Source organism: Puccinia triticina, chromosome 16A (assembly GCF_026914185.1).
Source record: "Puccinia triticina chromosome 16A, complete sequence".
Lineage (NCBI taxonomy): Eukaryota > Fungi > Basidiomycota > Pucciniomycetes > Pucciniales > Pucciniaceae > Puccinia > Puccinia triticina.
Genome location: NC_070573.1, coordinates 2916621 through 3059477, shown reverse-complemented (window position 1 = coordinate 3059477; position 142857 = coordinate 2916621). Strand labels below are relative to the sequence as shown.

The following is a 142857-nucleotide window of genomic DNA, read 5'->3' as shown; positions in this document are numbered from 1 at the left end:
TTCATCCCAAGAATTCCAACTATTGTCCCCCCATTTATTGTGTCCTGCAGTCACTATAGAGACTCAGGCTCACAGAGGCCGTATAGTTTCAAGGGTTGCCTGTTAGCGGTAGTGGCAATCACTGCCCGCCAACGGAAAACCCCATCATTTGTAGTTTAGATCCACTACGTTACGCTGAACTACTGACTGAATTTAGCGCAGTGGCCCACCGTTGATAACAGCCAAAAAGAACAACAAAAAAAGTATAGTTATTTGCAGAAAATTGATTATAGCTTTAGTTAAGTGCAAAAGAATAAACATACCCTGCACTAACAATACTGTTTTATCAGCCCACCATTGATACTGAAGACATCTAGAGCATCCTTACTGGTGGCTAGTTTGGCTCACAGCTAAATATTTTAACTACCAAATTCAACCACACCGGGATGAGCTCAGCGCAAGCCAAATTAGCTGAAAGCTCAGAATCCAGCTAAGAGCATCGGCATTGGTTGTGTTAAACCCTGCACTAAGCCAAATTTAGCAACAGAAACACCACACCGGTGTTGGTGAGTCCTGGGCTATTGTTTAGGCTCCGTTTGGCTGTCCACAAAAATGTGGGAGCGTCATAAAAAACTTTGCAGATTATTTTTGGGGGCACAGGGCATATTACGCTATCCTCTGTCCTGTCCCTGTTTGGCAGCCCACCAAGTGTCATAAAGTTGAAGACAGGAGTTCACGCTCCATTATTCCCCCCGCCACTTGGGATATTTCACCCTGACCCCAAAATTTGTGGTCATAATCGCTCCCTTTGGCCTTGAATTGGTGCAACTCAATGGCACCCCGACGCAAAAGACCTCCATCCTCAAACCCTCCCCCCAATTGACTGAGGCTTCAATCCCGCCTCCGCTTCCTGACCCAAAAAACCTGATTAATCCACAGTACCAACAATTGGCCCCACTTTTTCACCCAAATCCAATGCCTTTTGATAATTGGCCTTATGCAACCACCCTCCAACAAAGGCCAAGCCATCTCAACTAAAGGACAACAAGCTGGGGGATCTATGACAACAGCAGGAACGCTGTGAGCTACGCGAACGGCGGGACAAGACTCAGGTGGAGGCACACCTATGACAACAGCAGGAACGTCGTGAGCTACGCAAACAGCGGGACAAGACTCAGGTGGAGGCACACCTGTGGATGACCAGAGGATGAACATGAGTGAATTGATGATGGTGAGAAACAAATGAAGATATGAGTGAAACACAATGACACTGATACCAACCTATGACAACAGCAGGAACGCTGTGAGCTACGCGAACGGCGGGACAAGACTCTGTAGGAATTTGAGATCAACAACTTTATTGCAGCTAATACCTAAAGCTAATAGTAGTAGATAACTGACAATAAAAGAGAAAAGAGAAAATAAGTAAGACACATTATGATGAAAAGGAATGAAATCACAATGTACCTTCAGATGTTCTAGTCCTCACTACGACTCAAAGAATAGACAAATAAGATTGTAAAGGGAGAGAGAAACAACAGCAAGCCTGGGAGATAAAGAAAATGATCAACAAGAGTAAATCAGAAGAGAGAGAGCGGAGAAGAGAGAGAAGAAGGGGTTCGGCAATACCTCCACTTGAGTTGAATCCAAGCTCCTCCTGAATCTTCAAAGTCTAAGCGAGTGGTGGAAGTGATTTTAGAATTGAGCAGTTGGGATGAGATTGGCAGTGGATTAAGGGATATGCGGGATAGTCGGCGATTTTTTGGAGTTCTTCTTGAGTCTGAGGTTCTCACTCGAGCTCCGCAGGCAAGGGATTCAGGGGGGAAATCATTTTGCATACATTCCGCAGTCCTCTCACTAAGCATACACCCGCACTGCTATAGACCAGGAGCACTCATTTGACAGACTCAGGTGGAGGTGCACCTGAGATGAGAAGACAACACGGTAAGACTAGGGATACAGTGAAGAATGAGAGTGGATACTAGAGGCATACCTGTGGATGACCAGAGGATGAACGTGAGTGAATTGATGATGGTGAGAAACAAATGAAGAGATGAGTAGAGTACAATCTAGCGGAAGAAGGTTGAACTATGTACATCTCAGGAGTGTTTGTAACTATCATCAAATTAGGTTAAGCCACAGCGCAGCGCGTGGTCATCCGGTCAGCCATGTGTCTCAATATCAACATGGGGGGAAATGGCCTTTTGCAACCACCTGACCCAAGGAGAAACTTCACATAATCGCGTCTGGACAGCCAAGAACTGTTGTAGGGGGTTTTGATTGTCTGTGACCACTCATATAGCAACTTAGCAAGGCTAGAATCACCATCAAGATGATCAGCTTGATGACTTTCTGCTGGCATTTGTCTTGGAAGCGAGACAAGAGGCAGACGTTGTCAAGGGTTGCGGAGCCCGGTGGGGGCATCGTGGCATTGGATTTGAGGAGGAGAGAAGCGCAGGCCGGACTTGTTTTTGAGTGGCGCACCAAACAGACAGGACTGCTGTTGCTATATGACGGTGGCCGTCCCAAACGGCCCTCTATAATTGTGTAAGCCCAGTAATAATACAAATAAGGTTGCATAAAGCTTATTTGGATTATTACGCTGTGGTTTATTACCATATGTGACGCTGGGCCCTGCCAAACGGGGCCTAAATATTGGAGGACTTCCCGTCAATCTGGGAACTCAGATTTTTCCAGATTTTGCGGTGAAATCTGGGCTTGATTGTCCCAAATCCTAGATCTGGCTAGATTTCCCTGCAAAATCTGGGAAAATCTGGGTTTCCAGATTGGCAGGAAGTCCTCCATTTTGGCTTTCTTCGATAAAGGTCGACAAATCTGGCAACACTTATGGACGAAGCTATAGCTGCGCATCCCTCCCCCAGCCAGCTCCGCATTGCTCCCACTTCGCCCCAAGAAGGACATACAGCCTCTCGATGACCGGTCAGACCGCCGGTCATCGAGAGGACTCGACGCTACATAGTCAAGCCTCTCGATGACCGGTACCAGCCAATCATCGAGTGGACTCAAGATGTCCAATGACCGGTCTAACCGGTCATCAAGAGGAAATACAACCTCTCGATGAACGGTCTAACCGGTCATTGAGAGGACATATAGCCTCTCGATGACCAGTCAGTCCGTTCATCGAGATGACATAAAACCTCTCAATGACCAGTCCCACCGGTCATTGAGAGGAATTGACGCTACTTGAGGCTCTTGATGACCGGTACAAATGGTCATCGAGAGGGATCCACCCATGTGATTAGTGTTTTGTACTGTTTTGCACCAGCCATCGAGTGTGATTCCCCTCGATGACCAGTTTGTACCGGTCATCAAGTAGACTCAAGCTGGCTGATCGATGACCGGTTTGTACCGGTCATCAAGGGTACATATGTACCGGTCATCGAGAGTACATACAAACCTCCATGACCGGTGGTGGGTGTTGATAGCGTAGTCAGGTGAGCTTACCATTTGATTTGGCTCGACCGGTGTGGGGTGCCCTCCGCGTCGCTAAACTCGGCTCTTAGCGAGCGGTAATTTAGGTTAGCTTTTAGCTGAACCGATGCGGATGCTAACCGTCACTGCATTTAGCAACAGCTAGCTTGTGAGCTAACTGCCATCAACCCGCACACAAAACCGAACTCAATGCTAAGCTAGACACTGGTACGCTTGATTTCACTCTTACTAATTTAGCTAGCAATAGCAAACTCGCGCGATCTTAGCTCGACCGGTAAGGATGCTCTTATAAATAAGAAGAAGCGGTCCCTACGCTGAGCAGTGAGATTTGAGTGATATGAAAAAATTTAGTATTTTTCAAGAAGAGGGCTCATGACCTGATGTGGTTTGGAATGATGTTTATTCATCATGACAAACTTGCGCAGACTCCAGTGTCTAGTGAGCTGGAGCGTAACCCAGTAACTGGGAAACAACAGAGCCAAGACATCTTGATTCTTGAGTCTTGACCATTGAACCCTTCATCTGAAATATCCACAGGAAAACTGGAGAATTTTGATGCACCAATTCATTACCCAGTTCAAAACTGGACGCTAAAGCTTTTTGGAGCAGACTTGATTATGAAAGAAATTGAAGAAACTATGATTCCTTGTATGGCTTAAACCATGAACTATTTTACAATAAAAACACAGATTGCAGGACCGTGAATCAAGCAATAAAACTTTCCAATCAAATGAACTATTAGAATTCGTTTATAGTCATGTAGCAGAACGTTCTCCAGATAGGCAAGAGGATATAGCCAACGGAGAAGCTTCCATGTGATCCACTTTTATTCTTCAAATAAAATGCATCAGTTTGTACTTCCGAGATCCACAATTATGTCCAGCATAATCATATATGTGATGGATGTATCAATAGAATCGCGACTTGGAAGCCGGCGTGGATGGGTGGACGAAGGTTTCGGACTATCAGAAGGGTTGTAAATAAAGGTTGAAATGAGCGAGGAACCGCAGAAGGAATATTTCAGGGGCATAAAGGTGGAGTAAAACATGCCTCGGATGCTCCTGGGGGTGATCTGTGGCCTGGGGGTGTTCTTTGTTGACTGCCACTGATTTGGACCTGGCCTTGGCCCCCCTGAGCTTCCTGAGGACGCTCTTTGACGTTCAAAGGGGCTTGGATGGCAAAGCCTTCAACCACTAAATCGTAGTGAGTGCACATGAATTAGAGACCTTGGGGTAACGAAATGCTGCTATGAAAGCGCAGTTAGACAAGAGAAAAAAGTGCTTGGAGCGTTGACATACTGGTATGCTTTCTTGTATGGTTCGTGCGGTTCGGTGTGCGAGGGGGCGTCCTCAAAGCGGATGACGCAGCTTCGCTAGTCCTTACTAGTGCCGGGTCGATTGGGGCTGGAGCAGCAGGTGCGCTCCCTGAAAATTGAGCGTACACAGGTTTTCAGAAGGCTGGATTTTCAACAGCAAACATAACCAGGTGGATCGTTTTCCTACCATTTCCTTGGACTTCATTAGCCGAAACGTTCCTGACGGTGTCGAAAGCGTTAGCCAACCTTGCCAGAGTTTGCATGAGGCCTGATGCAGAAATACTTCCTGGTCAGCAAAAATTTATCCCTTGTTAAAGGAAAACTCACTCTGGTGTTCCGCGTTATCGTTATCTGCAAACGTTTGGCCCCTCTCCCTCCGTCGCAATGGATTGCTCAAATCCATTTCGTCATCTTTTTTCATTTTTCAGACCAGGGCGAAAAGTGTAGAACATATAAGTCCTCTTGGTTCAAATACAAGATGTTATTCCGTCGATAGAATACCCAGGTTTTCCGTCTTACCAGATGTCAAGGGTTGGTTCTCTTGAGCTTTAACGTCGTTCCTGCTCCACTTGTTCATCACGGCCGAGCTAATATTCTGCACAGTTGGTCTGAGGAAATCGAGGCAGCGAGCAAAGAACAAAAAAGGACCAAGTAATCTTTTCGCTTGTCACGAATGAAAGTAAACTATGAACTTTTTGCAGCGAACCAAATTATTTTCAGGGTTGCTGAGAAACAGTGGATGTGACGATGTTTTGAGAGGAGTTGGTGAAAGAGGCAAGATGAGGAGCCGGTTTTATATCTGTGAAGTGCCCTTGCTACCGCATGATAGCTTGAAAGTTGAACAGGGATGACGCACTTGGCATAAGAATCGCCGGGCCACCGCTGGTATGACCGGTGATCAAAGAGTCAATCCTATGAGGAATCGTGGCTTTGGCCCACCGAGGGACAAATAGCTGCCTTGGTGGATAAGTTTGATTGTTTACATAACTGCAACTACACACGACATCGCGGTATGAGTCAGAACGAACGTGCCAGGATTACTATTGCTCTAATCTTACGAGTTGATTTTGCGGCACGATGGCGCGAAGAGTCAAGACTGGTGTTATTGAAATTAATCCTTATCACCACATACTCCTTCCAACAAGACACAATAACGCTGGTGGTGGGTGGCCGTGATAGGCCATGTGTGTAAAAAACACTTCAGTTACACCTTGCGTCACTGGAGCAGTCATGAGCCTATCCGAGTCGGAAAAGTTACCAAGGGCAAAGAGTCTTGCGAGTCAGGGCATTGATTTAGTTTAATGCGACATTTGTTGTTGAAGCTTGGGTTAAGCTGTGTTAATACATATTTGCACCACGACGGCCATTAACGCCGGATAGGAGACCGCTGGTCTCTCCGGGTAGCTCCGGGTACCATCCCTGGCACCCTGCCGATATGATCGAAGCTGGCAAAGAAAGAAGTGGGAAATATTCGAACTTTGTAACACAAGTCCCGATCCCCTACGGGGGCGCATAGCTTGGGGTTACAAGACACTCAGGGGAGTGAATGCAAATCTGACGAAAAGAAATACTTCGCAGGTAAGCTCGGGCCGGCACGGTATCGGGTCCAATCTTGGTATTTGATTACACTCACCTGACGAAAAGAAATGCTTCGCAGGTAAGCTCGGGCTGGCACGGTATCGGGTCCGATCTCGGTGAGGAAAGAGAGGAACCGATACCGGCGGGTCGAGTTAGACTAAGTACAAGTTTGCGTAGCTGCAGTAATGCATAAAGGTACATGATTTGTCTATGCATAACTGTGTGTTGAAACTCTAATGATCTAAGTTTACCACCTTGGCCCACTTACTCCCTAACATCCCCCCCCAAGTTGGTAAACTTTACCCTGTCAAGCCTAGATTTGCTGTTGCCGTGTCCATTTTGTTGGGGCCTAGTTTCTTGGCGAAGATGTCAGCTTGTTGGTTGATTGTACTTGTCCACACTATTGTCAGCGGTGGCGATACCAAGATGATGCTCTTCTAGCTACGCCGGCTGCAAGTATGACTTAAGGATGACTGAAAGACTGGGTGGTTGGGAAAACACCGTTGGATAAAGATGATTTTTTATATTTTAATACGGAGGGGCTTGACTTTGTGAGAGGTCAAGGGTATTTAAGGGGGTGGGTTATTTTTACATTCTATGTTTTACAAGCTGCGGCAAATGTAAAAAACACCAACGTAAAAATGTACCACAGCTCGTGCAAGACTAAATTTACATAGGGAGAGGGCCAACCCACAAAATGTAAACATTTGGGATGTAAGACACAGCTTGCAAATCAAGTCCTGTGGCCCTGCACGCACAGTTTCACACCCTAAGGCCCCGTTTGGCACCGATATAATTATAGGTGATATAATCGCTGATTAATTCAATAAAAAATACAAAATTCAACATAAAGCCTCCAATTTTTTTTGTAGGCAACCTACAGTGCTGGTCTCTTCAACTGTGAACCCAGAATCAACTTATCCAGCCATCTTCAGCACCATAATACCATTATATCACTTCATATTGGTCAAAAGTGATATAATGGTATTATGGTGCTGAAGATGGCTGAATCAGTTGAATCTGACTTCAAAGTTGAAGAGACCAGCACTGTAGGTTGCCTACAAAAAAAATTGGAGGCTTTATGTTGAATTTTGTATTTTTTATTGAATTAATCAGCAATTATATCACCTATAATTATATCGGTGCCAAACAGGGCCTAAGAGATAACATTGCCACTTGCAGTGCATGCAAATCTGCAAACCCCCGCGGTGAAAATTAAATTTACATACAAACACTTACACCCCCAAGCATCAACAGGGTTCTGAGAGTACTGCATCCCTATTCTTGGATCATCCAAGCCTCGGCCACTTCCACTTGCAACTGTTAGGCCTGGATAACACTCAACCTCACCCACGCACAAACAACCCAACCCTCCTTCCCCAACACCTTCAATGGCGATGCTCCCACTTTCGGTGAATGGTCTCAGCCAGACGCATGGAAAAAACTTCATGGTACGTTCCCTATGAAACCCCCTCCTCCACCGCGCATGAGTTCCCTCCGGTCCTGATCTAGACTCCATCACTAATAATTTCACCTTTGCCTCCTTCAACACCTACCAAATCATTCCTTTACACCTCCAACACACCACACCCACAATCGCTCAAATCCATACCATGGCCCGCAAACCCTGCGCAAAACCCAAACCCCAACCAGCCATCAACCAATCACCGCCAGAGCCAGAAGATCTAGTCCCACCGCCGCCGAAACCAGAAACCAAACCCACGAAATGGTTCTTGCCAGTTTCTATGGATCAGGGGTTCAGCACATTCATCAATCACGGCTGTTCTCTTGATAGGCAGGGTTACCCCCTTTACCCCAACAGAACAACCACCTTTGTAAATCCAGTTGACGTTAAAGTTTGAAAACTTCCCAAAGGTCGGCTACTCCGGCCAGACCATCAACGTGGATCATTGCAACAACAAATTATGGAAGGTTATCCACGTCAAGTGCCTCGGAGTTCTCCTTTGCGACCAGGAAGAATGTCAATATGCTGGCCCTCCCCCTACTGGTCCCGGAAAGATTCACGAGTTTCTCAGCAGGTAAGTCATCAAGCCAGACCCTTTGAAAGAAGAAGGCAATTGATTTATGTTTGCGTTCAAAGCAACCCTGTTTGCCCAGGATCAGCCGGTCAATGTGAGGGTAAGGTATACTGGGAGGAATGCACGGGAACTAAATGCCGATTGGACATTCATCAGAGTGGCTGGGGCCTCCTGCGACATCAAGGATTCCACGATCACCCTTGGCCAGACTCAAAGAAGCCCGACCCCCTGGCCATGGCAGATTTAGCCGCCGAGATCAAGAAGAACCCTAATTTAACCGCGCTTCAACTCAAGGTACACTATTTTTTTTTTATTTGTTTTACAGAACAATTGACAAACAAATGAAACTCACGCAAGCCTGACTTTCCCTGGATTCACAGATTGGAAAAACAGGGCCAGACAAACATTTGGAAAATATCACCGACATTCACGAGTCGTTTGGCAATGCTGATTGCGCGCGTTACTACAGACATCAAATTCTTAGTGAGATCAAAGAGACCGCAGACAAGAAGGGTAGTGGCGGAGATAAATTTCTAAACGACTTATTTCAGTGGGACCAGTTGAGTCATCCCACTCCCTAATTTCACTTGCTTTGATTCCTTAATTACTTACATACTACACTACTACAGGAAGGGCTTGGAGATCATATTGTGTGCCTTCAGGCAAGGCCAAGAGCATTTCACATTTCAAGCACCATGGATGTCAGAGAGGCTATTGGACCCCTGCGAGGAAGGCAATTCACTCTACTCAGGTGGCTTGATATCCGACGTTACCTACTGGTTTTTTGAATCCGGATACCTACTAACCACATTGATGTACTGCAACAATACCGCTCAATGGATTCCAGTCCAACTAAGCTGGATTCGCGGACTTTTGGTCAAATACTACACAATCCTTTTCACCGTACTGTTCCAGTAATTCCTTATCCACTCGATCCTTCCACATGAGCGCGAGAAGCTGGCCACAAGCATTGTCGACTTCTCAAAGGCTCAGCAGAAGGGGTTTTTTGCAGCGTACATGGCGGTTTTTGGTAAAACGGACGAGATTTCTGCAATGAAGAAGCTCAAAGGATGTCGTGAACACTTTTGACAATCCATTACACGTGTCAAGCGCAACCGCGCCATTATCAGTGCTGATGAAGAGGTTTGTGTTTTCTTCCATCCTTTGTGTCCTCACTTTCTTTCATAACCCGGCTGATATGATGCATTCCTTCCAAGTCCCGCTTTGAATCCATGTGCATTGACCTTCTGGAGCCCACCGACCCCGCCGGCCAATCCCACGAGGCAAGAATTGACGAGCTGAGGCGTCGGTTTCCAAAGACCACACGGTGGCTTGACTGGTGGACAATGGCTGACGTCGAGGCAATGCTGTTCCCCACGAGCTTAACTAAGCCACTCGTGGTGAGCGGGTCTGGGCGGCAGCCCAGTCTCACCAGAGAGGCTTATGCACAAGCACGTCAAGCTCGCGTGAGCCTGGCGTGATATAGAGGCTACTTTTCAGATGTTCCCTCTTGGCTTCAACAAAACTCAATGGTTCTTTTTTCTGAGTTGTTTTTCTGCCTGTTTGGCATCCTCAGGATTTTTCGGTATTTTTTTTGCCATTGTATTCCCATTCCTTCATTTTTGAAATTCGATAACAAGAAATTGGAAAGAAATCTCTGAATTAATTAAGCGACAGAATTATATCGGAACATCACATCATTATATTGATAATTAATGATAATTAATGAAACAGCAACAAGTTGAAGAAAATTAAGAGAACATTAACAAGAGCTACATAGATCAGTGAGTCCAACTCGGCACGGTAAATGTACAGATGGAGAGGAAGTCCAAGTCGGGGAAAAACACTAAGCAGCACAACAGCCCAACAACCTCACATCATTCACCATTACGATGGCGGACATACAGATGAACCCTCCTTCTGGGGCCGATGATTGGTTGGATGCGCTCCAATCGGGGCCGCTCAACATTACAACCGAAGATCCCTTGCCTTTCGAAGAGGGATTGGAAAATTACACAAAAGAGTCGTTGGCGGGAGGATCTGGGCGAGTGCTGAAGAACAAAGCAGGCCAGCTTACCTTGAATCAGAAGATCACCGAGATGGCCCATGACAAAACGATCAAGATGCTGAAGAATCGGTCTGCAACCGTTTACGGACCCCAGCCACCAAAACAAGTCCAACTGGACTTGGTTATCGATTTGATTCACAGTTGTGACACTTTTGTCCTTGCCGGAACCGGAGTCGGCAAAACTCAAATCGCTGAGATGTACTGGGATTTATTTCCCAAATACAAGAAGCCAATCGTGTTGGTCTTGAACCCTCTGGACTCGCTCAGTGATAATCAGGTATGCGCTTTTGTCAGAGTGTCACTGGCAGGAAGCTCAGAAAATAAACCCTGCTACATATGTAGGTAGAGGAAAAAAAGAATCTTGGAATATCAGCGATCAATCTCACAAAAATGAACTTAAACAAGAGGGTGGAAAAAGAGATACTAAAGGGGGATTATTCATTTATCTACCTTGTAAGTTAAAAGACTGATTAGCCGGACCGTTGAGATTTGAGCTGACAGCTAGAAGAGCCCCGAGGTGTTGTTGAACAATGCAATATTTAGCCGAATTTTCTACAATGAAGCATTCCAGGATCGCGTTTCATGGGTGGTGGTCGATGAAGCACACATGATCTATGTGTGGGGGTTGGTTGCCAGCGGAAAATCTAAGAAGCTTTTCTCACACGGGCGCCATCAGGATCGGGCGGTTTTTCGGCAATCGTATGGAGACATCGCGGCCTGGCTTCTAGGGATTAATGCACCGTTACTCCTTCTATCAGCCACCTGCCGGCCACAGGCAATCAAAGGGATACTCAAAAGCCTGAAGATTAATGAAGATTCTATATCTTACCGGCACGCAGAACTCAGTCGACCAGAAATCCGCATCATCCGGGTTCCAATGAAATCCTCACTCAAGTCGTGTGATGATCTCTTGCAACTTTACGGCCCGCGTTCCTGCGTCCCCGACAAAGATATAATACCGACATTGATCTACTCAACCACTCGAAATCTTACGATGCAGGCTTCCAAAGTCATCCACGAGGCTAGGCGGATTCCGGGCGGCCACGGAGATGCTAACAGTACTTTTGCCCGGAGGTTCCACGCATGTTCGGGTGAGGTGAGCAAGGAGGAGACAACGTCGCAGTTTGCAGCTGGGGAGTTTCCAGTAATCTCGTGTACAATGGCGCTGGGCCTTGGCCAGAACTGGAAGCGCGTCCGATCAGTTGTTCATGTCGGACGCGGAGATCCTGCATCCATCTGCCAGATGATTGGTCGCTGTGGGAGGGGAGGATCAAATGGATTAGCAATTCTGTTTGTTGAGCCGAATCGTAGATCGGGTAAGAACAGCGTTGAGGAATTCACAACACCAACTCAACAAACAGACGATGAAAGGATGGATGCTCTAGCCATCACACCAGTCTGCTTACAAGTCTGTTTTGCCATAGATAACAAGTAAGATGACTGACTTGGATGTATGGATTAGGCAAATTGAAACTTACAATGCTTGTGTTTTGTACAGGGTTGGGTATATCCCATTATCCATTGATGATCCCAACGTGATCCAAGAACGTGCCCGCCAACAGGAGATGGAGTTCCCCACGTGTGAATGTTCTAACTGCGAGCCGACAAAAGTAGCAAGTGTGCTGGATAACTACAGAAAATTCCGAACATCAACGTTTGATCAGTACATGAAAACCGGGGAAGATTTACCAGATGATCCGCAGAACACAACTCACGTGAGAGTATCGCAACGGCCAACTTACCGGCTCGGATCAACAAAAACCCCACTTGCTCCGGCGCTGGAAGAACTGGCTGATCAACTTCTTGAGGAATTTGGCCGGCTGTTTGAAGATACCTTTGACCCAGATACTGCCGAAGTCCATGTTGAACAGATGTTTGAAATTCAACAGGCCAGATCATTTTCCCTGGCGGTTAAAAGGGGCCTACCCCTGACGGAAATAACCCGCATTATCGGAGGAGAGATGATCGACGGCCAGATGGTACACTTGCAGAAGAAAGTAGTTGATGTTTATTGCGCGGGTAGTACTTACCAGGATTACATCAAGGGGAACAACACCAACATTCGGAAGAGGAAAAATACAGAAGACGCCTCAAAATCACAAAAAGCTCCAACAAAAGCCGAGGTGGAGAGGGAGAGGAAGAGATTGAAATGGGTCGACGACCAAGTAGTATTAGAACAGTTTAAAAGAGATAATGTGGAGAGAATACGGGAGAAGAATACCTTAATCATACCTCAACAAACTGAAGAGGCGGTGCTAGTAGATGGAGAAGCCTCGAAATCAAACAAGGCGGTGCTAGCAGATGGAGAAGCCTCTAAATCAAACAAACCTCCAACCAAAGCCGAGGTGGAGAGGGAGAGGAAGCGGGTGAAACGGCTCAAGGACCAATTCCTGCTAGATCAGTATAAAAAAGAAAATGAGAAGAGAATGCGGCAGAAAAATAATTCAGCAATATCGGAACTTGCCACAAACCCTGGGCCGAAGCCACCCAAAACTTTGGGAAACACACCTGAACATCTCCCTGACCAAACTCAAGCCACGACATCGACAACATCGTCCTCTTCTTCGTGAACTTGCCCTTCATCTTCGACTTCCTTGGTGTCGTCAATGGTCTCCTCATGAAGAGTGGTTGCGGGGCGGAGTCGATTCATCTTGGCGCTTCCTTTTTTTACATCCGTTTGCATGATTTTAAATCCATTGCTGTAGACGTCCAGCACCTCCGTTTTGTTTGTTTGATTCGATTTTGGCAAGACACAAGAAATATTGTATTGGTTCGCCATCTTCATGAAGCTGATCATAGACGGCATTGAAATCGTGTTTTTGTGCGACTGATAAATATGATTTCGTCCGCATTGGTCATTAAGCGAGTCAAGGAGCTCTCGAAGCTATGGCAGATGGATGTATCTCTTGTTAATACGCTATGCAAACTATCTCTCCAGAAGAGAGAAAGAATATCATGCAACTTACAACTGGAATGGCAAGGGAGTACTCATCCTTCAGCCGATCAATCTCTGTACCCATGCTGGTGTTGTTGTAAAAGTACTTCAAAAAGAAGTTCTGGTTTTCTAAGTGGAAATCCTTTGCCACGAAATGATTTGGCCTTCCCGTTGGAGAAATGAGAAGTGAATGCTTCAGCACTAATCGCAGCCCCGGTACTTGCGTGAGTGATAGATACATTCGCGGTAAGTCAATTGCATAGTGTTTGAGACCTTTGATTCCCATCGCCATAACCGACCATCTCTTCCAGATATTCATTACACGCCCAATATCGCCAGCTTTCATCGCACGGTTACATTCGACAATGGTGGAGAAATCGCGCAGGCGGAGTAGCAAATTTGCAAGGCATGGTGCTTTCGGATTCTTCGCTTTCAAAAGAGCCCGGGGAGAGAGAAAAGATTTGTAGACTTGATCAATGATGCTATTTATATCCTTTGCTTTCATCGGAAGCTTTTCTTTTGGGAAAGAGTCCGTCTGCTTCCCCATAATCAATCTAAAGGACGAAGCAAATTAAGAGTATTTTGTATTAACAAGCTGTTGGGAAATTCAAGCAAAGATTAAAAAAGTGAAAAGCATACAGAATAAGATAAGCAATTGTTGCTTCGTGAACCTTCTGTATTTGAATGAGCATCAATGAGAAATCTTTTTTGTTGAGCACTTGATTTGATTTGACTCCTAGCGCCTCGAGAAAGTGCCAGCAGCCGAGGTCCTTCGAATCCGAACTGTCCCCAAAATGCAGTGCAATAAGTGCCTGTGCAACGTTCCAGAGAGTGTGTGCCCCACCTAGCAAAGTGAAATCGTTTGCAAGACTCTCCTCGGGGCGGTTGTTTGGTTTTTGTTGGGCTCGTAGGCTGCTCAAGTTGAGACAGGTGCCCAGATCGCCTTCAAGGATCATGAGTCTAGACGCAAATTGTGCCGGCATGAGTCCACTTTGTCGTGCAAGTCCTTCAAGTACTTCACCCACGCCTTCGGAGGAGTTGTCAGATGCAATCATCAGCTTCAGCATTGTGATGTCTGGCTTCTGAGCGTCTAGTACTTCGATGGGGGGCGGTTTCAGTGGGATAGTCAGTGTTTTATCCTTTGTCTCGGCAATATAGGTCATAAACACGCTGGCTACTTGACTCTTCAGGACTGATTGGTAGTGTGAGCTTTCATTCCTGTTCAAGACAAATTTAGCAGGCGGAATGATTTCATCGGCAGAATTCGCAATGGCAGTCCTGTACGCTTTGAGGGTTAAGTCTTTGGGATCGACACTAGCTAGTAACTTAGGGTTGGGATGATGGAGGTACCCCCAGGTACCGTGGAACATAGTGCTTTGGTTGTCGACTGATTTGACGTGGACGGCTTCTTGGAAGTCAAGGTTGTCGATGCAGATCAGTGGGCAGAATTTTGGAGACAATGCTGGACCCAGTTTCATGCGGTTCTTGATGGTTTGCTTGGCTTTCTTTCCAAGTGTGCGCAATGCCGAGTGGGTGGTTGTACAAGACGAACTTAAACCAATAAAGTTGAGATATTTGTTGACCCGATCGGATACCCCACAAGCTAAGAAGGTGATCGCATTCTCAAGCTGCATTCCGTTTTTGCGCCGGTTGGATGTGAATGCAATCATTGAACAAATCGTTTTAGATATCTGTATAAAATCAAACACAGACATGCATTAACAAACAACAGAGTAAAGAAAGAAGGACAAGAAACGGACAAACCACATGGGCTCAATGAATCTTGCCTGCAGCCTTAGCATCCTCGTCCAGATTGGCCGGCTTGTCAAATGGACCCCGCAGAGAGTCGGTGTCGTCCTTTTCATCATCTTTGTCAGCTAGATCTTCATCCGGCAGAGCAGACTGGTGCAAGAGTTTCGACTTGAGGAGCTTGTAAAGAAATGGGTGTTCCTTGTTTGTCAGTTGCTCATCCCTTCTTGCACAGTTTTCCTTGCAGAAAAAATCCGCCTTGATCTTTTTTGAACTGTAGTACGTTCCGTGGGGATTTTCACGTTTCTTGTCGACTTTGAGGATATTCTGGGCCTGAACACAACAACAACATGAAATCAGTGATTAATTGATAACTCAGCATATCTGTGTTTTTTTATCAAAACACGTACCTGGCCAAGGATGAAACCACTCCAGTTAGTTTCGCCGGGTTCGTGGGAGGAGATCATCGTTCCAATTGCCTCGAGCAGCTCTCGCGTTGAGTCCCAGCATTCATTTGACCAAAATCGCCGCCTACTGACTATGCTAATCTCGTCTTGCTTCACAAAAGCAAGGAAAAATTGCTTCGGGGTCAGCCCAAGGGAGTTCATAACTTCGCAGATGTAGGATACCTTCGATGCCTCGCTCCTCAGGTCGGCAGGTCGGTCAGGGGGCGGGAGCATTACGATTTGTCGGCCGGCTGAGTGATCGAGTATTTTGATCGGATGATCGGTTGGAGGGGAAGGGGAGGGTGATTGTATGCGGATTTGCAGAGTTACCGAGTGATGTGGGCTTCTCGGTAGTTTCTTCTCTTGAAGCATATGTATCCTTGTAGAGTGACCGCGCTCGTTCCGCGTCATATGAGGCGCAAGAATCAAAATTCGAAATTATAAACTTCAATAATTTTTTTCCAGTAGAAAGAAACAAGATTTTGCACAAAGAAAAATACCAAAAAATCAACATTATGCAGATGTATCATGTACTATAACGTAGAAAGGATCTGCAAAATATTGAAGGTGTGGTGACGCAAATGAGGCCGCTCCCAGCCAAACCTTGGATCTGGCTCACGCCAGAAAAGCGTTTTTGTGTGTAAGTCCCTCCCTCCGGTTGGGGTCGCTTCGCGACCAGCCAAATGCTGCACGCCCAGCCAAACGCTGCACGGCCTGCACAGGAGGCTGGGACTTAGTTAAGTTTGTGTTCTTCAGCCGTCGACCAATGTTAGAAGACTCCCAGATGGGGAGGATGGCCTTCCCAGCTCGACGAATGCACAGGAAAGCTTGCATTGTGTCTACTATATGTTCAGGTGATTTTTTTTTCTCTTTCTACTTCAACCATGGGGTTTTATGTCTAATCATGTTTATTTTTGAAGCCCGGGAAAAAATGCATGCTGAAGGGAATGGTCCAGCTTTATGCCTTTGTCAAGGCCCTGGAGTGAGACCATGGGATGGTTATGCGGGGAATGACCATCAGGTATGGTTCTCAGCCCAAGAAACAGGTCAGCATATCCAAATCCATCGGCTGGACAAAGCCCACCAAGCAACAAAGAGCAGCAACCAAAGAACGTGTTGCTTCCAAGAACAATGGCCGCCCACCGGACACCACCGAGTTACTACTAGACGAGAAACCGGCCAAACGGGCCAAGACGGGTCGACCGCCAAACTCCGTCAATATCAACCAAAATTGACACACCACGTATGCTTCCTACGCGGCCGCAAAATAAACTGAACAGAAAGCTCTGTCTAATCGTTGTTGGTTGGCAGCTGCGCTTGAATCTCTCTATGCAACCTTCAGTCCCCTATGGCTGAAAGAATCAGGCGGCAAAGAAACCAACTTATTCAACCGCGTTGTTGCACATTTCTCATTGCGGGCCACCCACAAGCTGACGGAAAGCAAGGGATTGCTGAACTTCTTGACGATGGGATCCAGGTCTCTATTTGATGATATTCAGACACTCCGTCCCAACTCTTTTGTACCTGGCAAGTTTGCATCCTGCGACCTATTCATTGAGAGCATCCTTGATCCCAAGAGGAATTCATGCAAGTCATTGCGCAGTCTTTTTTTGGTTGATGAGTCGCGGATATTCACCTGTCCTTGTCACAAAGCACAAGTCCTTCATCCCCGCGAGCAACGATCAACTACTACTCTCAGAATCAAAGGTTCAATGTTTGAGCAAAATGGAATCAGTCGGACTGATCCTGCGCAGCTCATTACTCTTTGGTCAACGGTTGGTCTTGCTGGGTTCTCCGGGCTCCACTGTAAAACTTGTCAGACAAATTCGAAGAAGAAAAACAATCGCAAAGGGAAGAAGATTGAAGAACCAACGCTGTCTGATACTGGGAAGCTGCAAGAACAATTGGTGATCTCTTCTTCTGAAGCTAATCCGCCCGCACACCTTCGTTTCCAAATTGAAACGGCCACTATTCTTGACGAGGACGAACAGGATCAGTTCATGAGTGAAATGAACTGGCCTTTCAAACTCACAGTGTTTGGCGAAGAATACACCTTAATATCGCGTGGTTTCTTTGGGCATTCACACTATTGGAGGAAGGTATTACGTCAGGCAAACGGGTTATTGGGAGTTTGGCGGCATGACGACCAGCTGAATGGAGGGCGCGCTTATATGGTGGACGCAGTTCCCGGGAGCATAAGTGGACCTCAGGAGCAAACCAGCTGGCTCATTTACTCTCGAAGTTGGACGCCTGAGGAGTCCGCCTTTGTCGACAAGAGTATCGCGCAAATTTCAAAGGACAACCCCCGATTGCCCACTCAAATACCGTTTACTCAAATGAAAACAATTTTGAAGATGTCTTACGATGGTGACCTGTCTGTAACCCCCTCAGAAGTTCCGGAGTCCAACAATGGCATACCAATACCATCTATATCAATCACACCGGCCAATGAAGCAGGCGCCATTCAAGGTAAGCCAATCAGGCGCTCCAATACCCTTTAGTTTCCCACCAATTGACCCACATCCTCCTGTAATTTTAGATGAGGTGGCTATGGCCAAACCCGCTAGCGATGCTCAGGTTCCGGTACTGTCAAGACTCAGGTCCAGGCCCAGAGTCAAGGAAGCGCAAGGAACTGAACCCTAACCCCGCAAGGGGGACAGGTGAGTCCGCGCGACCCTCAGGCGCATGCATATGCATGTCGCTCCCAGGCGGTTGGATTATGCTAACGCTAATCCTCCGCTCCTTTCTAGCCACGTCATCACAAGACAAAGAGCCAAAGCGATACAAGCAAACTCTGCCTCTTTCAAGGTATGAAGATTGCTTCATCGTCTCAGCTAGGGCAAGAAGTGCTGACTGGATCTAATCTCCTTTACAGCACTCTTGTTACCGACGCCGATCCAGACCGAACCGGTTCCTCCAGCCTCAGCAATAGGATAACCAACCCCACCTCCGGTGGTGAGTACCTTGCTGCAGAGCCATCTAGCTTCACGCTGAAGACTGACCAAGAGCACAACGGTGTCACAGATAACACCCGCTCCGGAAGTCTCGCGAGTCGAATCGGGCAGCGTTAAGCGCAAAGCCGTTCGATCCTAACTGCCCTTAACAGACGTTTCTGTTCAAGTCACGCTCACGTGACCGTAGCTGCACCGCAGTCCTTTTCTTCTCCTACCAACTAAACCAGAGCAGGCCGAGATCCGCTCTTAGGTACATTGTGTTCACATTGTTCTATTTTTCTTTCTGTCTCTGGATATGCCAGATTGACCTTATCTGATTATGAAATAAAATCTCTTAGTTCTGTGAACTCTTTCAGGTACAATCCTTGAAGATTCGGATTTGACGTCCAGCAAACATGGCGACTGAAGTAGCCTGCACTCCCTCCCCGAATCCGGAGGTTGAGATTTCCCCATCGGCAAAGGTAAAGCGTAGCCGTCCCAGTCAGAAAAAAACAGAATTGCTGCCCGCCCCAGCTTCAACGCTAGATATCGCGCCAGCGAAGCGTTTCCGCCCAAACAAAGTTGTGCTAGTATCTGATCATTCCCAGTCTCCATCGGATAGTCGTTCTCTACCAAAGAGTGGCTGCTCCGGAGGCTCCAAAGAATCTGAGCTCTCATCTTCTCATTCCCAATCTCCAGCGGTTCGGGCAACTCGTGGTCGTCCCAAGAAGGTCCCAGAGCCCGATACCTCACTCAATTTCAAGAAAAAAACCCTGGCCGATGGCAATGGGGAGCGTATCCAGGCCCGAGCTGAGGCCTATTGGCAGGAAAATAGATGGAAATCATCCCAAGTTGGCGAGAAAGGTGAAGGTGGAACTCCTCTTCGCACTTGAAGAGCAGGACCTGACTATTGTTTGCTTATTTTTCTGTTCTTTTTGGCGCAACTCTAGGCCATGCTGAGCCGGCCACTTTCTTGGCAGTTCCTCTCCCCGCAGTGACTACTGCCACCGCAAACAAGCGAGGGCGAGCGGCTAAGAAGGCGACCTCAAACCGGGCCCGGCAAGAGAAACCGCCCGCAACCGCCGACATGGGGCGTCCTTCATCATCAGAAAGTAAGATTGTGGCGTTTTGGAATGAGAATGAGTCGAGAGGTGTTATTTCCGCGTCAGAGGCGATCAAACCATCGACAGGGAGCAGAAGAGACCGGAAGGCCCGGGGTGCTTCAGGGGTTTAGCCGGTTTTTTTCCTTCTTTGTTTTGTTACACAGTTAGTTTGGATTTATGGCGAGTTTGATCGAGAGTTGGAAGGAACTGAGAAGCCAATTTCTAATATTGGTTGTTTTGTTTCGTATGTTTTTCATCAATTTCTGCCTTTCTTCTGACATTTCGTCAAGCAAGTAGCCTGTAAAATTGCACCGCGAGGCATAATATGTTAATTTTACAATGTATAAATTTTACGTTGGGGGTGCCTTGTGAGGCCAAGGGTGTAATTTTAATTTATTTGCCTCAATTCTCAAATTTTACATTGTGGGACTTTACAATGTCCGGAAGTTGTAAAGCGGAGCTCGTAATTTCTGTCTTGACGTGCCCAAGCGTACACTTTTACACATCATGCTTTACATAGCACATTTAACATGGTACCTCATTTGGCCGGATAAATGTAAAATTAGTTGATTTGCTCAAAATGTGTAATTTTACATATTTGGGGTTTTACATTGCACATGCAATGTAAAAGACAGGATGTAAAAATCTACATCCCCGTATTTAAGTGCCCTCCGTTAAGATTTCAGGGCCTGCAGAGCAGGGGTTTAAATTGCCTGATACAGCGGGGGCCTGAGATTCAGGTGTGGTTTTGCTGGATTTACCCCGAGATAGATCTAGTTGGAGATCTGAGGAAACAGAGAAATCAAACCGACTTGCTAAAAGCTCCTTGACTTCAAGGTCACTTACTGAAAAGTTGGGACAAATTTACTCTCCCTGTTTCTCCAGGATCCTGGGACCCTGAGACCGCAAGTTGGGTCGCGGCGAAGCCGCGTTTGGCGGCGGAGCCGCTCACAAACCCGGAGCAGCAATTTTGCGGCGAAGCCGCTGGCGGCCCCGGAGTCCCGCAGCGGGTGATTGGCGCGGAGCTGATGCTCTAGCAAAGGAACTGTGCTGATGCAACAGTAAAAAAAAGGACCGTTGGGCTGATGCCCCAATGCCCTAATGCGGGTAATTTTTTGGTGTTTTTTTTTGGAATTTGTTTTCATTTCAAGTCAGCCTCCGCGCCGGTGCGCTTAGCTAGATATCTGAGGGCCATGGCTTACGCTGATGCGCTCCAGCCATGGAACCCTGGGGAGCAATCAACAGCGGGAACACGGCGACCATTTATGCAAATCCTTGGACCCAGGCAGCGGCAAGAAATTTAACACGAGGGAAGTCGGCTATGCGGCCCAAACCTGCGATCAATTTCATTTTTGAGATTAGCCTCGGAGATGCAAATCATGATCATCGAGATGAGCCCATAGATGCAAACATGACCCGGGTCCGCAAACCAAACAAATCAACCCAGATATCGACTTCTGGCGTATGACTTAGGCTAGCAACACGCTATTCCTCACCCCCTGTGAATCTGTCAACAACAATTCAACACATAATCCTTATTTGTCTCATCTTGTGAAGGCAAATCTTTGTAACCAATTTGGGATAAATTAAAGTTCACATACTATTCGCAAACCTGGACCTTCCTTCCCTCTTGCGCGGATTTACTTCATGAGCCTTGCCAGCTCTGGCCGCGCACATTTTGGGAAAACCTTTGCTTTCCAGATGCTGTGTTTGGCACAAGTCGTGTCTTCACAGGATGAGGCCTCAGGTTTATAATCTCCTACCAATCACCTTGTGGTCCTGGCAGATAACCCATCAAATTTCTCCTTCACCAGCACACAGGCAGGCCTGTCATTTTTCATATTTTCTTGCATACTGGACACTATGCCAACATGTTAAACCTACAACTTTATATCTCCCTGAATTTTTTGTTGCTCCACCCGACCTCATGAAGCTCTTTCTCAAATCAATGTTAATTTTTTCTTAAGTTTTGTGCTCTATTGATTCTTAATCCACCCAACCCCTGCAATCTTGTGGACCTCCCATTCCAGCGTCAAATTCTTCCTTACAAATACAAAACACCAATCATCATGCGACCAACCAGCTACCCTTTCATTGGAGATATATATGAAGTAGTGCCGCTCCCCTTCACTCAATCTATTCCCGCTCCATCTTTGGCTACCGCTGTACCCAGCTCCCTCCAAATGTTACGCCGTGCCCCTGGTTTTGGACCCATTTTTCCTACTCCTATTCACAGCTTCACTATTCCGGGCTGCACTCGGGCAGATGCTGAAGACTTTATCACTGCAATGCAAGCAACTGTCATGTGGGGCCGCCAGCGATCTCCCAAGAAAAAATGTGTTAATCCCATTCGTACCGGCAAGAGGGGTTGGCCCGTGTATCATTTCTTTCAGATTGATTTAATATGTCTTCGGAGCGGAATTCACAAGGCCGTCCCGAACTCCCAAAAGCAGCACACTCTGTCACGCAAATGTGGCTGCAAGAGCAAATTCAGCATCTTTCATCACATCAAGACTAATACACTGCGAGTTGAATGGTCCTGGATGCACAATCACAACCCTTTTTCGGAGGATGAAATGAAGATTAATCACCTTCCAAAGATGGTCAAGGATTGGCTTACTGAACGAGTTGTTGCGGGGCTCAGCTGGAATGCAATCTACAAGTTATCGCTTTGCCAAGACCTTTTTGCAGTGAGTTTCATTCTTTCTTCCATCTCATCAATTACAAATTGTTCCAAACTGATGAAGAATTTTCAGATGGTCGAACCAGGTGTTGTCCCCAAAGCATCATACATCAAGTACGACCACGTCCGATATCTGATTCAAACTCAAATGGCAGTTGTAGCTAAGCGAGATGCCAACCCCTTTGTATCAATCACCCTGTGGGCTAGTAATCTTCAACAACAGGGATGGAGCACCCTTCTCGCCAGCTCACGAGATTCCCCAGATTTCATATTTGCCTTCCAATCTCCATGGCAACAACAACAACTTCTTGACCATGGACAGGGTATGTACATGATTGATAGCACACACAACACCGTTGACAATGCATCACTTTCAGACGGACAAAAATTTAGTTTGTATACCATTGTCATCCGTGATCCAGTTGTAGGCAAAGGGTTGCCGGTCTGCTGGGCGTTCACTGCATCAGCGGCAGCGTAAGTTTACTATGCTGAAATCTACATGATCCGTGAGGTGTAGTTAATTCCATTCTATCTCCCATCCCTAGTGAGCCCGTTGAACAACTTCTGAGATGGCTCCGACAAACCACTGGCATTGTCCCATGTGCCATCATGAGCGACTGTGCTCTTGCTATTGAGAACGGAGCCACTGCCGCTTACGCGGACCTTGGTGCCCAAGCACCCAAGATATATTGGTGTGTGTTCCACGTCTTGAAGGCCTTCAAGGGCAAAGCAATCTCGTACCTTCAAGATACCTCCGAGGATGCGATTACCGAGTTTCGCAATGTGCTCTACGAGCAGCGAGTCTGCCCGGAAATCCTTCTTGGCCAACTATACGTAAAGTGGAGCCGCATCAACCCGGCTTTTGTCCGCTACGTGCAAATTCAATGGCACACTAATGTGACACATTGGGCTATGTACAGCAGTTCCAAGAAAGCTTGCGTTTCCGGACCTGCAATTCTGCCCCCCGAACTCGACTTCAACTTCAGCCACATCCCCCCTGTATTCTAGACAGCCCCGGTTATACAGGGCTGAGAGGCCTGACTGGGCAGCCTGGTGCCGGTCATGCCCCACGGGCGCAGGGGAGCGGAGGAGCGCTGGACTCGAAATTTGACAAGCAGTCCAACGGTGCCACTCTCCAAAGCTAAAAGCTAGCTATCACAAAGATAGCTTTTGCACCGAATGCATGCTCCTGTATGGCAACGGCCATACAGGAGGCAATACAGGTGGCTGAAGTCGAGTTCGGGGGGCAAAATCGCAGGTCCAGAAGCGCAAGCTTTCTTGGAACTGCTGTATTTCCGCTCGGTCAGTCGCACAATTTTTTTTTCTACTGAAGTACTCTTGCAGCTAATTTACATCCAACCTGATTCTTGTACATAGACCCCCCATCAGGGGACTCATACCAATAATTACGTCGAGGTGTGGCATTGAAAACTCAAAGGGCAATTCTCTGATTCTCGCAAGCGCCAACGGATTGACGAACTTGTACAGGTGTTGACGGACCAGGTGCACACATTGTTTGTGATGACACAGATTCAGGTCGCCCAAGGCATAAAGCGCCAGACGAATAACAAGTTTCAGTCTCTCGCGAAGGCTAGCATTGACGGGTACAGCCCAGCGGTCATGACACTACTGGGAATACATGTCATAAGGCACGCTAATTATGTGGGTATCTGTGCTCTTTCCTTGTTCGTGTTCTCCGAAAAAGTATCAAAACTAATCAACATGAAAAGCAGTTTCACATCTGTTCATTCACGGCTCCAACATCCAAGTCATACACTGGAGGACTTCCCGCCGATCTGGAAACCCAGATTTTCCCAGATTTTGCAGGGAAATCTGGGAAGATCTAGGATTTGGGAAGATCGAGCCCAGATTTCCCCGCAAAATCTGGAAAAATCTGGGTTCCCAGATTGACGGGAAGTCCTCCACTGTTCAATACGAGGAGGCTCAGGGGGGCACGCTTGGTTGGGTTGCAAGCTGTTCGTGTGAATACTTCAGACACTATGGCAGTGCATGTAAACACATGTACTACCTCGCAAGGGAGTACTCTCTGTTAGTTGTTGAAAACCCGGTTGAGTTTCTAGCCAGACCGGCTTCCCACCAAACCCATTTGGCAGCGGTGCCCATTGACTCGGGCTCTGACCTGGCGTACTTAGCCATCCGAAGAGAGCCTTTTCCCCCGCCTGCACCTGCGCAGATGCCCGCAAAGAACTTGGACAGGCCTCAGAACAAGAGGAAACGACCAGGCACCAGTTTGGACATCGATGAACGCTTGATGACAGAACAGGAATTGGCCGACTTCATCCGCACCTGCGCAGAAGATTTCAATCATCCTGAGCCGTCGTACAACCTTCAAGAACGCCTCAAGACCATGTCTGCACAGGAACAAGATCATCACCGGTTGAATCTCTTGAATTCTCTAGTACGGGCACTCAAGAAAACGACTGACATCTTGAAGACCGCCAAGAATCGCCGCCTCATCTCCAATAAATCTTCACCCAAGTCGATGTGGTGGTTTCTGAACACGAGCAAGGAGATAGAAAACGAAGTGTATGGAAGATGTCCAACGGCCTCCAAACCAATATCGGCAAAGTTTGTGGGTATCTCGGTCGTTCAATGCCTCCCTCGCGACGAAGTTGAGAAACTGGTTAATCACATGCAAGAAGCTGGCACCAAGGCGCTGAAAGGAGCTGAGAAACTGCTTAGTCACACGGGACACATGGCCGAATTTCTTGCGCGGGCCAATGTGATGGACGTTGAATTTTTAAGGGTGAAATGCTGGGAGCTGTTGGGAAGCGTAGAAAATAGTTGTCCGGGGCTAAAAGCCCGGAAGCAGGTCAGGTAATACAAGATCTGATTTTTGGGCCGGGTACGAGTTTTCTTAATCCGGGAGTTGCAAGATTTGTAATTTTTACTCTTGCTGTTTCTTCAAGAACCTGGCCCCTTGGGGCCGCAAGTTGGGTCGCGGCGGAGCCGCCCACTCAGTAGGAGCAGGAATTTTGCGGCGAAGCCGCCCGCTCCGTTGGAGCAGCAATTTTGCGGCGAAGCCACGGGGCGGGGTAGAGCTGATGCTTGGCCCCTCGAGGGCTGGTGCTCGAAGAAGTTTGGGGCTGAGCTGATGCTCTGGGTTCAGACGCCAATGCGCACAAACAAATTTTGATGGCTAGGAAGGCTTACGCTGATGCGCTGCAGCCTTAGCAGACCAGGGGCATTTTGTGGTGAAAAGAAGAGCCCTATTTAAGCTAATCAGAAAGTCCTCGCAGCTACTGTATCCCGGTCCTCCCACAGAATTGTAACATGGGGTCATCTCCGATGAAGTCATGCCACGATCAGCCCCAGGACTTCCAATCTGGGTAGTGACCGCGAGTCCGCTCATTTGCTCGCACTTAGTCACGGGCTGCCGATCCCAGCCCGGCGCTTTTCCCCAAAGGAAACACATGCACCACCTTATGCGGAATATCATTCACAAAGCGTCTGACACCACGTAGTTTCAACTGTCCCTGGCCAGAGAGCCGGGATGAGCCCATACATTATAGACACCCGAACTTAACACAAGGTCCCAGCCTCCTGCGGGCCGTGCAGCATTTGGCTGGTCGCGAAGCGACCCCTCCCGGAGGGAGGGACTTAAGACCTAAAACGCTTTTCATGCGTGAGCCAAATCCAACATTTGGCTGGGAGCGGCATAGTTTCCATCACCACACCTTCATTGTTGTTCAGATTCTTTCTACGTTTTAGTAGATCATACATCTACTTCTTGTTGATTTTTTGGTATTTTTTTTACCACATAAGCATGATTGATTCTATTGAAAAAAAAATTGAAGTTCAAGATTTCGATTCTTGATCCTATGACAGGGACCGAGCGCAGCCACACTACAAGGATAATTATGCTTATCAGAGATGAAGGTCATAAAACTGCCAAGAAGCTGGTATCACTCGGTAACTCTGCAAATCCGCATACATCCCTTCCCCGTCGCCTCCATCCGATCATTCGATCAAAACACTCCATTGATCGATCAGAATACTCAGCCCTCCAACAAATCAATATGCCCCCGCACCCAGACCCACCTGCCAACCTGACAATCGAGGCGTCGAAAGTATCCTACATATGTGAAGTGATGAATTCCCTTTCCCTGACCCCAAAGCAGTTTTTCCTTGCTTTTGTGGAGCAAGAAGACATTAGCATAGCAAGTAGGCGTTGATTGTGGTCAAATGAACGCTGGGACTCAATGCGAAGGCTTCTCGAGGCGATTGCAACAATGATTTGCTCCCATAAACCCGGCATAACAAATTGGAATGGTTTCATCCTTGGCCAGGTATGCACTCAAAATCAGATAGGTTGGGTTATCAATTCATCTCTAACTTCCTATCTTATTGGTGTATTCAGGCGCAGAATATTCTCAAAGTCAACAAGATACGTGAGAATCCTCAAGGGTTATATTACAGCTTGAAAAAGATTGATGCCAGTTTTTTCAGCGTGGAAAACCGTGCAAAGAGAGACAAGCAAATGACGGACGAGGAACACCCCTTTCTTTACAAGCTCCTCAAATCAAAGATATTGCACCAATCCAATCTGCAAGATCAAAGCTTAGCCACCAAAGACGATGAAAAGGACGACACCGACTCTCTGCGGGGTCCGCTTGACAAGCCAGTCGAACTGGATGAGGAGACTAAGGCTGCAGCCAGGATCCATCGAGCACATATGGTATGGCTGTTTCTTTTGCTCATCTTTTTTTGCTTTTTGTTGTTGACAGATTTCTGTGTTTGGGTTTTATAGATATCTAAAACAATTTGTTTGATGCTTACGTTCACATCCAACCGGCGCAAAAATTCAATGCAGCTCGAGAATGCGGTCACCTTCGTTGCCTGTGGGATCTCCGATCGCGTTAACAAATACCTCAATTTTATCGGGTTATGCTCCTCTCGTAAAATGGCCCACCTGGCGTTGCGCACTCTTGGAAAGAAAGATGAACAGACGATTAAGAACCGCATGAAACTAGGTCCAGCAAAGTCTCCGAAATTTTGCCCGCTGATCTGCATCAACAACCTTGATTTCCAAGAAGCGGTTCACGTTAGGTCAGTTGAGAATCAAAGCAGCATGTTCCACGGTACCTGGGGTTACCTCCATCAACCCAACCCTAAGATTCTAGCTAGTGTCAATCCCGAAGACTTAACCCTTGAAGCTTACAGAAGCGCCATTGCGAATTCTGCAAACGATGTTATTTCACCCTCCAAATTTATCTCAAACAAAGAGGAAGGCTTGCACTACCGATCGGTCTTGAAAAGTCAAATTGCCAGCGTGTTCATGACGTACATTGCCAAAACAAATGATAAAACTCCAATTATTTCTCTGACCCCACCTCTGATCGAAGTACTAGCCCCACAGAAGCCAGACATTACCATGCTCAAGTTGATGGTTGCATCCGACAATAGTGCCGAAGGCGTCGGCGAAGTTCTTGAAGGCCTTGCACGACAAAGCGGTCTGACACCTGATAAATTTGCATTTAGACTTTTGATCCTTGAAGGCAATCTGGGGACCTGTCTCAACTTGAGCAGTTTACGAGCACAACACAAGCCAAACAACCGCCCCAAGGAGAGTCTGGCGAACTGTTTCACTTTACTCGGTGGGGCGCATACCCTCTGGAATGTTGCGCAGGTGCTTATTTCCCTGCATTTTGGGGACAGTTTGGATTTGAAGGGCCTTGGCTGCTGGCACTTTCTTGAGGCGCTAGGAGTCAAATCAAATCAAATCCTCAACAAAAAGGATTTCTCTCTGATGCTTGTTCAAATACAAAAGGTCCACGAAGCAACAATTGCTTACCTTATCCTGTATGTATTTCTCATTTTTTTCTTTGCAGTGTTTTGCTTTGTTAACAAATGATTCTCTTGTTTTATTCATTCTTGAGGTTGATTATGGGGAAGCAAACAGATTCTTTCCCCAAAGAGAAACTTTCCATGAAAGCGCAGGACATCATACGTATCATCGACTCCGTCTACAACAAGTTTCTCTCTCCCCAGGCCCTTTTGAAATCCAAGGATCCGAAGGCACCCTGCCTTGCAAACATGCTCCTCCGCCTGCGCGACTTTTCAACCATCGTTGAATGCAACCGTGCAATGAAAGGTGGGGATATTGGTCGGGTAATGAACATATGGAAGCAATGGTGGGTGATGGCGCGGGGAATACAAGGGCTCACAAACTATGCTATTGACCTGCCCCGGATGTATCTCCTTCTCACGAAAGTACTTCCGCCAGGGCTTCGATTAGTGATCAAGCATTCACTTCTCATTTCCCCGACGGGTAGGCCTAATCATTTCGTCGCTAAGGACTTTTACTTAGAGAATCAAAACTTCTTTTTGAAGTACTTCTACAACAATACGGGCATGGGTACAAAGATTGACCGGCTGAAAGATGAGTACTCCCTTGCCATTCCAGTGGTGAGTTGATTTTCACCGGCCAATCTCTACTTAGAAGAAAATCGAACACAACTGAAAAAAAAAGAATTTTAACAGCTACGTGAACTATTCGACTTGCTTAACAAACAATGCGGACGAAACCATATCTATCAGTCACACAAAAATACGATTTCAATGCCGTCAATGATCAGCTTCATGAAAATGGCCAACCAGTACGATATTTGCTGCGTCTCGCCAAAATCAAACCAATCAAACAAAAAAGAAGTTGTCAACATCTATAGCAATGGTCTCAAGTTGATGCAAACAGATGTCAAAAAAGGAAGCGCAAAAATTAATCAATTGCGACCAGCAACCACACTCCACCAAGAAACAATTGACGAAACAGAGGAGGTCAATGATGAAGAACAGGTTCATGACGAAGAGGAAGAAGTTGAGGGTTGAACGGAGCCGGGAACATGTGTTGGTGAGTTCGAGGGAGTTTCCGCTGGTCTTGGTCTGGCATCTGTACCAATGTTCGTTAGTCTGACCCTCTTTCTCCCGGATGTATCCTGCCAGCCATTAGTTGGAGGGTGTTTTGCTGCTTGGTCAGGCGAAGGATCTCGATCCTGATGGGGCAAAGGATCTCGATTTGTTTTGCTCGCAGAAGGTATCCTAGCATCCTCAGTCGGACCCGGTTCTGGTACAGTATCTTTTTCCCAAAGCCGCTCCTCATGATCCTTTTTGTATTGCTCTAAAATAACTCGATCATGTTGCCATTTCACTCTCTTCCGTTCTCTTTCAATTTTGGCTTTGGTTGGAGGTTTCTTTGAGTTGGAAGCGTCCTGTTCTGTAGTTTTTCTTTTTCGAGTTGTTTTTCCTCCCATGTAATCCTGGTAAGTCATCCCGGCGCAATAAACATCAACTACATTTTTCTGCAAATGTTCCATCTGCCCGTTGATCATCTCTCCACCAATGATCCGAGTGATTTCCAAAAGTGGTAGGCCCCTTTTGACAGCTAGGGCAAATGCTCTTGCCTGCTGAACCTTGAACATCTGTTCTACGTGGACTTTGGCAGTTTCAGCATCAAATGTTTCATTGTTCAACCGTCCATATTCGGTCACCAGCTGATTAGCCAGCTCTTCGAGCACCGGAACAAGTGGGGTCTTTGTCAAGCCAAGCCGGTAAGAAGGCCGCTGTGATACCCTCACGTAGGTAGTGTTCAGAGGATCATTGGGTAAGTCTTCCTTTGTTTCCACAAGAGGCTAAAGCGGCTGCGCCGCTGCGGGGTCATGAAGGCGGCTGCGCCGCTGCAGCACTTAATGCAAAAGGGGCCAAGAAGATTGTTTTGTACAATAGGGCAAAATTTTATGTAGTGTTTTTGACAGTATGATTTTTCAAACCAAGGAAGGTGATGGCAAACTGGTATAGTCACCATCTATGTCAATCTTGTTTACTCAGTCTCATGGAGACAAGTCAAGATGTCAAATTCAATACAATTTCTCAGAGGGAGTAACAGTGAGTTCTGGAACAAATGAGAGCCCTAGGGTAATAAGTTCCATGAAAGGTTTTGATGATGTGATGATTTATATATGAATCAGAATCATTGAGTTATCAATTTGAACATTTCTTGCTGCAAATTGAGTTTCCTTTGTCTCTACTTGATGTGTTGCATAAGACTATCTCCATGGTTTATTTAAAAAAGCAAGCCTATTTATATCCAATTTTCAGTGCCTGATTAGAAACTCCTATGTGCAACATGCACTCATTTCTCAAAAGACAGATTCAATGGCACAGGCATATGGAACTAAAGTTCACTGATATAAATGTTCATTACATGGTAGTTTTCACCAATCAAAACAGTTGACCTTGAGTTTAGAAGTATCCACAGACTAACACAATCAACCTGAATCCACAAAATTGTTCAGCTGATCCCCCCCCCCCCCCCCCCCCCAAAAAAAAAAAAAAAAAAAAAATCAATGTCAGTGTCGATGAGGATTGGTGGTGCCTACCGATGTGAGCAAAATGGGAAAGCAAGTGGAGAGACGGGACTGACCAAGACAACCAAGCCTGCCAACGCCACCGAAAAAAAAGAAGAAATAGTGAGACCGCGCAAATCAATAGGTACATGCATCCGATTCGAGACCAAGAATATATTCTGAAAAGAAAGAGTTACCAGGTTCGATGAAACGTCTGCCTTTGACCCAGCTGTAAGTGAACGGGTCCAGATTAGCTTTGGTATATACAAGCAGAGAGGACGCTTTGGAATATGTGAGCGAGGTGAGAATGTCGTCTGCTATGCCTGTACATGTACAACACGCATCACCAAATCATCCTTTGTCAGCTCATTTATTCTTCTCTCGGAGTAAGGACGGGAAGCCTAACTCTTCGTCGGAGTAGCCTGACAGCCGAAACCCATCCGGAAGAACAGCGACATGCACGCGCAAGACCACGATTGTTTTTTTTCCATTTTACATCAGTATATGTCCATCAAACAAAAACAAGGGGAAAAAAACTGAACTTGTAGTTGATAAATTGTCCCCACGTGTGGTTTGTCGGTCTCAGTCTTGAGAGGGACCGAGTTGCGAGCATGCGCGAGATCTATAGCTTGGATAATCTCATCCGGCCGATCTTTCAAGGCGCGAAAGCCCAGCACCGAAGACGGAGCAGTATGAGCACATCTTCCCCAAAAATAGCTAATGCAACGAACAAAAAAAGTAGCTGACCGGTATCGTATAAAGTATGATCTGATTTCAAAAGAATGAAAAATAAATAAAAACTCAGGTGAATGCAGGGGGGAAGAGAAAGAGAGAACTCAGGACGAAGAGCGCGAACCATAAGAGTCATCGCGTTCCCAATCCCAGCCTTGTTCAGGAGGCTGGCCCATTCGATGGATGATGATGAACCGGACCTGCTCTTTAAGCAGGTCTCCGATCGGCCGATCAAGGTCCGCGGGCCCGCCGACCCGGATTACCTTCCTCACCCCCATGAGCACTATACTATGTCTTCTCATGCATATAAGAAAGACCTCAATGCAGGCTCACCTCACCCCACGACGGCTCAAACTTCGTCTAAATTATAAATGAGCCAAACAAACCTCAAACTACATTGCGACAGAAGACACCCAAAAAACGCGTCTTTGCAAGTTGAATGAGTGAGTAAACTCAGGAAACCGACTCAGATAGACGACAAGGCCTACGTCTTGTCGTTACGCAATCCTTTCGGGCCAAAGCTGAGAGGGAGGATTCGTTGGGGTGCAAGGGTTCCAGGGGAGGTAGGGAGAGGATCGAGTCTCGCAGGGTGTCTAGCTAGTTTAGCTGGAGTCGTCAGTATTGGTAGGGCTGAGTCGGGCGTGGCAGCCCGGGCTGGGCGACGGGGTAGGCGGGCGATGCGGGAGGAGTGAGTAGACTTACTGGCGGGCAAGAGTTGGATGACAGGGATGTTGGGTATGGCCTGAAAGGTTGCTAGGGCCGAGGGACCGCGGTGACATCACATGTGGGGCAGTTGGGTCGATAGGTTACTTCGCCAGGCTGGTCGAAGCGGAGTTACACGGCGGCCAGGTGAGGGTCTGGTTACTGCGAGGCGTTGGTGGGCAGGTTACGTATAGGCATTGTCCGTAGGCTTGACGTGGCGTGGGGGGGTAGTTCGCTGGTGTTGAGTATTGTGGCTTTCGGGGTCTAGGCGAGGATGGGGCGGTCGACGGGGCTGAGGTTTGGCGAGACATAAAAGGGTGGCGAGTTTGCGGAGGGTTGTGTTCCCCAGCCGAGTGCTTCACTCGGCTCACTCCCTTCCGCTGTCGCATTTGCACAGTTTGAGGGGTTTAAAAAATTGGTGGCCCCCCTTTGCATAATGCCTTAACTGCGCGCGCTGGGGGTCATCCGTGTTTTGTCTTTTGAACCTGCTAGGCAGGAAGGGACAAATCACACATTTTCTTTTTATTATATCAGTTGTATTTAGATATTGTACTATAAATTTTCTCTAATTATTTAAGGCTTGTAATTTTTTTGTAAAAGCCTTTTTGTAGGGGGAACCCTTGATCCTGAAATCTGTGTTTTGCTGTCTTTAATAAACTTGGATGTATTGGTCGTAATTTGAGGTTCTGAATTTTCGGAAGTTGTCCAACACGCTGGATACTTCCTCGGGCTCGCAATTAGAACACGCACACACAGGGAACTTCTCCACCTTTTCGCGGGCACGTTCGCGGATTACGTTGGGATCATCACAGAATAATGGCACATATCCAACCCTGGACAAAGAGACACTATTGTAAGTCTCCCTTTTTCGAGATTCAAATGCGGATTAGATTATCTTACAAAGTATCTATGGCAAAAGAAATTCGCAAGCAGACCGGGGTGATTGCAAGGGCGTCCATCCTATTGTCGTCGGTTTGTTCAGTTGGATTCGTGATGTCTTCAACCCTGTTCTTCCCAGATTTACGGTTTGGCTTGACAAACAGAACGGCTAATCCATTTGATCCTCCTCTCCCACAGCGACCAATCATTTGGCAGATGGATGCAGGATCTCCTCGGCCAACGTGGACAACTGCTCGAACTCGCTTCCAGTTCTGCCCAAGGCCCAGGGCCATTGTACACGATATTACTGGGAATTCCCCAGCAGCAAATTTTGATGTGGTTTCTTCCTTGCTCAAATCACCCGAACACGCATGGAACCTCCGTGCAAAAGTACTATTGGCGTCACCGTGGCCACCTGGAATCCGTCTGGCCTTGTGGATAACCTTGGAAACTTGCATGGTAAGGTTTCGAGTGGTAGAGTAGATCAACGTTGGTATTATTTCCCCATCTGGAATACAGGAACGTGGGCCGTATAGCGTCAGAAGATCATCACACGACTTGAGTGAACTTTTCATTGGGACTCGGACAATGCGAATCTCTGGTCGGCTGAGCTCTGCTTTCTGGTAATTGATTGCTGCTTCAGTTATTTTTAAGCTCTCGAGTATTCCTTTAATTGCTTGTGGTCGGCAGGTGGCTGATAGAAGCAATACTGGTGCATTAATTCCCAAAAGCCGGGCTGCGATGTCTCCGTACAATGGACGAAAAACCGCCCGATCCTGATGGCGTCCATGCGAAAATAACTTCTTTGACTTTCCGCTGGCAACCAAGCCCCACACATAGATCATGTGTGCTTCGTCCACCACCACCAAAGAGACACAATCCTGGAACGTCTTGTTGTAAAAGATTCTACTGAAGATCACATTGTTCAACAACACCTCGGGGCTCTTCAAAACTGTCAGCTCATAACTCAATGCCAAGGCTAGTGAATCTGATAGCTTACTAGGTAGATAAATGAATATTTCCCCTTCAATATCTCTCCTTCAACTGCCTCATTCAGGTTCATCTTTGTGAGATTGATCGCTGAGATTACGAGATTCTTTTTCTCCTGTACCTATGTATTCAGCACGGTGTAGCACAGCTTAGATTCTGAGCTGTTTGTGTTAGTTGGACAAAAACACCAACCTGGTTATCCCCCAGCGAGTCCAGAGGGTTCAAGACCAGTACAATGGGCTTTTTGTATTTGGGAAATAGATCCCAGTACATCTCAGCAATACGAGTTTTGCCAACTCCCGTTCTGGCCAGGACAAAAGTGTCACGACGGTGGATTAGATCGATAACCGAGTCCAGTTGAACTGGTTTTGGCGGCTGCCGTCCGTACATTTTTGCGGACCGGTTCTTCAGCATCTCGATCTTCTTTTCTTGTGTCATTTCGGTGATTGTCTTGTTCAAGGTAAGCTGGCCTGGTTTGTTTTTCAGCACTCGACCAGAGCCTCCCGACAATGGATCTTTTGTATGATATTGCAATACGTCTTCGAAAGGCAAGGGATCTTCAGTTGTAACATCGAGCGGTAAAGATTGGAGCGCATCAAATTGATCATCGTCTCCACAAGGTGGGGGCGTCTCGATGTCGGCCATCGTAGTTGTGAGGGATATGTTCTTGGGGTGCTCAGTGGTTTTGCCCGACTTGGACTTTCTTTTGATCAATGACAAATTTACCGAGTTGGACTTGCTAATCTATCTAGCTGTTATTAATGCTCGCTTATTGTTCTCTAACTCACTGTTCTTTCATTAGTGATACTTAGTGATCAATATGTCGTGATGTTCTGCATTATTATCTTGCCACTTAATTAAATCAAAGAAAATCTTCAAATTTCTGGTTATCTGTTTTCAAAAATGAAGGAATGCAAAGACAACAATAAAAAAAATACTGAAAAATCACGACCATGGTAGACAGTGAAAAAAATAAAATTGCAAAAATATCTGATGAGTAACATCGCAGACAGAAGAGGAAGTATCAAAAGTGGCCTCTATATCACGCTTGGCTCACGCAAGCTTTGCGTGCTTGGGCATAAGCCTCTCTGGTGAGACTGGGCTGCCGCCCAGACCCGCTCACCACGAGTGGCTTAGTTAAGCTCGATAGACACCAGCCCTCAGAGCCAAGTGACCGAGCATGATTCTTCACCGGCGTGCCGGTACATACAACGCAGCTTAGCAGATAAAATCCTGCTTGGCAAGCAGGTGCTGGGTAGCTGCTCTCTGGAAAGGTGTCCTCAACGGCGAGAACATTGCCAAGGAGGAGGCTGCTCCGGCAAGCAGGTCTTTTCACTGCTTGCTGGGGAGGAATCTTTGTTGGAATCATCCCTGGCAAGCGGATCCCCACTTGCCCAGGAGGATTCCTCCTGTCCGAGGACCTTGCACCTGCTTGCTGAGAAATCTTCCTCAACAAGCAGGTACAAGTCATTGGGGGAATGGAAGAAAATCCATCCCGCCAAGTACAAAGGTGTACCTGTTTGGAAAGCCCCCCCGGAAAGCAGTTACCATTTTTAACTGCTTGGAGGAATCTTCCTTGGAATTGTGCCCAGCAGAACAATCACCAAGTATATGTACATGTAACCGCTTCCCCAAGATGATTCCCAGACCTTGGCAAGCAGGTGTAATTTTTATGCCCAAGAGGAAGCCTTCCGGGCAAGCAGGCAAATCCATCACAAGGTCCTGCAACATTCCACGTCAAAGGTATCAACAGGTTTGAAGCAAGGAAAAGACACAAAAATGATGGGCCCGGTATATTTTCCCACTGTCAATAAAGGCCAGAAATATTACCTTTGTCTGCTACTGTTACACTGACAAGGTATCACTAGCTTCAAAGACATGGACACAATCAACAGAGGGACCTATGACACTTACTGGAAAACAGCAGAGGTCCTCAGACTTGCATTGCTGCCAATGCTGGCACAAAACCGCAGGCTGGCAGACAAGCAAAGCCCTACATCATTTTTTCTGCATCCTACTTATCCACAGCCCACTCTCAAACCCTCAAGAATTTTTCAACCACATTGCTGTTGAGCTCTTGGATGACCTGCCGCACCAACTCCAAACGGTCTACCGGGTTGAAAACCCCTCAGATCAACTTCACATCTTGCTCTGCTACTACCTACTGGCAAGGAAGCCTCAGAGGAGTGGAAAAGCTCTTGCCGGTGTTGGACTCCATACCCCCGCCGCTGGGGAGGGGGACTTATTGAAAGCACTATGCATGAAGAAGATCTCTGGTAAGCGGAGTGTGCGGACCTATTCCAAAAAATGTGCCAAATCCTGAACCATAAAAAATGGATCATTGTTGACTTAGCTGTGCATTTGGCAGAAGCAAATTCTGCCAGCATGCTATATGTGGATGAGCCCAGTGGGTGTGGCAAAACCTACACAATGAATACTATTATCCATTCCCTGAAAGCCATGTGCATCCCCGCAGTAGTGGTTTCATCCTCAGATGCTGCTTCACTCATGTCATTCAATGGCTCCACTGTCCACTCCCGGCTCAAATTTCCAATAGTAATCTACTCAACCAGCACCTTCATGTTTGCCCTTTGATCTCAATGCGCTGAGGTATTGAAAGAGGCAGGTGTGATCACATGAGACAAGGTTTCAATGCAACACTGACATGCTGTTGACGTGGTTGCGGAGACCGCTTTCTTCAAGATCTTACGCAAGACGGCCAACCTTTTGGTGGCAAGTTAGTCATATTGGGGAGGGGGGGATTTCCAACAGACACTCTTGGTTGTGCGCAAAGGGACTATCTTTGACCTGGAGGCAGCCTTCATGATCACCTCATCTCTATGGGCCCATGTTATCAAGTTCTCCTTGACCAAGAACTTGAGGCTGAGTGGTGGTTCAGACTCTGCACTGACAGAGCTGAATGCTTCATTCTACCGCTGGCTACTGACAATTGGAAACAGTACCGGGCAGCACAAATATCATACCCCCCAGACACTTGACTTTGGAGACGTATATGCAAGCCTGACTGAGACAGCTGTTCCCAATCATTTTATAACTACCGTGTACCTCAGTTCACCTCTGCAATCCTGAGATTGAGCCACCAACATCAAATACTATGGCTCACGTGTGATTTTGGTGTTGCTCAACCATCAATGATGTTTGTTCCTGGTGCCTGCCCGGGAGATTTGTTGAATTCCTCGCAATTGACGCCATGGCCACCAATATGAATGGGATCAATGAAGAGGAAGCAGTGACAGAAGAAGTCCCCCACATCACCAGGAAAAAACAATGATCACTTGCCTACAAGTGACATGAAATAGTAAAAAGGCCCCTTTGCACTTTGCTGTGTCACCTGCAGACAAGTGATCATTAATTTTTCCTGGTGTATGTTCTTGATCCCCGGCCTGCCAGAATCAACCCTCCAAATCAAGTTTGCCATACTCATAATCCTGCTCCACAACCTTGACCTGGGAGCGGGACCAGACTATTGATAGATGAGATTGCCCCCGGTGGGTTCAAGTGCAGCATACTTACCAGATTGCATGTCAGCTCTATGTGCACCATCCCCAAGATCAAACTTATCCACGAAGCTAATGCCTCTAATGGTGTATTGTTCAGTTGGTTCCAATTTCTGGTTGCAATAGCATTTGCGCTCACAATCAACAAGTCCCAGGGCAAATCACTTGCGCAAAGGTCATGGTGTACCTCCCATACTCTGTTTTCAGCCATGGCCAACTGTACGTTGCCCTCTCCCAGGTAACATCCATCACGGCTCTCTCAATAGGGATTGTCACACAGCCAACACAGCCCAATTCCAAAATCAATTTTTTTAACCTTGACATGATCAGGAGGTGCACAACTCACCAGCACAAGCTTGAGTGAACCAGAGATCAGGATTCTTTGCACATGTATATACAATATGGGCCTTCAATGCTATGTTATACAATTTATTTCTTCGGGGGACCAAGGATCATCCTGGAGCCAAATTGACCCCATTTGCTCTCATCCATACCCTTACCCCTTTTCCTATCACTGATTGCGCGGCGTTTGCGCCGCGTTTTCCCCTAGTAGCGTAATCAACTGTGGCAAGACCAAGTGCGATGAACATGAAGTCATGTAATTGAAAGGAGCTATTGTTGCATCTTATTGTAAAATGTGAGGTCGCTGAGTGAGAAGAATAAGGAAGAGAAATACACGTAGGGAGGTAAGCTGCTGGTGACTGACAAAGCGGGGTCTTATAGGATATTGAGGCTACAGGGCAAACATCCCCTTGAGCATGCCCGGGGCATAGGGCAGGCCGGCTGATCCGCGTGACGAACCCCCTGGTCATCTTGGTACCAGGCAACCACTGTGGGATGGGCTGATGCTGTTGCACCCAACAACCAAACTGCCGGTAATCTTATGTACAGAATTTCTTCATTGTGCGTAACGGTTACACACAGATCGGCGACTTCATTATGTATTTTTCCTGGAATTGTTGTTGACATATTCATGAATGCCCTCCCGTCGTCCGGAACAGCACCATATTTGACCAGGAAGGCGCCTGTATTATCAGCTCCTCTCTCTGGGCCGTTGTCTCAAAATTCTCTTTGATGGACAACCTGAGGTCGAGAAATGGTCCGGAGCCTGGGTCAACAGAACTGAATCTGGCCTTTTTCCGGTGGCTGCTAACTGTTGGCAATGGGAGCGCTCAGACCAAATACTCTGCTCCTGTGACCATCGACTTTGGCAGTGTATTTGCGAACCCTGAGAAGCAGTTGTCTCAAATCACAGCATAACAACTGTCTACCCTGGGCTTCATGTTCCACACTCCCGGGATCACGACGCAAACATTGAGTATTATGGCTTCCGCTTGATCTTGACGCCTCTTAACCGGGACGTTCAAGAGATTAATGACGTTTGTGCCCGACGTCTGCCTGGGACCTTTGTACATTTCCAGTCGATCGACACTATGGCTACAGAACTGGACGGGGTTGGGGAAGAGGACGCGGTTCCAGAAGAATTTCTGCACACGTTCTCAATCTCAGGCCTGCCAGAGTCAAGTTTGAGGCTCAAAGTCGGCATGCCGATCTTATTGCTCCGCAACCTCGAACTCAAGGCGGGTCTCTTAAACGGCACCAGGATGCTCATACGGGAGATTGCAGCCGGCGGCCTACGATGCACAATACCTACCGGCTCGCGCGTGGGCACGCAGTGCACCACCCCAAAGATTAAACTCATCCACGAGGCAAACACTGCACATGGGGTCTCCTTCAGTAGGTATCAGTTCCCGGTGGCAATGGTGTTTGCACTGACAACAGGGCCAATCACTTGTGCAGGTTTTGGTCTACCTTCCAAGGCCCGTATTCAGCCACGGCCGACTCTACGTGGCGTTATTGCGGGTCTATCTGTGGGGATTGTAACTGACCCATCGGCCACAACCACTACCAACGTTGTTCATTTGGACGTACTCAGAAAGTGCTCCAAATACATAGACGACTAGGTCTACTCCCACAGACACTGATTAATTTGTATGTAGAGTTTTTTATGTATGCGCGCATTCTGTTCCTGTAATTAATCCCAGATGTCTGAATACACAATGCATTCACAAGCCGGATACCAGCAAAAGCTTATCCAATTCCGGGCATGGTTGCTTGGGCGGACACACAAGAGATTGGGTTGCAGAGGAATCAAACAAACCACAAAATCATGAAAGAGGAGTTAGGAGTTAGGGTTTGGCTTAGGGTTTTTAACAAAAAAAAAAGAAAACGGCAAGGTGTTACATGTTGGAAGGAAACATCAGCTACGCCCACCCCAAATTGCGGGCAAAATCTGGCCCCTCACAGCTCATTCCATTAGCATGGGACACCGGCGCGCCGCTCCGTACTCCTTTGCAAATCATATTTCAATTTCCCGATTGTGCGGCGTAACACGCCGCGTTTTCTCTAGTTTCTTGGGGATGGTCGGAGGAAGGGAGGTAATGGCACTAAGAGAAGCGCTTGGTACCGGAGTGGATGTGAACGTCAGGAGAGTTGGACAAAAAGCTGGAGCACGAATCTGATGGCCGAAAAAGGTTGTTATGATACAGTAGCTGGGCTGGTAGTTTGTTCTCGTGATGATGAGGGACCTTTAACAAAGGAGCTGTCCCTTTATTTATAGTATATCTTCTCCTCTCTTGTTACTCGGGTATGGCTCATCATTGACAGGGGAGATCTTGTTTTAATGATGAGCGTTTTTTCTTATACTGGGCTAGCGCTTTCCATCCGTTTGTCATGACGAGCGGTTTTTCTTTGTTACTATACATAGTCTTCTTGCGTCACAAGCATTGCGAGTTTTCTTAATAATTTACTTTCTCACTCTACTGCGCATTATCGCGCTACCAAACGGATGTAGCTTTCTCTTTTCTTAGACTGCGTGCTTAACGAGCTGATTGTAGCTTTCTTTTTCCTTGATACTTAGATTTTTTATGCACATATTTTCTCTTTTCAGGCTTGGCTAGAGGAATGCGCTCTTTTTCTTTTTATACTTGGATTTCTATACGCGCTTTATAACAGCATTTTAATTTTAATGTATATTACTATTTGTTCAGCTAGCTCTGATACAGTAGCTAGCTGACAACTATCTTGATGTTTTTCTCCCGCACAAAATCATTAATGAAGTGAAATGCACGTATGAAATATCAAGTCTTTTTCTTTGATGCCTTGTTGCCAGCTATCAATATTGCTGCTTCGTTGTCACAGAATATGTTCGTGGGAAATTGATGTTGAATGTCGTCCAAAAGAAACGAGATTCCCGCCAGGTGTTGAGCTCCTTCCAAGAGTGCCAGGTATTCCGCCGCGCATGTCAAGAGTGCCACCATCGTCTGCCGTTTTGCTCCCCATGCAATGGCATTGCCCATGTGCTTGATAACAAAACCGGAAATCAATCACTTGTGTTCCCCACCCCAATTTGCACCCAACCACAGATCCAGAGTGTTTCCGCCTCCTCGTATCAAGAGCTTCTTTGACAACAAACACTTCAAGTATCCAATCAAGAAGTCTAGCGCTTTCCAATGGGTCATTGAAGGATTTTGACTGTACCTAGCTAGAAGGTTTAATCCATAAGATAAGTCCGGTCTTGTCCCCACCGCAAGATACATGAGTGAACCTAGGATTGATCTGTATGCCGTCTGATCTAAAGATTCTCCCGAGTGTACTTCTAGTTGAAGGTCTGGTAGGGTGCTCCGCTGGTTGAATATAGGTCTTGAATAGTCGTTCACAATCTGATCTGCTAGCTTTTCCTGATCTAGTTCAATCACATCTGCCTTCACTTTGATGTTGATGCCAACAAGTTTTGCAATTCAATCTGACCACTTTATTTTCATGTCTTTCTCCATTGCTGTTTTTGATTCCTGCATGAGAGTTTCATTTGATGCTACTGCAAAGCCGTCATCCACATGTAGCCAGATAATTATGAAATCCAGTCCTTGTTGATATATAAAGTGATTGTTCCAGTTCTGACGCAACAAAACCAATATCCTCCATTTTGCTCTTCAAGAATTTCCACCAGCATCTTGCCGCCTGTTTTGTACTGTACATAGCTTTTTTAATTTCATTATTTTTCCTTTCAATTCTGGTCGTATTTTGACTTGAGGTTGCACATAGACTTCCTCCTCTATGGGACTGTAGAGATACGCCGAACTAACGTCCAAAGTTGCGATTGGATAATGATATTTGATTGCTAGTGAAATAAGTAATCAAAGAGTAACAAGAAAAGCCATTGGAGCATATTCAATCCCTACCCATCACTTGATTAAAGCCTTTGGCGACATATCTTGCTCGAAAAATTTACGGGTCTCCTTTGGCCATTCCTTTTTTTATCGCAAATACCCACCAACAACCTAGAGCCTTGACTCCAGGAAACGGTTCCATTGCCTCCCACACGTTGAGTTTGAAGAACTTGCTGATTTCATAGTTTGCCGCTTTTAGCCATTCTTTTGAGTCTGATGACTTTAGAGCTGACCTTATGTGTGACGGTAGTCGGCAGTCTTCATTCATGGGCAATTTGGTCATTGCTTGTTCTTCCGCTTTTGCATTGATTTTGGTTTCCTCTTTGCCTAGTTTGAGCACAATTTGATTCAAGATGAGGTTGAGACAACACTGGGTCGCTACGCTACACTACGCTATTTCAGCGCTACGCGTTAGCGTAGCGGCAAAAAGCGCCCCTCTATTTTGCATAGCGTTAGCGCGCTGTTAGCGCCGCTACGCTGCGCTAATTTTCAGCGGCGCTAACAGCGCGCCAATTCTTTGTTAGCGTTAGCGCGCCGCTACAGTCGCTACGCTACGCTGCGCTGCGCTACAGCGCTTTCAGCGGAAAAAAGCCCTTTTTTCCCGCTAAAGGCGCTGTAGCGCAGCGTAGCGCGCGCGCCCTGCATGTGTAGCGTTAGCGCAATTGCGCGCATCTGCGCTAACGCTACGCTATCAGCTAAAATAGCTGCGCACCGCGTGCGCGTAGCGTTAGCGCATATGCGTGCAATTGCGCTAACGCTACGCTAAAAAATAGCGCATTTGCGCTGCGCTACGCTACACTAACCGCTATGGTTAGCGTAGCGACCCAGTGTTGGTTGAGATCTCCTTTTGATGGTATCTTCTTCTTGACTGGGAGATACTGAAATTCAGGAAATATTACTGAAGTTGAGTGTAGAATCCTGCCGTCATAGGAAGAGTGAACAAGCCAACCGCCTGCCGCTGCTGGATATCCAATCAGTTTTCCGATGTGCGCCCTCTGAGATAGTTTATTGCGTTTTTCTTTTGGTATGTGTACAATAGCCTCTGCTCCAAACGGGTACAGAACATTTGGATCTATCTCTATTCCGTACATTGCCGTGAGGGGACAAGACACTATCTTCTTATTTGGAATCCTGTTGTGTATGTGAGCAGCCATCTGGTAAGCATAGCTCCAATACGGCCTAGGCATCTTTGATTCATGTAACATAGTCCTTGCCATGTCGCCTAATGTGCGGTTGACTTGCTCAGCCTTTCCATTGTGTTCTGGGCTGTAAGGTGGGACCGGTGCTAGTGAAATTCCAAGCGGTAGTAGTAGCTTCTTCAGGGATGCCGTATACTCAGGTGCATTGTCACAACATAGGTTCTTTTGGTATCTGCCAAAAGTGTTTTTCAAATGATTCATCCACACCATTATCTTGCTCGGTACTTCACTTCTCTCTGTCATTGCATCACACTGGATGTAAGTCAAGGCGGGGTCTCTCATGGTGAGAATGTACCGCTTTCCCAACATGTTGTACAAGAACGGTCCGGCTACGTCCGACACTAGGAGGTCCATTGGGTGGTCTCGCGGGATTAGTGAATTAACTCCCGGTGATTTCTTGTCTATGCTCTTCAAGGTTGCACATTGTTGACAAAAGAAAGAAGCCCATGTCTTCCCTTCAATCTCTTCCGGGTAGTGTTGTTGAAGGTACTTCTTCACCACTTCTTCCAATACGTGGCCTAGGCGCCGGTGCCAGAGGAATGGATCAAATGACGGTCGTTGTGCGATTTTGTTCAGGCTCAAAGATTGTTTTAAATTGCTCAAGAACCAGCAATAATTTTTGTACAATGTTTTAAATACTACATTATTTGGGCTAGTTAATGTAGCATCTGAACATTGAAAAAATAACCGCCATCCTACACTCGTCAATCTTCCGACCAAAAGAATGATACCGTTGACGCCTGGACAATAGTATACGTCTTCAACCATGACTGTCCCTTGCTTCGTTGGGATTGAGATCGTCCCCTTGAAGCTAACATCAACTGAGCAATCAGCCACTGCCAGGAGTATTTTTTTCTTGGTTGTGCCAGTTGTTCTCTTGATGTGTACAGATTGAGTGAACCACTCACGTGAGTTGAGGCTCCTGAGTCTAGGAGGATCTTCCCATCGTCAATCTCCGGTACTTCTAGTTGTTGTAAGCGGTTGTGTCTGCCAAAAGGACGATCAGGAGGTAGGTAGTTGGAACCGGGGGCGTTGTGTCCTTCTGGTGGTGGTCCTATCACACCGGAGTCGACGTCTTCCCAGAAACCTTTGCAGTTGTTGTACCAGTGCCCATCTTGTTTGCAATAGTGGCATTTAACACCCCATTTGTGCTTGAGGTGTTTGGGGATCGGGTAACCGCGATAAGTAGTTGCTTTCTCAATTGATAGTTGGGGCTTTGGCTGTGGCGGGTGGTTGTATTGCTGGGGACTTGGGATTTTGCTGGTCTGTGGTAACTGTTGCGGATTGCGACGGTGTGGAGGAGCATAGCGACCGGGGTTTTTTTGCATAGCATTAATTGCATCTAAGTCCATCGGGGTGTAGTAGTCTTCAACAGTGGAACCCGTAGGGGTTGCTCCACAACCAGAGCTGCCCGCCCCCCCCCCCCCCGCAGAAGAGGGACTTCCACAAGTTTGACTTTTGCTGCTTCCAAAAAAGTCCTCATACTCATTGTTTGAATTTCACTGTCATTGCCCTCCATTTCCATTTCCACACCATTTGCCTCCTTCCTGATTTCATATGCATGTCTCACCTTCTGTCCCACAACCAGCCCCTTGTTGTAATACCTTATAAGCCTGTTGGTCAGATAGAAATACATCATATGTTATCCTGTGTGCAGTTCCCAGAGGTCTCTGCGAGATACAACCAGTTGTAGCACAACTGCCTTTCCGGCACGCAAGCCAGGAGGTCTTAGCCCTCTTTCAGTGCTACTTCTTCCCCTTTGTGCTTGCCCTCTGAGCATCCTCAAGGGTGTTTTTCTTTGGGCTACATCTCTTCCACCTTGGCCTTGTGTCCTTGCTTCAACACTCAGAAATCATCAAGATGACCTGTTGAAACAAACCCATCTTACTCCACTCTTAAATGATTTTTTTTTGGTGATTACCAAATATTTGTGCTTTTTGGCTGGAACTTGGAAGGAAACCATGTCAATCAATATCACACCCTGGTTGTTCCTTTGGTAGAACTTTCTATTGGAAAGGCCAAGCTAGGCTTTGTCAGCTCTCTCAGTCTCAACTTGTATAGGGTGGGAACAAATAAAATTAATTGCACAGTGCAACTATCACTTTTTCTCATTTCTTTCTCATCCTTTTATCTTTGGTTGTTGTATCTATCAATGTTTATAGTCTAGTATGTATCCACTTCCTTATCCTCCCCATTTTTGGCCAGATGTATCTCTAGACAAGATCACAAGCTGGCATAGAGCCTCATTGATTAAGTTGGCCTGCTTCGACAAACTGGACAGGTATGCTCGCGGAACCCCTTCACCCATGTCAGGATACATTTGGGGTGGAAGTAATGTCCGCACCTCTTCAACCTTGCAACTGGAGATAAGGACAAATTTCCGCCTTTGTATTTTCCTGGCGACTGAAATTCTTCGATGCAAATTGGACATTCATTCTGGGCTTGATCGAGTAAAACACCGTGCGTAATTGTTCGAACTGTGGGGTCCGAGTTTGAGCTACCGCTGTGGTCATTGGCGGTTTTGTCATTGGGGGAATCATGATTGAACCTGCGTAGTGAGAACGTATTCCCTCCAGGTTCATCGGGCTGAACATGAGGGTAGTCCTCCTTAGGAAGATATCCTAAAAATTCGAAAATCCTGTCGAGATCAAGAGTTTTCCTTGCTTCTAATGCTTGGGCTCGGCGGTATAGATCAAGCAAGTGCTCATTGTCAATCCAATGCTCAAGAATACCCTGTTGCTCGGCTCTGCCTTCGTACCATGCACTAGCCCGACGCAGTTCTTCCATGTAAACTTCGTTTGCAGCCTCTTCAGCAACGGGCCTTCGGGGATCGGGGCGGGAGAGACGGTGACGTGTCCGTTCATATAATCTTGCCCCTGGAAAGCGACGGACGGCCCCCTCTCCGTTTGGGATGCCAATTGCTTGCTGGAGATCGGAGGAGTCGTGGATGTCCTCTATTAGATTTCCGCCCCTTTCTAAATACCCTTCCGGGTACCTTCCTGGTGGAAGGGCCACGAGCAGGTGGACATGAAAAACCTGAGCAAATGGCGGCTGTGCAGTCAGTTGTCTGATCTGCTCTATATGATTCCTAAAACCACTTGAACTCAACTAGACTGAATACGAAAAGTTTCATAGCTAGCCGGATTGTTACGTTGAGAATCTTCGATTTTGTGACTATGGGGAACACTTAAACAATCGTGAAGAATCAGTCGGAGCATATACTAATATGTGTGGGATAGATGCCTGAGGCAGGGCCCGTCCCCTACAGCGGCCCAGCACACCTGACATTGGCTCGAATCAGCCCATGAGTCCTCAACATCGGTCGGTCTGACACGTCCAGGAGCGTGAACCCCAGACATGTACAGAGTTGTCCGCAGGGCACCGGCACGGGCGAGCCCGAGATCAAATCTGCGCATGTAACAGAGTTATGCAGCAGTGTAGTATCGAGCCTTTTCCCATGGTGAGAGTCTGACCAAGAGGCTTCATAGCGTCTTCAAAGCGCTTTTTTTACGCTTTTTTTCCGGCAGGAGGTAGCTGTTATTTTGTACTTGAAGGGGTATTTGGGAAAAAAAAACCCACCTACATTTAGTGATATTTTTTTCCCACCTGAAATTTGGTTTGATATGAGACCCATCAATCAAAGTCTGACATTCAGAAAACTCACTGGGTATGGTTCTGAATAAAGTATGCATATGGACATATGAGGCAAGCTGCCTCCAGCGCCTAGTAGCACCCTGTAGCTCATTGAGGCTGCTGGGCAGCTACGCTTTTGTAGCCCATTGAGGCTGCTGGGCAGCTACGCTTTTGTAGCGCAAAAGAGCATGTAGCACATTGAGGCTGCTGCACAGAGACAATTTTGTAGCGCATTGAGGCTGCTGCCCAGCTACTCTTTTGTAGTGCACAAATAGTGAGAATAAAGTGTTTTTGCGCTGCACTACACTATTTTATAGCAAAAGCACGGCTTTTTGCGCTTTTTCACCGGGGGGAAAAGTACCTGTGAGCTACATTTAGCCATGCCGCAGCTTTTTATGGCTGCGCTACACCTTTTTGGGAGGGGCATGTAGCGGGTACCCGCTGCGCTGCACTAGAACGGTTGCTTTTTGTAGCGCAGCGTAGCCTTTCACCATTGATCAACATCACACATCATCATAAGCGTACATCTACTGTATTCAACTGCAACATAGCAATGTGTACTTAGCTCACACTACAGGCAAACAGGAGATGTTCCTGCACACAGTGTCACCTGCACAGTTACTGCGGCCACCAAAATTAGGTGATGCTGCGCGCGGGAGCAACAGGTGTCTGCCTGTAGTATCAATGGTTAGAGCATCACTCATGAATGCTGAGTATGTGAGTTCAACTCTCACAGTACACAAGGTTGTGGGTTCAACACCCACTTCACTCGGACCTTTCTTTTCACTTGTTCAATACTCCTGGGGATTCTTATGCTCTGGGATGCCGGTGAATAGGAAGCAAAAAAGAGTATAAGATTTCTGATGATCACGGAGCTGGAAGAGAAACACAAGAATGGAAAGAGAAAGAGAAAAAAAAGAGAGAAGAAAACATCACAGAGCTTAAAGAGTTCACCGGCACCCAGAGGAGGAGTCTTTTAGAGAATCAGAAAAACAGGACATAAGCATAAACTAAGTACATATGCTAATAATGAAACATAATACCATAACAGCCACCCCCTCAAAAAGACTCCAACACCTGATCAAAAACTTGAGCAGAAAAAGAAAAGAAAAAACAAAGAAAAAAGTAAAAGAGGTGAAGGGTTAAACAATGGAGAATAGAAAAAAAAACAAAAGTTACAAGCGGAAGGAAGAAAGAAAAAGAAAAAAAGAGACCGGATGACCGCCGAGACCCAAACACTGCTGTTAAGTACAGAAGAGAAACAAAAGTGTTGTTATCTTAATCACACAACAATGGATAGGTTGGGACGGACAATTGCGGGGGGCGCATGTGTCTCGCAGCTAGTGCATGCTGTCCCCCCAGGTACTTGCCATAGTGGATGTATCTCATGCCGGAGCAGACATTTTGAGGCTGGACAGGATCCTCTCGAATGGCATTGGACCAAGTGCCTTCGTCATAATGTTGGCTAGTTGCTGGTCCGTGGGAACCCACTCAATTGCCAAGCGCTTGCGGTGAATCTGTTCATTGATGTAGAAACACTCGCGCTCCGAGTGACGCATCCTCTTGTTCGCGGAATTGTCCTTGGAAATTTTGACTGTGGCATTGTTGTTGCACATTAGACAAGGGGTGATAATCTGGTTTGTCATATCGAAAAAAAGTTCCTTGAGCCAGACGGAGTGTCTGGAGGCCCAACCCAGTGCCATGAATTTGGCATGGCAAGTCGAAGTTGAAACAGATGGTTGACGTTTGCTGGCCCAAAGGATCGGCGCGCCAAAAAGCGTTGTTATAGAACCGTGAGTAGACCTTGCAAACTCGCCACCCCAGTTGGCATCCACCCATGTTAGCATGTCAACATTGCCGGCTTCCGGCTTGATTACCAGTTCTTGACACCCTTTAGATTTGATGTAATCAAGGGCATGTTGAACTGCTGCCCAGTGCCGCTTTGTCGGGGATTTTGTGAAGCGCGCCAAAAAACCGACCACAAATGCCAGATCTGGCCGCGTCGCCACCGCCAGATAATTCACTGATCCAACTACAGACAGATAACCATTAGGGTTTATGACTTCTTCACCGGATTGAGTTGACGTTGTGGAACTCCTAAAAGATCAGGAAAGAGCTGTGAGGGGAAATAGTCAACTACACTACTAATAATGTAGAAGAGGCTACAGGTGCTGGTGAGGCTGCCCTCTTGACTAATGCTGATGCAGAGAGGGTTACACTAAGAAAAAGAAAAGGGTGTGGCTGATGATTCTCTTTGACTTAGATGACTTTAACACTTTATGAGTTTGAGGTGTATCAATCCTACTGAGTGAGAGAGGAGAAGTGAGATGGGGAGAAAAGCAGAAGCTCTTGGGGAGTCACTCTGAGATGGGTAATGAGATATATGCTGGGGGATATATTTCTATAGTGATGAAAGTGTATCTAAGTGTGATGAAAAGGTGCTACAGAGGGGATGTAGTAGAAAGTGCATATAAGGGTGATGTCAAAAGGTGCTACAGAGGGGATGTAGTAGAAAGTGCATGATGGGGATACAACATCTAGAGGGGTGTTTATATATGTGAGAAGTACTGCAGGGGGGTGATACATGATGAGCACATAGTAACAATATCTGAAGATGAGCAATAATGATGAAGGTTCAATGACCAAGGAGTGTACATGAAAGGTAACTATGTGGAAGATGAAATAATGATGAGCATTTGATAATAACTACAAGAGCTATGAAGGAATGTACTGCTGATATCATATGAAGAGAAAAATGAGTAATGAAGTTATGTATAATCTGAAGTCCTATGTAGCTATGATACTAATGAATGATGTATGTAATAATGCTAATGATATGTATGAAGAAAATACCTGCCAAAACTATACATGCTAATAACTGCTGATCCATTTGGAAATCCTAGGTGAAATGAGTGGGTGACTAGGGGTAAAATGGGGTTTAAAATCTGAATATGAAGTAATAATGAGGTATTTATGAAGGGTTTAGGTGATAGTATGAACAGGAACAGGGTTACCACAACGTAAGAGAGCTTGTTTCTTTGATGGGTACTGCCCAAGGGAGTGTCGCATCCGTGGTGAAAGTATCTAGATTTTTTTGGGTAAGGAAAGGTTGAGAGAGTATGATTTTCAATGGCGAAGGACGCTCAACCTTGATCCCAAAAATGTTGTGCAGCGATTCCTCCCATGTTGTGCAAAGCTTTGACTCCAGAGTAGCGCGAAACTCACGCATGATCAATTCAGACAATGCTGTAACAACACCATCATCAACATGAATCCAAACCAGAATGGTCTCGCCGCCTCGATCTAAATGGTAGAACGAGTCATTGTAAAAACTGACGAGGAAACCAATTCCCCCCATCACCTGCACAAAGTGCTTCCACCAGCACCGCCCGCCTTGCTTAGTTCCGTACAAGCCCTTGTCCAGCTTAAGTGACTTGCCTTTGTGCTCATCAGGCACCACCATCCCATCAGGTACCTTCACCCACACATCCTCATTGATTTCGCCGTGAAGATAGGCTGCCGTGATGTCAAAAGACTGGATTGACCAACCGTTGGAGGTAGCTACTGTGAAAAGCATTCGCAAGGACGCGAACGTCGCAGTGGGTGCCCATGTGTCATGGTAATCCTGACCAAAAATTTGACTGAAGCCGCAAACGATATACCGGGCTTTGTACTACTTGATTGAGCCATCTTGATTACATTTGATGTCGAAAAGCCAATGCGTGTCCTTTTCCTTCCAACCAGGCGGTACATGTTTGAAATGCCACACGGACATGTCCCATATGTTGTTCAGTTCCGTATCAACCGCAGCCACCCACTTTTCTGCGTCTTTTTGAGCTACGGCCCGAGCATAGGTTCTTGGTAGGAGTTGACTTCTCGTGATTGCTGACAAGCCCGTGTGATCTGGTGACTGAGTTGCCAACATTTTTTCAGCCACATCAGATCCCAGCACAAGTGCGGTGTTAAAGATCATTGGGGAAACATCTTCTGTGTTAAGCAACCGGTCAAGTGTTTGTCTAACGGGTACGATTTCAGAAGTCGTAGCCAATTCATTGTTGTGTTGAGGAATGTGGGCAGGTTCTGGCCCGTTGTTGAGAATTTTGTTCAAAGAGGAGGAGGGTGTTAGTTTGGGCTTCACGGGTTCTGGAGGATTAACCAAAGTTTGATTCGAATAAGGGAAGGTAGCAATTGAAGACTCAAAAAAAGTATTGTTTGTTGGTACCCAGAAAATCCATCCCTTTCCCCCTTGAACATAGCCCACAATATTGCAGCGCCACGCGTGCTGATCTGTTTTTCCAGACCAATACAGCAAATTAATCATCCGATTGTGAGTAAAATAACCCCACAAATATGCAAATCCCCAGAATTTGACCAGTAGTCCAGATGCCACAAGAGCTGTGCAAGCCATTTCTCCAACTGTTTGATGTAGCCGCTTGGCAGCGCCGTTTTGCTTGGGTTCGTATGGCATTGAATGTTGATGCTCAATGCCCTTATCCTGCAGCCAAGCTAAAAAAGCTTTTGACGTGAATTCACCGCCGCCGTCCATCCAAAAACGCTTGAGTTTCTTCCCTGTAAGTCTCTCCATCCGTTAGATGTATTGCTTAAAATTCAAGCACACCTTGCTCTTAGCTTTCAATAAGAAACCTTCAGAGTATGTGCTGGCCAGGTCCCTGAAGACAACAAGGTACTTTACCCCGTTGAAACCTTTGACAAATGGTCCCAGGACGTCAGAAACTATGATGTCCATTGGTTGTAGGAGATCATCATTCAATAGTCGCTGACCTCGGTTCCGTTTACTTTTGCTCACAAGAAAATCCTCACAGACAAAGTCCTTGTTGGTTAACTTTTCAGGCAAGCCAGGCAGACTACCCAGCGCACACATGCGGATAATTTGCTTAAGACTGATGTGGCCCAGACAACGATGCCACATGAGGGCATCAGAGGTTTTAATAGAGACATCACAGGCCGTCATTGCATTGGTCAAAAGGGAAGGGGAGCTATCGGGGGCCTTAGAGGCAGGAGGTACAAATATGACTGGAGAAGGAGACAATTGAAATATTACCGGAACCTGCCACCGGCGATGAATTGGTGGAGATTGGAAGCTGAAGCAGTTAGGAAAGCATACTGAAGTGACCCCACAATTCAAAAATGATATTGTTCCGCCGCCTAGCCGGAGAGTTTCAGTTGAAAGAAGAGTGCACGTGGCAGTTGGACTGTAGTAAACGTTGTTGAGGGTGACCGATCCGGAGGCATTCTTAAAAGTCATCCTCCCAACTGCCGTGATAAAGGATTGCGGCCCATGAGTGGCCACAGTTAAAGGGATGGGATTAGAGAGGGGAGAATGATGAGATAGCAACAATAAATCGTTGATAAAAGTATGAGAGGTGCACGAGTCTAAGCCGAAAAAACGGCCCCCGTGCTGAATAAAGCGTTCAAGCTCCTCCTGCGTCACCTCCAGGTTGAAATCATCCAAGGTTACCAACTGTGCGATTGGCTGTTCCAACAAAGCTGTTGTGGACATTGATTGGTTGGCTTCGGCACTATTGGCATAAAAGCCGGTGCGAGGCGGAGCAGTTGCGCTGCGGAAAGTGTCGGTGTTCAGGACCAGATCTGGACCAAAGGAAGCGCAAGGACTGTAACCCTAGCCCCGCAAGGGGGATCGGTGAGTCCGCGCAACCCCAGGCACATGCATATGCATGATGCTCTCAGGCAGTGGTTTCAAGCTTCAAGCTGAAACTCTGCTCCTCTTCTTTTCAGCCACGTCAGCAATTGACAGAGTGCCCAAGCGACCAAAGCAGACTAAGACACCTACAAGGTAAGTCAAGATGCTAGGATCGTCGCAGCTAGGAATGTTACGCTGACAGGACTCTAACTCCTGATACAGCTCGATAACTTCCGAAGCCACAGACCAATTAGGTCCAAGCCTCAGCGACAGGATCACCAACCCCGTTGACAGAGGTAAGTCCTGCGCTGCAGAGCCCAATCAGGTTGTCAGGAGCTAACGGAAGCACTGCATACATAGCAGGAACCAGCAGCACCTGCAACCTCATAGCTCGGATTGGCTAAAGCGTGGAGCGCAGAGCCTACTGAGTCATCGTAAGAGAATCCATCCTTCTCTACAGCTTCACCTACTGAAGTCTCAGCACTGACGCTCCGCGCAGTGTTATTAGATCACTTCAGACGTACTCGTCCCTCAATCGCTACTGTGCGTGTATAGCTGCCCGGCAGCCCAATCACTTTACCAGAGTCGGCCCTTATTCCGCTCTTAGGTAAAGCTTGTTTACTTTTCTTTCTCTATGTCTCTGATCCTGTCAGATAGACCAAATTTTCTTATGTGAAATGTATATCTTAGTTCTGTGAAACCTCACAGAAAGGATTGTTGGTGGTATTAGTGCCACCCCAAAAGGGATTGTTGTTACCTCCCGTCGCGTTGTTCATAGCAACTGAGCAATTGCAATTGTTGGTTTGATGAGAGTTTGACTTGCAACAATGGCACCATTTACCGGTACCGGGGCTGCTGGACTTGGATTGAGAAGCCGATTCAGATTGACCCGGTCAACTCCCGCGATCGTTACGTTTGTCGGTGGTGCCCCTTTGGTTCTGGCAAAACAAGGTGAGTTCTGTTTTGGCGAGACGGACCAGCTCGGTGTTCCTGATCATGCCGTCCTTGTGATCCATGCGCTGATCAATCTGCCTCGCGATGTTGACAAAAGGAAAGGATTTTAAGGTTGGGGAGAGAAAGATGGAAGAGGAGTCCTATGAAAGACTCCTTGATCAGGGTGAAGCCAGATCGAAGAAGTTGGTTCACTTTGTTTTCAATGACTCGAAAATGTGCATCGAGATTGGCAGATTGGTTGTAATGGTTGAATTTAGTGTCAAGTAGATCCTTGACCAGTGCGATGTGTGCTGTGCGACTTCGCAGTGTGAAAGTATCCGAGATGAGCTGTAGACCCGCCAATCCCGAAGGCTCCTCTGCCACGCTGACCTTGATATTGTCGTCCACGGTGGCGAGGATGGCAGTCTTGAGGAGAATTTCTTTGTTGTCAACAAGGATAAGATCGGGGTCGTCCAGAGTAATCTTCCTCCCCACCGTCCCCTGAATGGCCTGCTGAAGCATAACCAGCCAAGTCTGATAGTTCGTGCCGCTGACCTCAAGTTTGGGGACCATCAATAACCACTTGTGCAGGGTGATATTGAGCTCACGAAGCAATGGTTGAGGGGGAGGAGGGGCTGCTGTTGGGGCAGCAGGTGCTGCCGAGGCATTGATTGCACGTTGCAGTTTACTGAAGAAAACAAACTTCCAAAGAGTGTCATCATCCAGTCGCAGGTTGTTGTTGGCCAATCCAGACAAGCTATTCGATTCGCTCACTGCAGATCGGGTGACATTGACCGGGGTTTTGTTTGCCTTGGTCGATTGTTGAGGCGTACCCGGGTTGATGACAATTTCTGGCACAGCAGCTTTCCCTTCGTCTGCAGGGGCTGCACCGGTTGAAGAAGAAGAGGATTTGGAGTACTTCGCAAAGCAGTCGAAGAGAGCCTCCATTTCCCAAGCGCCGGAAGACTTTGCTAGCGCGTTCGCAGCTGAACTAGAGGAGGGGTTTTGCAAGGGTAGGATGGGTTGCAAAACATGACGACCTTGTGAGCTTGATCTTGCATTTAAGGCAGATCGATTTTGACTTGAGTCCTGATGTTGACTTTGTCGGCTACGGTCGGTATTGTCGGACATGATTGGAAAGGATGATACGACAAAAAAGTGTTGATTGTCTGATAGTGATATCGCTAGCAAGCGGACTCTTGAAAAGAATATTGCACCGTGATCTGATTAGCAAAAGAGAGGGCTCATAACCTCTTATGCTCTGGGATGCCGGTGAATAGGAAGCAAAAAAGAGTATAAGATTTCTGATGATCACGGAGCTGGAAGAGAAACACAAGAATGGAAAGAGAAAGAGAAAAAAAAGAGAGAAGAAAACATCACAGAGCTTACCTGGGATGCCGGTGAATAGGAAGCAAAAAAGAGTGAGGAAAACGAGTTCACCGGCACCCAGAGGAGGAGTCTTTTAGAGAATCAGAAAAACAGGATATAAGCATAAACTAAGTACATATGCTAATAATGAAACATAATACCATAACAGGGATATGCCAAAAAATTGTAACTTCTTCCGAGATCAACAGTTTTCCTTGCCTCTAAGTTAACGCTTGGGCTTGACGGTAGAGATCAAGCAAGTGCTCATTGTCGATCCAATACCCAAGAATCCCCTGTTTCTCGGCTCTGTCTTCGTGCCATGCCCTAGCCCGACGCAGTTCATCCATGTAAACTTCGTTTGCAGCTTCTTGAGCAACAGGCCTTCGCTCCAACGCTTGGGCTCGACGGTAGAGATCAAGCAAGTGCTGATTGTCGATCCAATGCGCAAGAACACCCTGTTGCTCGGCTCTGTCTTCGTGCCATGCCCTGGCCCGACGCAGTTCTTCCATGTAAACTTCGTTTGCAGCCTCGTCAGCAACGGGCCTTCGGGGATCGGGGCGGGAGAGACGGCGACGTATCCGTTCATACAATCTTGCCCCTGGAAAGCGACGGACGGCCCTCTCTCCGTTTGGGATGCCGATTGCTTGCTGGAGATTGGAGGAGTCGTGGATGTCTTCTATGAGATTTCCGCCCCTTTCTAAATACCCTTCCGGGTACCTTCCTGGTGGAAGGGCCACGAGCAGGTGGACATAAAAAACTTGAGCAAATGGCGGCTGTACAGTCAGTTGTCTGATCTGCTCTATATGATTCCTAAAACCACTTGAACTCAACTAGACTGAATACGAAAAGTTTCATAGCTAGCCGGATTGTTACGTTGAGAATCTTCGATTTTTTGACTATGGGGAACACTCAATCAATTGTGAAGAATCAGTCGGAGCATATACTAATATGTGTGGGATAGATGCCTGAGGCAGGGCCCGTCCCCTACAGCGGCCCAGCACACCTGAAATTGGTTCGAATCAGCCCATGAGTCCTCAACATCCGTCGGTCTGACACGTCCAGGAGCGTGAACCCCAGACATGTACAGAGTTGTCCGCAGGGCACCGGCACGGGCGAGCCCGAGATCAAATCTGCGCATGTAACAGAGTTATGCAGCAGTGTAGTATCGAGCCTTTTGCCATGGTGAGAGTCTGACCAAGAGGCGTTGAGCGCCCGGAAGGCCGGCCCGGAGGCACTCAGTCTCACCGGCGCACTGGGACCGGGACGAGGCGACTGCCAGGGACCCCGAACCAGCCAGTTTTAACCCACTCACCCCAACCATACTGCCGTATCGACTTGGCACGTGTGCTACGTCCGGCGGAGCATGTGCTGTGTACACCGTCCCCGACCAGGTTTGGCAGGGCAAAAAGCACGACCCTCGAGAACTACAGTACAAGTACAAGATTGGCATCCTAAAAATACAGCATGATTACATGAAACCAAATAATACACAGGGTACATGTTCTGTTTCGTGTGGGGATTACAAAAGAAGGCCGTGTATGACGGCGCGATGGGCAGGCGATGGTACACGCCGGAGCGTGGCGCCAGGAGAGTGACTATATGGGCACATACCGCGCGCACAGTGGCTGGGTGCCGAGGAGGAATCGAGCAGTAGAAGAGCGAGGGTTCTGAGGGACCCAAGGGCCAGTGATCCGCATGAGCGAACAAAGGTGATGAGTTGCAGAGTGGGCCGCGGGCGGGGTCACGGGCGAGGGGGAGAGTCCTGTTTGTATTTGTCGAGAAGAAGGGAGGCGGAGGCGTTCGGATCGAGCGAGTTGTGGAGGCCGAGGAGGGTCTTGCTGATGGCGCCGGAGGCGCCGACGATGGGGTGGAGGATGGCGATGGGGATGGCTTTGACGACGGCGTGTCCGGAGCCCTGGCCGGCGCTGCTCATCAGCACCGATTCGGAGACGAAAGGGCATGCATGCGGGAAAGACTTACTTCGTTGAACACTTCCAACGGCACGGCCAGGATCGTCTGGGCGGTCGAGCGGAAGTTGTCGCGCAGATCCAGGTAGGCGGAGTGGGCGCCGAGCGCGAAGCTTTGGGGCTGGAGGGCGTATCGACTGACCTGTTCCGGATGATGGTGGTGATGGAGAGAGGGATCGGTCGACGGAGCAGCGGGGGTTGGGGGGACGATAGTTTCGCCCCGCAGGGGATGATTGACCGCGGATGCGCCGAGGATAGCCTCGGCTTTCTCGAGGATCACTTGGGTCCCGACCGCCAATCGAGCGCCCAGCTTGAGCACCTCTAGGGTCGTGTTCTTGGCGAACGAGCTCGTGCCTTTCTGGATCCCGCGACTCAGCCGGCCATCTTTCTTCTTCATCTCCTCGATCGGCAGGAGCACCAGATCCGCAATCCCCGTCCCCAGATTCACCACCGATCGCACCGGCGCGATCCCTGAGATCACATCCGCCAATTGGTTCGCTTTCACATCCGGCGTCCAGATCTCTTGCAATAACTCTCCTATCTTACTAGCGCGTGAAATCTGGATCAATATGCCAGTAGGCAAATGTCAATTCGAAAAACTAAACTTGTGCTCTACGCCTCAAGCAGATTCACTCACCCCGGTCAAAGTGGCATGTCTTAGAACCATATCAGAGCCTTCGAAGTGGAAGAAGTTCATCAACTCGATCGTTTTGCCTTCCTTGAGCGCCATGTAATTCACCCGCTTCGGTTTATAATCCAGCTTGATGCGAATCGGGAGGATCTCCACACGCTCTGCAAAAAGAGGATGGGCCTGATTGAGAGCTGATCACGGATTACAACAACCAAGACGAAATGCGCACGAAAAAACAGGCCCTCGACTGGTGGTCCAGCCGACTCGGGTGATGACGAGATCGGAGAGGCGGAGGCGGGGGAGGGAGATGCATGATTCTGAAAGGCGAAGAAGGTCTTCAAGAAGTCGACGGCGTCCTGGTCGACGTATAATCTGAGGGGCGAGATCTTGAGCTTGACGATGGCCTCGTTGCGGGCCGAGAGTCTGGCGGAGGGCGTGACGAGGAAGCTGAGCCGAAGCATGGGCGCGCCGGTGGGGCGCATCATCCCGCCCTCGCCGGGCCTGAGCTCGGTGAGGAACTTCTTCCAGGTGGATGTGGGCACGTTATCGATGATCGTGAGGGCGTCGGTCTTGAGATGGAGACTAGTGATTCTGGCGTCGTTGGACTGGTCGTCTTTGGAGGGGTCGGCCGGCCGAGAAGGAGGAGGCTCCTGGTACTTGCGGAAGCGGCCCTGGACTCCGTTGAGCAGGATGTTCAGCATCGGCTGGGCAGATCTGGCCAGGTGTTGCTGCTTAGAGGACGGGACAGAGACCAGACGAGGTGGGGGATGGTCCTTGGATGGATGTGCGGCCAACGACTGCCAGCTGTCGGCCATGCTCTCGGGATCGTCGCTGGCGGGCTCGCCGGGCTCCTTCTCCAACTGGTCGTCGATCGCATCGAGCAGCTGGGCAGTACTCAGCCCTCGCGTCGACGCATCCAGGCCCAGATGGACCGACTCGAACAACGTCGTCGGCCCCAAATTTTCCTCCATCGACCGGGCATCCGCCGGGGTCCCGGTCGCCAACAGTTGTCGGATCTTTTGTAATTTCTTGCGCACCGTCTTCTGCGCCTGTTGGATCGTCTGACGGGTCGAATTCCAGTCATAACCGTCGTAAAATCTGACGACGACATCCAGGTCTTCCACCTGCACCTCAGCCTCAATCGTCCTGTCCGGAAACAAATCATCAGCTTCAGGAAGAAAACCCACTTCAAAGAATGTTTGACTTACTGGGACGAGGCCTTCGAAGGGGAGGGGACGTTCAAAAGATAATCGTCGATGATGTTGAGACCCTGGCCCGAGAGAGGGCGAAGAATGGCCGGCGTGTTTGGGGCAACCAAGTGGTGATGATGGTGAGAGAGGGTGGGCTGTTTCTGGTCAAGAAAGGCGACGTTGGACGGGTAATCCTCTTCGGCAAGATCCTCATCTTTCTGGATGAGGATAGACCTCGAACGAGAAGACGACGACTCTCTCATAGCCGACCCTATACCACTCCACAAATCCATCAACTTGTTGCCCCTCCACCCCAAAAAAGGGACGACTCACTCAGCATCGTCGACGCAACTATCGGATCTTCGACCCGTGGAGCAGGCGGCGAGGACTCCACATCCTCGCGAGGCCTTCAAACAAAACCGCAAAAACATCAATATGTGTTTTTGATGAGAGTGGGTGAGGATAGATGAGCCTCACAGATCCGCTTTAGCTTGGAAAGGGATCGCAGAGAGTCTGGAGATAACGTCCGCGAGACTATCCGTCGAGTCGGCACACAACGAGACCGCAAGATTGCCTCGATGCAACGTCGTCTGGAGTCCATGATGGGAAAGAAGCGAGTTGAGAGCGTGTGCAGGGGGTTTTTTAGAGACAAGTGTCACTCAACTCGACAGGTGGGCCGGCCGGACGTCCAGGCATAGACGGCCGAGACAGCGAGATCATCCAACGCGACGATCTCCGCGAAACTGAGCTGTGAAAAACAGGGAGCGAACGAGATGGATCAGCACGCATTTGAGAAGGAAGAGGCCAAGTGGAGCGGGGCTCAACAGGGTCGGAGGGGACGGGGGAAGAAGACGCGGGCGCCTCGGCCAAGGAGACGAGGAGGGAGGCGGCGAGGAGGGGCGAGACGACGGAGGATTGGGGGTCCAAGGCGAGGCTGAGGCGGGCATGGGTGGCCAGGATCTGGAGGACGAACGCGGGCGGCGGCGCGTGCTCGTTTGCAGAACAGTCGTCGGCCGCAGGTCCCGGCGCCGCCATTGTTGCTGCTGTTGATGAGGGGGGCGGGGGGGCGACGAGCTCGAGCGCACAGCCGGCCAGATCGACGCTGATCTGCGACCGGTATTCGGGGCCCACAGCCTCAAAGACCTAACAGCAAGACCCCATCAACCATACATCCACACCCGTGCCCAAAGATGACGGCAAGACTCACCCCGGCGGGCGCTTTCAAGAAGCGGGCCAGCTCGGCGGTCCATGTGCAGCACGGCCCGAGCCGGACGATCGTGTGGCTGACCTGGAGGCCGAGCTGGATCTTCTTGGGCTGGCTGGTTCTGGCCTCCGGCGGCGGAGATTGGGTGGCGAAGATCGCGAGGGAAACGGCCGACGAGTCCTGCAATCAACCAAGCCCCCACAGTCAGATCCTGCTAGTGAGCACTGTGATCCCAGAGGGGAAGCCTACCGCAGACGGGGGTTCGAGAAGATCGTGGTCGGGGGCGCGATACAGGATAGGCACCGGGGAACCGGTGGAGTTGTGGTGGAGGGCGGCGGAGCAGGCGCGGATGAGCAGGCGGGTCTGGGCGTCGAATTCGGCGTGCAAGGGCAGCCGGAGCTGGTGGATCGAGAGCAGGTCGAATTGGATGACGAGTTTGATGGGTGGGGGAGGGGAGCGCTGGGAGGGGAGGTCGGCCGGGGGGAGCCGGATGGTGAGGGCGATCTTGGAGACCGTCAGGGTGCCCACGAGGCTCTCTTTTCCGCTACGATTGTCGTCCTCCTCTTGGCGACGTCCCGTCGCGGCTTTGGATTGGCAGGGCCTATGCTGGTCTGCATGGGATGAGGGGCCGGACGATGCGGGAGGCGAGGCGATGGACAGAGCGGTGGCCCAGCGGCCGAGGTCGTCGACCCAATACTGGAGTCTGTCGAACTGGTCCTTGGAGAAGTCGATCGTGACGGTCTCGAGCTTGAAGCTCGTAGGTCTGTGGCCGGGCTCGTTCTCAGACGAGCTCCGTGCGGGGTCGAGGGGGGTGGTAGGAGGGGGGAGGATGTGGGTGAGCCGGAGGCCGGGGAAGCGGTGGTGCTGGTCCTTCGAGGCTGGGATGCAGGCGTGGGCGATGCCGAGGAAGGGCGAGAGGGGCGCACGGGCACGCGCTTCGGCCGTCGTGCCCACCCGGAAGCCCAGTGCGACCTCGAAGATCGAGCATCCGATCTGCCCTTCGGAGGTCGCAATCATCTGGAAGCTCTTCAGCACCGCGCCTAGCACCCGCTCTCCGGCACATCGATCGGGCCTGGCTGGCGCCATTTCACCGGGCGATTGGACGTCCATGTACAGACACGGAATCGAGACTGTCGTCGTGTACTTGTCTTCCTTCTTCGCGCCGGAAAGTGGCGCAGATGTTTTTGGATGGTCTTCGGCCCCGGAGACGCCGCTCGAGCTAGGCCGATTGGCGGGCATGGAGGACGCCCGGACGGCGTCGATTAGGGGGATCAAGACGGCCAGGACATCCAGATCCAAGTTCAGCCAGATCGAGCTGGAGATGATCTGCATGGAATCGATGGTGTGGGTAACGGATAGGGCTGGACTAGCATGGTCATCGCGCGCAGGCGCCAGGAGAAAGACGGACTTGAGTCTGGTTGACGATGAAGTGTGTATGATCTCCGATCCGCCTTTGATCTGGTCTACCCGGAGCGTGAGTTCAGAGCGGGGCTGATTGGCTTGCAGGGTCTCCGTGACTGGCTGGGCCAGCGGGGTATTGAAGACCAGGTCGATCAGATGGGCTTGCACGCTGATCGACGAGAGTGGGAGATCGTCACCAGGGGTGGCTGACTCGGGGTACGGCGTCGGGAAAGCTAGTGTACCGTTGAGGGCATGTAGTTTCAGCTCTGCAGAGATCGCCAATGAAGGGGTTTCGGGTGCGGAGGCTGGAGGACTGGTGGATGTCGAGGGTATTGTAGACATTAGGGTCGAGACAAGCTGGGTGAGGGCATTCAGATGGCGCGGCAATCGGATGGAGACAGCTAGGACCGGAAGATGGATCTGGATGTTCAGTTGGGGGCGGCGTTGTTGGATGGCCGGTTCGGGTGGCGGGTCTTGAGTGGGAGTGTCCGTTGAGCCCGGCTGAGTGGTACTAGGCGTGGCCTCTTCTTCAGCTGAACTAGATGACGGGCTGTTGGCGACCCAGAAGAGGAACCTGAGAGAGTTGTTCGGATCTAGATGATCTCTGGAGTCTTTGGGAGACAGTTCAGAGGATTCTGTTGATGGCTCTTGAGCAGGCCCGTTTGTGGATGTGCCGATGAATTGGAGCACGACATTCTCAGGCTTGATGATGGGTTCAGACGGCGATGGCTTTTCTAGAAGGTTCTGCTCGTCGATGGGATCCAAAGTTTCAGCAGCCGAGGCGAACAGAGGGGCAGGCCGACGGAGATCCACGGTGGCTTGGGACATGAGCATGTCATGTTCAGAGTCCAGGGATTGGTTTGATGAGGAGTTAGGAGATGAGGGGGGGCCGGGCCGATCAGCTTCTTGGTCTGAGAGAGGCTTGAGATAGATGACCGGGCAGGATGTGCGGATTTCGCGGGAGATCGAGCTCGGCGGGTGGGGCTCGTCGGAGGAGAGATCCAAGCTTGTGATGCTGTCGATCGACAGGAGTGCTTGGAGGTGCTGGTGGTTGAGGATGACGGTGAGCTGGGTGAGTTCGAAGTTGAATTTGGCGAGGATGTTCTGGACCAAGCCGGCGAAGAATCCGCGCTGGTCATGGTCGGCAGCGGAGGCGGGGTTGGTTCTGGTGGTGAATGCGCCGGGGAAGAGCTGGTCGGAGGGGTCGTCGTAGGCCGAGGATTCCGGCCATCCTTGGCCGACAAAATCGTGTGCGATCGTCGCCAGATTTTCGTCTAAGTGGATGGGGTTGAGCAGATGGGAGGGCGGTTCGTGCTGTGGCAAGTGGCTGGGTGGATGCTCGGAGACGGCGAGGGTGACTTGGACATCCCGTGCTGAGACCTTGACGTCGGGCACGTATCCTTGGAGGGAGAAGGACCATGAGGGCCAGTTGATCTGGAGTGCAAGCTCTGCGACGGAGACTGCGTGGATGGCGAAGGGCGCCAATGAGCCTGCAAGTTGGTCCTGAAGGGCCTGCGCGCGGAACTGGGTTAGTGTCATAGTCCTGGTGCGAAGATAGGGGGAAGGGGTGACCTGGGGATCGAGCTGGACGTGCTTGAGGACGAATGTTCCCGGGTGGGCTGGGGTGGCCAGCTGGTGGTCGAGCGGGTGCTTGAGGAGGGGCCCGAGGAAGCGGCGGACGAGGTAGGAGAGCAGGTTGTGCTGGAGCGTGGCGGGGGAGAAGGAGGGCAGGCTGAAGGGAGCCATGCTGGGTGGTCAACAGGAGGAAAGGAGAGATGGCCGCCACGAGGCCCAGCCAAGCCGATTGGCTGTCCCCGGGGGAAGACCGGCTGGGAGCGGGGGAGGGCCAGCACAGGAAGGCCAAGCTGGTCCTCGGCCTGCTTGAAGTTGTACTCACTGTGAAAAAAACTCTAGAAACTGGTGTCAGTTGACATGCCAGATCCAGGCCGATACAATGCCACATATCTGAGTTTGTCCAGCTTTATTCCTGGTTGAATCCATGTATTTTTATGGGTTAGCTCAGCCTAAGCAGTATGTTCAGACTCTGCTTAGCCACACCAGCCACCACACTAACTTTGTGCACAGTAGTGTGGAGCTGCTCAGCTGGCACAGCAGTAGCACCTAAATACATACAGGCACCCTTTCAAGCGGGAGGCATCCCTCCCTGCCGCATACACCCACCCGCGTGGACCAGGAGGAATCCCTCCCGGTCAACAACATAACACGACCCGGAGGAATCCCTCCTGCCCCTGGTAAACAAGGCAAGACAACAGGCGACCGGGCGGAATCCCTCCCGGTCGACAGTTATATACAACTGTCTGGACTGGGAGGACTCCCTCCCGGTCGACATCATCACACAACTGTTGACCAGGCGGACTCCCTCCCGGTCAACAGTTATATACAACTGTCGACCGGGCGGACTCCCTCCCGGTCAACAGTTATATACAACTGTCGACCGGGCGGACTCCCTCCCGGTCAACAGTTATATACAACTGTCGACCGGGCGGACTCCCTCCCGGTCAACATCACCACACAACTGTTGACCGGGCGGACTCCCTCCCTGTTGACATCACCACACAACTGTCGACCGGGCGGACTCCCTCCCGGTCGACATTTATGTACAACTGTCTGGACTGGGAGGACTCCCTCCCGGTCAACATCATCACACAACTGTCGACCGGGCGGACTCCCTCCCGGTCAACAGTTATATACAACTGTCGACCGGGCGGACTCCCTCCCGGTCGACATCACCACACAACTGTCGACCGGGCGGACTCCCTCCCGGTCGACATCACCACACAACTGTTGACCGGGCGGACTCCCTCCCGGTCGACAGTTATATACACTGTCTGGACTGGGGGACTCCCTCCCGGTCAACAACATCACACAACTGTCGCGACAGTTGTGTGGTGATGTCGACCGGGAGGGAGTCCGCCCGGTCGCCTGTTGTGTGATGATGTCGACCGGGAGGGATTCCTCCCAGTCCAGACAGTTGTACATAACTGTCGACCGGGAGGGAGTCCGCCCGGTCAACAGTTGTGTGGTGATGTTGACCGGGAGGGAGTCCGCCCGGTCGACAGTTGTATATAACTGTTGACCGGGAGGGAGTCCGCCCGGTCGACAGTTGTATATAACTGTTGACCGGGAGGGAGTCCGCCCGGTCGACAGTTGTATATAACTGTTGACCGGGAGGGAGTCCGCCTGGTCAACAGTTGTGTGATGATGTCGACCGGGAGGGAGTCCTCCCAGTCCAGACAGTTGTATATAACTGTCGACCGGGAGGGATTCCGCCCGGTCGCCTGTTGTCTTGCCTTGTTTACCAGGGGCAGGAGGGATTCCTCCGGGTCGTGTTATGTTGTTGACCGGGAGGGATTCCTCCTGGTCCACGCGGGTGGGTGTATGCGGCAGGGAGGGATGCCTCCCGCTTGAAAGGGTGCCTGTATGTATTTAGGTGCTACTGCTGTGCCAGCTGAGCAGCTCCACACTAACTGTGCACAAAGTTAGTGTGGTGGCTGGTGTGGCTGAGCAGAGGCTTAGCTCAAACTGCCAAGCAACTTTGGAAAAATTCCAGGAGGGATTCATTTTTTAAGAGGCTTGTTTAAATGGAGACTGAACTCGAGTATGCCGCATGTCAACTGACAGGGGTTTCTCCAGATTTTTTCATAGTGACTGCATGTCGCAGTCGCGCACACTTTTCTACATAGACAGATCCACTGAGATTTCTGGGAAGCCTCTGACATGGCAGGGTGGGGAGCAAGCTATCCCGCTCCATCTGAATCTTCCTAAGGATGGAGGCCAGCTGGGGGTGGATGAGGCCGGCTCATCATCATGGGCCCTTTCCTCCTCCCACCACTCGCCGGCAAATCATTGGCTGGCTCAGGCTGGCTGCTGGATCCTGCACCAGACCCAACCTGACCCAGGTTATCAAGTAGGGGCCGGCTTTATGCACTCCAAATATTTACTACATGCACTGCAAAAAAGGAGTGAACTTGTGTCTACTCCAATAAATGTTGGAGTGAACAAAGTTTCACTCCAAAAGTGGGTTAAATTGGAGTGTTCAGAAGTTCACTCCAATATTTATTGGAGTGGAAACTTGTGCACTCCAAAAATGGAGTATAAAATTAGGCACTCAAACTGTGGAGTGGAGTTCAACTTCAACCCACTCCATGTTTTCTTTTGGAGTCTGGACCACTGGACACTCCAAAAAATTGGGGCCAGTGATTCCCATTGAAAAAGAGCAGATAAATAGGCTCAGACTCACTGGAATCTTTGGAGCCTATTCTTAAGGAGAGGAATGTGAGTGTGGTGGAAGTTTTTCTGTAGGGGGGAGGCAGGGTCTCCAAGGGTCAAAGTATGACTTTGTTGATCTGGAGGAGTTGCTTGGAGTGCATGCATGTATTTAGGCCCCGTTTGGAGCCGATATAATTAGTGATATATTTCACAAATATTTCACAATTATATCAGTGAAATGCTTGTTGAGCAACAAGCTACCACCAGTCTTTGTGTGCTCTCAACTCAATCACCGGAAGAAGTGTCACAGAGCATATCACAAGATACGAGGATCACGCGAACGTGTGAGCTTGACATTGACGATCCCCGACTCCCCGAACTACAGGAATTGGAACATGCGGAGCATGTTTGGATGGCTTTCAGTCAACGCCAAAAGCAATACAAACAGCGGAAAGCGAACCAGCAAGATAAAAGCTCAAGGAAAGAGCTATCAGAGCATATAGACATGAATGCAAAGGATATCGCGAGAAAAGTAAAAGCGGCAATGAGATTAAATGCACGTAAGAGGAAAGCTCATTGGGCTGAGTCCGCGATACCCAAGAGGCGTCGAATAACGCTTGGAAAGTACAGGTTGCGACCAGTGAGTAGCACTGAGAAAGCATCTATACTTAAATGCTTTAATAGACAAGGAGGTCCTCGTGGGCTTGTGCATACCCACCAATGGTGGGCGTTGGTATAAATAGACACTGGCATGAAGCCAAGCAGAGTTGTTCCTTTCATTCATTCACTCTCATCATCATCACATCTTATCATTATCATCATCACATTGTATATACATTGCACAGTCTGGTAGCCTCAGCTCAACAGACTTAGTAAATAGAAATAGAAATATTCATCGCACAAATTTAAATATTCATATCATCAACTTAACACATTATCAGTACGGATCAGTACGGACCATCAAGGGTTATTCGCTTAGACCAGCTTATCAAAACAGCATATCTCAAACCAAGGTCCTCAAATGGAAGGCAACACCAAGACCAAGCAATACCGACTCAACAACAAGAACTACGCAACATGGGCTACCATGATGCGTGCGGAAATGTACAGTCTAGGGTGTTTACCTCTAATCAAGCGGCAACCGGTCGAAGGCGCTGCGGAAAAGAACATGAAGTTATACGTGCTCATAATGAAGCACCTCGACGAAGAGCATATCGCTATCGTCAACAGCGAGCTTGGGACCGATAAGGAAGGCGAAGGCCTCGAGCTTTGGGAGCTGTTTAAAAAGAAATACGCGGGCAGCGAGGCCCATCATCAAATGCTAGCACTAGGAGAATTCATAGACCTTGAATTCAAAGAAACTAAAGAATTCGTTAAAGAAATACGTAACGGTATCAGCAAGATCCGCACCTCAGGATTGGACGTCAAAGAACAGGTTTTGGCGCTACTAATACTAAAGAAATTACCAAAGGAGTTCGAATCATTGGTTCGCATTATCATCCAAGACAGCGGCACATTGAAAACTGAAGAAGTTATAAATAAAATCGAGAAAGACTACTTACAGTTCAAGTTAAAGAAAGCGGATAAAGTGGCGATGGTCGGCCAACAAACGGCAAAACGAGCGGGCAAGTGTTACAATTGTGACATCATCGGCCACTCAGCCAAGGAGTGTTGAAAGCCCTGGACTAACTATAAATATGCACCACCCAGAGCTAATGTTGGAGAAACAGAAGGTATCAGCATATCCTTCTTAGCAGTAAAGGACATCAGCGAAGAAGAAGATCAAGAGGAGATAAGCTTCTATGACCCAATTGCGATGGAAATCGAGATCTTTGGGGACCTAGGAGATGACAAATTCTACAGTCAAGAGGAAATCGATCAGGCCATGACCGAGCATCAAGCTATGACCGGGGTTATATCCGCCAACCACGTTATGGCACCAGGAGACGCGATCATTCTCAATTCTGGGGCTTCCGACCATATGTTCAATAAAAAGGAAGACTTCATTAATTATACAGATCACATTGGGAAGGTAGAAATTGGCGAGGTTGGAAGGAGCGTTGAGATTGTAGGAAGAGGAGACGTTGTACTTACTGCCAACAACAATACTATCACTCTTCGTAATGCATACCATGTTCCATCTTTGCCGTACTGCTTGATATCCCAAACTGCGCTCTGGAATAAAGGAGCCCAAATTGTGAAAACCGAAGGCGATAATTTTGAAGTCAGGATAAACAATAAGAACTTGTTTTTCGGAAAAATCAAGAATCGTTTACCTTTTCCGAGATTAGAAAGAAAATAAAACACCTGCCAGATATCCATGGAAGAACACCGAAGATTAGGACACCCGGGAGGTCAGCAGGATTGCCAGTCATGCCGACTAGGTAAACAAACACGACAGCCGTTTGCAAACCATAGAGAAAGGACTAACGTTGCCGGAGAAGAATTATCAGCAGATGTTGTGGGACCGATTGATCCCGTTTCGTTAGGTGGGGCCAGATATTTTCTCACGGTGGTTGACACAGCTAGTCAGTATGCTTGGTTAAGGATACTGAAGGTCAAGAGTCAAGCGGAACAAGAATTAAAATTCATTGTTAACCAGATAGAAAACAAAAACAAGAAAGGGGTCAAGCGCATCATCACTGACGGAGGTGGAGAATTTGTGAATCAAGACATGAAAGCGTGGATTGGGGAAAAGGGTATATCTCACCTTGTTACTACTAGGAACACCCCCCAACACAACGGTACGGCAGAACGGATGAACAGGACCATCATGGAGAAGGCCCGGACCATCCGTATCGATACTGGTTTGGGAAAGAACCTCTGGGCTGAATTGGTATCAACAGCCGTTTTTCTGTACAACCGTAATCAGAAGACAAATCCATACCGTCGCATGTGGGGAGTTGATCCCAAACTCGATGCCATTAAACCTGTTGGCACTGAAGTGTTTTATAGCATACATCATTATGCATCTGTCGGAAAGCTGGATCCACGTTGTCGTAAAGGAGTACTGATCGGGTTCGACGAGGAAATGAAGTCCTACCGCATCTGGAATCCCAAGACAAATAAGGTCGTTAGGTCCAGGGATGTGTCGTTTGAGCTAACTGGTGGCGATACCGGCGAGATATTCCTCGACGAGTTTGAAGCAAGCAAGGCCGGGGAGGAACAAAACACAGAGCAACCAGAAGAACCAACCAGAACAACAAGCAACGCAGAGGAGGAGCAGAGCACGGAACAGCCAGAGCAACCAACTATAAATCAAGGGGGGGAAGAAAGTAGTAAAAATGAAATGATTTATAGCCAACCCGTTAATCAAAACACCCGAATGAGTAAACGAGAAAAGAAACCAGTCGAAAGATATGGAAATTGGGTAACATACCTTGCTATCAAAGCAGAAATCGAGGAGGAAAACAAAGACGATCTGTTTTTTGAAGCGATGGCGTTACAAACATTTGTAAAAGAAAATGCAGTCATCCCAGACAGCTTCAAAACAGCAAAGAACTCGGCAGAATGGCAGTTATGGAGAAAAGCCATATTCACTGAGCTTGATTCTATCATCGAAAACGGAGTCTTTGATATAGTACCTAAAGAAGAACGGGATAAAACCAAAACATTGATCAATACTCGATGGGTATTAAACAAGAAATTCGACACTGAGGGGGTACTAAAAAGATACAAAGCAAGGTGTGTAGCTAGAGGATTCAAGCAAAAAGAAGGAATCGATTATGAAGAAACATTCTCACCTACTGGGCGACTCAGCACCATGCGCTACATACTGTACCAAGCGACTCAGAAAGGAATCAAGCCAAGGCAAGCTGATTTTGTCACGGCCTACCTTAATTCAAAGTTAGAAGACAACAAAGCGGTTTATATCAGCTTACCTGAGGGATTTTTTGAGTGGCTAAAAGAAACAAAACAGGAAGCTTACACAAAGGACTTGGCCAGATCGCTTATTGATGAACCCAACCGATTTGTCATAAAACTAAAAAAGACACTCTACGGACTGAAGCAAGCGGCAAGAGGATGGTATACCACCATGACTAATTGGTTTATCAAGAACGGGTACAGAATCAGTGATGCGGACCCTTTTCTATTGATTTCGAACCAAGGAGATTTAGCTTTTGCATGGGTTGACGATTTAATACTAGTCGGAAATAACACAGATGAACTCATCAGTAAGCTAGGCAAAGATTTCAAAATCAAAGACTTGGGAATAGCCCAACACATACTTGGTATGAAGATAGATTACCTTGACGGAAACAGAATGTTCATAAATCAAGCACATTACATTAAGACCCTGGTTGAAGAATACGGCTTAGAAGATGGTAAGACAACCGGAACGCCAATGCAATCTAATGTCAAACTCACTAAGTCGTCACCAGAGGAAGCCGCAAGATTCAAAGAGCGAGGACTCGACTATCGATCAGCTATTGGTTCGCTGAATTATCTATCACAGTGCACCCGACCGGATATAACCTACGCTGTGGGAAAACTGTCACAGTTTTTGGAAGGTCCGGATGATACACACTGGGCCGTGTTCAAAAGAGTTGTCAGATACCTTAAAGGATCGCAAGACTGGGGAATATTGTACCAACCAAACAGCGGGCATGAAATAATTGGATATGTCGACTCGAGCTGGGCCGAAGACGACCAGAGTTTGTCAACCAGCGGGTATAGTTTCCATTGTGGGAGCGGACTCGTGTCATGGAGGAGTAAGAAGCTAGGAGGACCAAGCTCGTCATCAACGGAAGCCGAGTATCGAGCATATTTAGCAGCGTCACAAGAGGCGCAGTGGCTACGGAAGTTGACATTTGATGTACACGGAAACGTCCCCGAGAAAACAAGAGTCTGGTCAGACAATCAAGGGGCAATACAGTTAGCAAAAAACCCGGTGTATCATTCCAGAACCAAACACATTGGAGTACATTATAACTTCACCAAAGATCTTGTGATTAATCGAGAAATTAGTATTGAATACGTACCAACAGAAGATATGATCGCGGACATATTCACCAAGGCGTTGGATCGGGAAAAACACACGAAGTTCTCGTCAATGATGGGACTTTTGCCATTGTCGATGATCGAGCCGAGAGCAAGGGGGTGTGTTGAGCAACAAGCTACCGCCAGTCTTTGTGTGCTCTCAACTCAATCACCGGAAGAAGTGTCACAGAGCATATCACAAGATACGAGGATCACGCGAACGTGTGAGCTTGACATTGACGATCCCCGACTCCCCGAACTACAGGAATTGGAACATGCGGAGCATGTTTGGATGGCTTTCAGTCAACGCCGAAAGCAATACAAACAGCGGAAAGCGAACCAGCAAGATAAAAGCTCAAGGAAAGAGCTATCAGAGCATATAGACATGAATGCAAAGGATATCGCGAGAAAAGTAAAAGCGGCAATGAGATTAAATGCACGTAAGAGGAAAGCTCATTGGGCTGAGTCCGCGATACCCAAGAGGCGTCGAATAACGCTTGGAAAGTACAGGTTGCGACCAGTGAGTAGCACTGAGAAAGCATCTATACTTAAATGCTTTAATAGACAAGGAGGTCCTCGTGGGCTTGTGCATACCCACCAATGGTGGGCGTTGGTATAAATAGACACTGGCATGAAGCCAAGCAGAGTTGTTCCTTTCATTCATTCACTCTCATCATCATCACATCTTATCATTATCATCATCACATTGTATATACATCGCACAGTCTGGTAGCCTCAGCTCAACAGACTTAGTAAATAGAAATAGAAATATTCATCGCACAAATTTAAATATTCATATCATCAACTTAACAATGCTGGTGGTGTTTGGCCAACTGGTATGTAGATTCCTCCGTACTCCTTGATATATTGGCAGCTTCCCAACACCTTCAGACCAACACCCCACACCTTCACATCATCAATGGACAACAACCTACATCCACCCAATCCAACTCAACTTGAAGAAGGAGACACCAAGCAATCACTGCGCACTCCTATCAATTGGGGCCGCGGAAGAGGTTGTCCCAGAGGATCCCGTGCCAGAGGAGTTATTTGGCACACCGGTAATCGTGCGGCTACCATTTGAGCACTCCAGCAATCAAATGATTCACCGCAAGGATCTCAAGCAAGCAGCATACTTGATTCCAGAACGCTTGATGAAGACGATTGGTTGCTTACAACTCAAACGGCCACCCAGCAAGGCCCCAAAAAATTACGCTGGACCGGACCAATGGAGTTCATGATGTTAGAGCTCTACGTCCAAGAGGTAGAGAAAGGAAAACGGTCAGATGATGGTTTTCAAAACACTTCTCACCGCAATGTGGCCCAACAGCTGAGGGCGGCATTCCCAGAGACCGAGCACCTACTTGACTACACCAAGTGCAAAGCTAAACTTAACCAGTCCTTCAAACACGAATACAATGCTTTTGTCGCATGTAAAGAAGCCAGCAGATTTGGCTGGGATGAGACTATGTGCGAAGTCACTGCTTCTGATGAGGTTTGGGAGAGATACGTTGCTGTAAGTGATTCTATTTTCTTATCTCATTTTTCTCTCTCCATTTTTTAAGTGCTGTTTTTTCTTTTTTGTATAGGCACATCCGATTGCGAGGAAATTCTGGGGATTCCATATCCCAAGTATTGGAACCTAGACAAAATCTTCAGCACTTTGTTGGCTACTGGTGAATCAGCTTGCTTGCTCTCACAACGCTTGCAACCTCAGTCCCAACCGGCCGATCCAGACACTTCCGGTGAAATCATTCGTCAAAACAGCCCATCAAACAGCCCAACCAACTACGTTTCACGCAGTCACACTAAGCGAGACTTGATTGCAACGGCTATTCATGGTCTGGTTGGCTACATGAATACTCAACGCAAACAGCACTCTCGAAGACTCAAACAAAGGCTGCAAGCGGTTGTTACAACTCATCTTCAGGATGCAATGGCGTTGTATCAGGAGGTCCATGCACCCAAAGCAAGTCAAACGGAGCAGTTGGATGCTTTTGCGGTATTCCAAGATGACACAAACGCTCAAATGTTTGTCAGCATCCTCAATAAAGACCTCAGAGCCCAATGGCTTGATCAGCAGATTGATCATTTGCGCGGCCTTATATTTTTCAAATCGATCTCTTTGCCTGTCTTTCTATCAAAACATGCCGATCTCTTTTACTCATCTATCAAAACATGCTGCTGAAACACAATAAATAACATATTCTCACTCGTACTGGAACCCGAGGTGTCTAACATTGCACACTTTTCTTGCTCCATGAACCAGATGCATAAAAACAGTTTCTCACTTGTACTGAACCCCGATCAAATCTAACTTATCTCACCTGTGTTACTGAACAAGAGACCTAAAAAAACTTAAGCCCAATTGAATATGACTCATCTCACTTCTCTTACTCACTGAAGAGGTTGTTTGTCTCAATTAAATGAATGTTGTTTTCTATGAAATGTGAGATAAAGGTGAGTATATGTTACAAACAAGCAAGAGAGATTCATTGAGTCCTTCTTTCTAAAGTTGAAGTTTATTGTTGCCATAGAGCCTCAGCAATTGCGTCTCTCCAGTTTTCACATTCTTCTCTTTCACAATCGCTAGTGTACACGCCCTCGGGTGGAGGATTAATAGAACTATAGATTTTGATTGCCAAAGAAAGAACCAGAACTAATAACATGGATTAGAACAATTAGAAAAACAATAAGAAATAAAGAATAGTCATACCAGTCAATAATAATTATATGTATATAATTTAAGAGAGCCAGACAAGGATTTAAAAAGGACTGTAAGATCGCTAAACATGAAAAGAATTAGTATAATAGAACGGTCGCGAGATAGAAGGATGTGTTCTTTTTCTCACCAAATGATCAGGATTCTGGGAGATGAGAATCAATGAGGATAGATTGAAGGCGAACCAAAGAAGTTGACAAGAGATGATTGATCTTGGCAAAGAGTCGGAAGCAAATGATTTCAACAATGGTGAAGAGTTGAGATTGTCTGATTTTAGATGAGGTTTGAGAATAAAAGAAATATGAACGGGTGAGAAGGTGACAACGGAAAGGGAATAAGGGTTGGAGAGCGTTTGAGTGATTGAAGGGTTGAGAGTGATAGAATGATTGATGGGTTAATAGCTCAGAGTTAATAGACTTGAGGATGGCATTCAATTCTATCAGGATCAACAAAGTATTCGGAGATTAGAGTAAAGTTTTTTCAATAGAGAGAAGGAAGGGAGAGGGTAAAGCCGAGGTAGACAAGAAACAAATCAAAGCATAAGCAAACCTAGTGCTTATGAAATAAGAGTCAATGGAAAACCACCTTTTTCCAGCGACTGCTTGCTCTTGCAAATGATAACATGTGCCCCAGTATGGTACCAGTATATTTTGTTCAAGGGCGTAGCCCGCATCCGCAAGATAAAAGTGGCCAGGATCAACCGCAAAATCATGAGACCGTGCATCTTGAAAAACTCGGGCATTGTGAGCACTACCCTCCCAACCAACTCGCAAGTAAGTGAACTTCATGCTGAAGTCACAAACGCCCATCACATTTTGCGAGAGGAATCCTTCTTGATTCCTATGGGCTGCTGCTCTTTCTACAGGTACACTGGCCGGGATATGCACACCATCAATTTCTCCAAGACATTGGTCGAAGAAAGGTGGATATTTTGGATTTGATTCAATGTGGTGATGCGTGTGGTTGGGCAACGGAGGAGTCAAGTATTCCTCAGCCAGCTGCACTATGAGTTCAAGTATGTGTCGGAACACCCTGAGGAAAACCACTGTCTTAGTTTCCATTCCAAATAAGCTGGGGTCCTACAGGATAAGAACTCACCTCGATATTGTTTCCCCAGAATGCTGAAAGCGGTCCTGAGCCTGTTGATTTGAGGTTATGCCCAACAATGTAGAGAAAAATTGCAAGTTGTTCTTTGATTGGAAGCAGTTTTGAGACTGGTTCAGTTTGGACTTTGAGGTTCTTGTCGCTTAAGAAAAGAAAAGTTGACGTTGATACTCAAAACACATTGACTGTCCGGCAAGGATTACCCTGAAGAATAGCCAAGGTATAGCCTGAACCCGAGAGCGGTAAGTCGTTGTAGGGCCTTTGAATCGTTGTGTCGCAAGTCACACTCGTCAGCAGAAGGGCCACCATGATGAGAACAAGAGATTCTTGTTCAAGCAAGAAATCTTCATCTTCAATATCGTGTTCGAGTTCATCCATCAAAACTGTTGGCTGAGTGAGTATTGAGAGCGTTGTCTGGGTTGCTTTTTGGTTTTTGGTTGGCTGGCCAGGCTGCACTGTACATATCATTAATAATGTGCCAAACACTGGGCGGTATATCTATTATTTTTTATTTCATGTGATATAATTGAATTTTCACAGATTATTTCACTAGTGATTATTTCACTGATTATTTCGGCTCCAAAAGGGGCCTTAAAATAAATTATTGGAGTGTACAGTAGCACACTCCAGTATTTATTGCAGTGTACAGTAGTACACTCCAGTATTTATTGGAGTGTACAGTGGTACACTCCAGTATTTATTGGAGTGTACAGTAGTACACTCCAATCTTGAAACATACCAAGTTTCAAGATTGGAGTGCACAAGTTTCCACTCCAATAAATATTGGAGTGAAAACTTCTGAACACTCCAATTTAGCCCACTTTTGGAGTGAACAAAGGTTTACTCCAAATATATATTGGAGTGAACTTCTGAACACTCCAATTAACCCACTTTTGGAGTGAAACTTTGCTCACTCCAACATTTATTGGAGTAGACACAAGTTCACTCCTTTTTTGGAGTGCATGTACTATGTAGTAAATATTTGGAGTGCATAAAGCCAGCCCCTATCAAGTACCGTTGTTGCCGATTGGCCCAGCTCAACCTATCCAGCTTCACCTTCTTTGTTGGAGTGAGGACCTGGACAGTCCCGAGAGCTGATCAGAGGCCACCACCCCGGGATCGTTGTGTCCCACATCCATGGTATTGCGCTCTGCAGCGCGCCACGGCCCCCGCGCACACCTGGGTGGGCCATGCGATCTCATGAACAGAGAAAGAAACGACAGTCAAAGCAGAAAGCGAAGTCGGTCAGCGTGGTGTGAGCGGGACCATTGTATGCAATCGGGATTGCGAAGAGATCGCGGGGCCGTATCTCTCCGTATTCTGATCCGATTACGTTTTGATCGGTTAACGACTCTTTCGCCAACGCGCCAATTCAGTGGTTGCCCTAGATTTGACCCGTATTCTCAGTTGCTGGAGCCGACGTCAGTGCAAGGCCGAGCCGAGCACAAGTCCCTCGCCCGCCTCGCACAAAGCGCGCCCTCCCGTCATGGAGGCAGCTGCCTCACTGGGAGGCTTTCTAAGCGCGCTGGCACACGGTTTCATAATTGCCGATAGGGTCGGGACAAGGAATCGGTTGGGCAATAATTTTCCCCGAGCTGAGAATCAGGAGAAGGTGGAGGAAGGAACTGGAAGGGGGGAAGCCTTGGTCAAAGGGGGAGGAAGAGGGTTGCAACACTCCTCCAGGTGTCCCGGGTTGCTCCTGAGCTGTCTTCCATGTCCAGGATCCATCTACCGGGCCTGGCTATCAGCTGAGGGTTAATTCCAAAGAGTTGTATCGGCGTGCGCCATTCAACCGGCTCCCGGCTTTGGTTTAGCCGGTTGCAAGGCATGGACGGCTCACACCCCTGACTCACGCCCCGGAAAAACCCGACGAAACGCTGCCATGCGCTGACTCCTACCCGGGTAAACTGAAGAATCGGCCCGGTCGCAGATTGGTGAAACCGGGAGGTGCCGGATTTTGGCCTTGAAAATGGCGCAACATGCGATCGAAGCTTTCCCCTGGAACATAGGGAAGGAACGGAGACACCGGCAAAAGAGTGAACCCGGTCACCCGCCACGCAGCAGTGGCTTCTTGCAGAGGATCGCTCCGGGAGAGGCTTCTGGCGGTGTTTCGCCCACCTCAGTCGGAAACGAGAGGCTGGTGTTAAGCTAGCAACTTCCGGTGTCGAGAGACTTGAGCTCACTGCACTCATGGCAAACCGTGTTCTATAAATACAGCCTACAAGGTCGGCATGTCGTTCCCGCTCCTCAGGCTTCCGCACCTTTCGCTATCGTACAATCAGCCCTTTGATTCTTGTTTACCAAACCAGGCCGGTAAGTTTTGCATGCCCCTGCTCCGAGTACCTCCATTCCAGTCAGGTGTAATCTTAGGTTTTAATGCGTCCATCGTATCTACAGTACAAGTGATTTGCAATCTGCAATGCGAGCTTGTTCGAAGAACCTGTCAGCTTTGTTGGTCGCTGCGTGCTGCTTACAGGCGGTTCGTGGAGCCAGTGTTCCGCTTCATGACTCTGACATCCAGTCAGAACCTTTGGTCAAACAAAGTATGTTTAGTTTTTTGGCACCAGAGCTGAGAAGCCTGATTCTTCTTCCAATTTGCCCTGGAACCTTCACTCTATTTTTATCACATTTATCATGGCAAAAATTTTCAAGCTGGTCAGATTCACAGCCACCAGTTCTGATGTTTCAACCATTATTGAAAAGTCCTTCATAAAATGTGATAAAAATAGTGTTAAGGTTGCCTACAGCAACTTGCTAACTTATTACCTAACTAATATCCCAAGGATCTTACTGACTAGACCATGTTTCATTCATACCCAATTATACCAACGCCATTACAGTCCTGGGTGTTAACAGTGATCCACTCCCACCTGCTACTGATGTACCAGATGCTATCCCACATTATTGTTATGTCGATGGCCATGGTGACAGCTATGTTTGCGCTGGCTGCAACAGCTGTGACATGTGTGGGAATTGTATCTGTCCGAGGTAATTCTGACTACATACCCCAACTATGTATGTACAGTGGTTGCGCTGTAATTTCTGTTGTCCAATTTTAATATTTTTCAGGGCCATATCAAACAACACTCAAATTTGGCAATTATGAAAGCTATTGTTTTTTAGGGTTTTTGTTAATGCCCCAGTAAGATAGCTTGCAGAGATTGGATGCTTTGCAGTCTTCTTGGGCCAAAATGCTCCCACAATAAATTGATCACAACTTATGGAGCCTCCTCCTAATCAATTTGGTTGTACACAGGCAGTATTGTTAACATTTTTGCCATTAGTGCCGCCATTCACTTGGATAAAATAGTACCACCTGATCTCAAGCAACGGTGGGCCAGCTACGCTAACCGTAGCGTTAGCGTGGCGTCGCGTAGCGGAATTCCGCTAAATTTTAGCGTAGCGTTAGCGGAATTGCACCTTTCTGCGCTAACGCTACGCGCAAAGGGTGCGCAGCTAATTTAGCTGTTAGCGTAGCGTTAGCGCAGATGCGCGCAATTGCGCTAGCGCTACACACGCAGGGCGCAAAATAGCGCGCGCTACGGTGCGCCACAGTGCTTTTAGCTGAAAAAAAGGCCTTTTTTCCGCTAAAAGCGCTGTAGCGCAGCGTAGCGTAGCGTAGTGACTGTAGCGGCGCGCTAACACTAACAAACAATTGGCGCGCTGTTAGCGCCGCTGAAACGTAGCGCAGCGTAGCGGCGCTAACAGCGCGCTAACGCTACTCAAAATGGGCGGGCGCTTTTTGCCGCTACGCTAACGCTAAGTGGCCCTGTGGCGTAGCGGCCCACCCTTGATTCTATCATTGCGAGTCAAATTGATTCAAATCAAATGGCAGATGAAAGCAATGCGACTCAGGAATCAACTCCTTCCAGTGAGCCAACCTCTAGACTAGAAGGTAGTAAAAACAGTTTCCTTGAGACAGATCTATTTATTGGAAGATTCATTTTTTTATTGACTTGTTGAAATTTGTGTTTGCTTTAGATCCTGTGGGCTCAAAAAGGAAGGAAATTACTAAAAAAATGACTCAAATTATCAGCCAAAAGTTGTGGATACTGGAAAATTAAGAAGTCTGTAAATCCAAAGCCTATCATGGGAACATCAGATTCTATTTTTCTGATGAAATAATTGTTCCTTATTTCAGAAATATTGCAGATTGAAGGGCATCAAAAAGAAATGATGAGGAAGATTGACCAACTGAAAGAAAATATTCAAATCCTAGACAACATATATCCAAGAGAATTTCAGGAGCACATCATGACATTGGAGCATATTGTGAAGAATCTTTATGATGGAAAGATCAAAAAATTCAAAAGGGGGAGTCATTACTACTGAGAGAAGGAAAAGATGTATTGCCCCATAAAATTTGGGATATAGTACGCCTCAACACAATAGATGATCCACTGCAAGAAAAACTCTAGAAACTGCTTGCAGTTGAGATGCAGCAAGCTTCAACCAAGCTTCAGCTCAAGCTGGAGTCAAGCACCCAAATTCCGTGCTGGTGCAACTTGAGTGTGTACCTTGTTCAGCATCTCAATGTTGAACATGCTGTAGTGCTCATGCAGTAGGCTGAGGCAAATGAGCACCCCCCTGAGCACCCTTTCATTTTCTTTTATCAAAAAATCCAGCCAGAATAACATAAAAAGGGTATGTACACATGAAAGGGATATGTACAGATGAAAGAACTATGTATGCATGAAAGGGGAATGTGAGGAGGTGTATTAACACATAAGAGGGATATTTACACATGATGAAAGGGGTATGTATGCATGAAAGGGGTATTTATGCATGAAAGGGGTATTTATGCATGAAAGGGGTATTTATGCATGAAAGGGGTTTGTGCAGAAGGGGTATTTGCACATGAAAGGGATATGTAAACATCAAAGGGGTATGTAAACCTGAATGATAAAAGGGGTATTAAAAGGGATCTAAAAAACTCAAAGGGGGCATGTAAGCATGAAAGGGTCATGAACACATGATGAAAGGGGTATGTACACATTGTGACAGGGATACATGCACATGAAAGGGATATACACACATGAAAGGGGTATGTGCACATAAAGGGCTATGTACAAATTATGAAAGAGGTGAATTCATACAAAAGTGATATATGCACATGAAAGGGGTATGTGTACATGAAAGGGGTATGTGCACATGAAAGGGGAATTTGCACAGGTATCAACTCCTGCACTTAGTTTTTTGTACCTTAGACTCACTCTTGCATAAATTAGACAATGTGCATGGAATCAACCAGTGCTTGATTCTTGCATGGGGCACAGCTTGCCTTGAGTTCTTGCATCTCAACTGCAAGCAGTTTCTAGAGTTTTTCTTGCAGTGATCCCTTCACATTTTTGTGAATGCTGTGAAAGTTATCCCTGCCACCAATTCAAATGTTTTGATGGAACATGAAGCAAGATTAGGAATTTCCCATTGGACTCACTTGATGATTGATTTATTGCATGAATTTAAAAAACTTGAACTTATCTCTCCAGAAACCATTTCAGATTTTGAGACCAAAGATCAGGGTCAATTGTTTGCAAACTTCATTACTGCCAAATACCCTCAACATGAATTTCCCAGCACATATATCAATTTTGATCTCAGAATGAGCATTACCAACAACCCTAATCATAAGAATAGCAATCTGAAAGAGCTTGCCCAAGGTTAGTCTCATTTCCTAACATTTGGATGATGCAAGGGAAAAAATAATCAAAACCCATTAATCTATCCATATTTGTTATCAACTTGGCAGATTTTGATGAGGAGGCTTGGGACCAGGTAGAGTTCCAATTACTTGAGGGCCGACTTGCACATGAAAAATCTGCACCTTCATATAGTGGTTTCAATCTTTTTGAGGAAATAAGGGAATAATTTCTTGCAAAAGCATTGCCAGAGAAAGCCAGTTCAGCATCTGAGATGAAAATCCTCTTAGAAAAGATAATCAACCACATTACTGCATTCAGGTTCACAAAGGATGATGATGTACATAAAGCACTCACCCACTACAAAATGATGTATGACATGGTAAAAAATAGAGTTTAAGGCGGCTACACCGCTGCACTTTCAAAGGTGTAGCCTGCACCTTTATTGCTGAAAATGACTTCTTCCACCACAAATTCTCCTCCCTGATTTGCTGTCTAAAGCATGAATGCTGCAGGACCAGGACCACCTGACTCTGGGCCCAGGCTTAACCGAGGTCTCCAAGCCAAGGATAGGGGAGAAGGGAGCACAAGAAGGCGGAGGTCTTGGAGTTGATGTTGCGTTTGTTGTTGTTGTTGTTGTTTTGCTTGTGTCTTGCTCTGAGCGGGGTGGCCAGGCCTTGGGTGACGTTAGAATTTTGTTGTTGCTGATGGTTGTTGTTAGCCGGGATGACAGCGAGGGATATTGAAAGGGGCTTGGTGAGCCCACGGCGGGCCTTGAGGCCGTTGGTTGAGCTGGCGATGCTGGTGGGTTGTGGCTCGACGGAGCAGGAGGCCGTTGTCGGACAAGAGGAAGGAGTAGGGCAGGTTGAGTGGGGGCCATTGGGAGGTGGGCAGGGAGACTCGCAAGGCGCAAGGAGGGTTGGTAATGTTGCTGTTGTTGTTGGATGGACTGGGTGTGCTAACGGTTGTGGAGAGTGACAATAAGAGGTGGCGCCGGCAGCGGTGGTATGGTGATTTCCTGACAACCAGTAGCGCGTCCTGGAAGGGTATGTAGTTTTTGAGGCTGCGTGGCTTGGCTGAGGATGAGTGAGCGTGGTGGTGGCTTGAGCTTGTGCGGAGGCAGTGAGCGGCTGTTGATGAGGGATGATGATTTAAGGAGGGCTGCTTCAAAGTGGATGGACTCCAATGATTTCAAGCAATCAATTGAATTCCAACAACTTCAGGACTTTGAGGGAATTATTCTGGTGATTTCAAGTGTCAGTGAATTTGAATATGATTTCTTCAAGATGTTCCAACTGCATATCAATGAAAATGGCCATTTAGTGCTGCCTTCCCTGGCAGAAATGTACTTCATGGATCAGGATGATAAACCAATTGATATTGAAATGCAACCAAAATTGGCAGTTTTGCTCAGAGACTTATTTGAATGCCCAGAATACCTGACAGATTCACAAAAAAACAGAAGCATGTCTACCTGAAATTGCAGACCTCAAGACCAAGATTTGAACACAGAACATGAAACAATAAAAAGCTTAAGGCATCACAAATTTTTCAAGAAATTTCAAACCAACACCATCTGGTAGTAACAAAATTTTGCCTCCGGAGGGGAAAGAAATTTCCCCATGATTTGCGCAAAACTATTGATAAGAAGTATTTAGGGTACCTCATTCAACTCAATAAACTCAAAAAAATTGAAGAGGGAACTGATAAATCCTTCTGGCACAGTGTTGAGAAGTTGGAATACAGCTGAAAAATGTTCTTCCATTTAGACATCAGCTTGAAATCAAATTGCAGAAGCTTTCTGATTTATTGAATTTGATGAATATACAGAATGGGCTAGTATACTAGACATATAGATCCATCCTTACCATCTTCTTCAGATTTTTTGAACTCTATCTGCGTATGGCATTTTCATTGCTTTATGTACTTGCAGTATTTATACATACCTGGGTCAGACAAAATGGCAGGAAGCCATTTGTTGTACATATTTACTTCCAAATGTTTTCCTGAAGTGCAAATTTTGAAGTCATGATGTGTTTTTACTGCCCGCTAAACTTTATAATGTACTAAAGATGGCCCTGTGGGACCCGGGTACTGGTTGACACCCGGGTACCAGGTTGAAATTTGGCTGAAATTAGGTACCAAGTACCGCACCTGGCACCTCTACGCGCGTACTGGCGGTACCTCTGACGGGTACCAGCAGTACTTACAGCCAAAAATGTAGCAAAAAAAAATTTAATCATTTTTATTACCCAACTAACACTGACTACCACACATGCAAACTATATATAGATTGGTGAGTGCTATCACTCATCAAGTACTATTGCGTTTATCTTGCCTTTCTTCTGCATCTTCTGATTTTCTTCAGCTCCTTGTTTCCACTGCGCCAAGACACCCTCTTGTATTTTATTGTTCTTCAAATAGAAAGCAAAAGCCATTCCCCTGCTCAGCAATTGGGGTGCAAGTCTGTGCCTCTTTGATGTCACATAATCGCGCTCAAAGCTGAAGGCCCGCTCAACATCAACCAATGTTGCTAGGAATTGAAGACAATCAATGATCTGCGATGATTTGTAAGATTGGGATAGTTAGTATATTATTGCTCACCTGGACAGCTTAAAATGTCTATTGCCATATGCACCAGTCCCCCATGCATGTTTCCTAAAGCCTTCTGCTTCACCCACCAATCCAAAGGATTCACCGGATTGCCATCCTCAAGAATAAGCGCTCCATTGAGCCACATATCAAATGGGTCACATGAGCTGACTGCAGCAGCATTTCCAAGGCGGGCAAGCATTGAGCTAGAAAATCAAAGTTCATTAATTTCATTGTTTACACCACATCACATTTGGTACAAATAACTTACCCTGGAGCTTGGAGTTGGTGCATTGGTGGTAGGGATCACTCATGGCTTGTAATGCAAGACCCACATGTTGCGTGCAAGTTGGATAGCTTTGGCTATCCATTCAGGTTTCAAGTGAGTAAACTTGAAGTACTATTCCCAAAAAGAAGGGTGCAGCACTGGGGAAGAAATAATTTTAGCAAAAGGGAAAAGAGTAACAGGAGGAAAATCAAAAAACCAAGGGGAAAGAAACTTACATATTGCAATTCTATAAAGAGGAGAGGACGTACATCTTGTTTGATGTTGTGCGGGGTTGCACATCATTTTTCCTGACAGATCTCAATGAACTCTGCTTCTGAATTGGGGGAGAACCTCAGTTTCTTGGCAATTGCCCAAAACTTGGGGAATCTCTGATTCAATCAAAAGGGTTGGCTTACTTTGGCCAAAGTTTCTCTGAAAGATCCGCTGGTGTATTGATTTTTTTTGTCTTCATTGCTAAAGTTGTCAATATCTGCCTCACTGGGGGTTTTGTAATCTTCAGAAGCTCAAAGAGAGGTTTCTTCTTTGTCACTGGATCCAATATCTTCATCATCTGATGTGGCATCACCTTTGTCCCCACCGGCAAGCCTATCATGCCAAAAAATAATTAGCTAAACATACCAAAAGTGAAAACAATGAACTTAAACATACAATCTTATTTGCCCCAGAGGGTCGTCCTCCTCAGAATCCCCATCATCATTGGATTCAATCACACTCAAATTCCTGGATTGTTGATTTTTCTGAGTTCTGGATGGGCGGAGTATGGACTGGACTATCAAGTTGATGACGTGGGCAAAACATTGGATCCAGTGTGTCTTGCCTTCAAAGCAAGTGAGCTCCCTGACCATCACCTTGTTGTTGGTTGCATTGTTGCTTACAATCCCACAGATCTAGGCAAGAGAAAGAGTGGTGAGATTGGTGAGGTTGGGAATTGTTCCAGAAAGCTGGTAAAATTGCACTTACTTTTTCCTGAATACCAAATTTCTCAACAGGGACAATCCTGGATAAGGTAGCCACTACTCAGGTCTGATTATGATTTACTGTTACACTGTGGAGCCCAGGGGATCATGTTGAAAGAAATATGGCCAAGGGCCTAAGACTGAAGAAGGGTGAGCTGAAGAAGATCAGGAGCGCAGAATGCTCAGGGACTCAGAACAGCAGATCAGAAGTCTCCAGAGGAGCAGGTCTGACTACCATGGGCTCAAAACTAAGTGAAGTATGTATTTCATGTGGGAACAGAAGAAATAAATGTGGGAAAAGGGGCCTAAAGAGGGGCCTAGCTGACTATGGAACCCTGATGGAAGGAAGAGGAACAAAATAGAAATAGGCCCTTCTCTGGGCATGGGGCAGAATTCTAACACATGTGTTTCCAGTGGTTGGGTGATTTGAAAAAATAATGCTAATTACATCACATATGAACAATGTTTGGCCTGGAAACAATTGTTGAAACATGCCAGGCAGTTAAGAGATGATTCTGGTGTCTTTCCTCCCACTTCAGATCTATCTGAAAGAGAAGTTGGATTGTACCACCCTGAAATGATAACCAGGAGATGCATACATCTTGAGGTCCCCTTGTGGCTTGATTATTAGAGCTTTCCTGGTCACAGTGAAGCTGAACAAGATTTACCTTTTCTGATGGAAACATGGCTTTCAGGATCCTCAGCTGGAACACCCATTGAAATTGGTGAAGTTTAGTCAAGCTGGAGTTGATCATTGGTTCAAATTCAGGTGAAGATATGAACTTTGCCATGAGGTTAGGATAAAGATGAGAGCAGACTGAGGTGAACATCACATACACATTGACACAAGCTTAATTTGCATATGTGTCACACATGTTTACATGCTTTATACCCGCCATGGTTGCTAAAGGAAGTTACAGTCTGGCACTCTCTGGAGAGTGCCACACTTTCTCCCCTGGTGGTATCCATGTTGGAATGGCATTGAGACTCATTTACAAGGATCAGATCTTGGACTGCCTCAAATTTCTCATCCATGTGTTTTTTTAGTTGTTCTAACACATTTTTACTCACAGTGGATCTCTCTTTGGCACACTCTCCTATTTTGTTCAGGATTTGGTCAAGTAAAAAAGGGAATAAATTCATTTTTAAAGAGATAAAGAATAGAATGATTTAGGAATTCTTTAAAATTGCTAACACAAGATTCAAGAAGAGTACCAGGAATGGTTTCAACTGTACCAGATAAGTCAGAGAGAAACTTAGAGAAAAGAACTTGTAATTTTTCTTCTAGGAATAAAGGGCCATTTCTAGACATGTCATTGTTAAGGTTATTCAGAAAGAATTCTCTATTTGAGGGATCAGAGAGATTATCTATATCTAAACTAAGTCCAAGAGGGGAATCACTACTTAAAGAACTCTTGGGTAATGATTCCTCTAATACTGGCCTCTCCCTCGAGCTCTTCCACGCCTGTAGCCCCTCCTTACTCCTTGAGTAGCTCTCAAGAGGTATTCTCCTATCTGGAAAACTCTTTGAGTTTTGTCTCATGGGCGTCTCCAATTCCTCTCTGATCCTCTCCAGTTTCCTTGAGGAGGAGGGGGGTATTGGTCTGTGTACGTGTGCGCCGTGGGAGGATAGGGGTGTTGATGTTGTTGGTTGTACCCGCCAGGTTGCTGATAGGGATGGTGGCGGAACAGCTGAACCACCTCTTGCGGTATAGTAGCTGGGTGTTGCCTCACTTGGAGCGGCGGCTGCGACGGAGGGGGTGCAGGTGGCGGCGGCATTTGAGGGCCGCGGTAAGGCATGTTCTCTTGGAGCGGAGGTTGTTGCGGCGGGGCGGCAGAGTTCCTTGACTGTACAGAAGGGTATGACCCTTCCCAGTCTCTCAAGTCTGGTGTTAAAAATTTGCGGGCTCTGGGGTTGGCGTAGCCATCATGAGTTGGTGGCTGGCGCGAGGAATTATAGCCAGGGACGGATTGTTATGCAAAGGAGGGGCAGCCGTGTTCTGGGGCTTGTTGCTGTTGCCCTGATGGTACATTGAGCGCTCTAGTATCTCGTTCAATTCCATCCGGGGAATCCATTCTTGGCAGAGACGGATAGTCTCTTCTCTCCCAACTATGTCTTTGATCATATCCTGGGTCGTGGCCGCCTGGGAGAGGATAATCTTCATAGATCTCAGGTTCTGCGCCTCTCAAGCTTGGACAAAAAGGTTGAACTGGTTGTTGAAAAGATTGACTAGACCTGAGATCTCTGGATCCTCTGGTATGAGCTCCATTGGGCCTGAGGAATTGGCTGGAAGGTGGTTCTGAATAGGCAGAAGCAGGGCTAGATTTGGCTGCGCTTCCTTTCGTAAAACCTCTGGGTTTGTAGAGTGCCTGCTAAAATCATTGAATCCCTCTCTACGGGGCACAGTACTGGGGTCAACCTGTTGGAGGCTAGGGCCAGGGACCTCTCCCTTGGATCGTACAGCGCCGGAGGTATTCCTGTATATGGAGCCTACGGGGGCAAAGGCTCATCTTGCAGGAAGGTGAGAAATTCCTCTCCCAGCAGCAGCAGCGCCAATTCTAGCTCTTCAAAGCCGCTCTTCTGCTGCAGGACTGAGCTGGTAGTGGAGCTGTTGTTCTGCGGAGAGGTTTTGGCCATTCCTGAGATGGGGAGGCATTATGATCAGGAAGTTTATTAAGTAAATGAGAATTGAAAAATGATTTGTCAAAGAAGAGTACCTGTAGCTTGAGATTTAGCAGAAAGTCTCCTACTTTTTTTTGTTGAAGAGGATTGTTTCTTGGATTCTTTTGCGCTAGACTTTGCTGACGGTTCAGAGGTCCAGTCAGATATCTTAATGGGTGCTTGGACCTTTCTACGACGAGGTTTAGGGTCCTTGGTCGTGGCAATAGGTGTCCACAAGGAGCTCTTAATTCAACTACCATTGTGCGGTTCTGCTACACGGGTACGTTCTGTTTCTTCAAGCTCTGCGCTAGAATATGGCACTCAACCCATTGGCAATTGTAGTTCAGAATCAGGGTACTCTTTGGAGAGCACATTTTTTTCTTCTATCTCTTCTTGTTTAGAAGTTATAGACAATGCAATAGGGGATAAGTCTGACTAGAGACCAAGGCGGCTTTGCTGCAGTACCTTTAGGGGTTCAGCTTAAGCTACATGCCAAGAATCTGCATCAAAACATCTACATGACAGCTTGGAACCCAACACAAAGATGTGAAACAATTGTTTTGAAATTTTAGTGAACTTTTGGGCTTGCCATCTATTCCTACCTCCATCCTGTCTGCTGGATGCTTGAACTTAGCCAGGCAGTTGAATCATATTTCAGAATAGAAGCTTTTTTATAAATAGTTTTAATTAATATCATTGTCCCTCTTATTGTCAACCAGCTACGTAGACAAAGAAAATAAAATAAAATAGACAGACATAAATATTGAAGAATAAAAGAAAGAACAGGAGCACAAGCATGCCAAGTAGTCTGTCAAACATGTTTACAAAAAGTCGAAGTATATTTAAAAGACTACAAAATTTTGAATAAGTAAAAGACTTTGCAACTGTCCGATGCAATACTTCAAAGAATCTTACAAGATTTGTGCTGACCTCCCTGCAGCTAGGCGCGATAAGTAGAGGAATCCCGCGGCTAACATGCGTGCACAAAGTAGCGCTGACTTCGCAGCAGCAAGGTTTAGCATCCCTTATGTTAAGTTTGGCTGAAGGGTGGGTGGTGTCGGTGGCTCAAAGTCGGAGTTTTGCCACCGGCGGAAAGGGGGAGCAACTTGAGGTTAGGCGCAGTCAAGAGGGGGTGGCTTTGATAAATGCACGCCCCGTTTTGGGGGCACGCCCACGCCCACTCCCTTGAAAAAAGGGTGTGCGCCAACACGCCCACTTTTGGACTTGTTGTGATGTGCACACACCCTTCTTACCAATCCTTGCTAAACGGGCGTGCAAGGTCGCACGCTCTTGTGTTGGGCGTGCAGCTTGGCTGAAAGAGGTGTGCAAGGCCATCCCTCCCCTTCCCCGGTAAAAGAAGGGGGCCCTTGCTCCTCTTCAACCGGCGAGAGGAGGGCCCTCCTCTTTGTCCGGCGAGATGAGAGAGGGAGGGAGGGCCTCGCCTCCTGCCCTTTTCAAGCGGGGGAAAGGAGGCAACAATGGGAAGTTACATACGTTACAATATCTAGAGGGATTTTTGTAACGTAACTTGCCACCGTTACCAGATAACACGTTACCTTTATCTGGCAACATTGCTCCTTGGGCCGGTGAGTAACGTAACAGAGGGTGTTTTCACCCTCAATACCCGTAAAAATAACGAAGATAAAGCGTTAACCGCGTTACCAGAGGTAAAAATGCCACAAAAGGGGGAAAAATCCCCTTTTTTGTGCAGTTTATCCTTCTATGATTGCAAGGGATAACGTAACGAGGCTAGGAAGAGAGGGAAAAAAAATTAAAGAAAACGTAACAGAAGCTTTGCCGCCGTCATTGTAACAATAACGGCAAGGATTCCGTTACGTTTTTGTTACGCTACTGTTACGGGTAGCGTAACCTCCCATTGTTGAAGGAGGGATACAGCTAATACTTGCGCCGGGAGGAATCCCCTTTTTTCCTCTCGGCAAGGAGGATACAATATGTATCCTTCTTGCCAAGAGTTTTCCCTGCTTAAAAAGGGCAGGAGGGAAGGCCGAGAGGAAACCTCTTGGCGAGGAGGATACATATATCCTCCTTGCCAGAAGGAAATCTCTTGGTAAGCCTGGATTATGTGTCCTACTCGTCGGGAAAACCTCTTGGCAAGCCTGGGTACAACCTAGGCTCCCCAGCAGCTCCTCTTTGACCGGCGAGATGGGAGAGGGAGGGTGGGCCTTCCCTCCCAGGGGGAGAGGGGATATGGCTACTGCTAGCACCGGGAGGAATCCCCTTGTTTCCTCTCGACGAGCAGCATAAGATGTGTATCCTCAAAACTTCCTGGCGAAGGGGTAAATATGTATTCCCCCTCTGGAGGGTAACCTCAGCCTGGATTATGTATCCTATGTACGGGCCGGGCGGAAAACCTGTATATATATACTATACATATACAGGCTGGATAACATGTACACATATGTACATGTTATCCAGGCTCGCCGACTAAAAAAGGCGTGTACACACCTTTTTGGGTGTGCACATGCCAAAACACACCTGAAAGTGGATGTGCTTGGCTGCACACCCTTCTTTCAAGGGCGTGGGCGTTGTGTGAGGATCAGGCTACTACCCAATTCACTATGTATAGGCTATCTAACTTAACTAAGTCCCTCTCTGTGTGGAGGGGGGACGCCGTCTCGCAGGGACCCTCCAAAGGAGGGACTTATGCGCTATGTTGACCTCGTGGCCTGAGAGAATTTCAAAAATGCTGTTTTTTGACGTTTTGTAGCAGCACCAATTCTCATTGGGTGATCAGGTGTTGGGGAAACAAAAGATGCAGAAGACCATGGAGAATCTTCCTGCATATTTTTCAAATTTTTTGAAGCCTTGAGTGGCACTCAAATTACTTTTTTATGACCACCATGATGTCTACTTCATCCTTCATTACACATCTTGCACTGTACAGGATCCAAAACTAATGATATTACAAAGGGTATTGCAGATCAAAGAAAAGGGATGGGGGTAGATGGAAATAGTACATAGATGGGGACAGCTTGGGTGGTCCCAGAAATGAAAACTAGAAGGAATTTGGTCCAGAGACCCATGTGCTATGTTGATTATAAAAAAGTGCCCACCAAAAGTTGAAATTCTCTCAGGCCGCGGGGTAGACATAGCGCGTAAGTCCCTCCTTCGGAGGTTGCTTTGCTCCCCTGAGGAGGGAAATTAGCTAAGTTAGATAGGCTATGAAGTTAAATCCAAGAGGATAACTCGCCTGTTGCTTGGATAGTAACTAGATTTAAGTTCTACATGATGCGTGATAGAAACTTAATAGGATAACTCAATTTGTAATAAAGTTATTGATAATGAGATTTTGATTTTTGAGGGAATGATATTGTCTTTTCTGAGAAGGTTGGACCTTTTCCATTTTTTTTTTGTGTATGGGTTTATTTTTGATTTTGAGATTAACTTTTGGCTGGAGTATCCCACAGCCCTCTTGTACTTTGCAGGTTGTGTAACGGTCTGGAGCTTGGTTGGCCCCTCCGTTTGGGCAGAGGGCAGCGGTCTGTCACCATGCACCATGGTCGGAGGGGTCAACAAGCAGCTCTGGTTTTGAATATGAGCTCAGTTTTTCCTGAGGTCTACTCCAAGACCATCTTCTCAAGGATGATGGCTCTGGGTTTTAATTTATCCTTGCGCTGTATCTGACACCTGTCAAATGAAAACTCCGAGTATATATGAAAGATATGTGATTTGCAAAGGACTTTTGAAAACATTTTTTTCAAAATCTGTCCAAGCTTCTTGGAAAAGACAATAGATTAAGAAATATTCCAATGAAGAAGAGAGAAAAGAGGAAACAAAGTTCTTTGGAGAGAGAGTAACATAAAGACAGGATTCACAAAACACTCCGATGACGTCAAGAGTTAATTTAAGAACACGTCATTAATCATGCGCCATCGAGATCAATTGAAGATAATAAAGAGATACTTTAGCCAATCATCATGTTAGTGAGCCTAATGATAAAACCATAATCAGGCAAGCATCCAATAAATAATCCCATAATCTGCAAGGTATTAGGGGGGTTCACGTTAGCCTGATTTTGGCTGCTCGTCACAGATGGTTTCAAATCTCATGCACGCTTCCTGCATAAACTTAAAAAAAAATACTGCATAAGCATTCCCTTCAGCAAGGCCTTCAAAGGGGAGGTCTTGCTGAGAACTCTATTTATTTTCTAGAATACCCTTGCATAGACCTGCATGAGCAGCCATCAATTTTTAACAAGGTTTTTTGACTGATTTTGAAATCAGCCTAACATGAACCCCCCTATTTGTTACACGTGGGTGTGCCCCCAAAATAGGGGGTGTGGGTTTATCAGCACCCAAGCGGCGGGAATGTTGTGAGGCTTGAATAGAATGAAATGACTGGATTTGAGGGGGTTACTCCGCACAGGGAAAACCCCAATCTGCTCAGGTTCCCTGTGCAATAGGAGCTTGGGTTGCCCGCAATTGTCCAGGGTGGAAAGCTTGTGCGTTGAAGACCCAGAGTGACAGTGTCACATAAATATCTCTGAGATGATGTTGGAAGTTAACAGTCTCTATTTGAGGAGTTGGGTGGGAATCCATAACAACAAATGATTGCTGTACATACATACTGTTTGGTACCAAAAGCGGTTTGGCAACAGATTTCTTTGGAGAATGTGTTTCAAGTAGGGGGCAGTTGACAGCGCATGTTCCACACAAATAGTGTTTCTTTGCCAGAGGAACAGTCTGCACAGATTGAGTTCCCCTCTTGCACCTGCGGAGGTTGAGCTTAATCTGTTGGTTATCCTCTCCGCCCGTGCATTTGTGGGGGCTTGAGGGGGTTCAACCTATTCTATTCCTCCCCTGTTGCACTTGCGCAGGCTGATGGAAAACCCTCCATCTTTTGCAGTTGCATTAGGCCCAAGGAGAAAGAACAATTTTATGCCCCCCTGCTGCGCTTGCAAAGGTTGGACCAAAGACTAAAATAATTTTACTGCCTGAGTGTTCCCCACTACAAAAATTTACTTTAGCTCCCCTGCTGCACTTGCACAGGCTGATCAAATCTTTCAAAACCCATTAGCCCCCCTGTCTCCCCTTGCATTTGCAACAGGCAGAGGGGGGAGAATCCGGTCCCTGTTCATTCATGATTCATGAACTGGGGGATCAGTCTAAGGCATTAATGTTTGGGGACTTTAAACTTAGTTTCTACAGCATCAAAGTCAAACATACTTCTTACTGGCAAGATGGGAAATGGGGGAAACTGTGCCAATTTGGCCATGGCCATGCTGGCAGGCCCCTTTTGGGGCCTTTTGAGAAAGGGGTAGGGGAAACCCATGATCTCAATTTCCACAGAAGTGTGGATTTAATATACTTAGATGAAGGGGGAGGTTCTTCTGTGGACGTGTTGTGGGTCTTCACTTTTCCAAGCACAGAGTGGGCAAAAAAAAATCAAGGGTTTTGTTAGACTAGAGGCCAAGGCGGCTCCGCCGCTGCAGGGATTTTAACACTAAGACCAAGCTATTCTTTTGGAGGAAAATTTGAGTTGGGGGACAGACAAAGGTGATAGGAAGGGCAATGTTTGATTAATTTTATGCAAGTGTTGATGATTAATGCATGTTTGTCATTGATATATGGCAAGGGACATAAGGTCATAATGTAAACTCTTTTGACACCCAATCAGTTTTTGGTGGACTTGATTGGTTGGTAGCAGGATTTCATGTACAGTGGGTCATCTAATCTTTTTGGCACTGCATTTTTCATTACAGAAGCTCAGGCAACAGACCTGAATTCATGGATTTGGCTACAGGGGTGGAAAGTAAGTTCCCAAGAATGATTATGACAGAAAAAAAATGAAAGTGAAAAATATGAAAAGTGTGAAAATTTTCCAATTTTGCGCAAATTTCTCAGAATCTTTACTATTTCTCAAACTAAGGAGAGAAAATTACAGAGAACAGTATTGCATGTGACAGGAATGATAAAGAATGAAAAAACTGAGACCCTCGACGACCAGCTCGGCCAGACATTTGGATGTATTCACCCGAGCTCAAACTCCTGAAGTCTTTCCCATCAAACTTACGGACGGTAGTGAAGACAACGGTCTTGGCGGGCATGTTTAAGCCGATCGAGAAGGTTTCCGTGGCAAATAAGACTTTAATCAGCCCTTCTTGGAACAAGATCTCGATGACCTCCTTGAGGATCGGCAGTAGACCACCGTGATGGATTCCAATCCCCCGTTTCAAAAGTGGCAAGATGTGCTTGATCTGTGGCAAGCCTTGATCGTCTTCAGACAAGTTGGAGATCGCGTTCTTGAAAACCGTGTCGACGGTTTCCTTCTCTTCTTCGGAGTTGAATTCTAACTTGGACATCTGGATTGCTAGTGCCTCACACTCTCTCTTCGAAAATGCGAAGACGATGACCGGATTATAGTTCTTGACCATGATCATCTTGATGATCTTGTAAATATCGGAGGGGCCTTTGGTCGAGTTACCGCCTTTCTTAGTCTTGCCCTGCTTGTTTCGACCGGACATCGAGCTCGCAGGATCTTCGCCTCTCGAATCATTCAAGGATCCCATCGCTTTTAAGAAGTTATCCTCTCGAAATACGCCCTTCTCGTCGACGACCAAATGGATTCCGTCGCCGCCAGATGGGAATAAATAGTGCTGTAGTGGGGTTGGTCGGAAATTGGTGTAAACCACATGACAAGGTTGATCGTGGGTATGGCAAATCCATTCGGCAAACTGCATCGCGTTAGGTATTGTTGCCGATAGAAATACATATCGAACCGAGTGGGGCAATAGAATGATGGTCTCCTCCCAAACGACTCCTCTTTCTGATATGACATAAAAAACCCCGAACATAGATTAACTTTCTTGAATGCCGGTGGAGAGAAGAGTGATCTTTGGGGCATGATTTGGCCCAAGTTGAACGAGAAGAGGGATGGCTGATTACCCTTATCGCGCATATAATGAATTTCGTCAAAGATGACCCAAGCCACTTCTCTCATTACTTCTGAGCCACGATACAACATCGACCGTAAAATCTGTTTTGGATGAGTAACAGAAGGACGCAATAATCAGGATAAACCGGTGCATTTTTTCTAGCTTATTTGGTTCGTCTGAGGGTGCGCTTTGTGCTGACCTCTGTTGTCATGACTAGACATGATGCACTTGGGTTGATTGTCACGTCCCCGGTCATCAAACCCACGTCCCCAAACTCGGCCATCAATTCTCGATACTTTTGATTACTAAGAGCCTACAAAACAAGATGAATTTCAAGCAATGGGAGAAAATGATTAAGAGGGAAGAAAGATGGCGGACCTTGATAGGAGAAGTGTAGATGACTCTCTGTTTGTTTTCGAGACATTGAGCGATAGCATACTCGGCAACAACGGTCTTCCCAGCGCTAGTATGGGCTGAGACGAGTACGCTCTCGTTACGTTGGATTGAAGTGGTCGAGACTTGTTGGAAAGGGTCGAGTGTGAAGGGATATGTCCTAGCTGGTTTACTTGGGGGGCGATGGGCTGAGATAGGGATGTAGTTGTAGTTGGGTGGGAGGGCTACTTGGTGACGAACTTGGTGGGAGAGGGTGAGTTGTTGGGGCTTCTCTTCTCCTGAGCCCGACTGCTCGGGCAGGAGTCCGCTACTGGCATCGATCTGTCGGGCAGCGTCTGTCTGGAATTCGTCCGCTACTAGCACTGGCTGTTGGCTTGGGATCTTGGTGCGGTCTTCGGACTGCATCTGATCTGATGGTGAGCTGACCCGCGTCCGTTTCGGAGATGAGCTGGTCGGCTGGGTCGGAATGGTTGTTGGTTGCAGCCGTTTCTTGCTGTTAGTCTTCTCCTGGGTTGGTTCCATTGCTGCTCGTGCTCGTGCACGTGCTCGTGCTGCTGAGGAAGTGCTGCTTGTTGACCATTAGGGCTGGTCTTACCTGATGTTGAGGTCGATGGGCAGAGAGTGTTGAAGATGACAACGAGGCAAAGGGCTAGCTGGGTTGTGATGTCTTTGCAACTATCGCGATTCGCGACCTATGAAAATAAAGTTTCCGGTCAGGGCGCAATAGGGTGCAATTCAGGGGAATATGTAGGAAGACGAGGCGAGGGGGAAGGGTCCAAATATGGCCGAGTTTGATCTGGATAGGTTGCGTGCAACAAGACCATTGTAGTTGACAACAAGGCTTGGGTGGGGGCGTTTGCAACACGTCTGACAAGAGTTGGGTGGCAACCCGGCGTCTATTTAAGAGGGGAGGGGGAGGTGTGTTTCTCCCCAGGGGATCCGGTTCCGTCCTACCCCCTCCCTGGAGCTGCCCTAATCAATTGATTAGGCCCTCCTTGAAATCCAATTTGACCGGCCCACTTTTGCTTGTTGCTGCAGCACAAGCTGGAGGGTCAATCCGAGGTGCCCCCCGGGGTATTTGGGGATTATTTTCAACCTGTAATATGTCTTTTGCTAATGAACATAGGCAAAACCCATGATCTTGCCTTCCATGATTCTGTGGATTTAATAAACTTGGATTTTTATTTGATTTAGGGTTATTTTTGAGTTGATTTGGATGAAAAGAAAACACGTCAGATAAGAGTAGAACTTTTTTTTTTCTTCTTCTTGATTTATGGACCTACTTTGCACACTGCGGTTCACTCTTGGCGCACTGTGGAGGAAATCTCTACAACCTACAGACCGCCGTGTGCACCGCTGAGAATTACTCCGCGAACTGCAATGAAATGCCTAGCTATTATTGGAGTTTTATTAGATGTTCATGATTAAGAAATCTTTCAGTTATGCTTTTAGTCATGTTTTTTTCATTTGGTGTTATTTTTTCTCCTACTTACACAAAAAAAATCCACCCATTTCTTGAATTTTAAAAGCTGCCATAAATGCTATGAACTACCATCAAAAAACTTATTTAGGGACTTTAAGCGCCCCAAATGAGACAAATAAATGAGATCCTGTTTGCACACAACTCATAAAATAAACTGAGAATGTTTTTAGACATTCAGCTTTATTCTCCAAAAAAAAGTGAAGCCCCTGGGGCTTGGGGACATGCTTTTCAGGTGAGCACAGCAGTTTTTTGGGCTTCATTTTTTTTCTTCTTTAGGGGTTGAAGGGGTAATTGTATTTGTTTGATACTTTAAAGGGGCCTCTGAGCACCTAAAATATTGATTGGCACGGTGACAAATCCCAAAAAACTATTCCTTCTTTTGGGGGTTTGTGCAGTGCACAAAGTATTTTGAGCTACCACACACTGTGGCCAGGACACCAATTCAACACCTCCTGCAGTACGCAGCTAGTTTTTCGCAGTGCGCAAGGTACATGCAAAGGAAAAATAGACTAGGCCAACAAAACCTATGCATAGTCACCAGGGGAGAAAGTGTGGCACTCTCTAGAGAGTGCCAGACCATATGTTTGTTGGGTAACCCAGACTGATGTCAAATATTGGAGCATGTGTAACTCATGCTTAAATCAACATTGATGTGATGTTCAACTAAAGCTGATCTTATCTATGTCTCAATATGGTGAAAAAACAGATTTTCACCTTGGCCAATTCACAACTCCAGTGCAAATCAACTTGAATTTTATTTGAAGGATTAGTAGGCGCTGGGCTTGTGTCATGGGCTCCTGTTACAAATTGCGGATGGGACAACCTTCATTCTTCTGCCGGATCCCATGAGGTAAGATCCCAAAATATAGCCAGATAAGTGCAGCAGTAGATTGTAATTTGGACCAGTGCATACATCAGAATTTCAGGGAGGTTGAATTGAACCTCAAAGATCCCAATATGTATTCAATAATTTCTCTTTAATGGCATCTCAAGACCGCCCAGGTCATTGAGGCTGGCTCAATGTTGAATTCTGCCTGGAGCCAGGTTGATTGGTGAAGTATGATGGTGGAAGCTTGTGGCTGTGGGCCCTGGGCCTGGGGCAAGGACAAGTAATATTCTCTCTTGAGTTGTTGCTCTCTCACCAGGCCCTCTGCGCCATGCTCACACAGGTGCTACATCTGCTACCAACTGTTTATTTATAGTCCAGGTTAGCCTGGGGCTTGGAGGGCACTGTGCTCAGTCTGATTGTTACTGGGTACAAGTGCTGGGGTAACGCAGCCTGGTGAGTTTGCTTTCAAGGGCTGTTAAGTGAAATCACTTCCCTGTCACTTGTGTGACATGTCCACCGTGATGTTTGGCCAAACGGCAAACGTCAGGGTGGACACAAACATGGTCCGCTGCAAACTGGTGTACACCCTGATGCTTGGCCAAAAATCAGAGTAGACATGGTACATTAGCACTGTTCACATAAGCTAAACATCAGCAAGATTGAAATAAAGTTTATCCCATTGTGCCAGCCAATTTGGCTGGGAAAGTATGCTGATGTATATCTCTCACATGGTCATAGATTTCTTATGTGAACAGTGCTATTGTATCAATTACGGCCGGTCATTGAGGGGAATGAAAAATCTCAATGACCAGCTGTAACGGTAATCAAATGGCCGGTACAGGTGCTAGTCATCAGGAGAATAGCACCCCTCAACGCCCGTTTGGTTCCAGACATCGAGGGGAGTGACAGCTCCTCTCAATCACTGGTTGGTACCATTCATCGAGGCAAGTTAGAACTCATACCAATGAGCGGTACAGTTGGTCATCAAGAGGAGGTGTGGCTCCCCTTGAAGACCGGTGCAGAACGGTCATTGAGAGCAGCTATCCCTCCCCTCAATGTCCGGCACCAAAAGGTCGTCGAAAAGATGTGTAATTCCCCGATGACCAGCACAGGAGTTCATCAAAGGGAGTTACAACTCCTCTTGATGACCGCTCATCGGGAAGAGTTGTAACTCCCCTCAATGAACTCCTGTACTGGTCACCAAGCGGAGTAACAACTCCTATCAATGACCAACTGTACCGGTTGTCGGGATGAGTTGTAACTCCCCTCAATGACCGGCACAGGAGGTCATTGAGAGGATTCACAACTATTCCTGATGACTGGTCTGTACCAGCCCTTTGGAGGAGTGGTTACTCCCTCCGATGACCAGCACAGGTTGGTCGTTGAGAAGGGTTACATCTCGCCTTGATGACTGGTCTGTACCAGTCATTGAGAGGAACTGGAAGGGTTGACAATGACCGGCCGAGATCGGTCATCAAGAGGAGGTGTAACCACCTCAATGACCGGTACAGGTGGCCATCGAAGGGAGTCACAACTCCTTGATGACCAGCTGGATCAGTCATTGGAGGTGTAACCTCCCTCAATGGCTGGTCAGTACTGGTCATCAAGGGGAGTTACATTACCCCTGATGACCGGTACAAACCAGTCATGAGGAGGAGTCATCACTCCAAGTCTCCCTTCAATGACCACCTGTACCAACGGTGGGCCAGCTACGCTAACCGTAGCGTTAGCGTGACGTAGCGTAGCGGAATTCCGCTAACTTTTAGCGTAGCGTTAGCGGAACTGCGCCTTCTCTGCGCTAACGCTACGCGCAAAGGGTGCGCAGCTAATTTAGCTGTTAGCGTAGCGTTAGCGCAGATGCGCGCAATTGCGCTAACGCTACACACGCAGGGCGCAAAAGCGCGCGCGCTACGGTGCGCCACAGTGCTTTTAGCTGAAAAAAAGGCCTTTTTTTCCGCTAAAAGCGCTGTAGCGTAGCGTAGTGACTGTAGCGGCGCGCTAACACCAACAAACAATTGGCGCGCTGTTAGCGCCGCTGAAACGTAGCGCAGCGTAGCGGCGCTAACAGCGCGCTAACGCTACTCAAAATGGGTGGGCGCTTTTTGCCGCTACGCTAACGCTAAGTGGCCCTGTAGCGTAGTGTAGCGTAGCGGCCCACCGTTGCCTGTACAGGTCATAGAGGGGATTTACAACTCATCCCAAAGATTGGGGTACAGACCAGTCATCAGGAGGAGTCGTCACTTCCCTTGATCACCACCTGTACCAGTCATCAAGGGTAGTCACAACTCCAGCCGGTACAGACAGATTTTACAAAGGAGTTGTTACTCTCCTCAAAAAGCCAGTACAGGAGAATTGTTGGCAGGAGCTGTACTTCCCAATAGGCTGGTTCCTATGCCTCACACTCCGCATAATGTGATTCCAGGAATGCTTGGACAGATTTTTGAGCTGTGAACTCAAAATCATGGAATCCTGACATTTGAGTTCAGGTTTTAACCCTTCCTGCTGGGCAACAATAAGGGGCTGACATGCCAATTTTGCAGCTGTGTTGGTCAGAAAACCAAACTTTTACCGGTGCTGTGGCTCAAAGGCCATAACAATAGCTCACTGAAAATCTTGAATTGTTCAAGCTTAAGCAGAATCACAATAGAGCTTGCCGCAAAATTTTTGGACAAAGCCAACCACACCAGAAAAAAAAGACAAGAGACTACCATGACTTTAATCCTTCATACAAGTTGAACTTTATATACACTTCATTGCAAAATGGCTTTTATGAGTGATCACCAGTTGGCCTAAACACACAACATACCCATCTGAACATAATGATCACAGACACTCTTAGTTGACAGAAAAAAATCAATGTTTATGGAGAGTGAATTGAACATCAGTCATTTTCATGTTCTGCCAAATCACAATATGAAAGATAATGAATTATTAAATCTAGAATTATGAGTAAGATAGGCTACATTTGAACAACAATTTGTGAGGAGTGAATTGTGATTTCACATTATTCAAAACATCAATTCATCATACTTACATGCAATAGTTTCCAATGAGTTATAAAAACAATCAAACAAAAGTTTCACACTGAAATTGACCTGAATTCCAACCATTTGAATGATAAAGTTACAGCCTAGCACTCTCTAGAGAGTGCCACACTTTCTCCCCTGGTGAGTGTTGAATTATTTATGTATTTATTTCATGGCTGGGCATGCTGAATTTAGCTCAGTTTTTAACCTTTTACCACTGGGACATTTTCAAAATATTGATAATTTTGTTTTACCAGGCACAAAGGACTAAATGACCCCTGGGCAAAACTTTTGATTTTTGCAGTGACATTTAGGAGATGTTTTCCCCAGCCTGTTTTTAAACAAGCTCTACAAAGAAAGCTTGCCACAAGCCTCTCGCAGTGAGAACCCAAAGGTCCTCTTTCTCACAGAGAGGTTGGTGAAATGCAACCCCAGCCTGACACCTCAAACTAGACATCTCCCAGCCACATGTCCCTGTATGGAATTGGGACTTGTCTCAACAAAGCCCTATATGAATAGGCCAAGCCAGGATTACACACAATTTCAGTTAATTGTTTTCACTCTAACACTGTGATCACACATTGTGTTATCCTCATAAACAGTTTTTGAAAACAGTAGGGCTTGTTAGAAGTTCTGTTTTGTTTTGTGCCTTGTTTGGAATTTTTTCCTGGGCCTCACTAAGACACATTGAATTTTTTTTCACTTTAGTCTTGCTGTTGCACACTCTAAAAGAAACAATACACATTTGGGCTTTTGAATGGAGTGGTCAGAGCTTTGACAGGTACTGTTTTACAAGATTTTGGACATGCTCCAGCGGGGAGATCAGATGATGTGTAAACGGTTAGGCTGGATATTTCCCTAACATGGTTTGGCTGCTATTGTCCTCATCCTTGATATAAATAGCCAGTCTTTTTCACAGGTTTTTTGGTTTTTTTACCACCATTCATTTGGATTGATCATAATCCAAACTCCCAAAAAATTTGCCCACCTACTTCCCATCTCCAAATGCATAGATTTACTCAAAAAATCCCTTGCTAATTGTTTCTCTTGCTGTACCCAGCTCTATGATTGCGCTCCCTCACATCATATTCCTTGGATAGTTTACAAGTGCTCAAGCTTCTTTTGCATAACCAGACCAACCTATTCACCAGGTGTTATAAATACCTATCACGGCCCACTTCATTGTCATTACCAACAAACAATATTCAAGTCAATGACTACCCTTATTTAACGTTTCAATATTCTTGACCCTCACATAAATATTTCCATATATCCAATCATGCCAGTTATTCACCAGAAAACTTGTGGGTCAATGCAAAGGTGGTGTATCATGGCATTCCTCTTGGTAGGCTTTAATCCAAGGAGCTCTGGTATGGAATTGAAACCCATGGGTGGAAGGCCTTCTCAAGCACGTGTTACCTTCACTTTTGCTAATGATGCTAAGAAAGGTTTGTGTTTTTTGAGCTTCAAATTGGAGAAAAGCAGAAATGCAACTAATCTGTGATTACCCCACTGCATTTGGCTTCCCATCATCTCATGATATATTTGTCTCCCAGAACTAACACCTGCTACAAACCAAGGCTTGGAAGAAGCTGCAGGTATGTTGTCTTTAATTTTCCAGATTTCTGATACTTTCTTCAACCCCAAAAGATATCTTCTTCTTACCCAAGTGCTATGTGTATTGTTCATACTCCGTTCAGTAGTGCCAAGTAAAAGTGATTCAAAGAAAATTTATTTTGTGGATGTGAAGGATGGTAAGAAGGAAGGCCCTCCTTCTTCCACCAGTGAACCAATCACCAGGCCAGAAGGTAGAACATAAATCATTTCATTGATAAAGTACCTATTGGTTGGAATGTTGATCTGATTATTATTGAAATGGTGATGTTTCTGTTAGACTCAATCCATTTGGGCTCCAATTACAAGGCTCACTTGAATGTTCAGCCAAAAGATGTGGATAACATAAAACTAAGCAGTCCGTATATTAAAAAAACCTTATTGCAGGAGTACCAAATGATCAACTCATTTTTTTCTTGTTCTTCTTCTTATTATAAAAGAAATAGGGCAGGTTGAGTGGCATCAAGAAGTAATGATAAGCAAAATTGCCAGCCTGAAAGCCAGATTTTCAAGGCAAGACACCATATTTCCAAAAGACTTCCCTGAGCACATGACCATTTTGGAGAATATTATGAAAAGTCTTTATAGTCAAAAAATCATTCAAATCCAAGAAGGCAACAAATTTCTACCAATGGAAAGAGGATTACCCTCTCATCACAGTTTGTTCTATGATTCAATTTATGATCACCTCTCATTTTTTGGGGATTATGTGAAAGGCATCACTGGGACTCCTATTGAATATTTGGAGGTGGAAGAAAGATTAAAGATGTCTGAGTGGACTGAGCTGATGATTGATTTATTTCACGACTTGAAAAATCTTGAACTTGTCTCGCCAAAATACCTTTCAGCTTTTGTACTGGAAAAAGATCTGGGCCAATTGTTTGCAAGCTTCATATTGGCCAAGTACCCTCAACATTAATTCCCAAGCATATATCTCAACTTTGACCTCAGATTAAGCATTGCTGAGGACAAGAAACTGGAGAATAGCAAGCTTAAGGAGATTGCCCAGGGTGAGTCTTCCATATAAGTCCATTGTGATTTAAATGGGAAGGAAAAAAAATCATTGATTCACGTTTTCCTCTTTTTCTGTGATCAGATTTTGATGAGGACACTTGGAACCTGGTGGAGCTCCAAATACTTCGTACTCGAGTTGCATATGAAAAGAATTCACCTTTTGATGATTTCAAGACAATCTGGCACCGATTTCTTGACAAATTAATGCCGGGGACTGCCTGCTCAGTAGCAGAAATGACCGACCTCTTAAAACAGATAATCTCCCATGTGGCTGTTTTCAAGCTCAGGCGTGAGAGTGATGGAGATGGAGCACTTGCACATTACAAGGTGGTATACGACATGGCCAGACTTATCCAGAGGAAATACCCCCAGGTGATCTCGGATGAATTCAAGCAATCGGAAGAATTCCAGCAACTGTGGGCTTTAGAAGAGACGATTGGGATGTTTTCGAGTGTCAGCCACTTCTGGTATTATGACCTGGGGCAGTTGTTCCCCATACATATCACCAGCAATGCCCAATTGCTCGAAACACTTGCAAAAAGATACAAGATGGATCCGGACAAAAGACCAATTGATTTTACCTGGGAGTCGGACAAGTTTGAAGACTGCAAAGCCTTGCTAGACCCGGACGGCTTGACCTACATGAGCGATTTGATGCGCAAGGATCGGCGGATTTCGCGCTTCAATCTCGATGCAAACGGGCGGAGAGTTGATAGGGAGCACGAGACAGTTGCCAAGCTCAGGAGGTCACAGAGATTCCAGGGATTTTTGCAACACTTTGAACGCGCAGCGAGTGTTTGTGGCCGGGAGGGAAAGCAATTTCCGCAGGCTTCCAAGGAGATCGTGGAGGAGCAGTACCTCAGATACCTTGTCCAACTCAAGAAGCTCAAAGATATCCACAATCCAGCCAGTGACTCCTTCTCAAAAACCATTGAGATGCTAGAATTGATTGTACTTGCCAAGTTTGATAAATATCAGAAGCAACTCAACCTTTACTTGGAAGAATTTCCACATTTCTTTCGCCCTCTATGAATTAACATATATTCTTATCAGTTCAGGAATCTCTACCTGGTACAGTTTTGTTTATGCCACTTGGTCAGGAGGATCAAAATGATTGTTTTACCTCTGTTAATCTTTTTTCTATTCTCTCAATTACTTCTTTGTGTAAGAAGTGCATATCTATTATCATTTTTTCTTATCAAACTGTTCTGATCCCAGGGTGCTACTTTGCTGGTGCCAGCAATTCTTGGAATCTTTGTGCCTAGACCCAATTAGCAGCTCATGCCTATCTAGACATTTGATTCATTTGTGGAATCAATACAACAGCATCAGATAATAGGGGGATTAAAAGTTGGCTAGGTCTGCCTTGCATGCACTTTTGCAAGTCACATTGTACTACACCCCCCAAACATTCATGAATGTTTTTTTGAAAGTTGGTGTTCAAGAAAAGCCTTGAACACCAACTTTTAAAATTGCAAGCAAATCATGCATGGTCAACTTTGAATCCCCATATTGTTGAGTCCTGTTCAAGCCTGCCCAAATTACTGGTAGCTCCTTCCCGCTCTGTCCAAGAATTTGGAATCATTCTACCATACAGCCTACCTGCAAAAATAAATTTGACAAGCGGGACAAATCTAAATCTCCTGTTATAATTAATTCTGCTTGTTAAAAATTACGACTGGTTACCGCTGCACAGAGAAGATTGAGGATAGGAGATGAGCTCTAAGGCTTGAGAAAGGGGAGCAATGAGGATGATGATCTCACCGGACGCGGCTCAGGTTGGGGCGTGGAGAATGAGGGAGAGAAAGGATGATTTGTAAATTGCTTGATGTATGCTAGGTTTAAATAGACTAACAACAAGTGGCCAAAATGTGGTTAGAAGAAAAAACAAAAGGAAGGTGACTATGAGACAAGTTTCAAGTATTCTATCTCAGAGACTATGTTTGATACACGTATGACAAAATGTTATCTACTCCTCACGGTTCTTAGACTACATGATGTGATAACTTCTGTGCTAACAGTGATTCTGACAATGCTTGAGAATGATATAAAACAAGTTTCAGAGGTGAAAGTAAAAGGAATCTCACAGAATTCCAACACTGCTCTTATGCAGCCTTTCACCCAAAGACAACTGAGCTTGACCCTGGTAACATGACAAGCAATAGGGGGTTTCAAAGTTGAAAATCAGGTAGCACATGTCCAAGGAATCAGCAAAAAAATGGACCTGGAACGTCTCCTGTGGACCTGATTTCATTAGGGGGTTTCAAAGTTAAAAATCAGGTCGCGCAGGTCCCAGGAATCAGGAAAAAAAATGTACCTGTAACCTCTCCTGCGGACCTGATTTCCTTCTTCAAAAAAGGCTCTAGGAGATCAGGTCCAGGAGCAGGAAAAAGGCCAGAAACACCCCCTCAAGGGTGTTTTCACCTATCCCCGATCACACCCGCATACCGGCCATCAAGTGTGAGCCAGCACACACTACCACGCACCCAACTCAATGACCGGTTGGGTCTCAACCAGCCATCGAGTGACACAAAACTTGATGGCCAGTCGGGTCTGCACCGGCCATCGAGTGACACAACACTTGATGGCCGGGTGGGTCTCACTCAATGGCGGGCTGGTCAGGTTTGTACTGGCCATCAACTGAGTACTGAAAACACTTGATTACCAGTACAAACCTGTCATCAAATGATTATTGAGTTGTGTACCCACTCAATGACTGGTACATACCGGTCATTTGGTTGTGTGCGCGCACTGAAGGACTGGTCCGGACTCTGGGAGGTAATCCGTTACAGACAAACCATTTCTGCCAAAGATTCCCCAGGTTGGAAATTCCTGATGCAATATCAGGAGTTTTTTGCACTTTGGGAGTCAATGGTGAAAGCGCTGCGCTACAGATAGCGCAGCGCAGCGCAAAGCGTAGCGCTTTTTGGCCCGAATGCGCTGCGCTAATTCATAGCGTTTTTGGGCTACGCTTGCACTTTTTGGTGCAAGCTTGTAGATTTTCTCTTTTTTTAGCCGCTATTTATAGCCAGAAAATAGCGCAAAAGCACTACGCTTCCGCTATAAATCGCGCGCTACGCTATTTTATAGCGCTTTTGTAGCGCTTTTGAGGCGCTTTTTTTGGAGTGGGGGGGAAGTAGTGATTTTTGTTTCAATTTTAGATTTTCCATTAGAGAGAAAAATAATTTTGAGGGGAAAAACCTAATATGGAAGATAAATTCTAGTGGATAATCATATAAAGGAACTATTTTGATGTTCCAGGATTCTTCTTACTTACGGCTGATTCAAATGTGGGGTTCTTAAGCGCCCCATCAATCAGTTTATGACAGTCCTTGAAGTTGCCTCCCATCCTGAAATTTTTGCGGAGACACATCTGGCTGCTGATGCAGCACTCAATTGTTTGGACTGAAAGACTAGACAGAACTGATGAGTACCCTGTTGCTGCGCCCAATAGGGTTATCATCTTTGGCGGCTGTAGCAAAATGATCAGAGGAGAAACAGAGCATGCTGAAGTGAAGAACAGATTAAGGGTGACAGACTGAGGAAAGGGTGAGGGATGGTGAGTGATCACACCACTGTGGGATGTATGCATTGGATGGGAGGAGCCAAGGGGTATATGTATACCCGCTTGGTAGCCTGTAGCGCCTTGAAGTGCATCACAGCTTTGGCACGCTTGTGCTATTGTAGCAAAATAGTGCATGTAGCGCACTCATAGTGGCAAAAAGCTTTTTCAAGCTGCGCTGCGCTATTTTAGCGCAAAAGCGCAGCGTTTTTGGATGCGCTTGCGCTATTCCCCCTTGGAGAGAAGCGCATGTGCGCTATATTTAGATTTAGCGCAGCGGTTTACCCGCTGCGCTAAAGCTTTTTGGGTCAGTCACGTAGCGGGTGCCCGCTGCGCTGCGCTATAATGGGCGCTTTTTGTAGCGTAGCGTAGCCTTTCACCGTTGTGGGAGTGTTCAAAGTAGAGCCCCCAAGTTGCTGTTTTTCACAGTGAAAATTTTTCCTGGAAATTGGACGTGCACAAGGTCCTGAGCGACCTGATTTCATATTTGAAACCCCGTAATGTAAAAACATGTAAGACTTGATCCCAGGATATATGTCAAAAGAGCAAAATTCGGTACCCGTACAGTGAATTGAGCACCCGAAGAAACAGTGCACTTAGCTTACTTACACTGCCAGCAAACAGGTGACGTAATCTGGATTTTTTCGCATTGACCTAATCCAGATTCCAATTAAAACTTGCGCCCCGGGTGTGTTGTCACCTGTCATTCTCAGTGGCAGGTGCAAGAGGAAGGCACAACCCCCTTGATGGTTGGTGCTAACTAGTCATTGAAGGAACATACACACCTCCCTAGAGAATGACATTTGGTACCCGTACCGCCCGCACCCGCCAGGCGGTGCCGGGTCTGAGTCCGGGTGCCTGCTTTCTTGGTCAAAAGCGGTGCGGTACCTGGGTACTGCCGCATGTACTGCCTCCTACCTATTATGGTCCGGCAGCCGGGTAGCTGTGACATGCAACATACACAAACCTGTCATCAAAAATTGATACATATGTATTCCCCCGCTTTGCACAGCCCCTTTTGCTCCGAAGTTCTAACCGCACCGGTGACCAACCAGCAATAGTGATGGCTCCCAACCGCAAAAGACGCAAATCCCAATCTAGAGATGGCCGTTTCACATCCGGATACCCACTCGTGTTTGGGTATCCAAGGGTGTATTTCCCGCATTCTTGGCATCCAAATCCGCTGGCGGATGCCCCCGTGTCAGCCTTAGAGTCAACACAGTTGACCTAAAACTGCCTTTTATCTCCATTTTATACCTAAATGTGCTCATATCTTTTTAACCTTACGAACTAAGGTTGTTTTGACTTCAGATTCTGATTTCTCATGCAATTTTGACCCTAGTCTTCACTGATCACTTTACAATATCTCTACTCCTTCATAGAGTTTGTGGTTTGTGACACACATGCGCAGCAGCGCCGTGTAGTCGCGCCTGAGCACTCCCAACCACATGTACATGTGTGATTATGTCATCCAACTTTGAAAATTTTCGAAGTCAGGATCCCCCATGCAGCTGGAGGATCCACAGACTTCAGCACACCAGAACCACCACCCAGATAACCCAAGGATCACCACCAAAGAGTTTACTACACTCCCAGTATACCTACCGTCACAGGCGCCTAGGATATTGACAGTAAGTAACCTCTTTCTCTGAACCTTGTTTATCTCAGAGGTACAACTCTGTGTCTTGCTTGATCTGCTCTTTTCTGTTGGTTTTTATCTTCTTCTTGATCACAGGGCTGTCCCTCCATATCTACTGGCCTTTGCCTCAACCTTGATCACAGGGCTGTCCCTTCTCATCAGTTGGCCTTTGCCTCAAATCTAGGTTACAGGGCTGTCCCTCAGGTTTCCCTTTAAGAACCTAGACTATCCAGAAGGAAGCTAAAAAATTGTGGCTGGATTAAACTTATCTAATCCAGTTACCCTCCTGAGAGGAAGCTGTAGCTTTTTTCTAGCACAGATTAGCAGCACTCTTCTGAAGAGTAGCATTGCCAGTGGATGTGCATTCCCACTAGATTAACCTAGTACTTCTCTTTATCCTGATCCTGATCTGTTTCTCTCTCTTTCTCTCTTTCTCTTATAGTTGTATTTTCTTTATCCAAAGAAATCCAACTATTGCCCCCCATTTCTTGTGTCCTGCGGTCACTATAGAGACTCAGGCTCACACCCCGTGTGTGAGCAGATACCCGCCCCTCAAAAAGGAATTCAGACAAAAACCAATCATGTATGTATTACTTAATTGACATGTGGTGACAGCTGATCACTTGACTTTCACCACATCCTGTACAACAGCCTTGTTTTTTTAATATTGCTCTTGGATTTATTCTTGCACTTTTTGAGGTATTCGTGAGGATCAAGAGGTTTAATCTTGTCGTTCTTTGAATAGAACGACAAGGCCATACCTCTACTTACTGATTTTGGATGGAGGTTGTGTCTCCTGACGGAGACATAGTCTTGTCCAAAGCTGAATGTACGCTCCACATTGACCGTGGTTGTTACATATAAGCAATGATCAATCAGCAACCAAGTTTCCTTAATGATCAATTGAAATCTCACCTGGGCAGCACATGACATCCAGGGCCATCTGTAAGAGGCCATTGTGAGTATTTCCCTTTCTCTTCTGCTTGCTCCACCAAGTGAGACCGTTTACTGGCGCCCTGTCATCCAAAAAAAGGCCACCTGAGAGCCAAATATCCAACGGGTCCTTTGATGATTCAGCCAATCTGGCGACAGCCGCTGCGCCTAACCCTGCCAAAACACCAGTTGGCTGCAGGGAGAATAAATCAGTCATCTTTTTTGGTGAACATAACATGAGGCTCAAACTTACCTTTGCCAACGCTTTTTTTGGTGGTTTTGGGGTGGAAGCTGAACCTCTAGGCTTGTAACATGTATTGTACATCTCGCGAGTTAGATTGATTGCCTCGGTGATCCACTCCTGAGGCTATTTGGCCAGCTTAAAATATTTGTCTTTAAAAGACGGATGGAGGACTGGGTAAAAGTCTGTGATTAGTTCCAGATTTGTTTTGGTAAAAAAAAAAGATGTGATAGGCGAAAAAACAGACCCATTGCTATTTGTTAAATAGGACAACAATCAGTTAGTGAATAATACTTGTTTGTCAACCCAAGCCCTGCACAACATGCATTGCGTAAAGCAGGAGGGTAATTTCCATCCTCATTTGCAATAACTGTGGAAAGACCTGCAGTGACTTGATCAATCATCCCCATGACGTCCAAAACACAAGCCAAGGAGCCTATGGAAACTTGAAGGGTGAGCTTGTAAAAAGGCTTGAGAACCTGTACTAGGTCAGCGGCCAAGTCAAAGTTCTCCTGGTTTAAATGAATGTTGTGGTGGGTTCCGAACTCCTTATTGTGTTGCCATGCAAACCCGTCACATAAATTAAATATGAAACAAATACTTGCATTGCCTCCTCGCATCTGATGATGCTCTGAAGTTGAATATATGTTGAGTTCCATTGAGTTGCGACGTTGCGTTCAATGTTGTGTGGTTTCTTGCATTGTTTTTCTTGGCAAATGTTGATGAACTTGGCCTTAGAATTAGGTGATTTCTTCAGTATGGTTGCAATTGCACGGAACTAGAGATAAATAGAAAAATATGTTGTTAGGCAACCTTGAAACAAGATTGAGGGATGAATATTGTGCAAGTGAAATAATCAAACTGACCTTTGCAAGGTATTGACAACACATTTGAGAATTATGTACATCTCCCTTGTCTTCATCCTCAATGTCTTTGAGATCATCCAAATTCAGTTCTTCCTCTTCTGCTAAATCACCATCATTCGCCGCGATGTTGGTTTCCTCCTCCTCTTCATTTGAATCACTCTCATTGTCGCCAAAGCTGCAGAAACACAAAGCAAAGAATTGATTTATGGCCTGAAAGGCACTCAGTGAAACACTTAACATTCAATAAGATCATGTGCCTTGTGCTTGTCATCTGAATCATCCAACTCGGAAGGACCGGGAAAGTATTTTTTTAAACGCGAAAATGGTTGCAGGATTGCCTTGACAATAAGGTTAAGGATATGTGCAAAGCATTTTATCCACTGCTCCTTGCCTGGGAAGCGCTTCCAGTTGAGCTTTGCCAACTCACCAATCATCGTACCATTGTTTCCTGCGTTGTTGGAAACAATACCACAGATCTAATAAGAGCAAAAGAATGGAGTTAGAAGACAAAATGCATGAGATACATTGGACAAAAGGGAAAAAAAGAGGCTTGTACCCGGTTTTTCAAGCCAAACTTGTCAACAATAAACTCCACCATGCAAGCCAAATACTTGCCTGTATGTTGTTCTTTAAGCTGAACAAAGTCGAGGGGCATTGCGTCTAATCCCACATTACCTCCGCCATCGTCCAAAAGACGGTATATCACGGCTCTGATGATGTCAAATCCATTTGGAGTCTGCCACGCATCCACCCCCAATTACAGTGCTCCTTTGTGAATCTGAATATTAAAATATGGGAATTGCAGTCAGTATTGTTTTATACTATCCAACTGAATAGCTATGAAAAAGAAACAGGTATACCTCTAATTCACGGCATAACTCCTCCTGAACGGAAGAGTACAACATGTGAATGGCCTGCGAAACCATATTTTGATTTGGGAGATGCTTGAGGATTGTTGGATGAAGAATTTTCATGAAGCTGGGTTCTTGCAAAGCTGAAAATGCTTTTGCCCCCTGGCACACCAGATAGCACATTGTTGTAACACCTGTGGAGAGATAAATGCTCAGATCAGTGAGAAAAATTGATCAAACAATAGACCTGCCTCCCATGGGTCCATTTCCCCAGTGCTGGAAACCCCAACCTCTGCAAGGGTCTTGTTGTTTGAGGGTAATTGCTGCTTCCTCAAACATTGGCCGGCATGAGCAAGAAGATTACTGCACGATGATTTGTATGCGGGTCAAATGATGGTTTTACCACACCTTGTTGAAACTGCAACTTCCCAGGTTTCCATTTCTCTCCATGTCACACATCTTTCACTCATTTCTCCTCCCTCAAGATGAATGTGCATGTTCACCTTCTGCCCACAACTTTTCCCCCAGTTGTAATAGTTTATAAACTCTGTTTTACCAAAGAAATAAACTCATCTGCTTCTGCGTGCATTTCCCTGAGGTCTCTACAGGATACAACCTCTTGTAGCGTGTGCGCTTTTCCGCCACGCAAGCTAGCAGATTTTTGCCCTACTAGAGGGCTCCCTTGCCCCCTTTTTGTTGTCTCACTCAGAGCTTCTCTGATCTTGTTGTTCCTCAGGCCCTTCCTCCCTTTGTCTCAGCCTCGACCTCCAGTCATAGCTTCAACACACCTGAGATTGATTGCTTTAGCTGTTGTACTTTGCAGAAATTAAATCATCAAACGCTTATGTCTTACATTTCCAAGCAATCATACAGCAACGGAATTTATCAACCTGATCGGAAAGCTCTGGCGGATGATAAGCAGAATACGCCAAACTGACTTGATTACGTGCAATTCTCTTTGCATGTTCTAAATTCAGAGGTGTTTTTTTTTGTAAGAAAACAAGTGTGTCCTAAAAAAAATAAAAAAGAGAAGACGTTATTTATTCAAACTGACCAAGTTGCTGCTCATTGGTCATATCAGATCCCGCAGGTGTTGAGTTGTCATCTTCCTGTTCATTGTTTGATTCCACGGCCGGCCTATTGGTTTTGTCTTCAGAGCGTTGTTGGCAGAGCCTCTTACGTCAGTTCATGATGTGGCTGTGGGGGGATATGTGGTGACTGTTGGAGGATATGTGTTGGCAGATGTCCGGTTGGGAATTGAGAGACGCAGAAAGCTTAAGGCCTGTACCATGGGCCTCAATTTTGGAAAATTTACACTTTTTTTGCCCTGTACACAAAAATTGAAAACCAGTGGAAGGTTCAAATGTTGAAATTCTTCACATTCGGGCTCCAGCCTACATTTTGTCCAGGCTCAGTTTTTTTCCCAAGAAATTTGGAAAATTTCAATTTTCATGCCCTATGGTACAGGCCCTTAGATAGGGCTAAGCCCCGGGGGTGGCGGGCCAAGGGCGGGAAAGCCAGTTTGGAGCTGCGCAGCTGCAGCTTGCATAGACTTTAGGAAGAGCAAATACCCGCTTAGCTACCCGGGTATCCGCTAGATTTTCACAGGATCTTAGACATCCGCATCCGCAGGCAGATACCCGCAGGGCTGAGCGGATAGCGGGTACAAAGTGACCATCTCTAATGATGTAGTTCCAGGCATGCCGTTTTTGCTGTGGTTCCAGCTGGCGGTGCGCCTCATGCCGGAGCCCTGCTGACTTTGCAGGGGGTGAGGGCTAGAGAGTTGGCCCCCCTTTATGCATTCTGCCTTGTGCGCTGCAGAGGGCCATTGACTACACATTGTTTGACCCATCCGGTGAGTTGGGCAGCGGTGTGGGCCTGGGTGCAGCGGCTTTGGATGGTGTTGGGCTAGGCGCTTCTGTGGATTTTTGATATTTTTTAGTCATACTTTTGGGCTGATTCCTTGTTTTTGAGTAGTAGAACATTGTAATTTTTGTTTCCTTTTTGATTATTTTGTAAGGGAAACTCTGGCATTTTTTTTCCACAAAGCTGTGATTTTAATAAACTTGGATTACTATGAATCAAATCGGCCTTGTTGACGGCTTATCATCCGCAGATGGATGGCCAGACAGAGCGGATGAATCAGGTTGTTGAAGATTACCTCCAACATTTTTTTTCCTTTTACCAGGATAACTGGGACAGGTGTTTGGACATGGCAGAGTTTTTGATAAACAACTCGGATTCAGCAAGTTTGAAAATCTCTCCATTCTTCTTCACATATGGTTTTCATCCTTGTTTTAATGTGATTACTGAGAACACAGGCCGCAAAGGAGTGGATGACTTTATTGTTGACTAGACTTTTAAGGCGGCTATGCCGCCGCTCATTCCAGATTGTGGCTCAAGATTGGTCAAGACCAAGGATGTATGTTCTGATGAAATCTTGTGAAAACATTTGGCATCCAATGCTTTTACCTCTTCCTTGATGTGCAGCTAAAAATGAACACTTGATGTCTCCTAGCAAACAAGCATTGATTCCTGCACCTAAATTTGTGCAGTGGAATCATGCTTGACTGCTTGATGAACTCTGTCAGTAACTTCAAACACATATATAGCCAAATTTTTTGTTTGAATTCTACACAACTGAAGTGTTAAAAGCTATCTAATTCCTTGGGTTTTAACTTGAGGATCTGTCAAAAAAAATTGTTGCAAGTTTAACATTTCAGAGATCATTCTCAAAAGTCAATGTTTTAGTCTTCCTCAGCTAGACCTCTCTTCTGGTGTTGCCCAACCAATGAATAGAACCAGAGACTGCTTATGGCGACACGTGGTGTTGAATGAACAAGCGCTTCCTAGACCCGTGCACCAAACCGTGATTGTTGCCCAGAATGAAATTTGGAATCGGTTGGTCCTTGCCGAGGAACTATTACTTGGCGGGTGTTGACTTCCTGGTGTGGTCAACCAGATCACATCATCTACAGGAGAATTTCAACTATTGTGATTGCGAAGACTGCAAAAATCAATCCCCCAGGAAATCAGAGTAATGCAAGAAAGTAATTTGAAGTGAAATCCAATGCAATCAAGGATTCTACAAACTTCTCCTTGGGCAAACATCTAACTGATTCCATTCATCCTACCAAAAAGGCACGACAGGATGTGATTAATGTAGAAAAAATTCACCAATCTCAATCATTGGTTTTTGAGACATTTTTCAGCATCTTAGAGTATGTCTTGACGGGCCTCCACTAGTTTTTTTGGACTTAATCAGACTTTAAGTTTGCCTAATCATGTGGTGTGGGCTTCAAACGTCTCACAGTTAGCGAGCAGCCGTACAAATCATGATGGGGAGCAGGTATGGGGCAAGCAAGGCTGGGAAATCCTCAGTGGAGGAGGAGGAATAGAAATACAAGGGGAACTGAGGAGGAAATTACTGGATGTGCACAAGCCAATGATGGACAAGGTTTGCAATCAACTTGTGTCCGCATCGTCCTTGTCCTCACTGACCTCAAGGCCCCTTTTGCGCATCAAAGGCTTATCTCTGCGTTGTTTACTGCTTGCATCCTTGAGCAACACGAGCAGGTCCTCCTGCTCCTTCTTGTTCTCCTTCTGCACAGCACTCAGGCGGGCCGGTTCTTCCCGCAAGCCGCGTACCTCTTTGGCCAACTTCTTGCTCTCTTTCCGTAGAATTTTGATCTCCTCTACCTCCCGTGGCTTTGCTTGCCGTCAAGACACCTAATCAGCATCAATATTTCGCGCATCAAAGCCTTATCTTGGCGCTGTTTAGTGCTTGCATCCTTGAGCAACACAAGCAGGCCCTCCTGCATCTTCTTGTTCTCCTTCTGCTCGGCACACAGGCGGGCTGTCTTTTCCCTCAAGCCACACACCTCTTTGGCCAACTACTTGCTCTCTTCCTGTAGACTTTTGATCTCCTGTACCTCCCGTGGCTTTGCTTCCCGTCATGACACCTAACCAGCATTGATCACGCACCTCATTAAAAGAACAGTACAAACCAACTTCTGAATTTCACTCACTTGTTCTTTTAGTTTCAGTGTCAGCTTGGATCACTGCTTCTTGAAGAGCTTCCATATTGTTTGTTTGCCATAGATGGGGGCGGCGGATTGGAGGAGGAAGTCTTGGTGGTGCACATTTAGAAGAGGGGAAAGTTGAGTCTGACGGCCAGGAATTTCATGTCGGCTGTACAAGCAGAAACAAAAAAAGCGAGATGAGTATTGTGGAAACAGTGTGACTGAGGAAAGTAGGGGGGAGGTTTACAGCCTTTTTGGGTGGAGAGCGGGGAGATGAGGTAAAGGAAAAACTCGGCAAACCGGCGCAAATGGTTAGCAAGCGTGATCCAGATTGATTTTAGCTGCATTGATCTGCTTGCATCAGCTGTTGTGTCATCTGAGCCGGCGCCCTCATTGTCCTCTTCCAATTCCTCCATCCTCCCATACTTCACGCACACACATATGGGGAGGGAAACAAGCAGGGTCAGTCAGATCCCCTGTGGGGCCGGAAGAGGTCGGAGGCAGACTCACTTTGGTCCTCCCGGGCTTCGCGCCTGACTGCTGCTTGCTTGATCGTTGGAGACGGGCAGATTTTGTGAGTCTGTACGCAAAAAAATTGTCCTTTGAGATTCAGTCTACCATGGATAACTCACAGCTGAGCCTTATTGTGACGTAGATCAGCAGGGGAAGATGGTGGCGAGGCGGTTTCAAGAATAATCAGATGGTCACAGATCACAGTGAAGCTGTGGCCTACGCGGTGAGAGTATCAATTGCCGGGCCTTGGTGATGATAGACAAAGTCAAACAAGATGCGGAGGGGATGGTTACGGAAAGGGTCGTGCCTGTTGCCTGGAGTTGTAGGAAGAAGCTAAGGGTCAGACTTGTACCAAGAAGTTGACCAAAAAAAAATCATACCGCCACGTGAAGTCAAATCAAGGTGAGGTAAGAGATGCATAAAATCTCAAAGGGGACATTTGAAACAGGGAAAAATCCAATTGGGTTGACCCGCCAATAAGGCTGGATGTGTATGTATGACAATGCTACAAATGAGACAAGAAGGGGATTGTGTTTTTTTGGCCGGCAGATATGAGGGGCAAGGCTATAAATAGAGCTGGTTTTGGGTGTGCTTGCCCCTCATGTTCCCCCACCTGGGCATTTTAAAGCCAAAGGGGAGTGTCAATGGCAACGGGGGTTTAGGGTACTGGTTAGCGGGATTTGCGCCAGCCCTAAGAGAACTGAAAACTTGGACTTTTGTTCAAATTTCAGGGGAAACCCTTGAACCAAAAGTCCATGAGTTATTGGTTTTATTAAACTTAGATTTACAGTTGACGCAGGAGACAGCCATGGAGTGCCTGTGCCAAGCTTGTATTAAGCAGGCTGTTTATGATAATAAAGGTCGGTGTGACTCTCCGGTTTATCAACCGGGAGAAGAGGAAGTTAGATTTTAGGTACATTGGACCCTTCAAGGTGGTCAAAATGGTTGGTGCCAATGCTGTAGAATTGGATTTGTCTGCGGATTATCCAAAGCTTGATCCTGTATTTAATGTATCCTTGCTAACTTGCTATGTTAGTCCGTTTTCAGTGACGGGTCAATTATCTAGGTTGGGGATTAAGGACAAGTATTAAACTGACGGACAAATAGTGGGTGGTCTAAGATCAAGGCAATCTTGGATATGCGCAGTACAGCAAAAGGTAAGACTGACTATTTGATTTCATGGCAGAACTCTACACTGGGTGAAGATACATGGGTTTCCCAAAATCATATCCCAGTGGCGGTTAATGATTTGCTCAATAGTTTCTGCAAAACATGAGATTTGAAATTAAAGAAAGGTAAAAAGAAGGGTAAGAAAACTACGCTTGAAGGGTAGTAGGGAGGTCTTATTTTGTAACAACTAGCGTTTATAATTATAGGTCTTGCGCTGTCTTGCGCTGATAAATATAAGCCGTGATAGGTCTTGATCATGATCAAATCTCCTTGGCAGAATTACTTACTATTTTGATTTGCATGATCAATGACTTATCTTTATTCTGTCATGATGTGATTGGTTTGGACAGGATTTGTTTACCTGTACTACTCTTTGCAATTTGTCTTTCCCTTCCTTCTTTCCTCTCTTTCTCTATTGTGATATTCTTTGTCATAGTTTTCATCACATTATATCTGTTATTTATCCAAGAAATTCCATTCTCTGGATTATAACTCAAAACCAATAAACTCTTATACATATAAACTTCATCAATGTGACATGGAAACTTCATAATATTAAATATCCTAAGTTTACTAAGCAAGCATTTGGCAAACTATCCTCTTGGATAGTTTCACAGCCACTTGTAGCAAACTGTTTAGTAGGCCAGGCCTCACAGTCAGGACAGTTGTTGCAGGGAGATGGTTGGGTGTTGCAGGTGAAGTATGGATTTCAGGGGTAATTTGATGGGAGGCATGGGTGGATGGTCCATTGCTTAAAAGGCACCAGTTGTTGTTCAATTTCCCCCAGGGCAATTGGAGATGCTGCACTTCCAGCTATCCATCTCCCTCGACCCTTCCGCTGCTGCGCGTGCACATTTTGAAGGGCAAAGAGTGGGCCCCCCACTGGTCACCAGCGTTTGCTGAGGGCCGGGGGCCTTCATGTCCAGTCCTTTTGACCCGTGCACTTGATGCAGACGGGGGCTGAGCCTGTGGCACAGCACTTTTGCTGATGTTGGAAGACTATTTATGTTATTGGATAGTTGTAGTTGTTTCTTTCTCTGTTTGCAATTTGGGGGAACCCATGATTTTTTTTTCTCACTTTTTTAAAGTTGTAGGGGGAACCCATGATTTTTTTTTTTTGAAATTCAGGCAAATCTGTGTCTTCAATAAAATTGGATGCACACTGACATCTCCCAGCCCAAATTGGTGTTATGATTTTATGTAAACGTGACATATGCAATTTTGAACACCATAATTGATGGGTAGGGAGAGAAAGAGATTGGGCTGGATTGATGGGAAGGAAAGCAGCGCAATATCAGGTTGAGGCTTGAGATTTACGATTTAAATCCATACACACTGACCCTACCCAATACACTTGATTGCATTGGGTATTGTCTCTGTATAGGATTGGGCAAGCCAATATATGGATCCCAAAAAACCTGTATTGCATTGGGGGGCAGATACAAAATTCTACAAAAAAAGCGCTGCACATTGCTCAAGTGCTCCGATCCAGATCCACAGATCTCCCAATGTGTTCCGGTGCGCTACCAGCCAATACAAATACATGGATTGTTTCAAATACAGCGTTGCTAACAAGAACCCCCCTAATCTGGAGTTCCTGGGTGCATGAGATGGCTATCCTGACCTAAGGCTGTGCCCCAAAATCAGGGTTTGGGGCATGACTGCGGGATCATGCCCCGGGGTCCCGGGTTTGGGATGGGCCTTGGGAATGCCCCAAAACCCCGGTGCATAGGATGTTTTGTTTCCAAAGGGGGGATTCCCTTGGGGCTGATGTATTTTTTTGAGATTTCCTGTTTTTTGGACATTCCAGTGGCCTGCATCAAGTACGTACAGGCTTATTTTAGTCAGAGCTTGAGGGAAAAGAAGATGAAATGAGAGGCCAAGCAAGAGCCCGTCCTGAGACTGACACAAGTTGAGACGAGCAAGCATGAACCCCAAGGAAACGAGGGTAGACACTAAAGCAACAACAAAAGAAAGGGGATCAGAAGGGCCCATTGAAGGTTTGGTACCATCCCTTGAGACACAACTTGAGTCTCAAATGCTTGATGCTTCTTGGTTGGAGCGTGGATTGTTGCTAGGAGACAATTTGTTGGCCTTTTCAGAGAATACACGCTTGGAAGCAGCGCTAGTTGCCGGGTCAAGTAGCGGCCCAGAGGCTTGGTCATCCCAATCTGATTCCTTGAATCCTAGGGTAGTAGTGTGGAAGGTTGAAAGGATGACCTTGACCAAGGGCAAATATGTAGTGATTGCCCATCATTTCAGCGGCAGAAAAAAAAAAACGGGCATGCCCCGGGGTTTCAGGGTAAACTGGGGTGTGGGGTTTGGGATGACCCTCATGCCTCGTCCCAAACCCCGGGGCACAGCCTTATCCTGACCCCTTTTGCTACAGATCTTGGAAAGGATCACTGTTTTTCCAAACTGGCTCCCCCAGGATTTGGAGTGAACAGCCAGAAACACATGTTCCCACACACATCCTGCAGCTTTTTGAGATTCTCAGATCTGGCAGAGCAGTGAGACTGTCAATAGGACTGTTCACGTAGGGCCAAAATCAGCAAGACCAAAATAAAGTTTATCCCGCGGTCCCAGCCAATTTGGCTGGGAAGGCTTGCTGATTTATAACATCAGCAGGGTTAAAAAAAAAACCCCTACGTGAACTGTCCTAATTTCTTTCCTTGAGGCACGTGTATGGAGCTGCACTAAAACTGCTGTTTTAACAATCTCTGGGTTGGCTTTTGCCATCCATCATCTTTGATGGGTCATTGTGAGCGAGGCAGGAGGACCTCTGATGATATTATGTAATGCAGCCAACATTAGACAAGATGTTGATATGTTTCATCTGATGCAAAAAAAAATATTGATGGAATCCTTGGAGGTGAATATGGGAACAATTGTGAAAATTGGTATTTTTGGCCTTAGTCCTAAATCACTGAAGTGACACCGAAGTCTCTCCGCCACCTCTGGGACTTGGATAAACTAGAGTTGTTTCTTCCTTCCCCGGGCTTTTTGCCGGCCTCTATAAGTCCATAGTTGATCTGTCCAATCCACCCCCTCCAGCTGTCGAGTCAAGACATTGCTTTCCCAGGGAATGTGCTGGCTGTCTGTGACATGATGTTTGCGTGACAGCTGGGGATGAGTGACAGTCGATGGCCCAGTCCGATCAAACCAGAAAACCAGAAAACCAAAAACCAACAACAACATCAACAACAACATCATCAACAACGGTCAACAAGAACGGTCAACAGCAACGAACATGGACAACGATCACGACAAAAACAACAGCAACGAACACCCCCTCAAACCAGCCACCGCACCCATCCACCCATCCCCACTCGCACAGAGCACATCAACCGAACTGCAACAAGAGCCCATCCACCGCCCAACCCCATCGATCGCCAGGAAGAGCAGCCTCAACAAACCCACACCCCCGCTGATCAGCCGCAAAGACCTCGTGCGCATCGGCAGCCCCCTCAGGCATGTCACCCAGCTCGGTCAGCAGCCGGCCTGCCCCCAATCGGTCTGTCTAGCAGCAAGCACTAACCACTCTCCTCCACAGGGCCCGGCCTCTCCCCAACCGAGCCCCCGGACTCCAGACCACCAAAACCATCCGAGGCCGACGACAACCACCTAGCCCGCCCCGCCGAATCATCCAGCCCACTCGTCAGCCCCACCAACCAGTCCCTGCTCTTCGGCTCACCCACCCCGCGCCGGAAATCGACACTCAACCCGATGGCCTCCCTCAACCAATACCAGTTCTTCCCCCCCGAATCCTCCAATACCTCCGAGCCCACCACCCACTCGCTCCCTCCCGAACACAGCAATCCAGCGCCCATCTCGATCATCAGCCCCTACAGCCCCGACCTCTTCACGCCCCCCCGCTCCGCCAGCGACCCCACCCGCACCACCCACTCACGCCCCACCCACCACCACTCCTCCCCCTCCTTACTCGACCGAGCCGCCGCCGCCGCCGCCGCCGCTGCCGCCACCAGCACGACCCCCCCATCAAGCTCGCGCAACACCAGCCCAGCATCCACCAAGTCCATCCCCGCCCCCATCCTCTCCCCGCCCTCGGCACACTCCCCGCCCTCCTCAACCTACGCCTCCTCCCACCAGCAGAGATACGCCCACCACGCCCGCAAGATGTCCCTCGTCTCGCCCCCCACAGGCCACCCCCACCAACACCCCCCCGCCAACCCCGCCGCCCACCGCAGAAACTCGCTCATCTTCACCCCCGGCGCTTCCTCCTCCTCCTCCTCCTCCGTGCCCAACCACCACTACAACAAATCTGCACTCTCAGCCGCCCTCGCCAACAACTCCTCCTCTGCGCCCCCCTTCCCGCCCATCGAAGCCATCAAGCTCAAGAGGATCCCCACCTCCGTCCGCATCGCCCAGGAACTCCGCCCGCCCAACCCCAACTCGCCTGCCAGCGGCTCACCCTCCGCCCCGCCCCTCAAGACCTCCGCCTCCCCCAGGTCCTCCTTATCCCACCAACAGGACCCGCTCGCACTCACCCCGGACTCGCTCTCCTCGCCCTCCTCTCAGCTCAACATGCTCCACCACCACCACCACACAACCCCAGGGCTCACGCCACCCGACCCACATCACCAACACTTCTCCACCAGCCCCGCCGAGTCCCTCTCGCGTGCCTCGAGCTCCCTGCATCCCGGAGAGGCATCATCGTCCACCTGGTCCGCACCCAGTCCCGCCCTCGGCCCCGGAAGTGTGGGGCCGCCCCGGCCCTCCTCCTTCGACCCCTCGCCGGCTAACCTGGCCTCGCCGATCGCCATCGCCTCGCTCTCCGGATCGACAGGCGAAGGCAGCGGGAGCGTGGGCAGCAGCAGCCACGACAGCCGGGGCCAGTCGCACTACTCGCTCTTCTCGCGTCTCTCCGCCAGCCCGGCCAGCCCATACACCGCCGTCCAACGCGGAATCGCTCAGAACCGGATCACCGCCAAAGAGGCCTCGTCGAGGGACCGCTCGACGAGTCTGTTCAGTCTGGTCAGCAGCAGCGAGTACAACAGTCCTGCGTTGCCTCCACAGGGCGTGCTCCCAGCTGTCGGCGGCCCAAACGAGGGCAGCAGACACAGCGACCAGCTCAGCATGTCCCCCTTCTCGCTCCTCGACGGCTCGACTACCGCTTCTGGCCAGCACCTCTTGCGGCCCCTCGCTAGTGCCGCCAGTGGGGGCTACCGGACCAACCCCTCCTCCTTGTCCGTCGGCACCCCGCACCACTCCAGCGTCTCCTCCACCTCTTCCCACCGCAACCCTCCGCAGATCCCGCCCACAGCAGGACTTCCGGCCTCAGCCCAGACCGGCAAAGCTTCGGCTTCCGAGTACCGCTCCACAAGCCTCTCCGCCGCCCCCCGCTCCTCGTCCCTCACCAACAACAACAACAGCACCACCAGTCTGTCCCGCCACCTCTCCAACTCCGCCTCCCCCTCGCCCTCCTCCGCACGACGAGCCGCGCTCAGGAACCATCGCACTTCCATCGCCCCCGGAAGCGGGCCGTCGACGGAGGACTTCGCAAAGATCATCATCCAGAGTCGGTCGGCGAAGATCCAGAAATGGAAGCAGCAGCAACAGACGCACCACAAGCGGCTCTTCGGCGCCTCGCCTCCGGCCCAGTCTTCGGAGCATCTGCCGACGGCAGAGGCTGGCAGGGAGGATCCGCGCCAGCCGAGATTGGAGATGCCGTTCTCGACCATCGGCTCCTCGCTGGGCATCGTCGAGGGCAATCGGTTCATGAGCCACCTCAATCTTCCCGCCGCAGCCGGGGCTAGCAACACGGTCACCGGGCGGACGCTGTCGACTAACAACTTGAGCTGCCACGAGCTGGCCGGCGACCGCTTCCTCCCGCTGCTCTCCGCGCCCGGCGAATCCTCCGGGGTGCCCGAACGCCCCCGGATCCCCTCGTTCTCGGCGAATCCGACGCTCTCGAGTAAGGTCGAGGGTAAGCGGAAGGTGAGCAGCAACAGCAGGATCGACGAGGAGGAGGAGCGTGGGGGCTCCGGCGGCGAGCCGAACGAGGTGCCCTGCGAGCGGAGGCCGTCGTCGATCCGGACGATCGGCGCGGGCAAGGAGGGGGAGGGCTCAGATGCGCCCCAGCCAGCAGGAGGAGGCCTCTTCCCGCCCCCGACAACCGACCCGATGCGCAAGTCCGCCTCCGCCCTCACCGTGCTCTCCCTCCACCCCTCCTCGACGACCAACAGCAGTGGGCCGACCGCGCTCAGGGAGATCGAGTGGGTCGATTGGCTCGACGACTATCGCCGGATGAAGGAGGCCAAGCTCCGCGCCGAAGGAAGCCTTGCGAATTCCGAGAGCTTGGCCGACGAGGACGTCGGCGCGAAGCCTGATGAGACCCGCCCCGTCGAGCCCGCTGCCGGGCCGGCCGAGCCGCAGCTGCTCGAGCTGCCGTCTCAGCCAAAGAAAGACAGCCACCGTGCGCACGCTCTCTTCTGTCCCGATACACGTTTTGGGTCTGATCGTTCTCTCTTTCTTAGTCTTGTCGCCCGTCTCGGACGCCGGGTCGGACATGCAGATGGCGGACAGCGAGGCGGCCGACTCGCCGCGCGACGCCGGCTTCTCGATCCCGCCGTCGCCGTCGCTTCCGGAAGGCAACCCGCACCACCACCCCTCGCGGCGGAGCAACCTGTCTCTGCTGATCAGCAAGGGGCTCGGCGGCGGCGGCGGCGGCTCGCGACGGAGCCTGTCCCGGCCACGGCTGTCCAAGCATCTCACCGGCTCCCAGGCCGACCTCAGCCACCCCTCCTCCGTCCCGCCCTCCTCCTCCTTCCCCGCCTCCCACTCCAGCTCGAGCATCCCCCTCGTCGGCCACCCTCCCGCAGCCGGCCCGGGCAAAACCAAGAAGAACTTCACCCTCGGAAAGAAGATCGACGATTGGTGGAACGCCGTCCGCTCCAGCTTCACCCTCAACCCCGACGACCGGAGCAACCTCGCCAACGCCAACGCCGCCGCCGCCAGCAGCAGCAGCAGCGATGCCAGCCGCTCCAGCTACCGGCCCAACCCCGTCTCCCGCCTCCCCTCGGCCTCGGCGGCCGAGAGCCCGGCACAGTCGACTAGCCCGGCCATCAATCCCGAGATCCGCGCCGTCGCCTCGCTCTCTGACCTGGCAGCCCGGCCCCCTGTTCCTCTCTCGACGCCCCCGGTGTGCGTCCGGCCGGCCGACAGCCTCCGCTCGGTGCCCTCCGGCGCCCTGGCCCCGGTGCCCGTCGGCTCCCGCGCCGGAACCCCCGACCCGCTGCTCCGGCTGCCCCCGCACGACCAGCGCCGGCGCAACCCCCAGCTCACACTCAAGCTCAACCGGCTCTCGGCCGCCGAGCTCTCCAGCGTCTTCGGCACCGCCAACGAGCACGAGTCCTCCCATTCTTCCGCCCGCTCGTCCGATCACCACCTCGCCCACCTCCCCCTCCCCGACGCCGCCCCAACCCAACAGCCACAGCCACAGCCACAGCCACCGCCCCAGAGCAATACCTTCCTCGTCGACATCACCCGCCCCGAGCCGACGCCGGTCCTCAGTCCCACCGGCAAACGACTGTGGGACTCCACCCCCGGGCTGGTCCTCGGCGACCCCTTCATGGCCACCAGCAGCAGCTCGGCGACAAGCCAGAGCGTCCACCCCTCGACCGCTAAGGCTCCCCCCCACCACGAGCTCGGCCTGCTCCCCTCGGAAGTCGGCTCCACGAGTGCCGGCTCGTCCACCCGCCCGATCCCTGCCCGCTCCGAGAGCATTGCCAGCACCCAACCCCACGACGCCAGCAGCAAGCCCCACCCCGGCAGTGCTGCTGCCGACCAGCACAAGTACCAGCCCTCGTTCTCCATGCACACCATCCGCCAGCACATCAAGCACCGGCTCTCGACCGCCAAGACCGTCTGCGACAACTCGCTCAAAGCCATCGTCCTCGAGATCACCACCTACGTCGAGAAGGAGGCCCAGAACCTGCGCGAGATCGACCGCGTCCAGCTCGAGCTCGCCCTCGTCTCCGAGGCCGTCCAGCAGCACCCCCCCGCAGCAGCCTCCTGGCTCTCCTCCGCCCCCGACGCCGCCCCCGGGCTCCACCATGAGGCCCTCGCCTTGGAGCCCAACCCGGAGCTCGTCAGCCTGCCCATCGACCGGCCCTTCCGGACCGTCGCAGCCACCACCACGCCCGCGGGCTCGCCGCGCCAGCCGCTCAACCGCGCCCTCTCCATCCCCACCGACTTCGACCTCGGCCCCTCCGCCGCCCTCGCTTCCTCTAGCCCGCTCCACCACCACCACCGCTCGATCTCCGTCAACCCGCTCGACCTCTCCGAGTCCCCCTCGTCCTCGTCTTTGCCCATCGCCGGCTCGCTCAGCAGACGCGGCTCGCGCACCGGCCGCGGCCCCCACTCGTCGGGCTCCGTCTCCTCGTCCGTCGCCGTCGTCGCCCCCGGAGGAATCAAGCCGCCCCGGAACATCCGCAGACCCTCGTTCGTCCACCGGCGCGGCGGCGGGATCGTCGCTGCTACTGCCGGGGGGCCTGCTGGCCCGTCGCACATCGCCAGGGCGCTCGACTCGCCCGTCCGCACCGGCTCGAGGAGCGTCAGCATCTCCACCCAGCCCTCGGAGTCGTCCGCCGTCGAGGCCAGCTCCAGGTCCACGTCCCGTTCCCGCTCGCCACTGCCGCGGATGCGCGGACACCGGCCCTCGTCGAGCTCCCACCATCGCTCCTCTCCCCGGCCCACCCCCGACCTCTCCCTGCCCGCGACACTCTCCGGGACCGGCTATCCCATGGCCAGCGACGAGAAGTTCTACGCCTCCCCCTTCGTCGCCGCCCTCCAGGAGATCTCCTCGATCGCCACCGAGATCCTCGACTCCCCCGCCGGCCAACTCGCCGCTAAGTCCCACGCCTGTGTCGACATCATCCATCGCGTACAAGTCGTTGGGAAGGCGTGGGACGAGCATGATGAGTGGCCCCATCGTGCGTGGTACGGTACGTCTTCTCCTTCTCCCTCTTTCCACCCTCGTTGTTGTTGTTGTTGTTGTTGATGTGTGGCGGCGAGGACAGTTCGGGTGTTGTTGGCCGTCGCCGGGCTCAGTCGGGTCCTCGAATGGTGGGACGCCGAGAAAGGCTTCTGGAACTTCGCGCCCGACGACGAGGACGACGACGACGGCGAGGAAATCTGTTTCTTTGCCACCCGCGTCGAGTCTGCGGCGCCCTCTGGAGGAACCCCGCAGGGCTTGGGCCAAGCCAGTGGAGGCCAAGGGGGTGGAGGCCAAGCGAGTGGATGCATCGATGTGGTGGGGACGCCCCAAGCGTCTGCGGACGGCGTCGCTAACACGCCGCTGACGACCGCTAGTGAGGACAGGCCTTCGCAGGGCCGGCAGCTCTTCGATTCCTTCGCGCTGCCGCCCCCGGCCACCGACGTCGACCGGGAGATCGAGAAGCTCGGCCCGATCCCCGAGCGAGACGCCAGCAAAGCCGCCTCCGTCGCCTCCGACCGAGTTCACACCCAGCCTGCTAACTCCCCCGCCCCGCCTGCGCCCCAGAACCTCGATAAGGACTTCACCAAGTCCATCGAACTCGCTCGCACTGAAACTATCCTGGCTGAAGTCTCCCTGGAGAACGCGGTCATCCTCTATCTCAGTCCTGGCTGGACTAAGGTCACAGGGTATGGCTCTCTTTGTGTGTGTGTGTTTCTGGGAATGACTAAGTGGGTGGGGTTTTTTGTTTTTGTTCAGATTGGATCCTCAGTCGGTGATTGGGACCCCGCTGGGCGAGCTTATTGATGGCAACTACGAGCTGTTCAACGAGGCCAACCGGCGGCTGATGGAGGATGTGGGCAACACGGTTGAGCTGCAGTTCACGATCAAGATCTCGCTGGCGAGCAGTGACCAGGAGGGCGATTCGAGCCGGTCGATGACCACCCGGGACCATTTCCTGCCGATGACGGCCAAGGGCATGCTGATGGTCGACCGGATCACCGGCGAGGGCGTCCATTCGATGTGGGTCATTCGGCTCAACTCGCACAAGAAACAGGCCGTGCCCGTCGGCACGACGATGGAGAACAAGGGCTCCCACCACACCCGCTCCCACAGCGACCCCGCCGTCGCCCAGTTCCCTGCCCCCGCACCACTCTCCACCGAGCCCTTGCTCTGTCGGATCTGCGAACACACCCTGCCCGCATACTACTTCGAGAGACACAACGAGACCTGCGCCGAGACCCATCGCCTGGAGATGCAGGTCAGCGAGTGCAACGATCGGCTGACCGATCTGCGCGACATCATCAACGAGTTGCGCGCCAATCTCGAGCCCAACGGCAGCACTCCTGCGCTCTCCTACGCCAACTTGCCCCTCCAAACCTGCGGCCCCTCCCTGCCCTCCTCCGTCCTCAGCCCGCTCAACCCCGGCCGGGCCTCCCTGGCGTCCTCCTCGCCCCACCACCACTCCTGGCGCGCCAATGTCAAAGGCATCCTTGAGGAGGTCGGCGAGCTGCTGAACACCGCCCTGGACATCTCGACGCCGTCGTCCAACGAGGATGTCGGCGAACAGGCGATCGAGACCCTGCGTCTCCTGTCGCCCACCTCGGAGAACAAGCTGGCCAGCGTGGCCAAATGGTCCCTGCGCAGGTACGACGACCCGGCGCTGGCCAATCTGGCGGCAGATGTCGAGCGGGCGGCGCACCAGAAATGCAACGCGGTGACCCGGATGCGGAACACGATCCTGTATGCGGAGCGGATCCGGATGGAGTGGGAGGCCAAGGCGCAGCATGCGTTCATGGCCCTGCCCAAGCATCTGGACGGCGACGACTGCTCGCCGGCATGCATGTCCCCGATCATGTGCGACGAGATCGACCGGCCGAGGTCGGCGCCCCAGAAGGCCGACTCCATCGTCCTCCTCCCCGAGCTCTTCCAGCCCAACCGGCCCCGGCGGAGATCCTCGATCCCCACCCTCTCCGGGCCCGCCAAGTCCAGCCCCGCCGCCCGCCTGGCACCCATCGACATCAAGGCCATCGAGGCTAAGGGGTTGGGCATCGCCTCCGCCGGCCAGTCCTTCTCGGGCATCGGCACCCCGCCCCGCTCCCCGCGCCACCCCGTGAGCTTCCCGCAACAGGCCCACGCCCGTCGGCCGTCCCAGCAACGCCCGGGAGGAGGAGGTGGAGGTGGTGGTGGAGGTGGAGGTGGAGGCTCGCTGGGCCCGACGCCGTTGTCCCCCCGGATCCCCTCGGCCGTCCCAGGGAAATCCAAGTCGGCAGCATCGATCAAGGACTTCGACATGTTGAAGCCGATCAGTAAGGGGGCCTTCGGGCAGGTTTGGCTGGCTAAGAAGAAGACGACGGGCGACTACTACGCGATCAAGATCCTGAAGAAACAGGACATGATCGCCAAGAACCAGATCATGAACGTCAAGTCCGAGCGCAAGATCCTCATGAACCAGGCCGACTCCTCCTTCGTCGTCAAGCTCTTCTACACCTTCTCCTCCAGAGACCATCTTTACCTCGTCATGGAATACCTCAATGGCGGCGACTGCGCCGCGCTCGTCAAGGCGCTCGGTAACCTCCCTGAGCAGTGGACTCGCAATTACGTCGCCGAGGTCGTCATGGGCTTGGAGTATCTCCATTCTACGGGCGTCGTCCATCGGTAAGACATCTTTTTTTTTTTTGGTAGGGAGGGGAGGGCAGGAAAGCTGATCGGGATGTGTGGGTTTTTTGTGTAGGGACTTGAAGCCGGACAACCTGCTGATCGACCATCGCGGCCACCTGAAGCTCACCGACTTCGGGCTCTCGAAGATCGGCCTGCTAGGTCGGCAGGCGGCCGAGCCGCGCGGGCCGATGAGTCTGTCGAGCAGCGCGCGCGACGCAGGGTCGTCGGTGGTGGACAAGCGCAAGCTGTTCAACCGGACCGCCCAGCCGTCCGCCGCGTCGACCCCGGATCTGTCCCCGCTAGCCCAGGCCTCGTCGTACTTCTCCGCCCGCGCCGAGCCGAGGCCTTCCAATCCGCTCGTCCCCCACGAGCTTCTGCTCGAGGGAACCGCCACGCCCACCAGCGAATCGTCCAAGGACTCCGACTCTCGGCCCCCCAGAATCCCCGCTAAACCCGGCCTCGTCCCCGCCCCCTCCTCCCTCACTCACTCCGCTAGGAATAACGTCCCCTCGGACGCCGGCCATAAACACTTCGTTGGCACCCCCGATTACTTGGCCCCCGAAAGCATCCTGGGTATCGGGATGGACGAAATGGTCGATTGGGTCCGTCTCTCTTTCTCTTTTTAATTTGGGTTGTGTGTGTTTTTTTGACTTTTTCTTCTTTTTTTTTCAGTGGGCTTTGGGCGTGGTTTGTTATGAGTGAGTCGATTGTGGACGCTTTGAGAGAAAGAGAGAGAGGAGGCCGACTTTGGTGTTTGTAGGTTTCTGTATGGGATCCCGCCGTTCCACGACGAGACGCCGGACAAAGTATTCGACAACATCTTATCGCGGCGACTGGAGTGGCCAGAGTCGGACGACGACATCTCTCCGGAGGCAATTGACTTCATGAGCCGGTTGATGTGCACGGATCCGAAGGCCCGGCTGGGTGCGCAGGGCGCGGCGGAGGTGAAGGCCCATCCGTTCCTGGCGGACATCGACTGGACGAACCTGTTCAAGAACGAGGCCTCCTTCGTGCCCTCGGTCACCGACCCGGAATCGACGGACTACTTCGACCCGCGCGGCGCCGCCCAGGTCTTCCACGACGAGGAAGAGACCCCCGTCCACCATCCCCCCACCACCACCACCACCAGCAACAACACGACGACGAGCCTCTCCGGCTTCCAGTTCCGCAGCCTCGCCGCCCTCCAATCCTCCGCCTCCACTGCGCCCGACCTCAAAGGCTCCCCGCACGCCCGCAGCGCTAGACCCTCCGACGACTTCGGCACCTTCAACTTCAAGAACCTCCCCGTCCTCGAACGCGCGAACGAGGAAGTCATCCGCAGACTCAAGGTGGGCCAGAACGGCGAGGCACGCGGCAAGTATCCCCGCCATCTGCCGCTAGGAGGCAAGGTACGTGTTTCTCTTTTTTCTACGCAGGACTGTCCCACTCACTCACCTGTATATATGTGTGTAGATTGTGGGGCTGGCGTCGCCGACCGAGTCTACCGGCTCATCGGCGCCCTCCTCGTCGCGGCCGCCCGTAGTCGCCGGGCAGCCGTCCCCGCACACCCGTCGGCCGTCGGAGCAATTCAGCCGGCTGGTCTCGCCGGGCACCTTGGACGACCCGTCGCGCCGGAACAGCATGCCTTCGCGGATGCGACGCGCCTCGTTCTCGGGCACCGACGCGCTGCCCCCTCTGCCCTCTTCCATGGTCGCCGTCCCTGCCGGCCCGGCCGACGGCAGTGGTGGTGCGGGGAGGAGGAGCAGGACCGGGTCGGTGCTCGGCCATCTCCCCGCCGCCGCCCGCTTCGCGCCCTCCGTCTCCGCCCACAGCTCCCCCGGAAACCCGCTCAAGCTCCTGCCCCACTCCGACCCCCACCACCCCGCCCCTCTCGGCCTCCTCTCCGCCTCCCCCGCGCCCCGCAGTCTGCCGCCCTTGCAGGAACGCACCGTCGACTGTCTCATCGCCGAGGACAACCCCATCAGCTCCAAGGTCCCGTCCCCTCTCTCTCTTCCCCCCCTCCTCCTCTCTCAAAGCGCTCACTGGTGTGTGGTGTGTTGTAGGTGCTCGAGACTATCCTCGTCCGGTTCGGATGTCGCTGCGTGGTCGTGCCGAATGGCGAGGACGCGATCAGTTGCGCCATGGGCGACGTGGCCTTCGACGTGATCTTCATGGACCTGATGATGCCCCTCAGTCAGTCCCCCCTGCCCCCCTCTATGTACAGATAGCCCAGACTAACGCGAAGCTCTGATAGTCGAAGGCCAAGACGCGGCGCGGATGATCAAGTCGACGCAGAACCCGAACGCGCTGACCCCGATCGTCGCCGTCACCTCGTTCGAGTCGTATTACGTCTCCGAGCAGGGCACCCTCTTCGCCGCCCTCCTCACGAAGCCCGTCAACAAGAAGGACGTCCTCACGGTCATGAAGCGGCTCGGGTTCGTCGCCAGACAGAGGGATAACAATGGGCCTAATAAGCCGGCGCGGGCCTTCCCGACGACGACGACGCAGGTGACGGCGACGACGACGATGACGACGACGGCGGCGGCGGCAGAGAGGATGAGAGGATGAGCGCTCCCGGCCTGTGATACGCTCGCCTCGGCTTGCTGCTTTCCCCGCCCACCCGCTTCTCGCCTCGACCGACCGCCCCACAGAGCTCCTCTCTCCCCTCTCCTGTCTTCCCTACTTGCATCCACGCCCCGGCGCGCGTCCTCCACCGTCCCCTTTTTTCCGGCTGCTCTCTCGTGCCCCGTCCCTCCCCCGCTCCCCGCTCCTCTCTCTCTCCCAAAACAAACACCTCTCTGCATCCTCCCCCGTCTTCTTGCCCCCCCCGTATCATTATCGCATATATCTTTATCGCCCGATAGAGCCCCTTTCTTCCTTGTTTGCTTCGATAGACTGTGTGTGTATGGTCCATGTACTCGCTTGTATGTGTGTGTGTGTGTCCTCCCCCGTCTTCTTGCCCCCCCCGTATCATTATCGCATATATCTATCGCCCGATAGAGCCCCTTTCTTCCTTGTTTGCTTCGATAGACTGTGTGTGTATGGTCCATGTACTCGCTTGTATGTGTGTGTGTGTGTAATGTGTAGAGATCCGCGTCCCGCTTGGCGACGGTCGCTGTGGAGGTCTGGGGGCGTGCTCTGGGCGGCCGAGAGGTGGCGGCTGCTGTTGCTGCTGCAAAGCGCAAGGAGGCGGCGGTGCTGGTGCGGGGCCACATTTGGACCAACACACGGGAAAAGCCGACGGGCCGGCCTCCGGTCCCGTGGCTGACCTCCTATGGGGTCGTGGAATCCTCTTTGGCGGGGGCGTCAGGCCCTGTCCCTTGGCCTGAAGCAGGCCTGAAGCGGGCCTCCGGAGGCGCTGGCCGTCGCCGCTCGGCCGGAGGGTCCCGGATGGTCCAGGAGGTCAGAGAGATACGAGAAGAGTGGATGCAGAAGAAGAAAATAAGGTTGAGAAATCGACTCCCATAAATTAAAAAATTGACTCCCATAAATTAAAAAATCGACTCCCAAAAATCGACTCTCAAATGGGGTTTACGTCGCGCGGACCGCTTCGCGACGTCTCCCCCGGGTCCTCCTGACCGCATTGTGACCCGCGGGGGTTTTGGGACATCCCAGAAAATAGGGAAATATTTATATCTCCTCACTGGAGCACCCAAACGCTCCCAAGAGTTTACAGAAATCTAGATACACTGTCTAGACAATATGTTTAGATTGACAGCAGCATAAACAATCAGGAAGGCCTTGCGGAACAGGGGGGTTTATTTGGCGGATTTCCTACTAAGGAAATCCCGCAAAACCTTATCTAAGCTGCTCCAAATGGCCCCAAATTTCTTCTGCCATATGAATAAACTCTCTAGAAAATATTTTGAGCCCCAAGGAGGTATTACCCATCAGGAACGCCTTCGATAAGCAGGGGGCTAATTTGATTTCCTACTAAGGAACTGCACCAAATCCTTACCCACAGGGCTTTATAGAAGGTGTTCCTGATGCTTCATACCTCCTTGGTGTTCAAAATATTTTCTAGAGAGGGTATCCATATGGTAGAAAAAATCTGGGGGTGTTTGGAGCACCTTAGACAAGGTTTTGCGGGATTTCCTTAGCAGGAAATCCGCCAAATCAGCCCCCAGCTACACAAGGTGTCCCTGAGGTGTGCTGATGCCGTGAAGCTCAAAATAAGTTTTAAAGAGTTTATTCATATGGAAGAAGAAATTTGGGGCCATTTGGAGCAGCTTAGATAAGGTTTGGCGGGATTTCCTTAGTAGGAAATCCGCCAAATTAACCCCCCTGTTCCGCAAGGCCTTCCTGATTGTTTATACTGCTGTACATCTAAACATATTTTATAGACAGTGTATCTAGATTTCTGGAAAACTTTGGGAGCGTTTGGGTGCTCCAGTGAGGAGATATAAATATTTCTCTATTTTCTGGGATTTTTTGTAAAATTAAAATCCCAACTCACTAAAGGACCTTGACTTTATTTCTATTAAACCAAAAACCAGAACTGACAAAAAGAAAAGTAAGAACAAGTCATGACAGTGATAATGAGAAAAGTAGAAAGAAACCAACCCTGAGACAGTTAAGGATATGAAGGAAGAGGACAACAACAGATAGAGGGCGATAGAAGTGTGGATAGACTCAAGGCTGAAACGCTGCGCTGTGCTACAAAAAAGCGGTCTTTTAGCGCAGCGCAGCGGGGGACCGCTCCGTGGTCAGCCCAAAAAGCAGTAGCGCAGCACCAGTCCCGCTGCGCTACCGCTGAAAATAGCGGGGCCCCGCTTTTTTCCCAACCCAAAAAGCGGTAGCGCAGCGGGCGAGGCCACTCCTTTCAGCGGCGCGCAGCAGCCACCAAAACAGCTGCGCTGCGCTTTTTTGGCTGGCAGCGGGGGAGCGCTACGCGGCCAGCTCAAAAAGCGGTAGCGCAGCAATGGTTCCGCTGCGCTACCGCTGAAAGTAGCAGGTCCCTGCTTCTTGCCAGACCCAAAAAGCGGTAGCGCAGCGGGCGGGGCCGCTACTTTCAGCGCAGCGCAGCGGCCACCAAAACCGCTGCGCTTCACGCTGCGCTGCGCTTTTTGAAGCGCAGCGCTTTCACCCTTGATAGACTGAAAGGTTGATTTTGAGTGGTTAGTTGACGAAAACAATGAGGAGATTGAGAGAGAAAGAAAAAGGAACAAACCCTAAAGGTATAGGTGATAATTATTGAAAAGACGACTGGAGAGCAGATGAGGACTCAAGGAAGAAAGCTCGAGTGAGGTTTGAGGCCTAGAGGAGAAAAGCTCTGAGGCAACCAAAAAGGAGAAGGAACCCCAGAGAGGGGTCAAGCTGCTAGCTGTGAGGAGGAAAAAGGCTCCTCACTACAAGAGACTCACTGGTCTCAGGGAAAAGCACGAGGAAGCTGATGATGTTTTGATTATCCAGATGAGCAGACTTTGTAGCTATTACAACTGAGGGACAAGTTGTGGGCAGAAGGTGAACAAGCATATTCATCCAGAGGGAGGAAAAAGGAGTGACAGATGTGTGACAGGGAGAGAAATGGACCCTGGGCTGTTGTAGTTTCAACAATAATCTTGACAGAGAGAAAGGAAAAAACAAGGACTAGATCTAGGAAAGAATCTGGGGAAGAAAGGGATATTAGCATTGAGGATTGGAGGCGCCATGTCAATGAGAGATCTGAAATGCAAGGGTGCATTTCTCACCAAGTTGGAAGCCAGTACGGCTGTCCAAGTTAAGGCTTTGCGGAGCACGAGCAAGGGTTGAGTCAATGTTGATATTGAGGAGACTAGATCAGAGTCGGAGATTTGTAGCGGTTTGGAGCAGCAAGCGGAGTGATGCGAAGTCAAGAAGTTGGGGAAAGAAGTTTTTGGGTTCGAGATAGATGATTCACTATGGAAGCCGTGGGATTGAGCGGTTGAGGGAGTGTGGAAGGTTTAGGTTTCAAAGAGTGATATCAAGGGACAGCTGAGAGAGATTCATGAGATGTGCCATAGAGCGGGTCCGTAATGAGATGCGCCGCAGAGCGCGCACAAGTTTCAAAACTCACGTTTGGCATTGCGGAATTACAATTCTGACTCCCAAAACGCCCCCAGGTCAATATGCGGTCAGGAGGACCCGGGGAAGACGTCCCAAAGCGGTCCGTGCAACGTAAACTGCTTTTGGGAGTCAATTTTGTAATTTGAGGGAGTTGATTTCTCAACCCCCTAAAATAAGTATATTTCTGCATGGACAGACTACTTCAAAAGCTACAACTAGGTCTGTGGGAGTCTGGAACAACAGTTACATAGCCTCAACTCTCAAGTCCTCATCCTTATTACATACATATGTATGATCACCAGACCCATTGAAGCTGTCTCAATGATACAAGAGAGCTGGTCTGATACGGATTACATGGCTTCTCAACCAGCTCTTCTGATGCAAGCCAGGTGTCCATTTTGCTGATGGGTGGCGTGGACAAAGCATTGGCCTAAATGGATGGCCATTTGCCGCCACTGTGGCAAGTTTGGCGGGTGAGCTGTCCTTTTTGGCGTGATCTCACCATAAATTTTGATTTTGTGGCCAGAATGGCGGTTGAGGGCCTCCATGCAGCAGGTCAAACTGAGTGCATATTCATAAGAAAGGACAAGGGAAAAAAAGAGTGACAAGAGAAGCACACTCTTCTTTTTTATCCTGGCCAGCAAGAAGATCAGCAGCAATTATACCTAAATACATTAGTAATCAGTTGTTTGGTAAGCTGATCTTCAATTCCTGGTTCAGAAACACAATTTTTCTTTCAAACTTGTTTGAGCTCATTCAGAAACAAGAATGCTGTGTGTTTTGTATTTTGGATATGGCTATTCTGCTCCCTTTTGCTCCCTGAAACATATGGTAAAAGGTGTAAGATCAAGACAAATGAAACAACCACAACCAAGGTCCAAGAGACATACACATGGTGTCAAAAAAAAATCAACATGATGCAGCTTTTATTGAAGCTGTCCCATCTCAACTTCATTCCCAATTGAATTTTTAGGCTTGCAATGAAACCCTCAGCAATTTTTCGACTGTTAAGCACTGCATCTGTGGTTTTTGGCTGCTTTGGTGGCATCATCCCAGAACTCAATCAAGTTGAAGCATGTGAGTATCATCTTTTTTCCCTTGCATTAATGGCTGGATTTACATGAAAAAGTCGGTGTGTCTGCTCAGAAATTAGGAGAATGATTCCAGTGTGCCTGATTGTCAACACTAATTTCTCACACGTTCCTCTCATCAAGTCAAGGACTTTTACCAAGAATTGAAAATTCATGACATGCAATGGGGGACCAGAGCTCGGCAAAGGGAGAAGGACTGGCACATCAATAAGATCACCAAAAAGCTGGATAGAATGGGTAAGTTGGAATTCTGTAACATTGGAATCCATAATAAATGAAAAGGGTCTGATTTTTGTATAATTAGACAATGGCCGCAATCAGCTTTTGGGTAAGATAGGTGTGTGTATACACTTCTTTTATCTCTAGCCATTTGCAGGCCTACATGGCGTTTTTGATTCCTATCCTGAAAAAATGTGTGGTTACATTGCAACATAGTCAATGACTTGCATGAAATTGTTTCTGGTGAAAAGCATGACTTGAAAAATGCATGGAAACATTATATGGTTGACTCCAGTCATACTGATACTTCTGAAGAACAAGATCTAAAAGAAATCTTACACAACTGGTGCTTAGGACAAAATAATTCTTGGCCAAGGTTTCAGCTTAATTATCCTGCAGCTTGGCTTCATTCAAGAAGACAAGAACTAGAACGTTTTGATGTCACACTTGGTACTGTGAAAGTTGCATTTGATTTCCATAAGCTCAAAATGGCTGTTTTTTCTGCTGAAATGTATGATTCATTTGGTCAGTGAAATAATTTTTTGAGCACCTGAATGAAAAAAGCATGTTGGGCCCGTGGACTGACCTAACATTGTATATTCAATGATCCATTCTATCTCAAAGCATATGCATTGGCACTTTCTAGGAATTGGAAAAAGATACCTGCATATGAAGACAATCCATTGATTGAACAGATTTGTGCATGGACTAAATCAAAACCCACTATCACTTTTCAAGACTACCAGAAATCAGCAGAAGATATGATGCCAAAACCATACAAGCTCCTCAACTACATTAAAGTCCAATACAGAATGGGCCAGTATGATGAGGATTCATGCTTCATGAACATACTTAAAAACTGTGGGTTATCTCATCCCATCCATTCTCAAAAGCAATATCAGAATTTTCTCAAATTCTCTGACTGCCCTGTCTCATGATTGAATTGGATCTGCCAGCTTTTCAATTTTCTCTTAAATTTGATCTTTCATTTCTTGATGAAGAACGTCAGGCTATGTTTTGGAGCCATGTGGCTAAATCAGCAGGAGAAATGGGACTTCAAGATTTAGTTCTTGGTTTGAAAGACATGCATGGCTTTCTCAAAAATGGATTTCCTTTTGACAGATCCTACCAATTTTACGAGCTCATCTCTCAATTCATTTTAAGGGTGGAGCATTCTCAGACTTTATACTCTTCTGATAAGGTACAAAGTCAAAAGTATGGTGCAAAATCATTTTATTCTAGGTCCCAATTGGTGTTTAATTATGTAGAAGAGTTGGCACAGCATGCAAGAAACAAGTCACGCCTGCCACAATTGTTTCCTGACCCCCGTGCCACAGCCAACCAGCTGGAACAAATTGGTAAGTGATTAAAATGTTGGTTGAATTACAAGTTTAGGGGTTTTTCTAACTGGATTGTTTTTATCCTGGGTGCTTTCCTACTATCTCTATGTATTACTAACCAAGCAATTCTTATTTGTGATCATTGGTCACCAATTTATGAACTTGAAGAAGATGTTACAGACTACAGTCTCACTGTAGAACTGGAAAAAAACAAATTCCCTCTTATTATTCAACAGACAATGAGAGGTATTATGTGGGGTGGAGAATCATCATGTGAAGACTTGAGGACCAATTTACTTGTGGATGCATATGAATCACATAAATTGGATCTTGGTCAACTTGATTCTCTCAATCATAAGTTAAAACATCTGATTTCACAGATAAACTCAAAATCAAAATCTTTTTCTGCAGAACATTTGAAAGAAGAATACAAGAGTGAAATGTGGAATACAATAGGTGAATTACACATATTAATAATGAATTCATCGGTCAAATTACTTCTTCAGAATGATGAAACAAGTTGGAGATATGTCAAGGAGATAACCACTCAGGAATTCTCATCCATAAGCTCAAGGAATGCAAACTGCCTGATTAAATTACTAGAGCATGGTCATAGACTTCGCAGGAATTTACCAATCTTGCACCGCATTTGTGAGTCAAATTTCCTCAAAGATAAGATCAAGTTGAAAAACAAAGCTGACCTCTGAAACTCCCCCTCAAAAAAAAAGATTATGTAATGACAAAGACAGATGATGCTGAAAGAGAATTGATTCTGCGTCTTGTGGAATTTAGATTAAACAAAATCAAGACAGATATGAAAGAAAGAGAACAGGGTATCCTATTATTATCAAAGAAATTAGCAAAGGCAAACATTAAAGAAAACACACTAGATCTTACATCCACCAAATTGAACAAGGGAGATATATCAACAAGAGAACTTGATATTCTATCAAACATCCATCAACTCATCCAAAAAAACTCAAGTGAAGTTTGCTATGAAATGTGGAAAAACAAGCTCCTCAAACCACTCTCAAGCTTATCCCACTATGCAGCAAAGTTATATGATGATATGTTACATGAGTTCTCTAAAAACCTACTTGTTGCAAAATCCTCTCCTGTCAAGATGCACAACGCTGGAACCAGCATGTACAATATTGACCCCAAATTCTTCACACCTGAATCAAAACAGAAGCTTGATGAGGTTGCCTACCACGTATTGGTTGAATCAATAGAAGATGAAATTCGTATCATGGCATGGAACTTGAAAAGAGGCCGCGTAGATGTTCATCATGATCAAAAAGTTGGCCATTTTTTCAGGGAGATGACGAAGAAGGAAGAACCAAATACCAAGCTAGAATCACAGTAACCAGACTTAAATTACATTCACATTTCTCAAGGAAACTAGTGGACTGCCCGTTTATGCCCTTGATTTTATTCCAATTCTGCCTTCCCTTTTGGGAGTATTTGTGGTCCAAGCTTTCTCCCTATTTCACCCATGTTTACTTTTCATCTCGTTTCTCTCTAATTGTTTTTGAGCTTTTCTGCTGCATCTGGTTAAATTCATCAAAAGAGAGTTCCTGTTTCTTACTTGTCTCGCAGAACATTTGGGGTTGTCACTCCGATTTGAGTTGCACCAGATGCCCTGCTTCTCCTCCCAACTCCACCTCGGCAGCTGGTTTAGGTTACACTGGCTCTCCTTCACAAGACCAGTGTCAGCTCGCCGAGGATTAATGGCCCTTTCTGAGCTGGTATGGCATGTAGCAGTTTGTCAGGATGGAAAGGAGCACCACTTGATGTGCAAATGGCATCCAATTGTAGATTGAGGAAACAATTGGGGTTTGAAGATTTGAAAGAAGCATATGATTTTTGTTTTTCATCTATCCTGGACGGCAGTCAGATCAACAGCGGCCTTCCGTTTAGTAATCAGTTGTTTGATCAGCTGATCGACCTCTTTAACTTTCTGACTTCCAACCTTGACGACGTTCATAATTTCGTCGATTGAGAGCGGAACACCGCCAGACTTATTGGCGACACAGATCTCTTTCTGAGGGTTCAAAGCCAGGGTGATCGTGCCAGTTGAGAGTTGTTCTTCTAGGTAGCTAGGGTCCAGGACTACACTAGGCTTACTACTACTCCCATTCAAGTCGAAAAATCCGAAGGTTAAACAGATCGGCGTGTGGTGTAATGTCAAAGGTACTGGAACTCGTTCTTGTAAGGAATGCTACAGTTTCATAACCCAGGCTTGGTCCTCATCAGCAAGAAAGCCCGGTACATGATTTAAAAAGATCGATCTATGAACATCGAACCGAGAGAACTGACAATCGTTATTTCTTCTCCAACAAGGGTCACGTCAGGTCTTTGAAATGTCTGGAGTGCCGCGATGGCTGCGATAGATGCGCAATCCAAGAGATTTCCTTCGTCGTTTAAGAAATGCAGATCCAGACGAATCGACCATACCTGTCACAAACCAAACAGGAACAGGTTGCACAATCTCTCCTGAAAATAATTGACGAGGGTAGGAGGTCAAATGACGACGGAGATAGAGAAGCATACCATTTGGCCTGCTAAGATACATAGGGCTTCCTTATCGATCACTCCACTCCGACTCAAGCTTTTATCCAACATACGCGTGATCTGTATCTCGTTCTCAGAAGACCTAACTTTTGTTTCATTCCGTTCAATCAAAATCTCCAACCCAATCTTTCAAAAAAAAAAAAAAAAGCAAGAAGCCCACCTGCCGGTGTCGTAAATGAAGTTGGCTATCGGATTGATTTCACTAGAGACTTGAAAAAGTCCTTCGAATGGTCTATCAGACCAAGGTTTAGTAACCGAAGCCGAAACATGAGCAATCACTCTACCCACCAAAGACAGCGTTGAAATATCAGTTTTAGGCTGTCGCGAGTATTTTGGGTTGGAGGGAAGGCGGACCTAGTATTACCGAGAGAGCAATCGACCGAATCTCCGTTCTCGGCAAATGACAGGGAGAGCGGACGTTGTTCGAAGAGAGTTCGTTGATCGAGCCGGGTTCCTTCCTTGAGTGCTTGGATGAGGAATTCTCTCTCGAGTATCGATGGCTGGGCTTCTCTGACCATGATGGTTGAAAGGTGATGGTGTTTTTTGTCTCACCGCGATGCAGTTGAGGCATAGCTTGGATGACCATCGGGCGGGCCTGCCGACGGGCCGCCGGAGCCTGACAAGGAGTGTGATCCACATTCATACACTCGGGGAGTCCCTCCACGGGGGAATCACTTGGAATCCACGAGGACTCCACGTGGTACCCGTGCGCGAGGTCGGACCAGCGGCTTTCGGTCCAGGGAGACACGGGGTCACCACCGGGAGGATCACGCGGCCACCCCGTGATCATCCCGCAGATTCCACGGCAGCTTTTGGCTCAAACTTAACACAAGCGTACCCTCCTCGAACCTCTGAAGGAGGGACTTGCCTCTAAAGTTGCATGTCTGGCCCTACAGGATTGAGACAAATGGCAGGAAGGATGCCACGCTCCCCCATTTTCCCCAATATCACCCTCCAGACTTCTGATTCTCTCCTTGCCTTTGGCACCATTACAATCACCAGCTTCTTAGCTTATTTTCCCCCACTTCAAACTCCCCCGTATCCATCCCCCTGGTAGGAAACATCCTGTCAATGTTGTTACCTGGTGGATTTCTGTACCCAATCCCCCCCTTTGAGCCCGCACGGGCTCAGGGAATTTCAAATTTTGAGCCCAAAAACCACTGGATCACCACTTCACAGTAGGTGGAGTGGGCTAGTAATTTTGTGTGTCAGCTAGGTAAAAAACTGTGAAATGGAAGCTGAGATTGCAGGCTACAAGTCTGTCTACTCAGGTTTTTTTTAAACTAAAAACTACATTTTTAAGAACATTTTGAAAAGAAAATATGTATTTTTTTGCCAGAAATTCTCAAGTCTGTAGGGCCAATGGTGTGACCTTAAAGGTAAGCCTCTCCTTTGGAGACGCTTTGCGCCTCATTGGAGAGGCTTTGTTAAGCTTGCTTTTGGCTCCGCATGGAATCCCCGTGGACTCCCAGTTATCCCAACGTGAAGGTCAAGCCCACAGGTGGATCACAACTCCTTCAGCTGTGGGCTCCCCAAGGAATCACCGTGATACCCACGCGCAGGTTGGGCCCACAAGAGCAACAGTGGTCCTTAGTGGAACCCAAATTGATTTGCAAGAGGAATAAATGCATTACATGTATATGTAGGGGAAAACACTATATATATATGTGATGACATAAGCAGGAAAGGGGAGTCTCCTACCGGGTCCTACACAACACTCCCCACTCACCTAGACACCAGACATGAGTTTTTCACGGAATTTTAAAAAAGGATCCTTGCTAAGTGCCTGGGTGAGGATGTAATCTAGTTGATCCACTGTAGGTACTCATACAAGTCTTGTTTGCTTCCTGTACAAGGCTTGGTTAGTGAGGAAAAATTTGCGGCCGACATGTCTTACCCTCTTATTGGCGGAGTCATCCGTACTGACTTGTATTGCGGCTTGATTATTATTCCAAAAAAGATTGCCTATGAAATCCTTCTTCAGGATGTCAGTTAATAAGTGCCTTACCCAGAGTACATGACACATTTCCCTTTAGAAGATTTATTTTGGCCTCTAGGCCATGCATTTTCCAGTCAGTTGTAGGTAAAGTTTCAGAAATTGTACCAAGTGTAGTCATGTACTAGACAAGATGTAGATTCACGAATGAACAGCTATTCACACTACCAACTTGAAAAATATTTTATGGCTCATACCTTGGTAAAAATGGTAAGGAAAACAAACTCTGGTATTTTCACATTTCATATTGCTTGGAGTACAAGCCCACATTACGCAGGTCTTCCTAGCTCTGACACTGTTTGAGACTTGAAGAATACAAATTGATTTCAAACTACTTTCTGCCCAATTTGATATGGGAATTGGTATGACATAAATATGCTCAAAAGATTTATCTTGCAGCCGGCTGATCCTCTGAAGTTGCTATATTGTACAAGAACTTTTCATAATTCAATGTTATGTTTGTTTTGAATGAAAAATTCTGCAATGCAAAATATTCCCTGTCACTTTGCTGAGGATATATTTGAGCATAAGGATAGGGGAATTATTGGATAAAATTGTGTGCATTGAAGCTCAATTCCACAATTGTGATAATGATGAACCCAGCACAAAACTTCAGCAGAGATATATTCATGTGTTGGAATTGTGTGAAATATTATTCCAAAACAAATTGAAGTAAAGTTACGCCTGTGTTGGAAATAAAGTAAACAAAGATTCAAGGTTAACATTGAACTAACCTCAGACTTAATTCAATATAAAGTTACGGCTTGGCACTCTCTAGAGAGTGCAACACATCCCCCCCTGGTGCATGCGGCATGTAAAACCTGTAAAACATTGTTACACGGCATGTCCTGTATAACATTTTTACACAGCGTGTAACCCCCATAGAACATATTTCCGCAACAGATAAACACCATGCAGATATTTTAGCAACAAGTAACCCCATGTAAAATTTACAACAAGTAAACCATGTATCAAGCTTGTGCAACATGTAACATGTTCTCGCATCACAAAACCCCCATAAAACATATTTTTGCAAACACACAACCCCTATGTAAGATGTTCCTGCAACATGTAAACCCCCAGTACTCCGCGTGAACATCCTGCACCATGTAACCCCCATGCAAGAATTTTACAAACAGTGTAATACATGTATAAAATGTAACATGTATGCACCACCTGTGACATGCACAAACACCATGTAACCCCTAAGCAACAAGTATGCACACCACAAAACACATGTTCACACACAACATTCAACATGTAACCCAGCATATAACATGTACACTTCATGTAACATTTCACCCCCAATGTACCAATTTGTTATGGTTAGGTAACTGGGGGGTGCGTGCGCTGCCGTTGGATCAGAAGGCTGGACGTAAAGCTCTGTAGAAAATGTGAACGTCAGTGGAAACATGTAAAACTTGCGTCATTTGAAAGGAGGGTTTCAGGCGGTTCTTTTGAGCTAATAAAATGGACATCAAGTTCTGCGGAACCACGTCTACATGAGGTTTGAAGTCAGGATGTAAACGGGTTGGGTTCGGGTTGAAAAACTGTGCCCAAACCCAACCCAACATAAATGCTGGGTTGGGTTGGGTTGGGTCAATTATTCAAATACGCTGACTGAACCCACACCCAATTAGGCATGATGCAGGTTGGTTCGGGTCCGGGGCAGGTCTTGGGTCAACCCAACCTTTTACAAGATAGGAGAAAAAAAATGAAAGAAGAAGAATAAGGAGAAAAAATGTGAGATTGATTTTGAGTCCTGGAGCTTTCATGTATATACAACAGGAGATCAAGTGAAATAAAACAAATGAAGACTATTTTGAGCCAGAAGGTGCAAGGGATACCGAATCCAAGTCATCATCATCACACACTATCAGCCCCTCTTCAGCTTGGATCCAGTTCTGCGCGCATACAAGGGCTTCAAGAGTGGTCAGTTGTAATCTAAGTATATTAAATCCACACTTTTGTGGAAATTTGGTTCATGGGTTCACCCTCCCCCTTTCCAAAAAGGCCCCAAAAGGGGGCTGCCAGTGTGGCAGTGGCCAACTTGGCAATGTTTCCCACATTTCCCATCTTTTCAGGCAGAAGTATGTTTGACTTTGCTGCTGGGAAAATTAAATTTAAAGTCCCCAAACATTAATGCCTCGGACTGATCCCCCAATTCATGAACCATGAATGAAAAGGGACCGGATTCTCCCTCCTCTGCCTGTTGCAAATGCAAGGGGAGAGAGGCGGGCAAATGGTTGGTTTCAAATGAATTGCTCAGCCTGCACAAGCGCAACAGGGGAGGTTTTTTTTGTGTGTTCTTTTTTTTTTGACCAGCCTGTGCAAGTGCAGCAGGGGGACAGAATAATACATTTTGCCTGGGGCAATCGCAAGTGCAAAGGCGGAGGGGTTTCTATCAGCCTGCGCAAGTGCGACAGGGGAGAGAGAAATAAGATTAACCCCCTCGGGCCCCTACAAATGCAAGGGTGGAGAGGGTTATTAACCAACGGATTGTGTTCTACCTCCGCAAGTGCGAGAGGGGATAACCGACGGATTGTGTTCTACCTCCGCAAGTGCGAGAGGGGAACTGGATCCGTGGAGGATAGGACACGGCCACGACGCCTTTTTATGTTCACCCCATCAAGTCAAACCCCTCATTTTCGCGGACGACCTGAAACAGCAGCCCTGATACATCGTCCGCAACAGTCCGCACCCTTTCGGAGCGATCAAAACAAGAAACTGCTTCCGGGTTGGTGGCGCCTCCAACATTCGCACCCTTGCAACGCTGCGCCATTTAAACCCGAAGGAGCGCGTCTACTCCCCTAGCTCACTCTACATACTTGTCCCCCACGAGCGTCAATCCCCCGGCTTCGACGGAGGCGGCGGTGGCGGCCAGTCAAGCCACCCGGACCTCCCCGACAG

General features: G+C 48.0%; 12 protein-coding genes across 12 annotated transcripts; 5 read left to right on the top strand and 7 right to left on the bottom strand.

Annotated features, from left to right (window-relative positions):
• Nucleotides 1–4340: 4340 nt before the first annotated feature.
• On the bottom strand, nt 4341–5150 carry PtA15_16A305 (uncharacterized protein; the record flags this gene model as incomplete). Its single annotated transcript, XM_053163982.1, has 5 exons — nt 4341–4394; nt 4483–4625; nt 4731–4856; nt 4935–5015; nt 5075–5150. 5 exons carry the CDS (start codon nt 5148–5150, stop codon nt 4341–4343), a joined length of 480 nt encoding a protein of 159 aa, XP_053027952.1.
• Nucleotides 5151–7722: 2572 nt separating this feature from the next.
• On the top strand, nt 7723–8014 carry PtA15_16A304 (uncharacterized protein; the record flags this gene model as incomplete). The annotated part of the gene is made up of 2 exons (XM_053163981.1): nt 7723–7776; nt 7838–8014. The coding sequence occupies 2 exons, from the start codon at nt 7723–7725 to the stop codon at nt 8012–8014; spliced, it is 231 nt and encodes a 76-aa protein (XP_053027951.1).
• Nucleotides 8015–18911: 10897 nt separating this feature from the next.
• On the top strand, nt 18912–19729 carry PtA15_16A303 (uncharacterized protein; the record flags this gene model as incomplete). Its single annotated transcript, XM_053163980.1, has 2 exons — nt 18912–19359; nt 19446–19729. 2 exons carry the CDS (start codon nt 18912–18914, stop codon nt 19727–19729), a joined length of 732 nt encoding a protein of 243 aa, XP_053027950.1.
• Nucleotides 19730–24475: 4746 nt separating this feature from the next.
• On the top strand, nt 24476–25123 carry PtA15_16A302 (uncharacterized protein; the record flags this gene model as incomplete). Its single annotated transcript, XM_053163979.1, has 1 exon — nt 24476–25123. One exon carries the CDS (start codon nt 24476–24478, stop codon nt 25121–25123), a length of 648 nt encoding a protein of 215 aa, XP_053027949.1.
• Nucleotides 25124–45143: 20020 nt separating this feature from the next.
• On the bottom strand, nt 45144–46309 carry PtA15_16A301 (uncharacterized protein; the record flags this gene model as incomplete). The annotated part of the gene is made up of 3 exons (XM_053163978.1): nt 45144–45929; nt 46003–46079; nt 46180–46309. The coding sequence occupies 3 exons, from the start codon at nt 46307–46309 to the stop codon at nt 45144–45146; spliced, it is 993 nt and encodes a 330-aa protein (XP_053027948.1).
• An 8401-nt stretch (nt 46310–54710) lies between these two features.
• Nucleotides 54711–55530, bottom strand: PtA15_16A300 (uncharacterized protein; the record flags this gene model as incomplete). The annotated part of the gene is made up of 3 exons (XM_053163977.1): nt 54711–55246; nt 55333–55385; nt 55493–55530. The coding sequence occupies 3 exons, from the start codon at nt 55528–55530 to the stop codon at nt 54711–54713; spliced, it is 627 nt and encodes a 208-aa protein (XP_053027947.1).
• Nucleotides 55531–56230: 700 nt separating this feature from the next.
• PtA15_16A299 (uncharacterized protein) lies at nt 56231–62628 on the bottom strand (the record flags this gene model as incomplete). The annotated part of the gene is made up of 11 exons (XM_053163974.1): nt 56231–56404; nt 56470–57015; nt 57094–57248; nt 57317–58233; nt 58296–58548; nt 58611–58684; nt 58755–58867; nt 58942–59025; nt 59103–59420; nt 59485–59661; nt 59731–62628. The coding sequence occupies 11 exons, from the start codon at nt 62626–62628 to the stop codon at nt 56231–56233; spliced, it is 5709 nt and encodes a 1902-aa protein (XP_053027946.1).
• Nucleotides 62629–76196: 13568 nt separating this feature from the next.
• On the bottom strand, nt 76197–93866 carry PtA15_16A298 (uncharacterized protein; the record flags this gene model as incomplete). The annotated part of the gene is made up of 5 exons (XM_053163973.1): nt 76197–76309; nt 92090–92842; nt 92962–93052; nt 93151–93264; nt 93330–93866. The coding sequence occupies 5 exons, from the start codon at nt 93864–93866 to the stop codon at nt 76197–76199; spliced, it is 1608 nt and encodes a 535-aa protein (XP_053027945.1).
• Nucleotides 93867–101514: 7648 nt separating this feature from the next.
• Nucleotides 101515–102342, top strand: PtA15_16A297 (uncharacterized protein; the record flags this gene model as incomplete). The annotated part of the gene is made up of 1 exon (XM_053163972.1): nt 101515–102342. The coding sequence occupies one exon, from the start codon at nt 101515–101517 to the stop codon at nt 102340–102342; it is 828 nt and encodes a 275-aa protein (XP_053027944.1).
• Nucleotides 102343–112050: 9708 nt separating this feature from the next.
• On the bottom strand, nt 112051–113840 carry PtA15_16A296 (uncharacterized protein; the record flags this gene model as incomplete). The annotated part of the gene is made up of 4 exons (XM_053163971.1): nt 112051–112089; nt 112904–113110; nt 113574–113593; nt 113672–113840. 4 exons carry the CDS (start codon nt 113838–113840, stop codon nt 112051–112053), a joined length of 435 nt encoding a protein of 144 aa, XP_053027943.1.
• A 284-nt stretch (nt 113841–114124) lies between these two features.
• Nucleotides 114125–128931, top strand: PtA15_16A295 (uncharacterized protein; the record flags this gene model as incomplete). Its single annotated transcript, XM_053163970.1, has 11 exons — nt 114125–114160; nt 118445–118595; nt 118661–121543; nt 121605–124073; nt 124149–124752; nt 124823–126721; nt 126798–127326; nt 127397–127422; nt 127485–128112; nt 128177–128695; nt 128767–128931. 11 exons carry the CDS (start codon nt 114125–114127, stop codon nt 128929–128931), a joined length of 9909 nt encoding a protein of 3302 aa, XP_053027942.1.
• An 8319-nt stretch (nt 128932–137250) lies between these two features.
• On the bottom strand, nt 137251–138469 carry PtA15_16A294 (uncharacterized protein; the record flags this gene model as incomplete). Its single annotated transcript, XM_053163969.1, has 5 exons — nt 137251–137598; nt 137697–137834; nt 137931–138033; nt 138112–138231; nt 138306–138469. 5 exons carry the CDS (start codon nt 138467–138469, stop codon nt 137251–137253), a joined length of 873 nt encoding a protein of 290 aa, XP_053027941.1.
• Nucleotides 138470–142857: the final 4388 nt, after the last annotated feature.